This window comes from Bos indicus x Bos taurus, chromosome X (genome assembly GCF_003369695.1).
Source record: "Bos indicus x Bos taurus breed Angus x Brahman F1 hybrid chromosome X, Bos_hybrid_MaternalHap_v2.0, whole genome shotgun sequence".
NCBI lineage: Eukaryota > Metazoa > Chordata > Mammalia > Artiodactyla > Bovidae > Bos > Bos indicus x Bos taurus.
This window is the reverse complement of record NC_040105.1, coordinates 57,184,325-57,326,858: the sequence shown is the minus strand read 5'-3', so window position 1 is coordinate 57,326,858 and position 142,534 is coordinate 57,184,325. Positions and strand designations below refer to the sequence as shown.

General features: G+C 45.5%; 5 protein-coding genes, 1 long non-coding RNA gene and 2 pseudogenes across 22 annotated transcripts; 6 read left to right on the top strand and 2 right to left on the bottom strand.

Moving 5' to 3' along the window:
- Positions 1 to 5,771: 5,771 nt before the first annotated feature.
- On the top strand, positions 5,772 to 6,631 carry LOC113886833 (annotated as a pseudogene).
- A 34,762-nt stretch (positions 6,632 to 41,393) lies between these two features.
- LOC113886758 lies at positions 41,394 to 44,492 on the top strand (annotated as a pseudogene).
- A 5,084-nt stretch (positions 44,493 to 49,576) lies between these two features.
- GLOD5 (glyoxalase domain containing 5) lies at positions 49,577 to 57,118 on the top strand. Its single transcript, XM_027535392.1, has 4 exons — positions 49,577 to 49,624; positions 52,488 to 52,625; positions 55,359 to 55,514; positions 56,497 to 57,118. Exons 1-4 carry the CDS (start codon positions 49,577 to 49,579, stop codon positions 56,779 to 56,781), a joined length of 627 nt encoding a protein of 208 aa, XP_027391193.1. The 3' UTR covers positions 56,782 to 57,118.
- Positions 57,119 to 61,865: 4,747 nt separating this feature from the next.
- Positions 61,866 to 67,384, bottom strand: LOC113886759. 3 transcript variants are annotated; one of them, XR_003509546.1, is made up of 3 exons: positions 67,299 to 67,384; positions 62,834 to 62,978; positions 61,866 to 62,338 (listed from the first exon to the last, which is right to left on the bottom strand). It is a non-coding gene; the product is annotated as an uncharacterized LOC113886759 (long non-coding RNA). The 3 variants fall into 3 exon arrangements; XR_003509547.1 differs by lacking the exon at positions 67,299 to 67,384 and adding an exon at positions 63,074 to 63,350; XR_003509545.1 differs by lacking the exon at positions 67,299 to 67,384 and having other exon boundaries at positions 62,834 to 63,347.
- On the top strand, positions 65,938 to 72,645 carry GATA1 (GATA binding protein 1). Its single transcript, XM_027533196.1, has 6 exons — positions 65,938 to 66,041; positions 69,690 to 69,928; positions 70,417 to 70,794; positions 70,898 to 71,043; positions 71,570 to 71,695; positions 72,125 to 72,645. Exons 2-6 carry the CDS (start codon positions 69,709 to 69,711, stop codon positions 72,494 to 72,496), a joined length of 1,242 nt encoding a protein of 413 aa, XP_027388997.1. The 5' UTR covers positions 65,938 to 66,041; positions 69,690 to 69,708; the 3' UTR covers positions 72,497 to 72,645.
- An 8,647-nt stretch (positions 72,646 to 81,292) lies between these two features.
- HDAC6 (histone deacetylase 6) lies at positions 81,293 to 100,252 on the top strand. Of its 11 annotated transcripts, none has more exons than XM_027533184.1 (29): positions 81,296 to 81,354; positions 82,501 to 82,623; positions 82,706 to 82,834; positions 82,950 to 83,038; positions 85,464 to 85,548; positions 85,655 to 85,695; positions 86,376 to 86,472; positions 86,629 to 86,726; positions 87,935 to 88,039; positions 88,165 to 88,233; positions 91,686 to 91,812; positions 91,910 to 91,975; positions 92,068 to 92,127; positions 92,208 to 92,297; positions 92,608 to 92,714; positions 92,801 to 92,868; positions 93,126 to 93,297; positions 93,387 to 93,515; positions 93,674 to 93,842; positions 94,180 to 94,313; positions 94,834 to 94,902; positions 95,017 to 95,209; positions 96,663 to 96,812; positions 98,253 to 98,427; positions 98,538 to 98,962; positions 99,046 to 99,150; positions 99,283 to 99,429; positions 99,525 to 99,653; positions 99,866 to 100,252. In XM_027533184.1, the coding sequence occupies exons 2-29, from the start codon at positions 82,531 to 82,533 to the stop codon at positions 99,932 to 99,934; spliced, it is 3,390 nt and encodes a 1,129-aa protein (XP_027388985.1). In that variant the 5' UTR covers positions 81,296 to 81,354; positions 82,501 to 82,530; the 3' UTR covers positions 99,935 to 100,252. The 11 variants fall into 11 exon arrangements, with proteins under 11 accessions (XP_027388995.1, XP_027388985.1, XP_027388989.1 ...); XM_027533188.1 differs by having other exon boundaries at positions 81,334 to 81,416; XM_027533186.1 differs by lacking the exon at positions 81,296 to 81,354 and adding an exon at positions 81,585 to 81,803.
- Positions 100,253 to 100,446: 194 nt separating this feature from the next.
- ERAS (ES cell expressed Ras) lies at positions 100,447 to 104,845 on the top strand. Of its 5 annotated transcripts, XM_027533198.1 has the most exons (4): positions 100,482 to 101,533; positions 101,668 to 101,700; positions 102,108 to 102,184; positions 103,864 to 104,845. In XM_027533198.1, exons 1-4 carry the CDS (start codon positions 101,421 to 101,423, stop codon positions 104,610 to 104,612), a joined length of 972 nt encoding a protein of 323 aa, XP_027388999.1. In that variant the 5' UTR covers positions 100,482 to 101,420; the 3' UTR covers positions 104,613 to 104,845. The 5 variants fall into 5 exon arrangements, with proteins under 5 accessions (XP_027389003.1, XP_027388999.1, XP_027389000.1 ...); XM_027533199.1 differs by lacking the exon at positions 102,108 to 102,184; XM_027533202.1 differs by lacking the exons at positions 101,668 to 101,700; positions 102,108 to 102,184 and having other exon boundaries at positions 100,447 to 100,528.
- Positions 104,846 to 105,777: 932 nt separating this feature from the next.
- Positions 105,778 to 110,384, bottom strand: PCSK1N (proprotein convertase subtilisin/kexin type 1 inhibitor). The gene is made up of 3 exons (XM_027534532.1): positions 110,111 to 110,384; positions 106,407 to 106,879; positions 105,778 to 106,094 (listed from the first exon to the last, which is right to left on the bottom strand). The coding sequence occupies exons 1-3, from the start codon at positions 110,354 to 110,356 to the stop codon at positions 105,902 to 105,904; spliced, it is 912 nt and encodes a 303-aa protein (XP_027390333.1). The 5' UTR covers positions 110,357 to 110,384; the 3' UTR covers positions 105,778 to 105,901.
- Positions 110,385 to 142,534: the final 32,150 nt, after the last annotated feature.

Here is a 142,534-nt window from a genome sequence, read left to right as displayed (position 1 = left end):
GAATTACCTTGAATTTTTTCTTTTCTCTCTTTTTTAACAATCTGATATTATGTTATGCTCCTTATTGTGGTTTTAATTTGCATTTCCCCTGTGATTTATGAGGTTGAATGCCTTTCACATTTATTGGACATTTGTAATGTCTTCTGTAATTTGCCTGTTCAGATGGTTTGCCCATTTTTTGAAGCTTGGGCCTGTCGTTGATGTGCCAAGTCTCATAAATTTAGTCCCTGGGGTGAGGCTATTCCTGACTGGCTGATTTTCCAAGCACCTGCACACAGCTGAAGTTATATCTAAATGGTGATTACCTGGTCACAACTTGAGACTTTGCCCACAAAACAGCCTTTTCCTTTCTTCAGTGTGTATTTTTCATTCTCAGTCACCCTTTTTGGTCTTTCCTCCCTCAAACCTGCAGGAGCAACTGTAAGAGGTTTTCCAGATCTTTATTTGGGGAGGTATGATTTTCAGTAGTGTTGCCATTTTATCAATTTAAGAAGCAAATACTGGAATTTTCCTGGTGGTCCAGTGGTTAAGACTCCATGCTTCCAGTGTAGGGAACACAAGTTTGATCCCTGGTAGGGAAACAGATCCCACAGGCTGAGGGACACAAGGAAAAAGACAAAGAACCAATTTCTGTGGCAGAAAAATGGCTCCAACTGTGCAGTTTTTGCGGGCTTTCCAGGTGGCGCTAGTGGTAAAGAATCTGCCTGCTAATGCAGGAGACACAAGAGATGCGAGTCTGATCCATGGGCGGGAAGATCCCTTGGAGTTGGAAATGGCAATCCACTCCAGTATTCTTGCTGAGAGACATGTACGTCCAGTGTTGGTAAGTCAATAAGGGGAAAAAAAGCTAAATACAAGATTTGGGGAATCCTGACAAAGCCAATGCAGGGACATAGCACAAAATAAATACAGGACAGGCCCTGTATATATAAGATGCCTGGCAACCCTGCTCCCTACGGTTGGACCAGACCCCCCACCACACACACACACACACACCTACACACACACAATGGGGTTCATCAGATTTACACTGCACGGTGGTATAAAGACCAACAAAATTGTTAGGGAAAGCACATGGACTGAAACTGCCCACCCTGGCCAGGCACCATAGTAACCATTTGCATGAGTTGTTTTATGATTGGAGGTCCTGGTAAGGAACACAGAACTAATAAGCCACCACCAACTGGAAGAGTTCGGGAAAGGTCAAAAAGGAGACACCACATGTTCGACCACTTCCCAGAATCTTTCTAACTGGCATCTATCTTGGCCAAACAAGGCGTGCACCATCAGGAAGGACTCTGAGTCAGAACGATTGGCTAAAGACAACCCAAATACAAATCCCATCACCATAAAAATCGAGACTGCCTGCCACGTCGCCGAGCAGTTCTCCTGGGTTCCCCTACTCTACTGCTCTCTGCTCGTTAGAAGGTCCCCCGTTCTTCTTGCCCAACATGGAGCAATAGCTCTCAGGCAGGTCCTGGAGGCTTTCTCTGCCTGGCTTGCTAGGTAACGCCTCAGGGACCTGCATGCCCACTGACCTCACCATTGCATAGTCAGCTATAAAGTTCAAGAATGATTGATGAATATTTTCTCAGCTTAAAGTCCTAATAGTAATATTGGCAGCTGGATCCTCATTTTAAATTTGAGCTGCTGCTGCTAAGTCGCTTCAGTCGTATCCGACTCTGTGCGACCCCTTAGACGGCAACCCACCAGGCTCCCCCATCCCTGGGATTCTCCAGGCAAGAATACTGGAGTGGGTTGCCATTTCCTTCTCCAATGCATGAAAGTGAAAAGTCAAAGTGAAGTCGCTCTATATTCTAATTAATAAGAATGTGCTTTAAAAATCCATGAAAATTTCATACCTTGAATTAATGAGGGAGAGCCAGGAAGGGTTCAGTTTGATTTTGTGTCCATCAAATTACCATTAGAAAATTATTAAAAAAGATTTTCAATGTTTTTTTAACTTATAAAAGGCTGTCTCCTCTGCTCTATATTCTTTAACAGCCTAAATGGTAAAAGAATTTGAAAAAGAATCAATATATGTAACTATATAACTGAATTTCTTTCCTGTACACCTGAAACTAACACAGCATTGTAAATCAACTATAGCCCAATATAATATAACATTTTTTGGATATCTCTGGTGGTCCAGTGGTTGAGAGTCCACCTGCCATTGCAGGAGACACAGATTCCAACCCTGGTCTGGGAAGATTCCATATGCTCTTGGGCAACTAAGCCCATGTGCTACAACCACTGAAGCCCACAGGCTCTAAACCTGTGCTCTGCAACAAGAGAAGCCACTGGAATGAGGAGCCTGCACACCGCAACTAGAGAGTAGTCCTCACTCACCACAACTAGAGAAAGTCTCCTCACAGCAGCAAAGACCCAGTGCAGTCAAAAATAAATAAATAATTTAAAAAAATAAAATTTAAAAAGGCTCTCTGAACAACAGGATGAGGACATCTTAGAGATCAGGGCCAAAATCAAATGTGATACTTCCAGAAGAAAACTGTTGATGTGATGGACTCTGTTCTAGACAGGATGATGTATTTTTTGGCCCCTTATCTCAGCATTTCTATGCCACGTGCAGGGCTGGTGCCTGGAGATCCACATGATAACATGGGACTTCAGTCAACTCCTATGTGCCCCATGGGCCTGTGTTTTCTGTCAAATGAGGAGTCATAAGCACCATTCTGATCTGTCACAGGTTGACAGGTTTTCTGAAGGTTATAACACTGTGAAAATAAAGTATCTTTGAGAAATTACATCAGCCCTCTCAGAACATACTTTGAAATTACTATCACACAGAAGTTGTTTCTTTGGAGCAAAGGTAATGTCAGTGTATTAGTCTTCTCAGATTGCCATAAAAGAATATCACAGATGAGTGGCTGACACATTAGAAATGTATTTTCTCACAGTTCCAGAAGCTAAAAGCCCCAAATCTAAGTGCTGGCTTGGTTAGTTTCTCCTGAGGCCTCTCTCCTTGGCTTGCAAATGGCCACCTACTCATTGTGTCTTCACCTGGTCTTTCTGTGTTATTGCTGTCCTAATCTTGCCCTTCTTAAAAGGATATCAATCAGAGTGGATTAGAGCCCACTTGACCTCATTTTAACTTAATCACCCCTTTAAAGGCCATATCTCCAGTTATGGTCACCTTCTGAGCTACTGGGAACTAGGCCTTCAACATCTGAATTTGGGAAGAAAACAGTTCAGCCCAGAACAGCCAGGCACAAATTTTATCTATTCGTCTACAATGTGGGGAGAGGAGGAATGAGTAGGCTAGATCTGGGCTGTGCTGCTTGGCTGAGGAGCCCTCATCTGGGATGCACAGATTGCTCAATGGTGGTTACGACTTCGGCAATGAACATAAATAATCATGACCTTATCATTTTGGTTAAAAATAATAATAATAATGCCTGCTCATTAAAAAAAAAAGCCCCTCAAAAGTGCCAAGAAGCACAAAGATGAAACATTTTTTTAAAAATCACTCTAGGGGGCTCAAGATGGAGGGGACACATGTATAGCTAATGCTGATTCATGTTGATGTATGGCAAAAACCATCATAATATTGTAATTATCCTCTAATTAAAACAAACAAAAACCTTCTAGAAATAAAAAAAAATTATTCTAAGTCTCACCACCAAGAAATAACCATTTTCTCTCACCATGTTTTTCTACACATGTAGAGTTAGAAGGCAAGATTAGTGGGTGCAGAGACAGAGAGAAAGAAAAGCAATTACACAAATGGGCATATACTACATATCTTAGTTGAAGTCAAAGGTGTTGAGTTTATCTTCAATGACATTAAGAGGAAAAAAATAAAAGGATGCTGTATGAGTCTCCTATCGCTGCTGTAACAAATCAGCACAAACCTAGTGGCTCAAGGCAACGCTAATTAACACCTTACAGCTCTGGAGGTCAGAAATCTGACACGGGTCTCACCAGCCTCCAGTCAAGGTGTTAGCAGGCCTGCTAACATGCTCTAAGGGATGTTGTGTATTCTTGCCTTTTCCAGTTTTCAGAGGCCCCTGCCTTCCTCAGTTCCTGACCTACTTCCTCCATCTTGAAAGCTAATAACTTCAGCTGAGTTCTCCCATCTTATCGATTCTGACTCCCTCTTCACTTTGAAGGACCCCTGTGATTACACTGGGTCCACCAGACAATCCATGATACTCTCCCTATTTTAACGTCACTTGATTTACAACCTTAATTCCATCTGAAATCTTGATTTTTCTTTTGCCACGTAATGTAACATATGCACGTGCATGCATGCTCAGTCCCTTCAGTTGTGTCTGACTCTGTGCGACCCTATGGAATGTTGCCGGTCCAGCTCCTCTATCTACGGGATTCTCCAGGCAAGAATACTGGAGTGGGTTGCCATGCCTCCTCCAGGAGATCTTCCCAACCAGGGATCGAACCCACATCTCTTACATCTCCTGCACTGGCAGGTGGGATCTGTGGCACTAGTGCCACCTGAGAATTCCTAATATATCCACAGGTTCTGGGAATTAGGACCAGGACATCTTTGGGGGGTAAGGGCATCCTTCTGCTTGCTGCAAATGCAAAATGTAAAGAAACAAAAACAAAAACTGCTGAACTTCAGCTAAATTTTTCATCACAACACCTCCACTTTAAATTTTTTCTTAATTCTCTAAGTAAAAAATGAAAAAAGAAAAACCGTTATCAGATAAAATGCTTTTGTTTACAAGTAACAGAAACCAACTTGAACCAGCTTGACCAATAAGAGACTAAATCAGCTTACAAAAGAGGAAGTGAGCTCTGGCGCCCTGAATACAGACCTAGTGGCCCCACAGTCTTCTTACCTCTCTCCCCTGAAATATCCCAAGGCTCATAATACCTCTTGGTATTCATAATTACTAACATTTGCAAATACTTATTACCTGGAGTACAAGAAAGAGGAGAGGGCTTCAGAGAGGATAAGTAAACCACACAAGGCCATCCTGCCAGGGGTCCCAGGTCACCCAACTCTAGAAGCCAGTATCTTAACCACTGTCAGTCCTCACTGACCTGTGCTGGTGGGGACACTGTGGTGCAGAGACCTGCCTTCCTGAGTGCGTGAGTAGAGGCTGGCGGCCCAAGTTTCCAGGTCTGGTGAGAGGCACAGGCCAGCCCTCAGCCTGTCAATTACACATGACTATGGAGCTGCACCAAGATATTGCCAGGTTGCCTATTTCCTTCTCTTCCCTCTGCCTGGCTGGGCTAATCTGGGCCTTGGCAATGTGCCTATTGCTCGACAGGCTGGTCTGCTACCTTAAACAGCTTGGTTTCCCCAGGTTAAAATTGTTTGTTCTTAGGATTTCCCTGGTGGTCCAGTGGCTAAGACTCTCTGCTCCTAAAGCAGAGGTCCTGGGTTCAATCACTACTCAGGGAACTAGATTTCACAGGATGCAACTAAACAGATCCCACATACCACAATGAAGATCAGAGATCGCCTGTCATGCAATTTGGACCCGGGGCAGCCAAATAAATAAACATTCTTAAAAAAAATATCATTTGTTCTTGCCACCTTTGGGCCACCGGTGCACAGTGCACAGGTAGAGCCTCCTCAAGGGGGCCTCTCTTTAGTGTGCGGTATTTAGCAGGAGCGCTGGGAGGGGTTTGATGATGTGCAAAACTGCGGCCCAACAAAGGCTTCCGACAGTGTCACTTCAGTGGTGGCCTGAGGAAGAGGTAGTGGCAGCGATTGGCGTTGGCAAAGAAACGCGTTTGAGCCAGGACCAGAGTCTGCAGCGTACTCTCCGCCCACAGAAATGAGCCGTGAGGCTGCACCAGCGTTACCTACTGGAACCTCAACACGTATGCCATTCTCCCAGAGCGTGCCTGCCCTGACTGGCACCGCTGTGGCCAACAATGACCTGGCAAGTCTTTTTGAGTGTCCGGTCTGCTTTGACTATGTGTTACCACCCATTCTTCCCTGTCAGAATGGCCATCTCATTTGTCTCAACTGTCGCTCAAAGCTCACACGTTGTCCGACTTGCCAGGGCCCATTGGGGTCCACTCGCAACTTGGCTATGGAGAAAGTGGCCAATTCAGTACTTTTCCCGTGTACATATTCCTCTTCTGGATATGAACTAACTCTGTGAACTAACTCTACACAGAAAAGGCAGACCAGGAAGAGCTCTGTGAGTTTAGGCCTTGTTCCTGTCCATTCCCTGGTGTTGCCTGTAAATGGCAAGGCTCTTTGGATGCTGTTGTGCCACATCTGATGCATCACCATGAGTCCATGACAACCCTACAGGGAAAGAAAATAGTTTTCCTTGCTATAGACATTAATCTTCCTGGTGCTGTTGACTGGGTGATAGTGCAGTCCTGTTTTGACTTTGACTTCATGCTAGTCTTGGAGAAACAGGAAAACCAAGATGGTCATCAGCAATTCTTTGCAATTGTACAGCTGATAGGAACACGCGAGCAAGCTAAAAATTTTGCTTATCGACTTGAGCTAAATGCTCATAGGTGGCGATTGGCTTGGGAAGCCACTCCTCGATCTATTCATGAGGGAACTGCAACAGCCATTATGAACAGTGACTGCCTAGTCTTTGACACCAGCATTGCGCAGCGTTTTGCAGAAAATGGCAATTTATGCATCATTGTAACTATTTCCATGTGTTGAAATGGCAAACAAACATTTTTTGGCCAGTATTTAAAACCACTGCATTCAGTTTCCCAGAGAATAAGGCACTTGTCTGCCTACCAACCAGAAACCTTTGTTAGGTGGAAGCTAGACACATGATGGTAAATCAAAGGAAAGGCTGTTAAATACAGGGAAAATTTGCATGTAATAACATTAATATATTTAAAAATAAGTCAACAGTAAACCACTGAAAAATATAGATATATTTACATGCAACATGGGCATCTTTTGTATTAAAAAAGGAAGCATTGTAAAGCAGTGCTGAATCTGTGTTTGCTGTAGATTGAGTGTACTGTTGAAAAATGCTGGGTTCTTCTTTTTGTTTTTCGTTTGCCTCTGTGTGTGTGTGTTTAGACTTTTTCCCTTTAACTGACAAGATGTGTTGAGCGCCCTTGGACCTCTGATATTCCCCTACGTGAGGCAATACATAGTGCTGCTGCTGTCTGTGTAGATTTTTTTGTGTCTGTATTTGCTAATTTTATTAATTCTAGTTTTCATTAAATAAATTTGACTTTCTTTTCTATAAATAAAAAAACATTAACTGTTCTCATCTCCAAGTGCTTTTACACATGTCACTGGCACATTCTGTCTCCCCTTCTTCTGCTTGGTTAACTTAATATCCTTTAGATTTCAACCAAGATGTCACTTACTCAAGGGCCCCTTCCTGTCATCCTCAACTGTGGAAGGCTAATTAACACATGTGTGCCTGCTAAGTCGCTTCAGTTGTGTTTGACTCTTTGCGACTCTATGGACTGTGCCCACCAGGCTCCTCTGTCCACGGGATCTTCCAGGTAAAAAAGTACTGGAGTGGGTTACCATGTCCTTCTTCAGGGGATCTTCCTGACCCAGGGATCCAACCTACATCTCTTAGGTCTCCTGCATTGGCAAACAAGTTCTTTACCACTACTGCCATCTGGAAAGTCCAGGCTAACTAACAGCCCTACAAAATTATCCACCTCCTAATCCTTGAAACCTGTGACTGTTCATTTATATGTCAAAAAAGACTTTGTAGCTGTGATTAAGTGAAGGGTCTGTAGACAGGGAGATTATCTTGATTATCTGACGGGCTCTAAATGTAACTACATTTAGATCTGCTGGATCATCAAAAAAGCAAGAGAGTTCCAGAAAAACATCTATTTCTGCTTTATTGACTATGCCAAAGCCTTTGACTGTGTGGATCACAAGAAACTGTGGAAAATTCTGAAAGAGACGGGAATACCAGACCACCTGACCTGCCTCTTGAGAAACCTGTATGCAGGTCAGGAAGCAACAGTTAGAACTGGACATAGAACAACAGACTGGTTCCAAATAGGAAAAGGAGTACATCAAGGTTGTATATTGTCACCTTGCTTATTTAACTTATATGCAGAGTACATCATGAGAAATGCTGGGCTGGAAGAAGCACAAGCTGGAATCAAGATTGCTGGGAGAAATATCAATAACCTCAGATATGCAGATGACACCACCCTTATGGCAGAAAGTGAAGAGGAACCAAAAAGCCTCCTGATGAAAGTGAAAGAGGAGAGTGAAAAAGTTGGCTTAAAGCTCAACAGTCAGAAAACGAAGATCATGGCATCTGGTCCCATCACTTCATGGGAAGTAGATGGGGAAACAGTGAAAACAGTGTCAGACTTTATTTTTGGGGGCTCCAAAATCACTGCAGATGGTGATTGCAGCCATGAAATTAAAAGACGCTTACTCCTTGGAAGGAAAGTTATGACCAACCTGGATAGCATATTCAAAAGCAGAGACATTACTTTGCCAACAAAGGTCCATCTAGTCAAGGCTATGGTTTTTCCAGTGGCCATGTATGGATGTGAGAGTTGGACTGTGAAGAAAGCTGAGTGCTGAAGAATTGATGCTTTTGAACTGTGGTGTTGGAGAAGCCTCTTGAGAGTCCCTTGGACTGCAAGGAGATCCAACCAGTCCATCCTAAAGGAGATCAGTCCTGGGTGTTCATTGGAAGGACTGATTCTGAAGCTGAAACTCTAATACTTTGACCACCTCATGCAAAGAGTTGACTCATTGGAAAAGACCCTGATGTTGGGAGGGATTGGGGGCAGGAGGAGAAGGGGACGACAGAGGATGAGATGGCTGGATGGCATCACCGACTCGATGGACATGAGTTTGGGTGAACTCCGGGAGTTAGTGATGGACAGGGAGGCCTGGCATGCTGTGATTCATGGGGTCGCAAAGAGTCGGACACAACTGAGCAACTGAACTGAACTGAAATGTAACCACAAGTGTCCTTATAAGAGGGAGCCTGAGGGAGATTTGTGATAGATAGTAGAGGAGATGCACACACAGAGGAGGTGGCATTATGACCATGGAGGAAGAGACTGGAGTGATGTGGCCAAAGCCAAAAACTGCTAGCAGCCACCAGAAGCTGGAAGACTCAGCTTCTGAGTCTTCATTAGAAAGCCTTTTTCCAGGATTGGATATAGATGTGAAGGCTGGAGGTACAGTAGCCATCTTGGGACCACAAGACATAAACATGAAAACATAAAAGTCAGTGTGCTTAAAGATGATCAAGATGAACGATGGAGAGAATATTCGAAGCTGTTTACAGTATCATTGAGCCTGTGACTGCCAACCTCAAATGTTCTGGTAATGGGAGAAAATAAAGCCTTCCCACTTGAAGGCTGTCTAATAGAACTTTCTGTTACTTGCAGGGAGAAGAATGCTTTACTGAAAAAAAGAAAACCCTTTCAGATAATCTCTTAACTATCCCTTTGAAATGGCCAGGCTAGGTTCTAGCACGTCCATTTTATAAACAAGGAAACAGAACTGCAGAGCCTATGTGGTTTAAATGTCTGGACCTGGTGGAAAGAGCATTTTTCTTTTCTTTTTTTGGTGTTGCTGCAAGGCTTCAGGGATCTTCGTTCCCTGATCAGGGATTGAACCACAGCCCTTGCCAGTGAAAAAGCAGAGTCCCAACCACGGAACTGCCTAGGAATTCTGGCAGGCATTTCCTTTGGTGTAGAAATAATACTGTCTAAACAAGAACTATCGCAGCATATTGTGTGGGCCTGTATCATAAGAACATCAAATGGCCCTGAAGGTGGCCCAGTTGGGGAACCCCTGCCCACTGACCCACTAGCCCCAGGGGCTTTGTCCTAGGAGAAGCACTGGATCCAGTGGTGGGGGTGGGAAGGAGCATGATGGGTCTCATTTACAACAGAAAGTGCCTTCATTCTAAGGAGAAGAAGAAATCCACTGCTGGAGGCACTTAGTGAAATCAAAGCTATCTTTAATGTATGTACAGAAAGTTGTGGCTGAATTCTCCCAACTCTAGATGGACCCTGAAACCCATTTTTAAAGCCAAACAGGCTATAGAACACCAGCACGTCATTCATCTCTAGTCTCTGAAGAACAGCATTCTGTGTCCAGGGTCACTCTGCCCCTGGCAGTGTTGCCCAGAGCAGTGTCCAGCTTGGAGATGCAAATGCTCTCCCATCCCCACCCCCTGGCCAGAGCTGTGTCTGCTATTAAGGAAGGAAAAGCAAATCCTAGAAGCTAGGAGGCCCTCCCAGAAGAAGGCTGCCCTGTCCTTGAGCTCCTCAGCTTGCAGAGCCCATTTCCACAGAGGATTCAATCCACACAGCACTGTGTGTGTGTTCAGGAATGCCTTCTCCTGCAGTAACAAACCAACACCCCAATGTCAGTGGTGCAACACAATAATAAACATCACAGACCAATACCTGTGTTCCTGGTTGACAGGTGGATTTCCAAGTAGTGGCAGAGGACCCCAGGCTCCTTGTACACTGTGGCTTCACTCTGCTGAGGCTCTGTAAAAGCACATGAAAGTTATAGTTGCTCAGTTGTGTCTGATTCTTTGTGACCCCATGGATTGTACAGTCCATGGAATTCTCCAGCTCAGAATACTGGAGTTGGTAGCCGCTCCCTTCTCCAGGGGATCATCCCAACCCACGGATCGAACCCAGATCTCCCGTATTGCGAGTGGATTCTTTACCAGCTGAGCCAGCAGGGAAGCCCATAAGCTCATGATAAACAACTATAATCCAATAACTTTTTTTTACAAAAAAATCTCTTTCCTATAGCTGAGACCCACACAAACATCAAAGACCTCACACATGAAAACGTCTGCCAAATAGTTCAAAGATTTCATGTGATAAGATTTAGAGCATTAAAAGTTATGAGTTCCCACATCTTTGACAGAGACTTCTGCTAAGTTCAGAAGACCTCACACACTTGGACACAACACAATTCTGAGGCCATGGACAATGATTCCCAAGAATCTCAGAGATTTCATAGACTGAGACAATGACTGGGAAACACTGCAGAGACTTCACATCCTGAGACACAGTCCCAAAGAGCTCAGCAATCTTACACTGTGGGCACAGCAGAAAACAATTCTGAGGCCTTAAGCTTTGGACTGGGTCCATTCTCTCCACCCCTTACTCCTCACCAACCTCACAGACCTCACGAGTTCAGAGAAAATCTAAAGCAGAGACCTCACATCCTATCACATAGAATCTTAATACGTTGGAGACCTTCAGACCTGAACACATACCTCAGACAGCTCTGGCAATTCACACCCTAGGAATGCACAACCCCCTAAGGGCTCAAACTATTCACTCAGGGGCATTGGTGGTAAGTACCTCAGCGATCTCATTTCCTTGAGATTCAGCTCTCCAAAACAGTTCAGAGGACATGACACAAAACCCCAAATAGCTCAGATGACTCACACTCTGGAACCCCAATCCATGGACAGTGATACCACACAGTTACACAGATGACTAAACAGACGCCACCCCTTAGAAATGGAACAGAGGTCAGAGACATCATACCCTTATCAGTGATTGTCCATCGGAAGAGACTCTTCACACCTGGGAACATATCCCAAATGGCTCAGAAGTCCCGTCATGTGACACAGGACCTCCCACCCAAAAAAACACAGACTTCATACACTGAACATAAATCCCCAAATTGCAGAAAGTTCACATCCTGGGACCCAGACCCCACAGAGCTCAGAGAACTCGCACTCTTGGACACAGGCCAGAAAACAATTTGGAGACATTAGGCCATGAACACAGATGCCCATGAGTTCACAGACCTCCTGTGTTGGGACCAGGATCCAAAATATCCCAGAGATTTCACACTATGGGGTACAGGTCCCCTAGAGAGTTCTTGCAGCCTAGACATAGTCACCAGAGAGTCTAAATTCACCTAGAGTGTTCAGATATATCACACCTTGGACACAGACCACCACCAAAAAAAAAAAAAAAAACAACTGTTCAGAAAACTCCTAAATTGGGAACAGATTTCAAACAGACTCACAGACTTCATGGAAACCAACTGGCCAAGACAACTCCAACTTGAAACATAAACCTGATCAAATTCTAACACACCAATTATTAGTCAGAGGCATCACACCCTTACACAGAAACCACCAAATCTGTGAGTATACCCCAAGTGACACAGTGGTTTTATGTCATGGAACACACACCTAAAAGAACTCAGATGCCTCATACCCTTCAAGCAGCTCATATCCTCAAACAGCTGTTGTTGCTGCTACTGCTAAGTTGCTTCAGTCGTGTCCGACTCTGGGCAACCCCATAGACGGCAGCCCACCAGGTCCTGCCGTCCCTGGGATTCTCCAGGCAAGAACACTGGAGTGGGTTGCCATTTCCTCCTCCAATGCATGAAAGTGAAAAGTGAAAGTGAAGTCACTCAGTCGTGTCTGATCTGATCTGATCTGAAAGTTACTGGAAACTAAGAGCTTCCAGTCTCTGGAGGGTTCAGATATAGAGAAAAGATAAATGTTTCAATTTGTTTATAAAATACAATTTTACCAAATTACTGTCATAATTAGTTTGAGGGGAAGGGTTTTTTTCCTTACACCTGGAAAGCACAGATTCAAATCAGTAATTTTTCAGATAGAAACCATAAAAGTTATAAGCATATTCACCACTTACTTCAGTCCATTTGTTAACCTTTGTGAAGTCATTAGGTTTTCTATTAGAATCTTTTACCCAATTCAGAAACTGGTATTTATCCAAAAGTCCTTTTTATAAATCTTCTTGAAGAGGCGAAACTTGTTTAATGCTATGAGAATATTTTGAGATAGTAACTAGAATTATGCCTGATAAAATTTTACCCAAACATACCAGATTTTAGGAACTTCATACAGTTTCTAGGATATCTAGATTAATAAAATTTACTATACAACATAACCTGAGACTTATTACTCACTTGACAATACATCTCATGTAATTCTGTATACAATATGAACCTAATTAGTGTAATCTCTCTCTTTGGGATATTTCAGGGGCCCTCTCAGATCAGATCAGATCAGATCAGTCGCTCAGTCGTGTCCGACTCTTTGCGACCCCATGAATCGCAGCACGCCAGGCCTCCCTGTCCATCACCAACTCCTAGACTTCACTCAGACTCACGTCCGTCGAGTCCGTGATGCCATCCAGCCATCTCATCCTCTGTCGTCCCCTTCTCCTCTTGGCCCCAATCCCTCCCAGCATCAGTCTTTTCCAATGAGTCAACTCTTTGCATGAGGTGGCCAAAATACTGGAGTTTCAGCTTCAGCATCATTCCTTCCAAAGAAATCCCAGGGCAGATCTCCTTCAGAATGGACTGGTTGGATCTCCTTGCAGTCCAAGAGACTCTCAAGAGTCTTCTCCAACACCACAGTTCAAAAGCATCAATTCTTCAGCACTCAGCTTTCTTCGCAGTCCAACTCTCACATCCATACATGACCACTGGAAAAACCATAGCCTTGACTAGACGGACCTTTGTTGGCAAAGTAATGTCTCTGCTTTTGAATATGCTGTCTAGGTTGGTCATAACTTTCCTTCCAAGGAGTAAGCATCTTTTAATTTCATGGCTGCAGTCACCATTTACAGTGATTTTGGAGCCCAGAAAAATAAAGTCTGGCACTGTTTCCACTGTTTCTCCATCTATTTCCCATGAAGTGGTGGGACCAGATGCCATGATCTTCGTTTTCTGAATGTTGAGCTTTAAGCCAACTTTTTCACTCTCTGCTTTCACTGTCATCAACAGGCTTTTTAGTTCCTCTTCACTTTATGCCATAAGCGTGGTATCATCTGCATATCTGAGGTTATTGATATTTCTCCCAGCAATCTTGATTCCAGTTTGTGTTTCTTCCAGTCCAGCGTTTCTCATGATGTGCTCTGCATATAAGTTAAATAAACAGGGTGACAATATACAGCCTTGACAAACTCTTTTTCCTATTTGGAACCAGTTTGTTGTTCCATGTCCAGTTCTCACTGTTGCTTCCTGACCTGCATATAGGTTTCTCAAGAGGCAGATCAGGTGGTCTGGTATTCCCATCTCTTTCAGAATTGTCCACACTTTATTGTGATCCACACAGTCAAAGGCTTTGGGCATAGTCAATAAAGCAGAAATAGATGTTTTTCTGGAACTCTCTTGCTTTTTCCGTGATCCAGCGGATGTTTGCAATTTGATCTCTGGTTCCTCTGCCTTTTCTAAAACCAGCTTGAACATCAGGAAGTTCACGGTTCACATATTGCTGAAGCCTGGCTTGGAGAATTTTGAGTATTACTTTACTAGCATGTGAGATGAGTGCAATTGTGCGGTAGTTTGAGCATTCTTTGGCATTGCCTTTCTTTGGGATTGGAATGAAAACTGACATTTTCCAGTTCTGTGGCCACTGCTGAGTTTTCCAAATTTGCTGGCATATTGAGTGTGGCACTTTCACAGCATCATCTTTCAGGATTTGGAATAGTTCAACTGGAATTCCATCACATCCACTAGCTTTGTTCGTAGTGATGCTTTCTAAGGCCCACTTGACTTCACGTTCCAGGGTGTCTGGCTCTAGGTCAGTGATCACACCATCGTGATTATCTGGGTCGTGAAGATCTTTTTTGTACAGTTCTTCTGTGTATTCTTGCCATCTCTTCTTAATATCTTCTGCTTCTGTTAGGTCCATACCATTTCTGTCCTTTATCGAGCTCATCTTTGCATGAAATGTTCCTTTGGTATCTCTGATTTTCTTGAAGAGATCTCTAGTCTTTCCCATTCTGTTGTTTTCCTCTATTTCTTTGCATTGTTCACTGACGAAGGCTTTCTTATCTCTCCTTGCTATTCTTTGGAACTCTGCATTCAGATGTTTATATCTTTCCTTTTCTCCTTTGCTTTTTGCTTCTCTTCTTTTCACAGCTATTTGTAAGGCCTCCCCAGACAGCCATTTTGCTTTTTTGCGTTTCTTTTCCATGGGGATGGTCTTGATCCCTGTCTCCTGTACAATGTCATGAACCTCATTCCATAGTTCATCAGGCACTCTATCTATCAGATCTAATCCCTTGAATCTATTTCTCACTTCCACTGTATAATCATAAGGGATTTGATTTAGGTCATACCTGAATGGTCTAGTGGTTTTCCCTACTTTCTTCAATTTCAGTCTGAATTTGGCAATAAGGAGTTCATGGTCTGAGCCACAGTCAGCTCCTGGTCTTGTTTTTGCTGACTGTGTAGAGCTTCTCCATCTTTGGCTGCAAAGAATATAATCAATCTGATTTTGGTGTTGACCATCTGGTGATGTCCATGTATAGAGTCTTCTCTTGTGTTGTTGGAAGAGGGTGTTTGTTATGACCAGTGCATTTTCTTGGCAAAACTCTATTAGTCTTTGCCCTGCTTCATTCCATATTCCAATGCCAAATTTGCCTGTTACTCCAGGTGTTTCTTGACTTCCTACTTTTGCATTCCAGTCCCCTATAATGAAAAGGACATCTCTTTTGGGTGTTAGTTCTAAAAGGTCTTGTAGGTCTTCATAGAACCGTTCAACTTCAGCTTGTTCAGCATTACTGGTTGGGGCATAGACTTGGATTACTGTGATATTGAATGGTTTGCCTTGGAAACAAACAGAGATCATTCTGTCATTTTTGAGATTGCATCCAAGTACTGCATTTCGGACTCTTTTGTTGACCATGATGGCTACTCCATTTCTTCTGAAGGATTCCTGACCGCAGTAGTAGATATAATGGTCATCTGAGTTGAATTCACCCAATCCAGTCCATTTCAGTTCGCTGATTCCTAGAATGTTGACATTCACTCTTGCCATCTCTTGTTTGACCACTTCCAATTTGCCTTGATTCGTGGACCTGACATTCCAAGTTCCTATGCAATATTGCTCTTTATAGCATCAGACCTTGCTTCTATCACCAGTCACATCCACATCTGGGTATTGTTTTTGCTTTGGCTCCATCCCTTCATTCTTTCTGGAGTTATTTCTCCACTGATCTCCAGTAGCATATTGGGCACCTACTGACCTGGGGAGTTCCTCTTTCAGTATCCTCTCCTTTTGCCTTTTCATACTGTTCATGGGGTTCTCAAGGCAAGAATACTGAAGTGGTTTGCCATTCCCTTCTTCAGTGGACCACAAAGTTAGCTAGAAATCTACATTAGAATGATTTAGGAAGTTTTTTCAACAAGTATCAAAAGGTTTAGAACACTCAGTCAGATAGGATTATAGGTCATTGTGAAACAACAGCTATTCACTTAGCCAAAATAACAATAAGGGATTTCAGAACATGTCATTTAAAAGATAAAGAAACTTAAATCTACGATCATAGGCAGTTCAATATCTGAAGAAAAGGTGTCTTCTTAACAGAAAGAAAAGCTAAATTCAAGTTTTTGCACCATCTTACTTTACTTAAAAGGTAAACTTAATTAACTTTATTTTAAACTTAGTCCTAAGTTCAGTTCAGCTCAGTTGCTCAGTCGTGTCCAACTCTTTGCAACCCCATGAATCGCAGCACACCAGGCCTCCCTGTCCATCACCAACTCCCAGAGTTCACTCAAACTCATGTCCATCGAGTCAGTGATGCCATCCAGCCATCTCATCCTCTGTCGTCTCCTTCTCCTCCTATCCCCAATCCCTCCCAGCGTCAGAGTCTTTTCCAATGAGTCACCTCTTTGCGTGAGGTGGCCAAAGTATTGGAGTTTCAGCTTTAGCATCATTCCTTCCAAAGAACACCCAGGACTGATCTCCTTTAGGATGGACTGGTTGGATCTCCTTGCAGTCCAAGGGACTCTCAAGAGTCTTCTCCAACACCACAGTTCAAAAGCATCAATTCTTCGGTGCTCAGCCTTGTTCACAGTCCAACCCTCACATCCATACATGACCACTGGAAAAACCATAGCCTTGACTAGATGGACCTTTGTTGGCAATGTAATGTCTCTGCTTTTGAATATGCTGTCTAGGTTGGTCATAAGTTTCCTTCCAAGGAGTAAGCGTCTTTTAATTTCATGGCTGCAGCCACCATCTGCAGTGATTTTTGACCCCCAAAAAGTAAAGTCTGACACTGTTTCCACTGTTTCCCCATCTATTTCCCATGAAGTGATGGGACCAGATGCCATGATCTTCCTTTTCTGAATGTTGAGCTTTAAGCCAACTTTTTCACTCTCCACTTTCACTTTCATCAAGAGGCTTTTTAGTTCCTCTTCACTTCTGCCATAAGGGTGGTGTCATCTGCATATCTGAGGTTACTGATATTTCTCCCAGCAATCTTGATTCCAGCTTGTGCTTCTTCCATCCCAGCATTTCTCATGATGTACTCTGCATATAAGTTAAATAAACAGGGTGACAATATACAGCCTTGACGTACTCCTTTTCCTATTTGGAACCAGTCTGTTGTTCCATGTCCAGTTCTCACTGTTGCTTCCTGACCTGCATACAGGTTTCTCAAGAGGCAGATCAGGTGGTCTGGTATTCCCATCTCTTTCAGAATTTTCCACAGTTTATTATGATCCACACAGTCAAAGGCTTTGGCATAGTCAATAAAGCAGAAATAGATGTTTTTCTTAGTCCTAACCATATACAAAACTCTTTCCTCATGGTTCACTTTTCACAAACCTTATCACTTTCTGTACCCATTATTATGTTCTTCCATCCTAAAAAGGCACCTGTAAGTCAGGCTTACCTCCTTTTCCATTCACAAAATGCAATTCCATTCCTCATACCTTCTTTACCCAAAACACACTTCCTACTTCCCTTAAGCAACCAAGAACTGACTTTTATGTTAGCATTTTATAGATTGGTGAGCATAAATATCAGTGATTATTTCTAAAATCTTTGTTTTCTTAGAACATTTTAGGATGGCACCAAACATCATTTTTAATCCCAAATCTCTTTAGTTTCTCTGTAAGAGGTAATAAGTGTTTAGTAGTAAATGTTTCAAAATCTTATTTTATTTGGAAATGACTTAGCTATTCAATAGACTTCCAACACTTAGTTTAGCACAACCCTTAGAAGTTAAAGTTACCTCAGTCTGGAGAGACTATTTTAGACAGACATTCCTAAAGCATAATTATTCTTAATAAAGTTTATCTAAAGGCTCATATTACATTTATATTTTTTAGAAGTTTCTTCACTCAAGGTAATTTCCTTGCTGACAAACTTGTAACAGATATAATAATATTTAACTTATATTAACCTAGGTACAATGAAAATATTCTGCTTAATGAAAATTACTCTTAGACATGTCTACATTATTTAGATCAACAAATAAACATTAATATCAGGTATTTAATACTGAATATTTCTCAGTTCACATGAACCTGAAATTCATTTAAGTTAATTTCTCTTGCATTTAGAATTATTTGATTTGTAAGTGCTTACTTTTTAAAGGCCAATTAGATTAGAACTCATTTACAAACTGATCTCAGCAATCAGCAATATTATCAAAAAAAAAAACAAAGACACACACTGAGACATACATATATCCAAATAGACACAAGAGATCCTATAGCTTTGTTTTCCAAACTTAGTTATGAATAAAAAATGGTTGGAACAAGATTTTAAAAGGCTTTGTTCCCCCCTTTTAAAAGGCTTTTTTCCTTTTGGCTTCAGGAATTAGATATGGTCTAGATAAGTGATCCAGAGAGCTCTGGTCTAAAGGTATAGGAGGAGTTACTTCCTCAGGGTAAGAATTCTTAAAGAGAGAATTTTTTCTTCAGGCTTCATCTGGAGTCTAAATAATATAGTGACCACATTGTCAAAAATTGTATTTTTTGTGTGTGTGACCATAGTTTTATAGCCAAAATTTAGACCAGATAGTGCTTACCTTGGCCCTGATAACAAGGGCAGATTGGTCCCAGCAGGGATTGTCCCTCTGGGGAAGTAGGGGTCTTAGTTTGATCAGCCCCAGCCTGTTGATTACAGGAGGAAGTCTTGGACATAAGGGAACTTCAGCCCATTTTCCTATCCTATGTCAATAAAGATCTAATATTTTAGGCTATTTTTCTTATCATTGGACCATAGCTATAGATTGGCCAGTCAAAAAAAATTTTTTTTCCCCAAGGGGTTCCCAGGGGGAGTGTGGAACCTTATAGTGAGCAATTCCCACATTAGCTCAAGCAGTTTGTACCAGATGTCTGTGCACTCAAACCAAACCAACAAAACCAAACCAAACCAGAACTTCACCAGGCAGGAGTCACACTCCAAATGAAACAAAAGGCAAAGAGATGCCCAGAAATCAAAAGCCAAGTGGCAAGAGTGCCCCAAAAACATGGTTAAGTGATGCCCAGAAATAAAAAACCAAATGGCATAAATGTCAAACATGACTTCCCAGTTCGACTAGACCTGCAACCTGGCAAAGTCAGTGCTAACAGCCTTTTTTCAGTTTTGATATAGTTTCAAGCAATTTCTTGTTGATTTTCTGCGAAGAAGTTACTCTATCATTTCCTGTTTTAGAAGTTTTAGATACCAAAGCATGGCCGGCCTTTTCTAATTGTGCATGCAAAAAATATCACTTTTAGAATATCAAAAGAACCCCAATTTGGCCATTTCAGGTTGAGATCTCTTTTAGTATAATTTCTCCAATTAACTAGGTACTTGGAGGTATGAGTTCCATGCATATTGTACATGAATCTGGCTAGAGTGTAACTCAAGATGCTGGCTTTCTAACACCCCTTTGTTTCTGTTTTTGAGAAATTCTGTTTCCCGTTTTAAGCTGAATTTGTCAGGGAGAAAAGTCACTAGTGAACTTGTGTAGTGGACCCATGTGCTTCTTGTGAGCTTAACTCCGCCAGGAGTCGCCCCAGAGTTGTTTCAGCTTGTCTTACAGGTCTCGGATCCTGCCTCCAGCAATCTAAGACCACCATGGCTGCTCAGGTCGATGAATGGCCAGTTCTTAGGTGTGACCCCCAGATGAGCAAGTATTTTAATTAATGAGTGGGTTTCCCTATGGGACCACTGCACAGTATGAGGACTAGGCCTCCACCACTCCTGTAAATTTCTCAGTCACCTGAGAAAACTGAAACTGGCCGGGAGGAGTCTTGTCCCTTTTTTTCAGAGCAAAACTCTCATGTATTTTCCTCACTTTTATCCTGACAAATTCTATAAAGGCAGTCAAGTTGAAGAAAAGTGTCAGATCAGCCTCTTACTTAACCACTCAGTCAAGACCATTCAGTCCCCTACAATGGCGCGACCTCAGTATCTTTCAGCAGAGCCCTGGGTATTCCTCAATTTTTTCACAATCGAGCCCCCTCTACCCAGTACCTTTTCACTGTGTGGGCAATTCTCCTGGCATCTTTCAACCAGCCCCTCACCCGGAATCTTTTGACTGGGTGGGAATTCCTTGGTATCTTTCAACAGGGCACCACTCAATGTCTAGACCACGAGTGGGTATGTCCCGGATGTTTCACCTGGGCTCCCGCCCCAGTATCTTTCCTACTGGGAGGGGGCAGGTAACCTGCTCCACTGCCAAATAAAACTGAGAATCTCAACTGATATGGTAGATTCAAGAACCAGGAGAGACTTACCCAAATTCGTCTGCACCCCCTGAGGAGGCAGACGGGTGCAAGGGGCCGCTGCTGGTACCAAAGCTCCAGTTCCTCGTGGAGTCCAGTCAAAGGAAGGAAGTCCACTCTGGGTCCCTTCATGGTTGCCATAACTGTTGACTAAAAAAGATATACAACTTGACAGTTGTGAGTTAAGTTTTATTTGGGGCAAAATGAGAACTGCAGCCTGGGAGGCAGCATCTCAGATAGCTCTGAGAGACTGCTCCAAAGCGGCAGATGTTGGGAAAGTCAATATATAAGGTTTTGGTGAAGGGGGAGTTCAATACCATGGAGCACTCATTTTACAAAAGGGTTTTTGTTAGTCATGAGGATCTGATGTCACCATGAAGGGATTTAGTGCTTCTCTAGATATGAGGAGATGCAAGGATTGAGATAATAAAATCTGTTCCTAAAAACATCCATCAAAAGACCTGTCCCACCAGATTCCCTGGAGCAGAGAGTGCCTCACTCCACCCTGAACTCCCTCTGGGATTGTTGAAGGTCAACAGCTATAGCAGCATGGGGTTCAATCTCCATAGAGGCAGATGGCAAATGCCTTTGCTGTTCAGTCATTGGCAATGCTCTTGGTAAATGCCAATTTGTAGTTGACATCTCTAAACAAGAACTGTCACAGCAAACTGTGTGGCCCTGTGTCATAACATCAAATGGCCCTGATAGTTGGGGAAACAATGCCTGCTGCCCCACTAGCCCCAGGGGCTTTGTCCTAGGAGAAGCACTGTGCCCAATGGTGGGGTTGGAAAGGAGCATGATGGGTCTCATTTACAACAGAAAGTGCCTTCATTCTAAGGAGAAGAAATCCACTGTTGGAGCCATTTAGTGAAATCAAAGCTATCTTTAATGTATGTACAGAAAGTTGTGGCTGAATTCTCCCAACTCTAGATGGACCCTGAAACCCATTATTAAAGCCGAACATGGTTATGGAACACCAGTACCTCATTCACCTCTGCGTCTCTGAAGAACAGCATTCTGTGTCCAGGGTCACTCTGCCCCTGGCAGTGTTTCCCAGAGCCGGTGTCCAACTTGGAGATGCAAATGTTCTCCCATCACCACCCCCTGGCCAGAGCTGTGTCTGCTATTAAGGAAGGAAAAGCAAATCCTAGAAGCTAGGAGGCCCTCCCAGAAGAAGGCTGCCCTGTCCTTGAGCTCCTCAGCTTGCAGAGCCCATTTCCACAGAGGATTCAATCCACACAGCACTGTGTGTGTGTTCAGGAATGCCTTCTCCTGCAGTAACAAACCAACACCCCAATGTCAGTGGTGCAACACAATAATAAACATCACAGACCAATACCTGTGTTCCTGGTTGACAGGTGGATTTCCAAGTAGTGGCAGAGGACCCCAGGCTCCTTGTACACTGTGGCTTCACTCTGCTGAGGCTCTGTAAAAGCACATGAAAGTTATAGTTGCTCAGTTGTGTCTGATTCTTTGTGACCCCATGGATTGTACAGTCCATGGAATTCTCCAGGTCAGAATACTGGAGTTGGTAGCCGCTCCCTTCTCCAGGGGATCATCCCAACCCATGGATCGAACCCAGATCTCCCGTATTGCGAGTGGATTCTTTACCAGCTGAGCCAGCAGGGAAGCCCATAAGCTCATGATAAACAACTATAATCCAATAACTTTTTTTTACAAAAAAAAGATAGCCGTGTCTTAGCTGTGACTTAGCTGCTGCTGCTGCTGCTAAGTCACTTCAGTCATGTCCGACTCTGTGCGACCCCATAGATGGCAGCCCACCAGGCTCCCCAGTCCCTGGGATTCTCCAGCCAAAACACTGGAGTGGGTTGCCATTTCCTTCTCCAATGCGTGAAAAGTGAAAGTGAAGTCGCTCAGTCTTGTCCAACCCTCAGAGAGCCCATGGACCACAGCCTTCCAGGCTCCTCCATCCATGGGATTTTCCAGGCAAGAATATTGGAGTGGGGTGCCATTGCCTTCTCTGTCCTATAGCTGAGACCCACACAAACATCAAAGACCTCACACATGAAAACATCTGCCAAATAGCTCAAAGATTTCATGTGGTAAGATTTAGACCCATAAGAGTTATGAGTTCCCATATCTTTGACAGAGACTTCCGCAAAGTTAAGAAACCTTAAACTCTGGACCCACATCCCCCCGCAAAGCACAAATCCTCACTCGCATGCAGAAAATACACTCCAACAACTCAGAAAACTTACACTGCAATAAAAAGAACTATGAACACCTCAACAATCTCATTCTGTGGTACCGCACTATTCAAGCATGAAGACCTCACACACTTGGACACAGAACATGATTCTGAGGCCTTGGACAGTGATTCCCAAGAAACTCAGAGATTTCATAGGCTGGGACAATGATTCAGAAACACTGCAGAGACCTCACACCCTGAGACACAGATTCCCAAGGAGCTCATTTGTCTTACACTGTGGGCAAAGCAGAAAACAATTCTGAGGCCTTAAGCTTTGGACCGGGTCCACTCACTCCACCCCCTACTCCTGCCAACCTCACAGACCTCACAAATTCAGAGAAAATCCAAAGCAGAGATCTTACATCCTGTCACACAGAATCCTAATACATTAGAGACTGTCACCTGAACACATACCTCAGATAGCTCTGACTATTCCCATCCTAGGAACACATCACCCCCTAAGGGCTCAAACAATTCACTCAGGGGCATGGGTGGCAACTACTTCAGTGATCTCATCTCCTTGAGATTCATCTCACCAAAACAGTTCAGAAGACATGACACAAATCCCCAAACATTGCAGAGTTCTCACACTGTGGAACCCCAATTCATGGACAGATGATTCCATACAGTTACACAGATGGCTAAACAGATCCCACTACTTAGAAACAGAACAGAGGTCAGAGACATCATACCCTTAATAGTGATCATCCATAGAAACAGATTCTTCACACCTGGGAACATATCCCAAATGGCTCAGAAGTCCCATCATGTGACACAGAACCTCCCACCCAAAAAAACACACAGACTTCATACTCTGAACATAGATCCCCAAATTGCATAAAGTTCACATCCAGGGACCCAGATCCCAAAGAGCTCAGAGAACTCACACCCTTGGACAGAGACCAGAAAAAAATTTGGAGACCTCTGGCCATGAACACAAATACCCATGAGTTCACAGACCTCCTATGTTGGGACCAGGATCCAAAATAGCCCAGAGATTTCACACTATGGGGTACATGTCTCCAGAGAGTCCTTGCAGCCTAGACATAGTCACCAGAGAGTCTGAATTCACCTAGAGAGTTCAGACATCTCACACCTTGGACACAGAACACCAAAAAGAAATGTTCAGAAACCTAAATTGCTAACAGATATCGAACAGACTCACAAACTTCACAAACTTCATGGAAACCAATTGGCAAACACAATTCCAACTTGAGACATAAAACTGATCAATTTCTAACAGACCACTTATTAGTCACAGGCATCACACCCTTACACAGAAACCACCAAATGTGTGACATTACCCTAAGTGACAGGGGTTTCATGGCATGGAACACACACCCAAAAGAACTCAGATGCCTCATACCCTTCAGACAGCTCATATTCTCAAACAACTAAAAGAACTCATTTCTTGGACCCTGACTAAAAAACAATTCATAATCCTTGTACCAATATCAAACATCTCAAAGAAACTCAGAGACCTCAAGCGTTGTGGCACAGATATAGAACCACCTCCAAGACATCACACTGTGAAACACACCCAATGTGAAAGTGAAAGTTTTAGTCACTCAGTCGTGTCTGACTCTTTGTGACCTCATGGACTATCACCGACCAGGCTCCTCTGTCCATGTGGGTTCTCCAGGCAAGAACACTGGAGTGGGTGGCCATTTCCTTCTCCAGGTGATCTTCTTGACCCAGGGATCAAACCTGTATTGCTGGCAGATTCTTTACCGTCTGAGCCACTAGGAACACGCCCAGGGATGCAATAATTCAAACAGCTCAAAAAAAAAAAAAAAAAACAGCTCAGAGACATCATATCTTGGGACAGAGCCCACATCCCCACCTCTGGCCCCACCCCAATGGTTCAGAGACCTAACACCATGGAAAAAAATTCTTCACATATTTCAAAGACTTCAAATTCTTGAGAAAAATACATATATTTTCAGATCTCTCACAGCCTGGACACACATTCCAAAAGAGCTCAGATACAACATACCATAAGGCACAGAGGATTAACCTTGGAATTGAGATTTTCCAGAAAGAACAGAAATATGGTACTTTAAAGCATGTATCAAATGATTCAGGAATCTTGTACCATTCAAGACAGATGCCAAAGGAGTTCTAAGAATTTACATTTTGAGATCTGGACACCAAAACAACTGAGAGACCTCACACTCAAGTACAGGAACTACAAACACCTTAGAGCTCTCATTCCTTGGGATTCAGGTCTATAAATGGCTTAGAGACTTCAGTCAGTGGAAACAGTACTTTAATAAATCGATAACATCACACACTGGAACTGATAAGACCACCACCACCCCAAAGAACAGAGACTTCACAAATATACCCCCAAACAACTTAGGGAACTCAGGTCATTGGACACAGAAATCAAAGGTTCCAAGACACCTCACCCACTGAACAGACACACAAACACACATAATTCAGAGTTTTCAAATTCTTTGCTATAGGTGCTCAAATAGTTAAAGTAACTCCTAATTCAAATAAAGTCCCCAGAGATCTGAGAGATGACATATTCTTTAGAATGAACTTCCAACAGTATAAGGATCTTGCACCCAGAACCACAGTACCCAACTATAATCCGAAGAGTGTGGGGGAGTAGTCGGGGGGATCTCTGAGGATCTTTTTTCTTTCTCTTGGTTTGCCCCAAATGGTGGCCCCAGTCCAGAACCATATGACAGCAGTGTAGGCAGCTAAATACCCAAGAGAAATGACACCATTCTGGCCAGAGGACCAAGGAAACAAGCTCCTGAAGGCTGCAGAATGGGGAGGGAAATCCCACAGAAGAGAGAGCTAGAGAAAGGAATCCCCTAATTCCATGTATAAACTGACACAAGTCTCAGGCTTGCTCCTGAGCTATACGTGCATAAGGACAGCAAAGCTTTGAATATTATGGTCCACAAAAGGGGAGATAAAACTTGTGGTTTGAACCCAAACAAGTGGATTGTTTGGTAAAACAAATCATTATTTTCAGGAACTTAAGAAGACCTAGAGTCTAAATAACACAATCTTTAAAATATCCCAGATATAACCTAAACTTCCTATACATACAAAGAACCAAGAAAATGCAGCCAATTCTCAGAGACTAGATAGCAGATACGAACATGCAGAGACTCAGATGTTAGAATTCTCAAAATCTTTTTAAAAGACTTTACAGTCTTTTAAAAGCTATGCCAACTATGTCTCATGAAGCAAAGGTAAATACATCTGAAATGAACAGTATGCTAGAAGTTTTTAGTACAGAAATGTTTTAAAGGGGCTTCCCAAGTGGTGCTAGTGGTAAAGAACTCCCCTGCCAATGCAGGAGACATAAGAGACACGGGTTCAATTCCTGGGTTGGAAGATCCCTTGGAGTAGGAAATGGCAACCCAGTCCAGTGTTCTTGCTTGGAGAGTCCCATGGACAGAAGAGCCTGGCAGGTTACAATCCATAGGGTCACAAAGAGTCAGATACAACTGAAGCGACTTAGCACGCATGCACGCACATGTTTTAAAGACTATAAAGTTTCTTTAGTACTTTACAGAGTATGTAAAACTGTAGAGAAACTATAACAAAGAACCATGTGGAAATTTTAGAACCAAAATACAACATTAGAAATTTTAAAAGTATCTGGATAGTCTCAATAGAAGAATGGGTATGACAGAGGAGTCAGTGAACTTGAACAATGGTGACACCCTTATGGCAGAAAGTGAAGAGGAACCAAAAAGCCTCCTGATGAAAGTGAAAGTGGAGAGTGAAAAAGTTGGCTTAAAGCTCAACATTCAGAAAACGAAGATCATGGCGTCTGGTCTCATCACTTCATGGGAAATAGATGGGGAAACAGTGGAAACAGTGTCAGACTTTATTTTGGGGGGCTCCAAAATCACTGCAGATGGTGATTGCAGCCATGAAATTAAAAGATGCTTACTCCTTGGAAGGAAAGTTATGACCAACCTAGATAGCATATTCAAAAGCAGAGACATTACTTTGCCAACAAAGGTCCACCTAGTCAAGGCTATGGTTTTTCCAGTGGTCATGTATGGATGTGAGAGTTGGACTGCGAAGAAAGCTGAGTGCCGAAGAACTGATGCTTTTGAACTGTGGTGTTGGAGAAGACTCTTGAGAGTCCCTTGGACTGCAAGGAGATCCAATCAGTCCATCCTAAAGGAGATCAGTCCTGGGTGTTCTTTGGAAGGAATGATGCTAAAGGTGAAACTCCAGTGCTTTGGCCACCTCATGCGAAGAGTTGACTCACTGGAAAAGACTCTGATGCTGGGAGGGATTGGGGGCAGTAGGAGAAGGGGACGACAGAGATTGACATGGTTGGATAGCATCACTGACTCGATGGACATGAGTTTGAGTGAACTCTGGGAGTTGGTGATGGACAGGGAGGCCTGGCGTGCTGCAATTCATGGGGTCACAAAGAGTTGGACATGACTGAGTGACTGAACTGAACTGAACTGAATAGAAATTATCCAATTTGAAGAACAAAAAGAAAAATATTGAAAAATGTGGCCAGAACTTCAGGAACCTACAGGATCATATCAAAAGGTCTAATATTCATGTCATTGGAGTCTAAGAAACACAGGATGCTACTGGTAAGTACAAAATACTGAAGAAATAATAGGACAATTGTCCCCAACTTGGGTGAAAGAAATAAACGAACAGACGTGAGAAATGCAGTGATCTCCACGATGCATACACACAAAGAAAATCATGTCAAAAATATCATAATCAAATTGCCAAAAACAAAAGATGAAGTATCTTGAAAGCAATTAGAGAAAAACAACACATTACTCAGAGGAGGAAAGGGACACAAATTTAACATATTTCTCATCAGAAGTACAGTGGCCAAAAGACACTGGAACAATGTCTTGAAAGTAACAGTCAACTCAGACTTCCAATCAGCAAAAATGACATTCAGAACTGAGAACAAAATACATTCTCAGATGACAGAAAATTAAGAGAACTTGTAAACAGCAGACCTGCTCTACAAGAAATGATCAAGAAAAATGACACCAGAGGGAAACTTGGAAGTTCAGGAATGAAGGAAGAGCAAAAGAAATGGTAAATATCTGGGTAAACATAGAACACAGTTTTTTCCCTCATAAATGCTTTAAAATATGAATGATTTTTCTAAGCAAAATGTTATCATCTGTTGATGTTTCAGAATATACAGATGTAACACATATGACAATGTAACAGAACAGCATAGGGTAAAGGCAGATCATGGTTGCAAAACTCCTACATTTTACCTGAAGTGCTAAAATATCAACTCCAAAAAGACTGAAAAGTTAGGTATATTCATTGTAATCCCTAGAAAGTGAAGTCGCTCAGTCATGTCTGACTCTTACCGAGCCCATGGACTGCAGCCCACCAGGCTCCTCCGTCCATGGGATTTTCCAGGCAAGAGTACTGGACTGAGGTGCCATTGCCTTCTCCAGAGCAACCACTAAAAATTATTACAAACAGATAGAGCCAAAATCCACTTTGTTCTTCAGTCACTCAGGGTGTCCGACTCTTTTGAGACCCCATGGACTGCAACATACCAGGCTTCCCTGTCCTTCACTGTCTCCCGGACTTTGCTCAACTTCATGTCCATTGAGTCAAGGATGCCAACCAACCATCTCAACCTCTGTCATCCCCTTCTCTTCCTGCCCTCAATCTTTCCTAGCATCAGAGTCTTTTCCAATGAGTTAGTTGGCTTTTCCCATCAGGTGCCCAAAGTATTGGAGCTTCAGCTTCAGCATCAGTCCTTATGATGGATATCCAGGATTGATTTCCTTTCAGATTGACTGGTTTGATCTCCTTGCAGTCCAAGGGACTCTCAAGAGTCTTCTCCAGCACCACAGTTTGAAAGCATCAATTCTTCGGTGCTCAGCCTTCTTTATGGTTGAATGCTCACGTCTGTACATGACTACTGGGAAAACCATCTCTTTGAATATACGGACCTTTGTCAGCCAAGTGATGTCTCAGCTTACTAATATGCTGTCTAGCTTTGTCACAGCTTTCCCTCGAGGACCAAGCATCTTTTAATTTCATGGCTGCAGTGACTGTCCATAGTGATTTGGGAGCCCAAGAAAATAAATTCTGTCACTGTTTCCATTTTTTGCCCATCTATTTGCAATGAAGTGATGGGACCAGATGCCATGATCTTAGTCTTTTTGAATGTGGAGTTTTAAGCCAGCTCTTTCACTGTCCTCTTTCAATTTCATCAGAGGCTCTTTAATTTCTCTTTGATTTCTGCCATTAAGGGGTGTCATCTGCATATCCAAGGTTATTGATATTTCTCCCAGCAATCTTGATTCCAACTTGTGAGTCATTCAGCCCAGCATTTCATATGATTCATTCTGCATAAAGTTAAATAAGCAGGGTGACAATATGCAGACTTGACATAATCCTTTCCTGATTTTGAACCATCCATTCTTGCACATCTGGTTCTAACTGTTGCTTCGTGTTCTGCATACAGGTTTCTCAGGAGACAGGAAAGGTGGTCTGGTATTCCCATCTCTTTCAGAATTTTCCAGTTTGTTGTGATCCACACAGTCAAAGGCTTTAAGGTAGTCAATGAAGTAGAAATAGATGATTTTGGGGGAATTCCCATGCTTTTTCTAGGGTCCAGTACATGTTGGCAATTTGATCTCTGCTTCTTCTCCCTTTTCTAAATCCAGCTTATACATCTGGTACTTTTTGGGTCATGTACTACTGAAGCCTAGCTTGAAGGACTTTGAGCATAATCTTGTTAGCATATGAAATGAGTGCAATTGTACAGTAATTTGAACATCCTTTGGCATTGTCATTTTGGATCAGAATGAAAACTGACCTTTTCCAGTCCTGTGGCCACTGCTGAGTTTTCCAAATTTGCAGGCATATTGAGTGCAGCATTTTAACAGCATCATCTTTTAGGATTTGAAATAGCTCAGCTGGAATTCCATCACCTACACTAGCTTTGTTCAAATAAGGTGAACTTCACATTTACCTGTGAGGGCAAGCTGTGCTTTATAAGGCACAGATTTCCAGAATGAAGCCAGAGTTTTGAGAAGGTTCAGAGGAGCTGGGCGTCTAGGGATGGCAGACATGAGAAGCAGGAATGTGAAGGCATCAGTGGACTTGTAGCCTGTTCCTGCAATGGCTGGAGTAAGGTTGCTCTCAACTGTCCACTTTAGAACAGGCTCTGGGAGTGAGCACTTGCTGATTGGCTGCTGGGTAGAAGCGTGGGGTTGTCTCTGATTGGCTAGTATTCAGAAGGATTTTTGACTGCCTGACTCAGGACTGGGCATTTGTCACCCAGGGATAATTTATTTGGTGTATTATTCCACAGTTTATTTATCCTTTCTCCAATGTGCCTGTAGAAGCGGAATTTCTGGATCACAGAAAACACATATATTTAAACTTTCTTAAACAATTCTGAGAGGGTAACAGGCAGGAAGGGTAGAGGCCCCCAAATGGAGGAAACAAACTATAAGTGTCAGTTTTTTTTCCCTTCTCTATACAAAATTAAAAAGTTTCTTTTAAAATTCTGTGTTGCCATAACAACAGCTTGTTCCAACAGCTGAACTTAACTTTTCTCAAATGTTGAGTTTACCAATGCATTTTTCCTATGGGAATGTTTTTCTTAAGCTATGTTAATGAACTATGTATTTACCCTAGACTCTGTCTTTCTTCAAGTTGGTTCAGAACCCATAATGGCTCAACAAACCAGTATGTTTTACTCATACAATTGTTCTACTAATCTGTGTTAATGAGACTATGTATTTGCTTGGAAACCTGCCTTTATTCAAGATTCATGTCAATCATTTTATGGCCTGGGATGACTCACCTTGTGCCAATGTTATCTCAAAATGCATGTTGTGGGTGAGGGGCCTGGTGCCACTGTCTGTGTTTTGAGGCATTTCCTTTCTCTAATTAGCAGTCTGCTAGTAGGTATATAACTTCCTTCTAAAGTCTAGCAGGGGGCACTCTTCCTGCCCCCTGCTGATGTGTATGTCAGAAGCTTTGTCTATCTCTTTTATACTTTAATAAAATTGATACTGAAGCTGAAACTCCAATACTTTGGCCACCCGATGTGAAGAACTGACTCATTAGAAAAGACTCTGAAGCTGGGCAAGATTGAAGGCAGGAGGACAAGGGGATGACAGAGTATGAGATGGTTGGATGGCATCATTGACTCGATGGACATGAGTTTGAGCAAGCTCCGGGAGTTGGTGATGGACAGGGAAGCCTGGCATGCTGCAGTCCATGGGGTCACAAAGTGTCAGACACAACTATGCAACTGAACTGAACTGAAAATTTTATTACACAAAAGTTCTGTGCAATAAAGCCTCATCACTGGCCCCAGATTGAATTCTCTCCTCCAGAGGCCAAGAATCCCAGCATCTTTCACAGCTCAGCAGAAACCTTTCAATTCCAAATGGTTTTCCAAGGTGCTTCAATCATTTTACATTCCTACCAGCAGTGCACAAAGAATTACCTTGAATTCTTTTTCTTTTTTTTTTTTTTTACTATCTGATATTATGTGACCTTCCTTATTGTGGTTTTAATTTGCATTTTTCTGCAATTTATGAGGTTGAACTTTTTTCACATTTATTGGACATTTGTAATGTCTTCTGTAATTTGCCTGTTCAGTTGGTTTGCCCACTCTTTGAAGCTTGGGCCTGTAGTTGATGTGCCAAGTCTCACAAATACAGTCCGTGGGGTGAGGCTATTCCTGACTGGCTGATTTTTCAAGCACCTGCACACAGCTGAGGAGAAGGCAATAGCAACCCACTCCAGTACTCTTGCCTGGAAAATCCCATGGGTGGAGGAAACTCGTAGGCTCCATGAGGTCCACGAGGTCGCAAAGAGTCACACACAACTGAGCGACTTCACTTTTACTTTTCACCTTTATGTATTGGAGAAGGAAGTGGCAACCCACTCCAGTGTTCTTGCCTGGAGAATCCCAGGGACAGGGGAGCCTGGTAGGCTGCCGTCTATGGGGTCGTGCAGAGTCAGACACGACTGAAGTGACTTAGCAGCAGCACACAGCTGAAGTTATATCTAAATGGTGATTACCTGGTCACAACTTGAGACTTTGCCCACAAAACAGCCTTTTCCTTTCTTCAGTGTGTATTTTTCATTCTCAGTCACCCTTTTTGGTCTTTCCTCCCTCAAACCTGCAGGAGCAACTGTAAGAGGTTTTCCAGATCTTTATTTGGGGAGGTATGATTTTCAGTAGTGTTGCCATTTTATCAATTTAAGAAGCAAATACTGGAATTTCCCTGGTGGTCCAGTGGTTAAGACTCCATGCTTCCAATGCAGGGAGCACAAGTTTGATCCCTGGTAGGGAAACTGAGATCCCACATGCTGAGGGACACAAGGAAAAAGACAAAGAACCAATTACTGTGGCAGAAAAGTGGCTCCAAATGTGCAGTTTTTGCCAGCTTCCCAGGTGGCACTAGTGGTAAAGAATCTGCCTGCCAGTACAGGAGATGCAAGAGATTGGAGTTTGATCCACGGATGGGAAGATCCCCTGGAGTTGGAAATGGCAACCCACTCTAGTACTCTTGCCAAGAGACACGCAGGTCCAGTTTTTGTAATTCAATATTGAAATAAAAACTATATACAGGATTTGAGGTATCCTGACAAAGGCAATGTAGGGACATAGGACAAAATAAATACAGGACAGGCCCTGTATATACAGGATGCCTGATAAGCCTGCCCCATACCTGGGCACCAGACACCACACATACTTATACACACATACACACAATGGGTTTCATCAGATTTATACTGTGCAGTATAAACACACGTGAAACTGCCTGTTAAGTGAAGAAATAGAGCTAGAAGATGTCAGTAAATTCTTCTGTAAAGGACCATATAATAAATATTTGAGGCTTTGCAAGACACCATATGGTCTCTGTCACACCAATCAACTGTGTCATTATCATTAAAGTAGCCATAGACAATAGGTCAATGAAGGATGGTGGCTATGTTGCAATAAAACTTTATTCACACAAACTGAAATTTGAAATTCCTGTATTTTTCATGTATCACAAAATTTGTTAAATTCATTTTTTATAATTTTAAAAGGTAAAAACTTTAGCTCATGGCTGTACACATACAGGCAGCAGAAAAGACTCTGCCCACAGGTTATAGTCACTGACCGCTGAAATAGAGCATGGCCAGGACCACAGAGACCCTTGGTGGGACACTTCCCAAGTGTATGGTCCTCTCTACAGATAGAACCACTCCCCTGACTTCTGTGGTCATGATTGCCTTGCATTTCTTTTTCCTTACCATTCACATGTGTGAACATAAAGACAGAGTTTAGCTCTGCATGTTTTGAATAGGATATAAATGAACTAATACATTAGGTATTTTTAGTGTCTTGCTTCTTTTTCTCAACTGTATGTCTATGAGATGCATATGTGTTGTTGCGTGTAGCTGTAATATTTCTCCTCATCACACTTTAGCATTCCATTGGGTACACACTCCACTCAGTATGCAGCAAAGAGTGTCATCTCTGGGTCATAGAGGATGTATCCCTTTAATCTTTCCTAAAGAATTCCAAATGGCTTCCAAAGTGATTGCCTCATTTGGCCCTCCCACCAACAGTGTAGAAAGAATTACATTAAACTATTTTTTCTTTTTTGCCAGTCTGATGTGAAGTGAAGTTCTTCTTTTGGTTTTAATTTTCTTTTCCCTAATGAATAATGAGGTTGAACACCTTTCACATTGTCGAAGAAACCAGTACTCAAGAAACCAAGCACCACACTCAAAGAGTTGGAGAACTCAGGTTTATTATGCCGGCAGGCCCAGAGGAGTTAACTCTCCAAGCTCTGAGCACTGAACAAAGGGATTACATAGTTTTTATAGACAGACTATAGTGGGCAACACTAGGTGTTAATAGGCTGGTTTGAACTAAGGGGTTCCACGTGTGCAGGGACAGCAGTCAAGATGGGGAGGGGGATGCCTGACTTTTACACGGACGGGCATGATTAAGCAAGTTTGCAGGGGCTGGGCAATTGCAAAGAGCAGGACAAGGGTGACTGAGATAAGATCCAGTTCCTAGTATTCTAAGTCCCTACTTTCTGAGACTATGTGACCTACATGATCCAGACGTTGCAAGGAGCAAGCTGAGTTACAGAGACAAGAAGGAGCAGGAGGTTATGTAAAATTTTAACTTTTCCTCTTCAACATGGTTATTGAACATTTGGGCAGCTCTTCTATAGTGGGCCAGTTCAAATCTTTTGCCCACTAGTCTACTGGATGCAAAGGATTTTGAAAATTTTAACTAGTGACCAACTAGTAAAAGATGCTCTACTAGACTGCAGTATCTGGTTTTTGTTGAGATATCAGAAGATCTGGCCACCTGTACAGCAGCCATATATGGGAGCTGGGTAGTGGCTGCCCCTGAAGATGGGACATGGGGTCCCCAGTGCCCCCGGAGACCACTGCCTATCTGGCTTCATTCATGAAAATGCTGAACCCTGCAGGCACTGGAGTTTGGGACATGCTGGGGCAACCACTTCTACTCCATCTTCCAACCAGGTTCTCTGCAAACATGAGGGGTCATGGAGAAATGTAGGCAAGTGTCTGCCAAATGCCAGCTCGAAGGCTGAAACTAGCTCCCCCATTCTTCTCGCCCAATATGGAGCAATGGCTCTCAGGCAGGTCCTGGAGCCTTTCTCCACCTGGCTTGCAAGGTGATGCCTGAGGGCCCTGCATGCCCACTGACCTCACCATTGCACAGTCAGCTGTAAGCCCAAGTATGATTGGTGAATATTTTCTCAACTTAAAAAAAGACCTAATAGCAATATTGGCAGCTGGATCCTCATCTTAAAATTGAGCTATATTCGAATTAATATGAATGTGTTTTAAAAATCCATGAAAATTTCATAACCTTGAGTTAATGAGGGAGAGCCAGGAAGGGTTCAGTTTGATTTTGTGTCCATCAAATTACCATTAGCAAATTTTTAAAAAAGGTTTTCAATGCTTTTTTTACTTATAAAAGGTTGTCTCATTCTGCTCAATAACCTTTAATAAGCTAAATGGGAAAAGAATTGGAAGAAGAATCAATATATATAAATATATAACTGAATTTCTTTGCTGTACACCTGAAACTAACACAGCACTGTAAATCAACTATAGCTCAATATAAAATTACATTTTTTTGGATTTCCCTATAGAAAAGAAATGCAAAAAAGCAAAATGGCTGTCTTGGGAGGCCTTACAAATAGCTGTGAAAAGAAGAGAAGCGAAAAGCAAAGGAGAAAAGGAAAGATAAACATCTGAATGCAGAGTTCCAAAGAATAGCAAGGAGAGATAAGAAAGCCTTCCTCAGCGATCAGTGCAAAGAAATAGAGGAAAACAACAGAATAGGAAAGACTAGGGATCTCTTCAAGAAAATCAGAGATACCAAAGGAACATTTCATGCAAAGATGAGCTCGATAAAGGACAGAAATGGTATGGACCTAACAGAAGCAGAAGATATTAAGAAGAGATGGCAAGAATACACAGAAGAACTGTACCAAAAAGATCTTTACAACCCAGATAATCACGATGGTGTGATCACTGACCTAGAGCCAGACATCCTGGAATGTGAAGTCAAGTGGGCTTTAGAAAGCATCACTACAAACAAAGCTAGTGGATGTGATGGAATTCCAGTTGAACTATTCCAAATCCTGAAAGATGATGCTGTGAAAATGCTGCACTCAATATGCCAGCAAATTTGGAAAACTCAGCAGTGGTCACAGGACTGGAAAAGGTCGGTTTTCATTCCAATCCCAAAGAAAGGCAATGCCAAAGAATGCTCAAACTACCGCACAATTGCACACATCTCACACGCTAGTAAAGTAATGCTCAAAATTCTCCAAGCCAGGCTTCAGCAATATGTGAACTGTGAACTTCCTGATGTTCAAGCTGGTTTTAGAAAAGGCAGAGGAACCAGAGATCAAATTGCAAACATCCGCTGGATCATAGAAAAAGCAAGAGAGTTCCAGAAAAACATCTATTTCTGCTTTATTGACTATGCCAAAGCCTTTGACTGCGTGGATCACAATAAACTGTGGACAATTCTGAAAGAGATGGGAATACCAGACCACCTGATCTGCCTCTTGAGAAATTTGTATGCAGGTCAGGAAGCAACAGTGAGAACTGGACATGGAACAACAGACTGGTTCCAAATAGGAAAAGGAGTTCGTCAAGACTGTATATTGTCACCCTGTTTATTTAACTTATATGCAGAGTACATCATGAGAAATGCTGGACTGGAAGAAACACAAGCTGGAATCAAGATTGCCGGGAGAAATATCAATAACCTCAGATATGCAGATGACACCACCCTTATGGCAGAAAGTGAAGAGGAACTCAAAAGCCTCTTGATGAAAGTGAAAGAGGAGAGTGAAAAAGTTGGCTTAAAGCTCAACATTCAGAAAACGAAGATCATGGCATCCGGTCCCACCACTTCATGGGAAATAGATGGGGAAACAGTGGAAACAGTGTCAGACTTTATTTTTCTGGGCTCCAAAATCACTACAGATGGTGACTGCAACCATGAAATTAAAAGACGCTTACTCCTTGGAAGGAAAGTTATGACCAACCTAGATAGCATATTCAAATGTAGAGACATTACTTTGCCAACAAAGGTTCGTCTAGTCAAGGCTATGGTTTTTCCAGTGGTCATGTATGGATGTGAGAGTTGGAATGTGAAGAAGGCTGAGCGCCAAAGAATTGATGCTTTTGAACTGTGGTGTTGGAGAAGACTCTTGAGAGTCCCTTGGACTGCAAGGAGATCCAACCAGTCCATTCTGAAGGAGATCAGCCCTGGGATTTCTTTGGAAGGAATGATGCTAAAGCTGAAGCTCCAGTACTTTGGCCACCTCATGAGAAGAGTTGACTCACTGGAAAAGACTCTGATGCTGGGAGGGATTGGGGGCAGGAGGAGAAGGGGATGACAGAGGATGAGATGGCTGGATGGCATCGCTGACTCGATGGACGTGAGTCTCAGTGAACTCTGGGAGTTGGTGATGGACAGGGAGGCCTGGTGTGCTGCGATTCATGGGGTCGCAAAGAGTCAGACACGACTGAGTGACTGATCTGTTCTGATCTGATCTGAGTGGTTGAGAGTCCACCTGGCATTGCAGAAGACACGGATTCCATCCTTGGTCTGGGAAGATTCCCCATGCTCTTGGGCAACTAAGCCCATGTGCCACAACCACTGAAGCCTACAGGCTCTAGAACCTGTGCTCTTCAACAAGAGAAGCCACTGGAATCAGGAGCCCACCCGCTGCAACTAGAGAGTAGTCTTCTATCACCACAACTAGAGAAAGCCTACTCACAGCAACAAACACCCAGCAGAAACAAAAATAAATAAGTAATTTTTAAAATAAAATAAATTTTAAAAAGGCTCTCTGAACAATAGGATGAGGACATCTTAGAGTTCAGGGCCAAAATCAAATGTGATACTTCCCGAAGAAAACTGTTGATGTGATGGACTCTGTTCTAGATAGGATGATGTATTTCTTGGCCCCTGATCTTGGCATTCCTATGCCATGTTCAGGGCTGGTGTCTGGAGATCCGTATGCAAACATGTGACTTTGGTCAAGTCTCATGTCCCCAAATGGGGCCTCTGTTTTCTGTCAAATGAGGAGTCATAAGCACCATTCTGATCTGCCACAGGTTGACAGGTTTGCTGAGAGATTATAAATAGCAAAAATGAAGTATCTTTGAGGAATTAAATCAGCCCTCTCAGAACATTTTATTTTGTGAGGCTCCAAAATCACTGCAGATGGTGACTTCAGACATGAAATTAAAAGATGTTGCTCCTGGGAAGAAAAGTTATGACCAACCAAGGCAGCATATTAAAAAGCAGAGCCATTACTTTGCCAAAAAAGATCCATCTAGTCAAAGCTATGGTTTTTCCAGTAGTCATGGATGGATGTGAGAGGACTATAATGAAAGCTGAGAGCCGAAGAATTGATGCTTTCAAACTGTGGTGTTGGAGAAGGCTCTTGAGAGTCCCTTGGACAGCAAGGAGATCCAACCTGTCCATCCTAAAGGGATCAGTCCTGAATATTCATTGGAAGGGCTGATCTGAAGCTGAAGCTCCAATACTTTGGCCACCTGATGCAAAGAACTGACTCATTAGAAAAGACCCTGATGCTGGGAAAGATTGAAGGCGGGGGGAGAAGGGGACGACAGAGGATGAGATGGTTGGATGGCATCACCAACTCAATGGACATGAGTTTGAGTAAACCCCAGGAGTTGGTGATGGACAGTGAGGCGGAGCGTGCTGCAGTCCATGGGGTCGCAAAGAGTCAGACACGACTGAGAGACTGAACTGAACTGATTCAGAACATATTTTGAAATTATTATCACACAGAAGTTGTTTCTTTGGAGCAAAGTAGTAGGTAATGTCAGTGTATTAGTCTTCTTCAGTTCAGTTCAGTTCAGTCGCTCAGTCGTGTCCAACTCTTTGCAACTCCATGAATCGCAGCATGCCAGGCTTCCCTGTCCATCACCAACTCCTAGAGTTTACCCAAACTCATGTCCATCGAGTCAGTGATGCCATCCAGCCATCTCATCCTCTGTCATCCCCTTCTCCTCCTGCCTCCAATCCCTCCGAGCATCAGGGTCTTTTCCAATGAGTTAACTCTTTGCATGAGGTGACCAAAGTATTGGAGTTTCAGCTTCAGCATCAGTCCTTCCAATGAACACCCAGGACTGATCTCCTTTAAGATGGACTGGTTGGATCTCCTTGCAGTCCAAGAGACTCTCAAGAGTCTTCTCCAACACCACAGTTCAAAAGCATCAATTCTTTGGCTCTCAGCTTTCTTCACAGTCCAACTCTCACATCCATATATGACCACTGTAAAAACCATAGCCTTGACTAGATGGACCTTTGTTGGCAAAGTAACGTCTCTGCTTTTTAATATGTTATCTAGGTTGGTTATAACTTTTCTTCCAAGGAGTAAGTGTCTTTTAATTTCATGGCTGCAATCACCATCTGCAGTGATTTTGGAGCCCCCCAAAATAAAGTCTAACACTGTTTCCACTGTTTCCCCATCTATTTCCCATGAAGTGATGGCTTCTTAGACTGCCATAACAGAATATCACTGATGAGTGGCTGACACATCAGAAATGTATTTTCTCACAGTTCCAGAAGCTAAAAGCCCCAAATCTAAGTGCTGGCTTGGTTAGTTTCTCCTGAGGCCTCTCTCCTTGGCTTGCAAATGGCCACCTACTCATTGTGTCTTCACCTGGTCTTTCTGTGTTATTGCTGTCCTAATCTTGCCCTTCTTAAAAGGATATCAATCAGAGTGGATTAGAGCCCACTTGACCTCATTTTAACTTAATCACCCCTTTAAAGGCCATATCTCCAGTTATGGTCACCTTCTGAGCTACTGGGAACTAGGCCTTCAACATCTGAATTTGGGAAGAAAACAGTTCAGCCCAGAACAGCCAGGCACAAATTTTATCTATTCGTCTACAATGTGGGGAGAGGAGGAATGAGTAGGCTAGATCTGGGCTGTGCTGCTTGGCTGAGGAGCCCTCATCTGGGATGCACAGATTGCTCAATGGTGGTTACGACTTCGGCAATGAACATAAATAATCATGACCTTATCATTTTGGTTAAAAATAATAATAATAATGCCTGCTCATTAAAAAAAAAAGCCCCTCAAAAGTGCCAAGAAGCACAAAGATGAAACATTTTTTTAAAAATCACTCTAGGGGGCTCAAGATGGAGGGGACACATGTATAGCTAATGCTGATTCATGTTGATGTATGGCAAAAACCATCATAATATTGTAATTATCCTCTAATTAAAACAAACAAAAACCTTCTAGAAATAAAAAAAAATTATTCTAAGTCTCACCACCAAGAAATAACCATTTTCTCTCACCATGTTTTTCTACACATGTAGAGTTAGAAGGCAAGATTAGTGGGTGCAGAGACAGAGAGAAAGAAAAGCAATTACACAAATGGGCATATACTACATATCTTAGTTGAAGTCAAAGGTGTTGAGTTTATCTTCAATGACATTAAGAGGAAAAAAATAAAAGGATGCTGTATGAGTCTCCTATCGCTGCTGTAACAAATCAGCACAAACCTAGTGGCTCAAGGCAACGCTAATTAACACCTTACAGCTCTGGAGGTCAGAAATCTGACACGGGTCTCACCAGCCTCCAGTCAAGGTGTTAGCAGGCCTGCTAACATGCTCTAAGGGATGTTGTGTATTCTTGCCTTTTCCAGTTTTCAGAGGCCCCTGCCTTCCTCAGTTCCTGACCTACTTCCTCCATCTTGAAAGCTAATAACTTCAGCTGAGTTCTCCCATCTTATCGATTCTGACTCCCTCTTCACTTTGAATGACCCCTGTGATTACACTGGGTCCACCAGACAATCCATGATACTCTCCCTATTTTAACGTCACTTGATTTACAACCTTAATTCCATCTGAAACCTTGATTTTTCTTTTGCCACATAATGTAACATATTCACGTGCGTGCATGCTCAGTCCCTTCAGTTGTGTCTGACTCTGTGCGACCCTATGGAATGTAGCCCGCCCAGCTCCTCTGTCTATGGGATTCTCCAGGCAAGAATACTGGAGTGGGTTGCCATGCCTCCTCCAGGAGATCTTCCCAACCAGGGATCGAACCCACATCTCTTACATCTCCTGCACTGGCAGGTGGGATCTGTGGCACTAGTGCCACCTGAGAATTCCTAATATATCCACAGGTTCTGGGAATTAGGACCAGGACATCTTTGGGGGGTAAGGGCATCCTTCTGCTTGCTGCAAATGCAAAATGTAAAAAAACAAAAACAAAAACTGCTGAACTTCAGCTAAATTTTTCATCACAACACCCTCCACTTTAAAATTTTTCTTAATTCTCTAAGTTAAAAAAAAAGAAAAACCTTTATCAGATAAAATGCTTTTGTTTACAAGTAACAGAAACCAACTTGAACCAGCTTGACCAATAAGAGACTAAATCAGCTTACAAAAGAGGAAGTGAGCTCTGGCGCCCTGAATACAGACCTAGTGGCCCCGCATTCTTCTTACCTCTCTCCCCTGAAATATCCCAAGGCTCATAATACCTCTTGGTATTCATAATTACTAACATTTGCAAACACTTATTACCTGGAGTACAAGAAAGAAGAGAGGGCTTCAGAGAGGATAAGGAAACCACACAAGGCCATCCTGCCAGGGGTCCCAGGTCACCCAACTCTAGAAGCCAGTATCTTAACCACTGTCAGTCCTCACTGACCTGTGCTGGTGGGGACACTGTGGTCCAGAGACCTGCCTTCCTGAGTGCATGAGTAGAGGCTGGCGGCCCAAGTTTCCAGGTCTGGTGAGAGGCACAGGCCAGCCCTCAGCCTGTCCATTACACACGACTATGGAGCTGCTATGGTTTTTCCTGTGGTCATGTATGGATGTGAGAGTTGGACTGTGAAGAAGGCTCAGTGCCAAAGAATTGATGCTTTTGAACTGTGGTGTTGGAGAAGACTCTTGAGAGTCCCTTGGACTGCAAGGAGATCCAACCAGTCCATCCTAAAGGAGATCAGTCCTGGGTGTTCTTTGGAAGGAATGATGCTAAAGCTGAAACTCCAGTACTTTGGCCACCTCATGAGAAGAGTTGACTTATTGGAAAAGACTCTGATGCTGGGAGGGATTGGGGGCAGGAGGAGAAGGGGACGACAGAGGATGAGATGGCTGGATGGCATCACTGACTCGATGGACGTGAGTCTGGGTGGACTCTGGGAGTTGGTGATGGACAGGGAGGCCTGGCATGCTGCAATTCATGGGGTCGCAAAGAGTCAGACATGACTGAGCAACTGATCTGATCTGATGGAGCTGCACCAGGATATTGCCAGGTTACCTATTTCCTTCTCTTCCCTCTGCCTGGCTGGGCTAATCTAGGCCTTGGCAATGTGCCTATTGCTCGACAGGCTGGTCTGCTACCTTAAACGGCTTGGTTTCCCCAGGTTAAAATTGTTTGTTCTTAGGATTTCCCTGGTGGGTGGCTAAGACTCTCTGCTCCTAAAGCAGAGGTCCTAGGTTCAATTCCTGGTCAGGGAACTAGATTTCACAGGACACTACTAAACAGATCCCACATGCCACAGTGAAGATCAGAGATCGCCTGTAATGCAACTAGGACCCGGGGCAGCCAAATAAATATGCACACTTTTAAAAATAATGTTTGTTCTTGGCCCCCTTCTGGCCCCCAGAACACGTGGGGTCGTGCCTGCTGACGACTGCTGCCATCGTGTGTATTATTTAGTGGGAGTGCACCGTTGGTGGTGGGAGGTTCAATGATGTGCAAAACTGCGGCGAACAGGGAGAGCTAGGGCAGACATTGAGGGGCACACTGTCAAGTGACAGCAGCGACCCAGTGTGTCCTCTCGGTGTTGGCCTGAGGAAGAGGCTTTGGTGCTGCCAAAAGGTGGTGGCTGTGGGCACTGGCGACGGAGCACCTTTAAGCCAGGACCGAGATCCGAGGTTCGCTCTCCGCCCACAGAAATGAGTCATGAGGCTGCACCAGCGGTACCTACTGGAACCTCAATGTGTGCGCCGTCCTCCCAGAGCATGCCTGCCCTGACTGGCACCGCTGTGGCCAACAATGACCTGGCGAGTCTTTTATGAGTGTCCGGTCTGCTTTGACTATGCGTTACCACCCATTTTTCCCTGTCAAAGTGGCCGTCTCATTTGTTGCAACTGTTGCCCAAAGCTCACACATTGTCTGACTTGCCGGGGCCCCTTGGGGTCCACTCGCAACTTGGCTATGGAGAAAGTGGCCAATTCAGTACTTTTCCCTTGTACATATACCTCTTCTGGATGTGATCTAACTCTGCCATACACAGAAAAAGCAGACCATGAAGAGCTCTGTGAGTTTAGGCCTTGTTCCTGTCCATTCCCTGGTGTTGCCTGTAAATGGCAAGGCTCTTTGGATGCTGTTGTGCCACATCTGATGCATCACCATGAGTCCATGACAACCCTACAGGGAGAGGATATAGGATATAGTTTTCCTTGCTATAGACATTAATCTTCCTGGTGCTGTTGACTGCGTGATGGTGCAGTCCTGTTTTGACTTTGACTTCTTGCTAGTCTTGGAGAAACAGGAAAACTATGATGGTCACCAGCAATTCTTTGCAATTGTACAGCTGATAGGAACACCTGAGCAAGCTGAAAATTTTGCTTATCAACCTGAGCTAAAAGCGCATAGGCAGCAATTGGCTTGGGAAGCCATTCCTTGATCTATTCATGAGGGAATTGCAACAGCCGTTATGAACAGTGACTCCCTAGTCTCTGACATCAGCATTGCACAGCTTTTTGCAGTAAATGGCAATTTACACATCAGTGTAACTATTTCTGTGTGTTGAAATGGCAATCAAACATTTTCTGGCCAGTGTTTAAAACCATTGCATTCAATTTAGACTGGAGTGGGTTGCCATGCCCTTCTCCAGGGAATCTTCGTGACCCAAGGATCCAACCCATGTCTCTTAGGTTTCCTGCATTGGCAAGTGGGTTCTTTTCCACTAGTGCCACCTGGAAAACCCAGTCTAACTAATAGCCCTAGAAAATTATCTACCTCCTAATTCTTGAAACTTGTGACAGTTACTTACATGGCAAAAAAAAAAAAAAAAGACTTTGTAGATGTGATTAAGTGAAGGATCTAGAGACAGGGAGATTATCTTGATTATCTGATGGGCTCTAAATGTAACCACAAGTGTCCTTATAAGAGGGAGCCTGAGAGAGACTTGAGATAGACAGAAGAGGAGATGCACATACAAAGGAGGTGGCATTATGACCATGGAGGAAGATATTGGAGTGATGGGGCCACAAGCCAAAAAATGCTAGCAGCCACCAGAAATGTCCAGAGTCACTCCACCCCCAGCAGTGGAGCTGGTGTCCAACTTAGAGGTGCAAATGCCCTCCTATCCACTTCTGCTGGCCCGAGCTGTGTTGGCTATAAAAGAAGGACAAGCAGCACCTAGAAGCCAGGAGGTCTCCGGGAAGAAGGCTGCCCTGTCCATGGTCTCCTCAGCTTGCAGAGCCCATTTCCACAGAGGATTCAATCCACACACCACTGTGTGTGTTCAGGAATGAATTCTCCTTAGTAACCAACCAATACACCAATGCCAGTGATGTCACACAGTAATAAACATCACAAAATAAAACCTGTCTTCCTGGTTCATAGGTGGACTTCCAAGTAGTGGCAGAGGACCCCAGGCTCCTTGTAAACTGACTTCCCTCTCTTGGGCCTCTCAACCTCCAAAACACGAACAAAAGGCACATGAAGAAAACACTACTGTTTGTTAAGTATACACATCATTTTAGCGCAAGCTCCATTCAGCAGGACTGGCCATATGACCCCATCCCTGTGCAAAAGGTGTGGGAAATGTAGTTTATGGCTGGGCAGCTGCTTTGCAGTAGCTCAACACTAGGGAAGATGAAGCATGACTTTTGAGGACAGCCATATGTCCGTGACTCCCCATCAGATGGGTATGGTCCCCAGGAATCTCAGGCTGGGCCAAGCAAGTGAATTGTTCAAGGTCACACAGTTAGATCCATGATTACAAACTTAGTGTCCACTTTCCCAGCTCCTCGTGCCACGCCATTGGACCAACCAGTTCTGTGCTTTGAATTTTAGGAAAAATCTTCAGCCTGGTACTTCATGTTACAAAGCAGTTTTAACTAGAGAATGTCACTTCATCCTCAAAGTGTTTTGGCAAAGGAAGTGGGAAATAAGTTATCCCCACAGATCTGGAGAAGGAAATGGCAACCCACTCCAGTATTCTTGCCTGGAGAATCCCATCCACACGATGAGTTAATATGCATTTGGGCTTCCCCAGTGGCTCATTGGGGAAAGAATCCACCTGCAATGCAAGAGACACAGGAGACACGGGTTCAGTCCCTAGGTTGAGAAGATCCCTTGGAGAAGGAAATGGCAATTCATTTCAATATTTTTGCCTGAAAAATCTCATTGACAGTGGAGCCTGGCAGGCTGTAGTCCAATGGGTTGCGAAGGCTGAGCAACAAAGCACACAGCACAGAGTATGTGTGACCCCAGGAGTGCCCACCCCCAAAGCTGTGTCACACCAGCAGTGTTCACATCCCAGTCCCTGAGATTCTGAGTGTTCAAATGCTGTATGAGTGACCCCAGAAGTGTTGACTCCCCACTGTGTGTGACTCCACAAATGTCCATTCCCCAATATGTGTGACCCTATAAGGGTCTAAATACCCATATGTGTGACCCCAGAGCCACACACACCACAGCCTGTGACCTCAGCAGAGTCCACTCCCCAGTCTATACTGAGGAGTATCCATTAACCACTCTGTGTGACCACAGGAGTATACACCCTCAGTCCCTAGCCCGAGGGGTGCCAACTCATCACTTCTTTGACCACAAGAATCTCTGTACCCTTTCACTGAGACTGCAGTGATGTCTACAACACAGCCTATGTGACCATAGGACTGTCCTAGCCTCAGTCACTATGACCCCAGGAGTGTCTTTGTCTCTGTGGGACACCATGGATGCTCACACTCCAGTCTGTGCAACCTGAGAAGAGTCCAGTCCACAACATGTGTGATTTCAGGTGTCCACTCCCCAGTGTGTTTAACTTCCAGAGTGTCCCAAGCCCTCTGTGACCCTTGGAGTGTTCATGCCTCTGAGCGCCCTCAGCCTGTGTGACTCCAGGAGTGTCCAAACCCCATCACTGTGGCCCCTCATCTCTCCACACCTACTCTGTGTGACCTCACAGTTGCCCACACCTTAGGTTTTCTGATCCTGGAAGCACACATCCCAGTCTGAGTGACCCTAGAGGCTCCACACTACAATCTGTGCAAATCCAAGGGTGTCCATGCCTCAGGCTATCTGACCTCAGAGGTGTCCACACCCCAGTATGTGTAAGCTTACGAATGTCTACTAACCAGTCCAGGTGACTCAAGAGTATCCGCTCCCTAGTGTGTTTGAGCTCAGCAGTGTCCACATACCAATCTGTCTGACCCCAGGACCATCCACAGTCTAGTTTGTTTGACTGCAACCATATCCACACACTAGCCAATCTGACCCCAGAAGTGTCTATACTCCACTCTGTGATTCCAAGAGTGTGCAGTGTCCAGTGTGTGTGACTTCTGGAAAGCCCAGACCACCATCTGAGTAACTAAGGCTGTTCACAGTGTATGCTGCTTCATGTGGGCATCACGCTCCTGTCTATGTGGCCCCAGGAGTGTTCACACCCCACTCTGTGTGACTCCAGGATGATCACACCCCTGTCTCTGTGATCCCAAGGATGTCCAGACACCAATTACCCAATGGTATGTTCTGAGACGGTACTAGATTCCTTATCACTGCTATTCCAGCACACCCTCTGTGGGTGTGAGCTGGGGGGTGGTCTGCTCCACAGCTCCCTCCAACACTATAAAGGGTCTCTTGTATCCCTATTTCCTCTCACTCTCTCCAGTGGACGATGCAGTTTCCATATCCCCCATCCCTGGCCACATGCACATGCACACACCCACACCCCCAAATACAGAGTCCCAGCCCCAGCCCCTGCAGGTCTTGTAGAGAGCAAAGGTCAAGGCAGCTTGCCTCCTGCTGCAGACCCCACCCCACAGACAGCAGTGGAGTAAAGGCACCACTGATGAGAGTGAAACCTTCCAAGACCTTGTGAAACATCTAAATAAAAATTGGACACCCTCCTCACCAGCTAGACTGTCAGCTCCATGTGGGCAGGGACATTTGTCTTATTCTCTGATGTCTCTCCAGCGCTAAGAACAGTGCTTGGTACACGGATCCCATTCATTAGGTGTCCACTGAGTGAACAAACCCTTGACCCAGCAATCATACTTCTAACTCAACATGCACACACATGCACAGAGCTGTGTGCCCAAGACTGGCAGGAGCAAACAGCTGGGAAAACCTTGTAAATGTCCATTTCTAGCCAATGATAGTTGCAGAGTAAAACAAATGGTGGGGGTTTATACTGTATCTCAGAGCACCCACCTAACATGATACAGAATGAATGGAACCTGTGTGTACCTGTCGGGTGGGGATGCCTTCCACGGGACATGAAAAGTAGGTGGGAGATGGTTATGGTGACTCTGTGTGTGTTGTGTGTGTGTGTGTGTATAAGGAAACACTAGAAACTGACTTCAGTGGTCATTTTTGGAGAATGGAGCTGGGGATCACCAGTGTAGTTCATATACTGGATGTACTCTTGGAACCTTTTATACAAACCTATGTGTGCTGTGTACTAAGTCTCTTCCGTCGTGTCCGACTCTTTGCAACCCCATGAACTATAGCCCATCAGGCTCCTCTGTCCATGGGATTCTCCAGGCAAGAATACTAGAATGGGTTGCCATTTCCTCCTCCAGGAGATCTTCCCAACCCAAAAATCGAAACTGCATCTCTTATGTCTCCTACATTGGCAGGTGGGATCTGTAGCACTAGTGCTACCTGAGAAGCCCATACAAACCTATATTCATGTGTAATTCTTCATAAAGGAAAATCTTAAGCAAAACCAATATGCACAGCACAAAGCATTTGTGTGTCTGTCTGAGTGGGTATCTAGGGTGTGTCTAGGTACGAGAATCTGAAACTCACATGCCCCAGGGGCTGGACAGCTCATTAACAAGAGAAAGGGCACTCAGCTCAGGGTAAGGTGAACAGCAATGGGGCTGATGAATGTTCCCTCTCAGCAGTGGAGGGTGAGGATGGGGTTGAGAAAGGGGTAGGAAGGGGAGGACTTCAGAGCTCACACCCCAAAAGCATTCATAAACTCACACCCTGGGACAGAGAACATTTAATAGCTTCGAGATCTTGCCTTGGAAACAGATCCATTATAAATTAGTGTAGTTATACTCTAACTCAGACTGTTCCTAACTTCATACGCCAGGCACAGACTCCCAAAGAGATCAAAGATCTCACACTTGGGAGACACACTCTAAATAGATCAGAGATCTCACACCCTAGAATAAAGGTCCTCCCCCCAAATTTCAGGATGGGTAGTTTTTCTATGTTATTACAAAGGAATCCTTAATTGTGGACTGAATGTTTGTATCTCCCTCCCCAAATCCATGTGTTGAGGCCCCCAATGTGATATATTAGGGGCATTTAGGAAGGTATTATGGTTAGATGAAGTCATGAGGGTAAAACCCTCAAGATGACATTAGTACCCATATAAAAAGAAACCAGAGGGACTTCCCTGGCAGTCCAGCAGTTAAGACTCTGCACTTCCATTGCGAGGGCTATGGGTTCAGTACCTGGTCAGGGAGCTTTTTAAAAAAGAAGACACCAGAAAGTTTGTTCTTTCTCTCTGCCATGTGAGGACCTGGCAAGAAGGTGGCCATCTGCAAGCCAGGAAGAGAGATGTTATCAGAACCCAACCATACTAGCACTCTGATCTTGGACTTCTGGCCTCCAGAATGGTAAGAAAATAAATTACTGTTTCAGCTACCCTGTCTATAGTACTATATTATGGTGGCCTGAGCTGGCTAAGACATCTTAGGCTTTCACTTTCCAGGCCCTGTGTTTTATGTCAGAGTCCTTGTACTTGCACAGTCTACTTCTGTCAACACCAGCAGTCCCTAGTCAGTGGCCCTCCCATTCCTGCCCCTTGATCTGCAGGCATTGAGCCAGAGGGCTATCTGAAGGCTGGGGGCAAAGACACTTAGCCTACCACACTGTGCCATCTGCACTCCAGGCTGCCAGCCAGGATGTGGAGTTGGACTTTGGAGAAGCAGGTGAACGGGGTGGCCCCCAGGGGTCTTGAGGCACGGGTACTGGCAGCAAGGCTGAGAGTTCCCAGCTGGGCCTGGCAACCTGCTTCCCTTCTATGTGGCCGTCCCGGTGTGCTTTCATCCATTTCCCCACCCTCTTCCTTCTTCTTTCCTCTTTCAAAGACAAGCAGAGGGCAGCAGAGGGACATAGAAAGCCCCTGCTCTAACACACAGCAGACTGTCAGCAGGTCTGCAGGAGTGGGCAGCCGCTCAGCTCCGCTCCCTAGGGGCGGCTCCAGGAGCCGGTTCAGCCAGGGCCATTGGGGTGGGGCGGGACAGGGAGCGGCCAGGAAAGAACGCTGCTCTTGAGGTTTGCTAAAAGAATTCCAAGGGCCACTGGCACCCCGAAGGAGACCTTGCAAAGGACTTTGTAGGAAGATAGAAGCCGTCCCTGTGGAGGAGGCCGGAGGGAGGCTATAGTATTTTGGACATTCTAGTTTATATATATTTACATATATAATACACATATAGACATATATTTGGTTATGAGAAATAAAGTGGATTATGCTTTATGCAGTGCTTAGAACAGAGCTTGACACATAGTAAGCTTAAGTGTCTTGCTTGTAGAAAGGGAATGGTGCCTGCTGTTCCAAGTAAACAATGAATGTTGCCCAGCCTCAAGCCAGCAGCCACTGCAGCTGCTGCCCAACAATGTGCCCTGGGGGCATTTAGGAGTACTACCCTAGGCAGTTAAGCATACTGGCCCTAGGTAGTTAAGATGCATACCTGAGAAAAGATTTCAATGAGCCCAGACTCTCGCATCCTCCCATACATAGAAAAGTGCTAAAATCATTAACTTGAGAAGGCTGCTTTTTGTGATTAGCAGTAGTATTTTGATGTTTGACTACATGGGTTTTTTTTTTTTTTTCCAGCAAAAATTCCTGCATATCCAGAGTCCTCCCTTACCTATTTGGAGCAGCTCCTCAGAGCTATCTGAGCAGCTGTCTCCTGGGCTGTTGTCCTCAGTCCTCAGTCAAGTCCTGAAATATAACAACTCAACAACTTTTAGGTTGTACACTTTTCTTCAGTCATCTTTTTTAAAACCAGCCTCCCTAACCTCATCTCAAAACCCTGCATGATCTCGCCTGGGCTTCCCCTCTTTCTGTCTCACTCACTCTCGGATTCCAAGCCACATGGGCCTTCTTCCAGTTCCTCAAGAGAGCCAGCTTTGCTTATTCTTGAATTTGCAAGGATGGAGCTCCATATCTGCAAAGCAGAATTGGGGAGTGAATGTGAGCTAGTAGGGCATTGGATAATGGAAGGAATTAGTTGAATTGATTTCCAAATACTTATCAGGTTTGGGGGATGTGGCTAAAGCAGTTTAAAGCAATGCTCAGGGAATAATCTATAGCTCTAAATGTGTAGAAATGTAAAAACTTGAAAATCAAGTACCTCAGCTTCCATATCAGGAGTCTGGCAAAGGAACAGCAAATTGAACCCTGAGAAAGTGGAAGGAAGGAAATTATAAAGACAGCAGAAACTGGGGAAACAGGAAACATACAACAGAGAAAATTAATGTCAAAAATTGGTTCTTTGAACAGATTAAGAAACTATTAGTAAATTCTGTTTTCTCAATAAGAGAAAAAACATAAAATACAAATATCAGGACTGAAAGGGGAGTGCTATTATCAACCCTACAGACATTAAAAGGTTAATAAGATTTTTAATACATAGAACATTAGTTTCAATGAAGCTCAAATGGTCAATCATTTCCCCAGTTCTATGGCTTCTGTGTTCATATGGATACTCTGTATCCATGAGGACAGCAGAACTCAAGAACTTTTCTAATGCCTCCTTCACTCATGAAAATAGAAAAGCACAGTATTTTTTTTTAAGCTGGGGCTCAAGTGAAAGCAATTGTTTAAAATGTAATGTTTTTTTTTTAAAAAAAAATGTAATGGTTTCAAATGGAATTGAACACAGCAGAATAGAACAGAGTGGAATAGAACAGAGGCCAGCCTTTGTGCCAGGCACGGGGTCTAATTATTGTAGTGAAGTGAAGTGAAGTTCCTCAGTTGTGTCTGACTCTGTGACCCCATGGACTGTAGCCTACCAGGTTCCTCTGTCCATGGGATTTTCCAGGCAATAGTACTGGAGTGGATTGCCATTTCCTTCTCCAGAGGATCTTCCCGACCCAGGGATCAAACCTGGGTCTCCCGCATTGTAGACAGACACTTTACCATCTGAGCCACCAGGGAAGTCCAATTACTGTAGTAGATATTCATTAATTGAACAAATATTATAGAACATCTGCTAGCTGTTTGGGACACAGTGGGGAACAAAACAGAAATTTCTACACTTATGAAGCTTATATTCTAATCAGGGAGACAGATACCAGCATGTGCAAAAGGCCCCGAGGTATAAGGTTCAAGGATGGCCCTTATGAGGAACAGGCAAAAGGACAATGTGGCTTGGAATCCAAGAGCAATGAATGAGGGGACTTCCCTGATGGCCCAGTGCTTGAGGATCTGCCTTGCAATGCGGGGACACAGGTTCAGTTCTTGATGGGGGAACTAAGATCCCACATGCCAGCAAGGCAACTATGCCCAGGTGCCTCAACTATAGAGCCCATGTACTCTGGAGCCCATGAGCCACAACTAAGAACTGATGCAGTGAAAATAAATAAATAAATAGGTTGCAAAGATTGAGGGTCACAGTACAGAGAGTCTGGATTTTAACAAGATGAGCACAACATCATCGTCATCAACTCTTATAGCACTTGCTGTCAGGCATTGTTGTAAGATTTTTTTTTTTTTGGCCACACTGCCCAGCTTGTGGGATATTAGTTCCCCAACCAGGAACCAAACCCGGGCCCCTGGGAGTAAGAGCACCAAGTCCTAACCACTGGACCACCAGGGAACTCCTCCCAACTTTTTTTTAAGCTGTTCACAACAGTTCTATAAAACACATAAAAAAGTCATACCCATTTTCCAGAAATGGAAACCAAACTCTCTCAGCCCAGAGAGCAAGTAAATATCAGTCTGGCTCCACAATATTTTTTTTAACCACTATACTCTGCAATTTATGGTGCATAGGCATCTTATAATCCTGTAGCAGATGTAATGTAAATATACAAATTACTAAGGAACTCGAATCAAGAGAAAGATCTGGTGGGAGGTGTGCTGAAGGCAGGAAATGAGTGGTGGGGTGGTGTGCCCTCCCCCTAGGTGTCAGTACTGATCTGTAGGCACACATGCCCAGAAACATCACTGCATCTGAGTTGCTCCCTTCTTGTCCTGTCCTCTGTGATTAACTGTGGAGTAATAAAGGAAGGGACTGAGTTTTAAACTGGCCAATAAAGGGCTTGTACTCATGGAAGTGGGCTTCCTCTGTTCTTATTATTTCTTATAAGAGATGAATTCCAGCTCTGGGAAAACAAGGGAGAGTTTGGTTTTTGGTCTCAACTCTCCTGTCTTCCAAAAACCAAACTCTACCTTGTTCTATAAAGCAGCTTGCTTTGAAGAGCGGCCTGGGGGGTAGGGGGTGGCAAGCTGAATTCCATCATTAGCCCACTAGTAACATTATGTGGAATTGTCTTAAAAAAAAAAACCAACAAATGAGTCCATTTTTAAACACCTGCCTCCTTTAAAAAAATAAATTACAGGGCATTGTAGTATGGTAGTTCAGAGAAAGAACTGTGGTGATCAGCATCAACAAAATGCCATCGGTAAACTCCTAAGGGATATAAACCTGACTTAAGCTGATCACCTTTGGAGAAGGAAATGGCAACCCACTCCAGTATTCTTGCCTGGAGAATCCCATAGACAGAGGAACCTTGCAGGCTACAGTCCAATGGGTCGCAAGAGTTGGACACAACTGAGTGACTTTCACTTCACTCCTATCTTCACCTCTATCCCCCTGGAAGGAGGAAAATAATAAGAAAACAGTGAAGGGTGGTCACGGCAGACACATGGACTCTTGTGAACCCACACATGAGCAATAAGTACTGAAGATTCCTCCCAGGACTTTCCCCTTGGAATGGTGGTAGAAGGAAGTATAGTCACTGGGGAGGTGAGGGGAAGTGGGGAGAAGGAAACACAGGAAACATGGGTGTGACCAGTGGCAGTGTGGTCTCTTTTGACTCTTTTTTTTTCTTTTTTTAGTCATGGAGGGACAACAGTCGGACCCCTTCCCTGTGTCTTATCCATAGACTTGACCACATTGTGATGACAGTAAAGAGACTAAAAGACACCACTATGTTTTATTCCAAGATCCTGGGCATGGAGGTCATGACTTCTGAGGTAACAACTTCCCCAAATGCCAAACTGCAGCTGGGGTAAAATGTGATTATACTATTTTAAAAAGTAGCCTAGTACTCCAAAACACACACACACACAATTTAAAAATGACCAGTGGAGGAGATTCCAAACTCTGAATAGTGGGACTTCACTATTCAGTGAATAAAGGGAGGGAAGAAAGGGAGGAAATAACCACAGAATAATGTGAGAGAACTTTCCAGTCCTTATATGGAGAGTTAACTGAGTATCCAGCATGTTTACACCTAGATATGTTCCTAAGAAATTATAGAACATCAAAATAAATACAAAGCTCCTAGAAGTTTTCAGAGAGGTTAAAAAGTAGTTCAACTACAAAGGAAAAGGCAATATAGACTTCAGATTTCCCAAGAGTCAGAGACCAGAAGACAACAGAAGAACAACTTCAAGATTCTGAAGGAAAACATTTCAACCTAGAATTCTATGACCAGACAAATTATTAATCAAGGTGGGTGTAGAATAAAACATTCTTAGACATATTAATAAAAAGACTCAGAAACTTGGCCTACTTGCTTTCAAAATTACTTGAGAATATCTTATCAAAATGAGTGATTAATCCAGGAATAAGACATCAAAGTCAGGAAACAGTGGATCCTAAGAGGAAGATCCAGAAAGATACCTAGAACACAATCAGTCCAGTTTGGGTCAGGAAAACAAACGTCCCCAAGAAAAACGGATTCAAGGTAAAAAGGTTTCCAGAGATTGAATACAATCCTTGAGAATTTGGAACAACTCCCAAGTGGGAGATGCAAAAACACTGATTGCCTTCAATGGAAAGAGCCCACGAATGGCAAACAGAGTTAAAAAAAAAATGTAAAATTAACATGGAATGTGTGCTCTGTGCTGTGTGCTCGGTCTCTCAGTTGTGTCCAACTCTACAACCCTATGGACTGTAGCCTGCCAGGCCCCTCTGCCCATAGAATTCTCCAGGCAAGAATATTGGAGTAGGGTGCCATTTCCTACTCCAGGAGATCTTCCCAACTCAGGGATTGGACCCGAGTCTCTTGGATCTCCTGAATTTCCAGATGGATTCTTTACTAATAGCACCACCTGGGAAGCTCCAACATCAAATGTCATTCATAAAAATAGAATTATGCAGTATCAGACTGGATGTATACACAGCAAGGGTCTTAAAAAGATCATGCTGAACGAAAAACGGTGAAGTCAAATTATGTCCATAGCACAGTACCACTTATAACATACCACATAAAACAATAATACACCTTTTACAATAACTTATGAAAACCAAAGAATGAACATCAAACACATTATAACCATTGCCTATGTTGGGGACAGGAATGAAGACTGGAGATAAAGAGATTAAGTATACAAATAAAACTAGAGAAGGGCCTTGCATGCATCAACAATAATAGGCATATGAAGCCTCAGCCCTTGGTATCTGGACACAATGGAGTGAAATTCAGTACATCTAGGACCAAGAAAAGTCTTAAAAGCTGCAAGAGTGGAGGGTGGATGCATCATATAGAAAAGAAATGAAAAACAGATTAACATCAGACGTCTTATCAGCAATACCAGATTCAGGAAGACAATGAAGCCACATATAAAAGGCTATGGGAAAATAACCTACAACTTCAAGTTCTATACTCAGCTGAACTATCATTCAAGTGAAATAAAGTCATTTTCTGATAGAATGGTGATATAAAGGGACTATAAAAGTGATTTTTTTTTAACGGCAGAAGTCTCATCCTCCTGCTCAACCAGAACATGTGCATACAGATTCTTTTCTGTGTGGTGTCTATGGAGTGGGGGAAATAGCTTTATGAAAAATTAAAATATTTTGCCATTAAATACATAAATAAATAAAAATGGCAGAAGTTGACAGGCACAGGAGAAAGAGGCAAGATGAAGAGGATAGTTGGGTCAATGAGATACTATGTTCATCCATCAAAACATTAAGGTGCAAGTGGGTTATTTTTAAATTGTAAAGGAATCAAAAGAGGAGCTAAAACTGATGACATAATTCTATTGGGAGGGGTAGTATTGTGGATGAGCTAAATTCTCATTTATCATAGCAGGAAAAAGATAGAAAATGTCTGAAGTTGCCAAATCAAGAAATAGTGGCACGTCAGTTAGGGACTGTGTTTGGAGGCACGTGGGAGAAAACTTAACTGGGTTAAGCTAAGTGGGCTACATAAAATAGAGTTTTCTCTTGCTCTCATTCAACAATCAGTCTAGAGGTAGGCAGGCAGGGTGTGGGCAGTGGCTGAAAGGAGGAAATGAGTAGGCAAAAAGCGTCAGCTCAGTGGGGTGGGAAGGTTTTCAGAAGCATGGTTCACAGCCTCTGCTAACATTTCACTGTCCAGCCTTCCATGGCTGCCCAGCAAGGAATGCTGGGAAATGCAGGTTTTTAAAGCTGGGTGCACAATAGATCCCACTGAAACTTGGGCTGTCTTTAAAAGAAAAAGGGGAGAAACGTATATTAAGCAGGCAGATTATAGTCTCTGCCATGGATAGTATCAACATATTATTTGGAGGTATGGAAATAATTTCCAGAAGAAACACATACACAAATTGAAAGCATTTGCCTCTAGGGAACAAGATAAGAGTGGGGCACCAAGTGGCTATTTTTCATCAAAGCCTTGTTCTATTTCTTTTTTAACCTTGTTGGTGTCAATAGGGGGCTGTGCCTCACACTCACCTTGGAGGTTTAGTTCCAGGTTGTTTTCTCCCCCCAAATAGGGAGACCAGAAAGCACTGTGTTTTGGAGACCAGAAATTTAACCTCCACGAGATGGGAAAGGAATATGAACCCAAAGCCACTCACCTGGTCCCCGGCTCCCTGGATATATGCCTGATCACAAAGATGCATTGGGAGGAAATGGTCCAGTGCCTCAAGGTGAGTCCAACTTCCATCTTCTTTTGAGAAAGCTGCTACAGATGCAATGAAAACAGAAGTATGACTCAAACTTCAGACATAACAGATTTCATCACCTCCAGATAAGGTTTGCACACCATTGTTTACTCATTATCATGGACATATTTTCCCCATAAACAAATGTATTTTAAAAGAAAACTTTACATCACCCTTGTGGAAAACAGTATACCTAAACTCTATTTATATAAATACATTTGTGTAAAAAGAAAATGTTCAACCAAGTAAGTGGAAATTCATCATATCTTGGCATAAAGAGGAGACAATTATAAAAACAAACAGCTGTAAAAGCATCACAGTCATTAGATTCTAGCCACTTCTGCTTCCCCCAATCTCTGGGCTTGACAAAGTTAGGTTGGTTAGAGAGGTATCAAGGACTTCGCATCCACCAGACACTTTCTTCTTGGTATAATCAGAAGGATTGAAAGAGGACTGAACAGGGAATAATTTGACTCACTAATTTTTTTTTTACTCACTGTAATTTAATTTAGTATCCTTGTAATACTTAAGATGATTTCATGTGAAGGGGACATTGGTTCTCCTTTTGGGGAACACAGATTGAGGTATTAAATCTATTTTGTGCAAATTGACCTGGATTCTTTTGGAAAATATCAGTGAAAAAGTCTGGCTTGGAAGTAAAGTGGGTAAAGCATAGGGGTTAAGGGTATGGATTTTGGCTTGCCTGGGTTTGAATTCTGACTCTGCCACGTACTAGGCACATTATCATCCCCATTTGATGGATGAGGAAACTGAGGTGCTGAGCAGTTAGGTACTCTGCTTGAGGTCATACAGCTCTTAAATAGCTGGAACAGAGTGAGGGAGAGGAGAATGGTAGGAGATGAAGTGTGAAAGATACAGGGGTCTTCTAGGCCACCGTAAAGAATGAAATTTTGGTCTCAAACATGGTCTGTGAATGAATGATTTTTGTTCTCTCCTCCCACTTCAGGCTTGTGATATCATTGAGGAGGGTCCAGTCCCCAGAACAGGGGCAAAAGAGCCCATTATGTCCATCTACCTCCGAGACCCTGACGGAAACCTGATTGAGGGGTCCCAACTATATCTCCTCATGATGGATGTTAGTTCTCTGCCATTCTATCCCCTGCCACGTCACCCCCTCTCTTCCTTCCTGCAAACCCTTATCCAGGCCCAGAAACTTCTAAAGACTGAGGACTCGGGCACTTTATGCATCTTGCTGGGCGATCTGAGGTGGGTTTGGGACCAACATGTCTGAGAGTCCCCTATCCAAGCTGCCCCAATAAATCACTTTCAATTAACATGAGCTCTTTACTATTACTGTCTCAGCATTATACATGGCTGTTTTTCTAGAACATAAGGTCTCTGAGCTATTTGGGGGTCAGTGACCAGGGGGTAGGACATCTCTGAGGACAAAATTCAGGGTCATCACCTTGGGATTCAAGGCCCCTGATAGATTTCTCCTTGTCAGCGAGCTTATCCTTTTCATCCTTTTTGATTCAGCTCACTCCTGCCAAGTGCTGCCTGATATTTATTCCACCCAACTGGTTTGACTGAACTCCAAGATCTCTGCGATTCCCATGGGGCCTTCAAGGGCCAGCCCAGATAACACTACCTCCTCCTAGAGCACCTTAGCTGGTTTCAGCCCTGCAGAATGTGGCACTTTCTACATTTGGATCTGGTAGGTTCAGACTCATCTCAACTGAGGCTCTGCTCCTGAAAAGAGGAGACAGATGGGACAAGAACAAATTCTCTCTGTTTCTGTCCTCTTCCCCCACCATTTACTGATTCAGTCAATCAATAAACATACATTGAGCACCTATTGTGTGCTTGGGCCTGTTCCAGGCATTGGAAAGACAGGGTTGAACAGAAGAGATAAGCTTATCTATGTTTGTGGAGCTGCCATTCTGGTGGGAGAGACAGAAAAGAAATAAAATTAAGTAAGAAAAATATCAAGTGTGATAGAGGATGATAGGTGCTTTGGGAAAGTGGCAACAGATTAAAAAAAAACTGAAGCATTTTCCAATATGTAATAGGATGGTCAGGGAAACCTCACTGAGAAAGAGACATTTTAGCCCAGGCAAGAAAAGATGAGGGAGGGAGCTGTGCCAATAGCTACAGGAAGACCATAGCAGGCAGAGAGGATAGCCAGTGCAAAGGCCCTGATACATGCAGGGGCCTGGTGTCTGTGAGGAGCAGCGAGGAGGCTAGTACAGAGGAGCAGAGTGAGTGGGGGGAGCAGCAGGAGGTGAGGTGGGGGAGGTTGGGGGGACAGATGGTGTGGGGCCTCATGGGCCATGGAGAGGACTCTGGCTTTTACTCTGAGTGACAGGGGAGCCACAGGAGGGTCATGAGCAGAGGAGAACTGTGATCTGACTTAGGATTTAACAAGCTCCCTTTGGATGCTTTGAGGAAAATAGACTACAAGGTTGAGGGTGGAAGCCGGGGGACCCTGAGGAGGAGGTTACTGCAGTGGTTCAGATGAGTAACACTGGTGCTGGTGGGAGAAGTGGTAAAAAGTGGTTAGATTCTGGAGATACTCTGAAGACAGAGACTGCGTGAGTTCACCAAGAGAGAAAATGTCAACTAGAGAAGAGGCCCAAGGACATTTAGAGTTCTGAAACAAGAGGAGGAACCAGTGAATGATGCAGGCAAAGAGGAAAGGAGAGAGCACAGATCCCTAGGCAAATAAGAGATGGATGAAGGAGTACATATGAGACTCTCTTTAAGGTGAGGGAGCCCCTAGTCTTGTGGACTCTGGTCTCTTAAACAGTCTCCAGGTGGTAGTTTAGCCATGCCCTATGAGTAAATTCCCAGGGAGCCCCCAAAATGCTGGGGATACAGGATGGTTAAGGATGTGAGTTTTAAGCACATAAAAGGCTTTGCCAAAAGCTGTAGCAGGTTTCCTGCCTATTTTTTAAAAAAATAACTTGCCTTGGACCCAGATGCTATGTGCCAAGAGATAGATGATTTATGGAAGGAAGGACAGAACAAAGGAAGGATGGAAGGAAAGGAATATGGAAGGGAAGAAAGAAAGAAGGAAGGGCATGGATAGATGAATAAAGGGGTAGGTGGACAGGTGGATGGATAGATGGGTGGGGAGGTGGAAGGATGGATAGACTGATATCCCCTGCCCCAGGAAAAAACTCTTTCACATGTGTGTGCACAGAGACATATGAGCTTGTAAGTTGCAGGTTTGCTGTAATAAAGAAAAGACTGTAAACAACCCAGATGTCCATCAGCAGATGAATGGTTAACCAAAATATGGTATATCCATTCCATGGAATACTACTTGGCAATAAAAGGGAATGAACTTATGAGGTCATCATTACTTGATACCAAAACCAGACAAAGACGTAGTAAGAAAAAACAACTATAGACCAATATCACTTATGAATATAGATGCAAAAATCTTCAACAAAATACTAGTAAATAGAATGCAGTAACATATAAAAGGATTATACACCACAACCAAGTAGGATTTATCCCTGGAATGTAAGATTAGTTCAACATGTGAAAATCAATTAATGTAATATACCATATTAATAGAATAAAAGACAAAATCCACAGGATCTTAAAAGACACAGAAAAAAGCATTTGACAAAATTCAACACCCTTTCATGATAAAACACTCAACAATGGCTGATTCACAATGATGTACAGCAGAAACCAACACAACATTTAAAGCGATTATCCTCCAATTACAAATAAATTAAAACAAAAACACAAAACACTCAAAAAACTAGGAATAGAAGAGAACTTCCTCAACCTGATAAAGGGCATCTACAAAAAATCTACAGCTAACATCATATTTAATGGTAAAAGACTGAATACTTTTACCTGAAGATGAAGAACAAAACAAGGATATCCCCTCTCAGCACTTCAATATTGTACTGAAGGTTCTAGTCGGGGTAATTAGGCAAGAAAAAGAAATAAAAGACATCCATATTGGAAAGAAAGAATTATACAATCTCTATTTGCAGATAACATAATCTTGTACACAGAAAATCTTAAGCAATCCACAACAAAGCCACTACAACAAAGCTCTGCAAGGTTGTAAGACACAAGATCATAGAAAACTTGATTGTATTTCTACACACTAGCAAGGAAAAACCCACAAGTGAAATTAAGAAAACAATTTCATTTACAGCAGCATCAGAAAAATAAAATACTTAGTAATAAACTTAACAAAAGATGGGCAAGATTTATACATTGAAAACTATAAAACATTGTTGAAAGATATTAAGAATACCTAAATAAAAATACATCACATGTTTATGAATTATCAACTTCATAGCATTAAGATAGCAATACTCCCCAAATTGATCTACAAATTTAGTGCAATTACTATCAGACTCCCAGCTTACTTCTTTGCAGAAATTGACAGGCTGACCCTAAAATTCAAGTGGAAATGTTGGGGATCCAGAATAGCTACGAAACTATTGAAAAAGAAACACAGAGTTGGAATACTTGCACGTCCCAATTTAAAAACTTACTACATAATATGGCAATCAAGACTGTGTGGTATTGCCATAAAGATAAATATACAGATCAATGGAATAGAATTGAGAGTCCAGAAATAAATTTATGCACCATGGGCAATTGATTTTATCAAGTGTGCCAAGACATTTCAATGGGGGAAGGAATAGTCTTTTCAACAAATGGTGCTGGGACAGCTGGATATACACATGGCAAGAATTAAACTGGACCCCTACTTTGCATTAAAGTAATTCAAAATGGATCAAAGACTTAAATATTAAGCACTAAAACTATAAAACTTTTAGAAGAAAACCTAGGCATAAATCTTCACAACCTTGGATTAGGCAACGATTTCCTAGATATGATACCTAAAGCATAGCAACCAAAGAAAAAAATAAATAAACTGGACTTGCTCAAAGCTAAAAACTTTTGGGAATTCCCTGGTTACCCAGTGGTTAGGACTCCGTGTGCTCACTGCCAAGGTCCTGGGTTCAACCTCTGGTCAGAGAACTAAGATTCCACAAGCTGCATGATGCATCCAAGAAAAAAAAGGCTAAAAGCTTTTGTGCTTCAAAGGACACTCTCAAGAAAGTGAAAAGATAACTGACAAATAAGAGAAAAATATGTGCAATCACATATCTGATAAGGGTCTAGCATACAGAACAAAGAATTCTTAATACTCAAAAATAAAAAGACAACCCAATTAAAATGGGCAAAGGATTTGAACAGACATTTCTATAAAGAATATATACAAATGGCCAACCGGAAATTCCCTGGTGGTCCAGTGGTTAGAATTCAGTGCTTTCACTGCTGAGGCCTGGGTTCAATCCCTGGTCAGTGAACTAAGATACTGCAGGCTTCATGGTATGGTTAAAAAAAAAAAAGGCCAACAAATACATGAAAAGATGCTCAATATCATTAGCCATCAGGGAAATACAAGTCAAAAGCACAATGAGATAACATATCTCATTTACTAGGATCAGAAATGAGCACAGTAACTGGAGAGGATGTATAACCTTCATATAGTTACTCTGTAGAATACCTTTGAGGTTCCTCAAAAAGCTGAAAAAAGAATTACCACAGGACCTTGCAATTCCATTCCTAGATATACACCCAAGAGAACTGAAAATATATATACACATAAAAATTTTCACATGAATGTTCATAGTAGCATTATTCATGACAGCCAAAACTGTTTACTGATTGGATGAATGGATAGCAGAATGAAGTTTTCATGTGATAGAAAATTATTCAGCCTTAAAAAGGAATGAAGTACCGATCCATGCTACAACATGTTGCTGCTGCCGCTAAGTCACTTCAGTCGTGTCTGACTCTGTACGACCCCATAGATGGCAGCCCACCAGGCTCCTCTGCCCACGGGATTCTCCAAGCAAGAGTACTGGAGTGGGTTGCCATTGCTTTCTCCGCTACCTTGAAAACTTTATGTGAAGTAAAAGAAGCCAGTCACAAAAGCTCATATGTTGTATGATTCCACTTATATGAAATGCCCATAACAGGCAAATCCATAGAGATATAAAGTAGATTAGTGGTTGCCAGGGGCTGTGGGGAGGGGTAAATGGAAAGGGAAATGGCTACTAATGGGCACAGGGTTTCTTTATGGAATGATGAAAATGTTCTGGAATCAGAAGGTGGTAACAGTTGTACAACCTTGTGAATTAACTTACCACTGAAATGTATACTTTAAAGGGTTAATTTTGTGGTATGCAAATTACATCTCAATAAAAAAAAGAATGAGCTACACAATAACTTGGATGAATCTCACAGATATTATGCTGAGCAAAATAAGTACATACTATACGATTTCATTTATATGAAGGTCAAAAACAGGCCAAAACCCCCAAGTATCATTTGTTGTTTATGGATACATACATATGCAGTAATGTAATGTAAAACATCAAAACATTCATGAAAAAGATAAACACCAAATTCAAGGTAGTGGAAGGAGAGGGGGAGATGAAATTAAATTGGTGCAAGGGTGTCAACTGTATCTGTAATATATTTCTTTTAAAAAGGATCTGAAGTAAATAGGACAAAATATTAACATTTGACAAATGTGAGTGCTTATTATAGTATCTTTTATACTTTTCTCTTAAAAAACAAAATAGTGTGGTTTTAAGGCAAACATCTGATTCCTTAGTTGACTTTGGTTGATGCTTCTCCAGGTGCTACTGACACGGAGGGGAGCCAAGCTCGTCCCAGCCCTAGTAGACTCCACAGTCTGGAAGAGACAAGAATAGTCCAAATGCCATGGGCTTGGACCAAGCTCTGGAGCCCCAGAAGATGCCAGGAGGGAGGGAACCAGTCAGGGAAGGCTTCTGGGAAGAGAGAAGAAGAGAGGCCGTTGGGGCTGAGTCTCAAATGGAGGCCCGAGGGAAAGGATGCTTGGCCCAGACACCCACCCCTGCCCCCACCCCCGCCCTCATTGGGCTCCCCCAAAGCCTGGCCTGGCCCTGGCGATTCCCTTATCTGCCCACTCCCAGCTGCCTCCCTGCTGGCTGAACTGTCACCACAGACTTCTGGGCCTGTGCCCCCTCCACAGGGATGGGGGAGGGAATGGGGTGAGGCCTGGCCTCAGAGCCTCAGGGTTTTGGTTCTTGATGGAGGCAGAGCCCTGAGGCCCCCACTCCCCATGCTTTACTTCCGTTCTCAACCCTTTCTCCACTCCAGTTATGAAGAAATGGGCTGTGAGTCCAGCAGCCAAACCCTTGTCTGAGACATGCCTCTGAAGAGGGCAGACTTCCTCACCTTACCCCAACACTGCACCTGCTATTTCTAGTAACAGTGAGGAGAGTTACTACCACAGAGCTTACCATTTATAATGTGCAGGCAGGCCCTGTGTTGAGTGGACTCTCAACAACATTTGAGGTGGTTTCTATGATTACACCCATTTTCCAAGCAAAGAAACTGAGGCTCAGAGGTTGGCCTGTCCAGGAATCGGCAGCAAATTAGTCAGAGCTGAGACAAGAAAGAACCCAAAGCCTTGGATGAACATTTTCATTTCTCTGCACCTATTCCCAGTCCAGAAGATGGGGGCAATTATATGCACTTACACCACAAGGATTGGTGAGAGCAGGATAAATATGATGCATGGAGAGCATTGAGCACAGTGCCTGGGGTGGCTTGGCAAATAATGCTACTGTGGTTATTATATTAGTGCTAGGAAAAATATTAGTATCAGAATTAGTATTATTATTAGCCACCGGAGTCACTGATAGAATTAAAATAAATAATAATTATTAGTTCTAGAATTCATATGAATATTAATAAAGTACTCATATAGATTAGAATTAACATTATTATTTATGTTATGTTATGTTAGTCGCTCAGTCGTGTCCAATTCTTTGCGACCCCATGGACTGTAGCCTAGTAGGCTCCCCTGTCCATGGACTTCTTCAGGCAAGAATACTGAAGTGGGTTGCCACTTCCTTGTCCAGGGGATCTGCCCAACCCAGGGATCGAACTTGGGTCTCCTGCATTGCAGGCAGATTCTTTACCATTTGAGCCACCAGGAAGCCCATTACTATTAATGCTTACTGCTAATAATAAGCATTATTAGTATTACTGTTAAAATTAGCATTAGTGCTAGTATCAATATTAGAATGTTAGTAATTAGAATTAGTACTGGTATTGATATCAGCATATTACTAGCATTAGTACTAGAATTAGAAGTAGTGCTGATAAAATAGGGCCAAATACCATCCTTCACACACAGTAGGCACTCAATGAATAAATAAGAATCTTCCCTGGTGGCTCAGATGGTAAAGCGTCTGCCTGCAATGCAGGAGATGCAGGTTCGATTCCTGGGTCGGGAAGATACCCTGGAGAAGGAAATGGCAATCCACTCCAGCACTCTTGCCTGGAAAATCCCATGGACTGAGGAGCCTGATAGGCTATAGTCCATGGGGTTGCAAAGAGTCGGACACGACTGAGCGACTTCACTTTAACATTTATTGAGATTTCAGAATCAAATGAGTTGAAATCACTTAATGGATAAAGTCTCATTGAGTCACTCTAATCACCCTGTGGAGTGGCCGCTAGTACCCCATCTTTTCAGATGAGGAACTGAAGTCTAGAGGCGACAGTAACTGCCCAAGGCCACACACCAGTCAGTGGCCCATAAATAAGGGTGGGCCAGCTCCAGAGTGGATGTCCTGAAATCATCACTTGAGTGATAGTAGTCTTTGTCCTCTCTGATACTGACAAGGGCTTGGCACAGACGGGCACAGAGCAGGAGCTCAATAAATAGCCTCCTTTCCTCCTCAAATCTTCCATTTTGCATATGAGGACAGTGAGGCCCAGACAGGTAAGATGAGGATGATAAAATCCCTCTGGGGTAGGCCAGTGACTGAGCAGAGGCTACTCATCCTTGCCCTCTGCCCTTGGTGTGTCTCGGTTACCTCATCCATAGAATGGGTGGACCAGGGAACTCCCTGGCCCGTGGAGTCCCAGGGCCATGGCTGGTTAGTCTTAACCCCTCCCCTATAGGGACCCAAGTTGGACAACTTTGTTTACAAGTTTATTCAGTGATTTTACATGGGGCACTCAGAATAGGACACTGGTCTGTGTCAGCAACAAGACAGTAGTTGTTGTCACCGTTGTTACTATCTGGGGAAAGGAGAACAGGACAAGAAGGTGGCACAGGGGCCCAGTGGCTCTCTGGAGGTCCCTCTCAGGCCACAGGCCACATGGGTTCACATCAGTCCACACCCCCTCCCCTCCCACCCACCCTGGCACCACCTACCCAGGGCATATGCCAGGCTGCTACCTGGGGTCTCATGACTTCCTCTCAAACTCTCTGTCACTGAATCTGTGTCTCTGCCCTCCCCTTCTCTGTATCATCTTTGTCTCCCTTCTCAGCTTCTCCACCTGTGTCCTCAGCCTCTGTCGCTTTCAGGTTTTATCTTGCACCTTCTGTCCGTCTCTGCCTGTCTCCCTTTCTCTTAGCCTCTGTCTGCCCTTCACTGTCTCTGGCCCTCTCTGTGCATCCCTCACCCTCTGTCTCTCCTTCCTTTCTGTGCCCTCCCTGTCTCCTTCCAGCTCTACGTCTCTTTCTGTCTCTTTCTCTATTTATCTGCATCTCGTCATTCCCATCTCTCTACCTCTCTCCCTTCTCTATCCCTCCCTCCTTCCTTTCCCCCACCTTATCCTACTCAAGGACCTGCAGAGGAACCAACCCCTAGTCCCACCTGTTTCCCGCCTCCAAAGCCGCATGGCGGGCAAGAAGTTGAGGCCACCGTCCCTGGGTGCCCCCCCCAGCTCCGCACCCCCCCAGCCCAAGACAGCCTGTTACCACCGCGGAGCCAACAGCCACGCTGGCCTCCATCTGATAAGACTTATCTGCTGCCCCAGGGCAGGCCAGAGCTGGCGTAAGCCCCAGCGGGGCGCTGAGTGAATGTGCCTCTGCTTCCCGCCAGTCTTGGCCTGGTCCCCGGGGTGGGCCTGGGTCCTGAAGATGTCCCACCAACATCTTGATTCAAATTCCCACCAAACCTCTTTGAGCCTCATTCTTGTCACCTGCAAAATGGGTACAGTCACAGCCCTTCTCTCCCTTTGGCCAGGAAGACACATACATAAGGGGCCAGCCCTCACCTGGCTAAGCACACAGTAGGGGCTTTATGTTTGTAAAACTCACTGAAAAGCCCAGCTGGGTCATAACACCATATCTGCTATTTTCATTTTATATTGCTTTCAGCCCATTTTTGTTTGACTGGACACTGAAGCCCACAGAAGCCCAAGTCAAACAGGGTCCAAGAATCTACAGGGTGGGCAGGTGGGGTGGAAGAAGGCCCCACTGCCCAAGAGGTGCCCCACCAGTAGGGGGCCGGCCCCCTCCCCTGGCCTGCCCCACCCACTGGGGCATCAGCCACTCCCTGGAGAGGAGGGAGGAGGGAGAGGGGAGGGAGGGAGGGAAGGAGGAAGGGAGCCTCAAAGGCCAAGGCCAGCCAGGACACCCCCCGGGATCACATTGAGCTCGTCACATCCCCAAAGCAGCTGAACCCTCCGCACCAACCAGCCCAGGTCAGTCTCAGCCCCCTAAGAGCCCCCCAGCAAGGCAGACCCTGGGCCTGCTGCCCCTTACTTCAAGGCTACTCCCCAAGCCTGCTCTAGGCTCCCCAACCCACCACTGGTCCCCAAAGTGTCTACCAGCCCTGAATCCCCTGACAGCTCTTCCAGACCACCTCTATCTTTCTAACCCCCACCTGTACCCCAAATCTGCCCCCTAAACCCAATTCTCTCTGCCCTGACTCCCATCCACTGCTTCCAAGATATTTATGCTCTCCTGCTCCCTTAACTCTGCCCACCATACTCCATCTCTGACCCGAAATATGCTTTCATCCCACCAAATCCTAACCTCTGCCCCAAATATGACTTTCACTAACCCAAACTTGTCCCTGAATTCACCACAAAGGCTCACTTTTGTGCCCCCCACCACACACACCTATTTCTGCTCTGAAGCCCCTGCCTACTCCACAACACCCCTGTCTCTGCCCCCAATTCTCTCTCTAACCTCCCAAACCTGTCTCTGGATTGCCAAACCCTAGCTCCATGCTCTTGACCCATTGCTGCCTCTCAAATCCCATACTTGTTCCCTGTGACTTCTCTCTGATGCCCTAAAACCATTTCTCTCAACTCCTTGCCTATGCTCAAAAATGTCTTCATCATTCCAAACACCAAGTCCACCCCTTCAATCTGTTCTGTCACATGAATCCTCCTGTCTGCCTTCTCTAAACCCCATCTTAGCTTCCCAATATTTCTCTGTCCCCCTAGGTGCCCTCTCTGGCCCCCAATCTTTATTCACTCCAATTGTATCTCTATTCTCAAACTCTTCCTGTGCTCCCATAAGCCATCTCTAGTCATCAGACACACCTCTGCCTGCCTATCATAACTCCATCTCTGCTCCAGCAAAACCGTTGGACCCTCACACTTTTCCATGACTCTCAGAATCCACCCCGAGCCCTAAACTATAGCTCCAACTTCTCAACTTTCTCTCTCTCTCTCTAACTTTGCCTCTGATCCCCAACCCTGTTTCTGCCTTCCCAACTTATTTCTGATCCCAAAATGTGACTTTTCAAGCAAACCTTTCACTGCTTCTTAAACTCGCATTTGTTTACCCCAAACTCCATAGTTGTTCCCCAAACCCCTGACTCCTTAACCCCATATCTAATCCTCAAACTCCATCTCAGACTCTCCCAAGATTCATCTGCCCCCAGATCCCATCTGTACTCCCTTCAGTCCCAAGGGACCCTCCCTTGAGGGCTGGGGTGGGGATGTTACCTGGGGTGAGGGGCTGGACTGAGGGAAAGCTGAGGGCCAGCCAGCTGCCTGCCACCCGTTGGGGCAGCACTTACTCTAGTGGGGCAGCTGATAAGCAGTTTTCATATCCCCCAGCCTCGAGATAAACTTTATCTCTGTCCAGAGAGTGATAACTGGGGGAGGGGGGGGGGGAGTTGGGCCCCTGCCACAGAGGGGTGGACAGTCTTGGACCTGCCAAGGTACAAGGTGTAGGGACGGGGCAGTGGGGTTGGAAGGAGACTGGGGGGGTGCTTGTGAGGACAGAATGAGGGGATAAAAGAACAGTGGTTAACAGAGACAAAAAGAGTAAGAAACAAATCGAGACAGAGAAAAAGGAGGAAAAAAAAAACAAAGAGAGATGGAGAGGGAGAAAAGGAGCAAAATACAGAGACATGAAGAGAAAGAAGAAAAAGAGAGACTCAAAGGAAGAGTAAGAGAGATGGAGAGACAGGAAAGAGGGAGAGACTCAGGAGCAGAAAAGGAGAGTGAGACAGAAATGCAGAGAGAGACTCACAGATAGAATCATGGCGAGACAGACAGGAAAGAGATGGAGTTGGAGATGAGGAGGCAAGACACTGTCCCCAGAGAAGACAGAATGTGCCCCAGGGCCTAGAGAAGGTTGATGGTGGGTACACTGACAGGCCCATCTCTTTCCCAGCACAACCCCAACCCAGGGCCTAGCTGTGAGCCTGTCTACGTAGGCAATACAATGGGTCGCTTAGGCAGGGGAAGGTGGTCTTCTTTATCTCTGTCACTTCACCCTACAGACAGGGAGACCAAGGCCTTCAGATTCACAGGGCAAGTCAAGTAAGGGGGTAGGTTTCCTGACTCCTCAACTGGGGTTGTGTGCAGAAGGGTATGATCAGGGGTGTGGGAACATTGAGAAAGACATTAAAATAAGGCCAGAGGACCCAGAGAGAAACACGAAGGAAGAGACAAACAAGCAGAAAGTGACAGAGCGGGAGAGATATACAGACATTCAAAGAGATGAGTGGAGAGGGAAAAAGAGAAACAGAAAAATATAGAGAGAGCAAAGAAAGAGATAAAAGAGAGATAAAGATGGAAAGAGAATCAGAGACATGGGAAGACAGACAAGGGAAGGAGGAAAAACAGACATTTATAAAAGCACAGAGAGAGCATAGAAAATGGGAGGGAAATACAGAGAGCCAGACTTGACAAGAAGCAGGGTAGGGGAAAAGAGACACAAGAAGACAAGAGATACGCACAGAGAAGAATAGAAGCAAAGGGGCAAGGACCCCTGTCACCACCTTCTATCCAGCAGACGGGGAAACTAAGGCCTGGGGATGGTGGGGACTGAAGGAGCTGGAAAGCAGAACTATGGCAGACCTCTCCAGAGGGCACGGTACAGGCTGAGGGAACACCTCCCACCTGTCCCCCTCCTCAGAGGAAGCCACAGGCCTTGGGGTGATTTCAAAAGTTGGGCGGGGATGGCAGAGATAAGCAGTAGGGGTACTGACCCCCCCATGAAACAGGGAGGAACTGAGGGGGCCCTCTGTCTGCACACCCAACGGAGGTGGAGGAGGGGAGAGTCAAGCCGGAAACCATGGGGTTTCTGAGAAAGTCAGAAGGCAAGATGCAACAGATAGGGATGAAGTTGGGGAGACAGGAGGCTGAACCCCAAGGTCTGGGGAATGACCAAGGAGTTCAAGGGACTCTGGTTCTGCAGCTCAGCCCACCCCACCTACAAACTCCTAGGAGGGTGAGGGGGTGGAGGTAGAGGGAGAAGAGAAAGTGGAGGAGGAGGAGAGGAGAAAATGAGAAGGAGAAAGAGATGAGCAGAAAGGGAGGCAAAGGAGAATGATGAAGACAAAAGAAGGGAGGGGAGGACAAAGGAGAAGGAAAGAGGAGTGAAGCAGTTGTTGAATGGGGAAGGGGGGAAAGCTAAGAAAAGGGGAGGGAGAGGAGGAAGAGACAGAAGGAGAGAAGAGATAGGGGACCAGGGAGAAAAGACGGACAGGGAGAGGAAGAGGAAGAAGGGAAAAAGAGAGCAGGGAGGAAGGAAGGCGGAGGAAGAGTAGAAAGTGAAGGAAGAGGGGGAGAGGAGGAGAAAGAAGAGATGGGGAGAGAAAATGAAGAGGAGACAAAACAGAAGAGGAGTAAAAAGGGGGTGTGGAGGAGAGAAAAGGAGGAGAGGAAAGATAAGAGGAAGAAGGGGAAAGGGGCAGGATAGGGAGTAAGAGAACTGAATGGAAGATAAGGGAAGATGAGGGTGGACAGAGGAGGCAAGAGGAGGGTACTAGGGAGGTGGAAAAGCGGGGTAAGAGGATTGAGGGAATGGAGTGGGAGGAGGGAGAAGGGAGGAAGAGAGGGGAGGGGGGGTTCTGTGTCTGAGGACCCCTCCTGTCCTCACAGGTCAAACCCCAGAGGCCCCATGGAGTTCCCTGGCCTCGGGGCCTTGGGGACCTCCGAGCCCCTACCCCAGTTTATGGACCCTGCCTTGGTATCTTCACCACCAGAATCGGGGGTCTTCTTTCCCCCCGGGTCTGAGGGCTTGGATACAGCAGCCTCCTCCACTGCAGCCAGCACCGCCACGGCTGCAGCTGCCGCACTGGCCTACTACAGGGATGCGGAGGCCTACAGACACTCCCCAGGTAACTTCTTTGGGTGGCTATCTTGGCACTGGCTCTGTGCTGTCAAGGTTGCCATGGAGACCCAGAATCCTTCAAAGAGTCAATTCTGGAAAATGGGATAAGGCTTCACATCTCTGTGCTGACTCCTAGTCAAGTCCAGAACTGGGAATGCCATTGCTCCCCAACCTGTCCTCTTGGGGTAGCCATACTGGGAAGCAATGATGGAAGTAGACAGTGGCTGGAGTTGCCAGGTAATATATGGGGCTCCAAATCCCAACAAGTCATCCTCAAAGCTCATTTGGAAATGTTGGAGGTCAGGGGACAGAGCAACCACTAGGGCTCAGAACACTGGAGTCACTCAAATGCCAGCAGTTCTTCTGGTCACCAGTTCAAAGCACGGAAACTTGGTCACCATACTGGGGCTCTTGGGCATCATTAGACCCTGAAAGTAAGACGAATTTAGACTGATTGTTTCTCTTCTTTCCTCTTTCTTTACCATACCCCCATAGTCTTTCAGGTGTACCCACTGATCAACTGTATGGAGGGGATCCCCGGGGGCTCACCATATGCTAGCTGGGCCTATGGCAAGACCGGGCTCTACCCTGCCTCAACTGTGTGCCCCACCCGTGAGGACTCCTCTCCCCAGGCCTCAGAAGATCTGGATGGGAAAGGGGGAAGCAGCTTCCTGGAGACCTTAAAGACGGAGCGGATGAGTCCAGACCTCTTGACACTGGGGACTGCACCACCTTCATCAATTCCAGTCCCTAGCAGTGCCTACGGGGGTCCTGACTTTTCTAGTACCTACTTTTCTCCCACTGGGAGCCCCCTCAATCCAGCACCTTATTCCTCCCCGAAGCTTCGTGGAACTCTGCCCCTAACCCCCTGCGGTGAGGTTCTCAAAAAGGGACTGGGAGGTTGAGGTTGGTGGGGGTGACCAAGGGAGAGCTGGTCTGAGACTAACTCCTTCTTCCCCTCTGTCTACTCCACCAGAGGCCAGAGAATGCGTGAACTGTGGAGCAACGGCGACACCATTGTGGCGGCGGGACAGGACAGGCCACTACCTGTGCAATGCCTGTGGCCTCTATCACAAGATGAATGGGCAGAACAGGCCCCTCATCCGGCCCAAGAAGCGCCTGGTAACACCAAGCCCTGCCATCCCTGCTGTTCTCAACCTTCACAGAAATCCCAGTCCTGATGATCTATAAGAACCCACACGTTCTGCTCCTTCCCCATCCACCCAGGAAACCAGCTGTGTACAGTATCTCTTATCCTTGACCAAACAACATAGGTGCCAGCAGGAATTCTATTCTCTCCCTGCACTTTTCTTCCTTTGTGTCACACTGGGATCACCTTGGGGCACTTTGAACCACTAGGGATTGATTGAGACCCTCCTCAGATGTGTTGGTTGAACTGGCTGGAATGTGGGGGAATCATGATTACTTCTAATTCCCATAATGATTTCAGTGGATGGCCAAAGTTACATGCAAATTGTGTAGTGCCCTATAAAACACCCCAAATGCCTATCCTGGCAGGGAGGCCCTGTCCTCACCCACACAGAAACCCTAGCCCTCGTCCTGAAGCAAACCCTGCCCTCAACCTGACCCTCACCTCTTTGGTCCTCCACCCAGCAGCGTGTCCATACTTACTTGCTCTCCCCCCTAGATTGTCAGCAAAAGGGCAGGGACCCAGTGTACCAACTGCCAGACAACCACCACGACACTGTGGCGGAGAAACGCCAGCGGGGACCCTGTGTGCAACGCCTGCGGCCTCTACTACAAACTACACCAGGTGACCCGGGGCTCGTGGAGCCTCCCTCCTCTCCTTCCTCCCATTTCCCTTCCTTCCCCTCCACCCTTCCCCCTTCCTTTATCCACTAGCTATTTTCTTCCTTCCTTCTCCTTCACCCTTCCTCCACCCCCCCATTCCCTCTCACCCCTCCACCCTCTCTCCTGATTCCCACCTGTCACCTCCTCCCTAGGCCATCAGCTAATTTCCACTCCCCTGCCCTGCCCTAGACCAGGGGCAGCTCCCATCAACCTGAGAGGCTTTCCCAAACGCACAGCCTGAAAACTTCAGGATTCTTGTCATATCAGGGGCACATTCCCTAATCCTTGAATAAGTTCTCTATTCTTAAAAGTGGGGTGAATTGGTCATCCCTGGAGGAGTCATAGAGCAAGATGTGGAGCTGGGAAACAGCCATGGCCTCCCTCTTGGCAGGTGAACCGACCACTGACCATGAGGAAGGATGGTATCCAGACTCGAAACCGCAAGGCATCTGGGAAAGGGAAAAAGAAACGGGGATCCAGCCTAGGAGCTACAGGAGCAGCAGAAGGACCATCTGGCGGCTTCATGGTGGTGGCTGGGGGCAGCAGTAGCGGGAATTGCGGGGAGGTGACCTCAGGCTTGACATTGGGCCCACCTGGTACTGCCCATGTCTACCAAGGCCTGGGGCCCGTAGTGCTGTCAGGGCCTGTTAGCCATATCATGCCATTTCCAGGACCCCTGTTGGGCTCACCCACAGGCTCCTTCCCCACAGGCCCTGTGCCTCCCACCACCACCACCACTGTGGTGGCCCCACTCAGCTCATGAGGGTACCGAGCACGGCCTCAGGGCGGGGTCTGGTGTTCCCTCCCCATTTCTAGCCAGCAGTGTGTCCCACCCAACCTCCTGGGACCCAGAAAAACCTTGGGCTGGACCTTCAAAGCTTCCGTAAAATAAAACCACCAGAGTCCTGAAAATGGAGGTGTGAGTCTATGTGGGACTGGGGTGTGTGTATGTATCTGTGTCCATGATTATTTCATGACACTGTGAGCTGCCATGTGTGACCATGGGAGATAGCACATGGGGTTTCACAATTGTAATGGTACATGTGAAACCAAGTGTGACAGCGTCCAGGTGGAATGAGATAGCATGTGCACCGACACATCATGGTGGGAGCCAGTGTGCAACGGGCAATAGGGATGAGGCTGTGTGACATGACGTGCGTGACTCCAGGTTCCCCTGAAAGGCTGGGCAGGGGTGAATGTGTGAAGTATGTGGAAGTGTGTCAGCGGCAGCATGTGCTGAGTAAATGTGTGGGGTTGTGCACCAGTGGGGTGATCTTTGAGACAGCATGACGGCATGTGCACTGGGCACAGAAGTGGATCCATACACATTTTGGAACATTGAACAAGAACTGTTATATGATGGTGTGTGAGGCACAGCAGTGGGACCATGAGGGTCTGAGTCTTAGAATGTCTTTGAGGGTCTGGTGACAACAGTATTTCTGTGCAAGTCTGTATGTGTGTGAGCATATCATGTGGTGTGGGCCATGTCCCAGTGTCTCCGAGTGGTTGACAATGTTTGTTAGTTGTTCAGCTGTGTCTGACTCTTTGCGGCCCCATGGACTGTAGCCCGCCAGGCTCCTCTGTCCATGGAATTCTCCAGGAAAGAATACTGGAGTGGGTTGCCATTTCTTTCTCCAGGGGATCTTCCCAACCCAGGGGTTGAACCCGGCTGTCCTGCATTGCAGGCAGATTCTTTACCCTCTGAGCCACCAGTTTCAGTTGGTGTAAGCTAGGAACCCTATTCTAAGGGACATCAGACATCTGAGGACAGGAAAGGGAGGAAGGGGGGGAATAGTAGCCATCAAGTAGGTCAGAAGGCCAGTGGAGGACTGTGAGGCTGTCTATGGGCCTTTCTGTCACTTATCTCTTACCTCTCTCAACCCAGATAGGCCTGCAGCCCTGTGGGAAATGGTAGAGAATGAGCGGGGGAGATTAGGAAGACAAAGTGCCCTCTGGGAGTGATATTTAGACCCTGAAGGTCGGGGAGCTCCCCACAGTACTAGCTCCCGCCCCAACACACCTACCTACTCAAGAGGGTGAACTGCTTCCCCGAACGTGGAACCTGTACTTCCACTTAACAAACCCTTACACAGGAGCAGTCAGGTGACATCCTAAACCAGACAGGTTAAGTGGCTCGCCACAGCTGGCCGAGGCTTTCCAGCAGCTCCTAACAGCAAGCAGCACCTTTAACTGAGTGCTCACTGTGGGTCAGCAACAGCTGAGAGACTTCAGCTGCCTTAGTTCATGAACACCTGAAAAAAAAAAAAAAAACCTGAGGAAACTGTATTCATGCTCATTTGACTAATGAAAAGCTAGGGTCAGAACTCGCCCTGACCACACTGAGTTTAAGGAGTGGATTTTAGATGGGTGACCCCTCACCATAGTGAGTCTTCAGTTCAGTTCACTCACTCAGTCATGTCCATCTCTGCCACCCCATGAATCGCAGCACGCCAGGCCTCCCTGTCCATCACCAACTCCCAGAGTTCACTCAAACTCATGTCCATCGAGTCGGTGATGCCATCCAGCCATCTCATCCTCTGTCGTCCCCTTCTCCTCCTGCCCCCAATCCCTCCCAGCATCAGAGTCTTTTCCAGTGAGTCAACTCTTCTCATGAGGTGGCCAAAGTACTGGAGTTTCAGCTTCAGCATCAGTCCTTTCAAAGAACACCCAGGACTGATCTCTTTTAGAATGAACTGGTTGGACCTCCTTGCAGTCCAAGGGACTCTCAAGAGTCTTCTCCAACACCACAGTTCAAAAGCATCAATTCTTCAGCGCTTAGCTTTCTTCACAGTCCAACTCTCACATCCATACATGACTACTGGAAAAACCATAGCCTTGACTACATGGACCTTTGTTGGCAAAGTAATGTCTCTGCTTTTGAATATGCTATCTAGGTTGGTCATAACTTTCTTTCCAAGAAGTAAGCGTCTTTTAATTTCATGGCTGCAATCACCATCTGCAGTGATTTTGGAGCCCAAAAACCTCACACTTAATTGGTCTGGTTCTCTGTACAGCTTCTCCCCTGGAGCCCCAAGGTGAGGACTGTGGGCCCACATATCTTGAACACAGCAGGGGTGAGTAGCTGTTCTGAACAGAGCAGCATCCCTTCAGAGCAGTCACCACACTAGCCCATGTGAGAATCATGGTGGTCCACACACTCCTTACAGGAACTGTCCACAAGGGCCCTGGCCCTGTAAAAGCCTGGTTGTCCCCACAGGACCCCAGCCCTCTCAGCCTAGAGGAGGCCTAGTCTTCATCTTGAACAGAAACCCCTCTCAGAACCTGTGTGGAAATGTGCCTGGCCCCACATTGCTCAGGAATCTGGGTCTACACCTGGTATAAGAATGGCTGCCCAAGCCCAGTACAGAAACCTAGTTCTGGGGCTCTAAGGGAATCCCTTTTTCTAATTATCAACAGGAAAACCAGCCTGACTCTGGACAGGAACACGAGCCCTCACCTTGCACTGGAGGAACCCCTGGCCTCCCATGGCACAAGAACCTCTGCCTTACTCCTGCTGGCAATCTGGAACTCCCACTGAAAGAAAGTCCCTGTACCACCCCTAACAGAAATGCCTGTCCTGACCCTCTTCCCAAGCCTCACTCTCTTTATAGGAATCCTATCTTGCCCTTGGACAGGACACCTCTGTCCTCACAATGTACTGGAGCCCTGCCCTTCAGGTAGCATTTTCAAAATACCTCACTCACTAGAAAATCTAGTGAGTTCAGAAAATCCAGACTGAGTTTAGAAGCCCTTGCCTCCATGATGGACAACAACTCCTGACATCACTCTGCACAACAAGCCTGATTTCACAACCCACCACGCAGAGCATGCAGGAACTCATGCTCTAACTCTCAACAAGAACTTCATTCTTGAGCTTACACAGGAAGCCCTGCGTTAGGGACACCTGTCCTAACCCTCAACTTTAAGCCCATATCTCATCCTATGCAGCCACCTATGGTCTCACTTGGCACAGGATCCCCCTCCCAGACACTGTACAGGGCTTCCCCTCCTCACCCCATGTTTGCACCAGGGCCACGACTCTCTTACAGGAGGCCTTGACTATAACTGTCCTGGAACTTCTAACCAGACTTTAAGCAGAAAACCTTTATCCTGACTCTCCACAGAAATCCTTAACTTGACTCATTTATAGGAAACTCTGACCTGATCCTTTACAGGAACTCCTAACCTTCCCCCATGGAAACACCCCCATGACCCTGCACAGGAAGCCCTGTGACACTCTACAACAGCCCCTTCCCCGGCCTTGTCCCAGAAGCCCCACTTTTGCCCTTTACAGGAGCCACTGTCCTGACCCAACAGAAGAAACCCTCACCTGAATCTGTGAAGGTGACTATGTCCTACCTCTGCACAGGATCTCTGTCCTAATGCTGTGTGGGACCACCTTGAGTCCTTCAGGAACTTGTGTCCTGAGCTGGTACAGAAAACCCTGCTCTCATACTCAAAGGGAACCTCTGACTTGAGAGACATCCAAGAAATGAACCAGTATAAAAACATCTATCCTGCACAGGAACTTCTGCTCTGACCTTGTTAAACAATCCAGAATCTGAATCACCATGATCACCTGTCCTGAGTCTGTACAAGAACCCTGGCCTCCTGGAGTAGAAAATGGCAAGTCACTCCAGCATTCTTGCCTGCAAAATCCAATGGACAGTGGAGCCTGGTGGGCAACAGTCCACTTGGTCGCAAACAGTCGGACAACATTGAAGTGACTTACCATGCACACTGCTACATTTAAAATGGATGACCATCAAGGACGTACTGTAGCACGGAGAATTCTGTTCAGTGTCATATGGCAACTTGGATGGGAGGGGTGTTGGGAGGAGAATGGATACGTGTATATGTATGGGTGAGTCCCTTTGCTGTTCACCTGAAACTATCATAATATTGTCTGTTAATTGGCTATACCCCCAACAAAATGAAAAAAAACAAGCAAACAAACAAACCCTGGCCTAACCCCTAAAAGAGTCTCGATCTGCGTCTCTGATTCTCCAGGCAAGAACACTGGAGTGGGTTGCCATTTCCTTCTCCAATGCATGAAAGTGAAAAGTGAAAGTGAAGTCACTGAGTCGTGTCTGACTCTTAGCGACCCCATGGACTGCAGCCTACCAGGCTCCTCCATCCATGGGATTTTCCAGGCAAGAGTACTGGAGTGGGGTGCCATTGCCTTCTCCGAGAGAAACCTCTACAGGTGGAGAAACCTCCACCTCCACCCTTGTCCTGATACATTAAAGAGAATTCTTAATAGCAGTGCTGTCCAAAAGAAATACAATTCTAGTCACATGTGTAATTTTAAATTTTCATGCAGCTGCATTAAAAAGAGAGAAAAACAGGTGATGTTAATTTAAATGATAGATTTTATACTTTACCCACTATAATTGAGTACAGTTGACACTTTAACAACAAGGGGGGAGAGGCACTGACACCTCCGAGCAGTGAAAATCATGTATAACTTTATTAGTCAGTCCTCTATATTTGGTTTCTCCACATCAGCAGTTTCACATCTGTAGACTCGCAAAGAGTCACACAAGACTGAGTGACTAAGCACAGATTCGACCAACCTCAGATCATGTAGCAGTAATATGTATTGAAAAAAAAGTTGCATACAAGTGAACCCACAAATTGAAATCCATTTTGTTCAAGGACCAACAGTATTTCATTTCAATATGTAATCGATATGGTGGCTTCCCTGGTGGCCCAGTGGTAAAGAACCCACCTGACAATGCAGGAGACATGGGTTCAATCTCTGATCCAGGACGATCCCACATGCTGCGGAGCAACTGAACCCGAGCACCACAACCATTAAGCCTGTGCTCTAGAGCCCAGGAACCATAACTACTGGGCCCATGCACCCTAGAGCCTGTGCTTTGCAACGAGAAGCCACTGCAATGAGAAGCCCAAGCACCACAACTAGAGTTACTCCTGCTCTCCACAATGAGAGGAATGCCCACACAGCAATGAAGACTGAGCACAGTCAGGAATAAATAAAATTATTTTAATCAATTTAAAAGTTACTGCTGGGACTTCCCTGGCGGTCCAGTGGTTAGAACTCCACACTTCCACTATAGGGGGCCTTCCCCCATAGTTTTGTCGGTAAAGTATGTGCCTGCACCACAGGAAACCCAGGTTCGATCCCTGGGTCAGGATGATCCCCTGGCAAAGGAAATGGTAACCCACTCCAGTATCCTTTCCTGAAATATCCCATGGACAGAGGAGCCTGGTGGGCTGCAGTACATTGGATGGCAAAGAATCGGGCACGACTGAGTGACTAACTCTTTCTCCACATTATGGGTCTCAGGTTTGATCCCTGATCAGGGAATTAATCGGAGAAGGCAATGACGCCCCACTCCAGTACTCTCACCTGGAAAATCCCATGGACGGAGGAGCCTGGAAGGCTGCAGTCCAAGGGGGTCACTGAGGGTCGGACACAACTGAGCGACTTCACTTTCACTTTTCACTTTCATGCATTGGAGAAGGAAATGGCAACCCACTCCAGTGTTCTTGCCTGGAGAATCCCAGGGACAGGGGAGCCTGTGGGCTGCCGTCTATGGGATCACACAGAGTCAGACACGACTAAAGTGACTTAGCAGTAGCAGCAGGGAACTAATATCCCCCAGACACAGCTCACTCCCCCAAAAATATTATTGATATATTTATTTATACCAATTCAAAAAAAAAAAAAAAAAACAAAAACTCAGTGTGTATTCTACACTTACAGTACGTCTCAAGTTGGACTAGTCACATTTCATGGGCTCAGTGTGAGGCTAGGAACTACCACATTGGACAGCATAGCTCTGTGGAGTCTATAGAATCCTGTGTGTAGGTTCTGAAATCTGTTCCTTTTCTTCCTAGGCTCACCCACTTTTCCCACCTCCCTTATAATTAGATATGGGCATGTGACAGAGCTCTCACCAATGGAATGTGGGCAGATTGACATACTACACTTTCAGACCTCTTCCATAAAATTCTCTCATAGAATCTTCGACTCTCTCTTTCCCCATCTACTAGCTGAATAGTGAGGACTCCAAGGGCTCAGAGGAGAGCAGAGCTGCAAAATGGAAGTTGCCTGGGTCCATGAATGACCAGTAATAAATATTGGCAATGGATTTTATATGAGTAAGAAATAAACATGCATCTGTGAAGCCTCTGAGATTCTAGGTTTTACAGCAGCTAACATAATTTAGCACAATTAATAATAATCTAGACTGAATCTGGACATGAACACCTAATCCTAAATTTGTATGAACACGGCTCTGAACCTTTACAGAAACACCTGTGCTGACCCTAAATTGGGCTACATAATCTCTTTTTGAGGAGAAGGCAGTGGCACCCCCACTCCAGTACTCTTGCCTGGAAAATCCCATGGATGGAGGAGCCTGGTGGGCTGTAGTCCATGGCGTCGCTAAGGGTCAGACACAACTAGCAACTTCACTTTCACTTTTCACTTTCATGCATTGGAAAAGGAAATGACAACCCACTCCAGTGTTCTTGCCTGGAGAATCCCAGGGATGGGAGACCTGGTGGGTTGCCGTCTATGGGGTCACACAGAGTCGGACATGATTGGGGCGACTTAGCAGCAGCAGCAATCTCTTTCTGGGGTTCCCTGGTGGCTCAGCAGTAAAGAATCCACCTGGAATGCAGGAAACCAGGGTCCAATCCCTGGGTTGGGAAGATCCCCTGGAGGAGGACATGGCAACCCACTTCAGTATTCTTGCCTGGAGAATTCCATGGACAGAGTTGCCTGGTGGGCTACAGTCCATATGGTCACACAGAGTCAGACACGAGTGAAGCAACTAAGCAGCAGCAGCAGCAGCAGGGGAAGATCCCCTGGAGAATGAAATGGCAAGCCACTCCAGTATTCTTTTCTGGGAAATCCCATGGACAGAGGAGCCTGGTGGGCTATAGTCCATGGGGCTGCAAGAGTTGGACACAACTTTGCAACTAAACAACCACAACCACCTCTTTATAGGAACCTGTCATAATGCAGTCTATGGAGCCTCATCCTGAATTTGTATGGGAATGCATAGCCTGGAGTTCCCTAGAAACAACTGGTTATTTCCTGTATAGAAACCCCTGCCTAGTTCCGTAGAAGAACACCACTACAGAAACTATAGGAATCCCTATCCCCATTCTGTCCAGGAACATTTGCTTGACCCAATACAAGAACACCAGAAATAACCTGACCTTTTCTATGAATCCCTATCCTCACACCTCACACAAAAGGAATACCACTCTTCAGGAAACATGGAACCTCTGTACTCATCCTGTAAAAGAATCCCAGCCAGATAAAGGAAACCGAAGACTGACACTGTACAGCAGGGATCCACAAACCGTGACCTTCAGGCCAAAGCCAGACTGCAACCTGTTTTTACACTTTTAAAGAGACAAAAAGAACATAAAGGAGAGAAAAGGAGGGGAAGGGACGAAGAGAAGAAGGAAAAGAAAGAAAGGGAACCAAAAGAAAGGAAAAGGAAGGAAGAGAGGGAAGGAGAACAGGAAGGAAGACAATGCCACAGTGGCCATATGTGACCTGCAAAGCCTAAAATATTTGTTATCAGGCCCTTTATAGAGAAAGTTTGCCAACGTCAGCTCTAGAGAAATCTCTCTTTTTACTATTCAGAAAAATATAGGCCTTGGCCTTTACAAGACTCCCTACTCTTTTACCCTGCATAACAGTCTCAAAATGTTCCTCAGGGTGTATCACTGTCTTCATGCTTTCTTTGGTCTATGCAGAGGTTTAAAGGTCTTAAAGCTGTAACCCTCTTCCACTGGGACAAAAGACATGGTCAGGTAGGAAAAGACTGTAAGGGACAAGAAGGCTTGAACCGGGGTTTGCAAGGTCAGAGGACCCAGCTACTGGGCAATGGGGCTGTCAATCTGTTTGTTAGTAAGTGATGTTGAACCCCAGACCGCTTATCTCTCCCACCCCAGCCTACAGCCCAGTAGGAAATGGTGAAGAATGAGACAGGGAGATTAGGACAAACCGGCTTACTGTGGGGCTGACATTTAGACACGTGATGTGAGGTAGCTGGGGATGGGGTGCACAGGGGCAACTTCCCCTACCTGCTAGGCACACACTTTGTATTACAGCATGGGAGCAGAAGTGACCCTGTGGAGGGCCACCGCCCAAATAAAAACTCCCCTCCTGAGGTCCATTCTGTCTCTGGGCATTATCATTATCACAGTTTTCCAGATGAGGAAACTGAAGCACAGAGATGTTCAGGAACTTGCCCAAGGTCACATGCTTAAGTCACGTAACCTTAGTTTCCTCATCTGCAAAGCAGCCTCAAGGAACTACCTCATAGTATTTTGTCTTACGACAATGCCTGTCACACAATACTTGCTATTATCACCATTATTTGCCCCTACCAAGACTCATTCCGCTCCACCATTTTCGTGGCAGAATATTAATATCTAACATTTGGTGAATGTTTCTTGTGTACTACCTTAGTGAACATGAACTCAGAAAATCCCCACATTTATCATCATCACCACTCCCATTTTGGCCGCCACCAGCCTTGTCCAGGTTCCAACGCTCTCCAGGCACAACCACCAGCCCGCCTGGGCTACGTCATTACGGCGCGTCGCGCGGGAAGCCACGGGGAGGTGAGAAAGGGCCCCTTCCTAACGCCCTTGTTTGCTTGCTTCCACTCTTGAGTCATCGCACGGTAAGGTGGCGCGGGTCTGGAGGGGCCCTAAGGTAAATGGACAGGGAATAAGGGACGGCGGCCATGGCCGATAGGACGACAGCTGTGGTGGTTGGGAGAGGGTCGGGCTTGAGCCCGGGCGCTTGGTCGCGCCTCCGGCACGCGCCTCACGCAGGCGCAGTACGGCCAGCGTCGCGCGCAGAGAAGAGGAGTAGCCGTTAGAGAATCCACGGGAGGTGTGGCCCGCACTACGGGCGCGGCGGCGCGGCACGGTCCCCTGTGTGGGCGGAATCGGGGCGGTCTATAGAGAGACTCGGCCCAATGTAAAAGGGGGGATCACGCACCTGCGGTCGTCAGGAATTTGGAGGCTCCAGACAAGGGCGGAGTTTGAGAAAGGGGCTGCACCCGGTGAGTGGCGCGGAAGGGATTGGTCCGTGCCAATGGCGGGGTGAGAAGGAGGAGGGGCCAGCCGAAGGCGGCTCGAGCTGGCTGAAGGGGCTTGGTGAAGCGCTAGGGGTTGGACTTGGGTAGGGGGTGGGGCCTGTTGGAGGGAAAGAGGCAGTCCCCTGAGGAGCCGGGCTTGTCGAAACGTTAGGGTCAGGATCTAGCCAAGTGGAAGGTGCTGGGCTGGCCCGATAAGGGGTGGAGTTAAGTGGATCGTTAAGGGTGGAGTCGGGGCCGGGGCCGGGGCTGGGTCTGGCTGAGTGAAAGGGTGGCTGATTATCTTGGGAGATTGGCTGGAAGGGGCAGGTTTGCGAAGGGGTGGGGTCTGCGCGAGGCTTTGAGGAATGAAAGGGTTGATAGAGCGGAAGGGGCGGTGAGAACGGATTGAGCTTGGGGGTTAACTGCTCTGTTAAAGGGCAAGACTTTGAAAGGAGAAATAATAGTATTAAAGGGATGGAGCCTAGTGGAATGGGCGGGACCAGGTAGGATGGACACCCGGTTGGAGGGAGAGCGCCTTGAGAGGCGGAGTTTAAAAGGCGGTGGGCAAGAGCCAGCATAAGGGAAGGAGACTACCCTAGGGGGCGGGGTCTGGAATGGGCTGGTATGTGGGGTCTTCAGGGCGTTCGGGCCCCTTCACCGTCACCTCCACCCCACCCCCCAGGACCGCGTCAGGGGTGAAGTCTCCCCAGCCATGACCTCCACCGGTCAGGATTCCACCACACCCAAGGAGCGAAGGAGTAGGCACAATCCCCACTCTCCCACCCACGACTCCAGCATCACCTCGGTGAGGCCCCCCAACCGGCGATGAGGGGGAGGGGGAGCAGCGGGCTGTGCATTGGACTCTGACCCTTCTCTCTGTTTGGCAGAAGCGAGGTGTTAAAAAGAGTGCCATACTCCGCTCCAGCCCCAGTCTAGCGGAGGTAAAGAAGAAAGGCAGAATGAAGAAGCTTAGCCAAACAGCCGAGCAAGACCTAATCATGGGGCTACAAGGGCTGGTGAGAGGCTCCTGGGACAATCAAAACCCTAAGGTTCTCCATCCTGGACAGTGTGGAATGTTCCTTCTGATTCAGGCCCTCAATCCATCAGTGTCTCCCATTTTTTTCCTCGCAGAATCTGAACCTGGAGTCCAGGACACTGTCTGGCACTGGCTTGGTGTTCGATGAACAGCTAAATGAATTCCACTGCCTCTGGGATGACAGGTGAGGCTGGCTTCTCCAGGCCATACCCAAACCATACAAATATATGCACTTAGAGCCCATTAGCAAGAATGAACCCTTTCTTACTCTAGACTAGAGACTGGAAGCAAATGATTTAGGGAGATGGGGATCAGGCTCGAATGGATTCTTTTCATTTAGCCAACGAACATTTAATGAGTGCCTACTGTGTGCCAGAAATGATACAAATGAGTCAGACAAGACAGACAGGGAGCTGACAGGTAAGTAGAAGAACAGGTCGCTAAATAGCCATCAGCAACATGAGGTGTTTAATGAAGGAGGACCTAAGACCAGGGCTTTCAATAGTGTTTACTAGAGGATCTTAGACTAGTAACCAGGGTTCTCAGGAGGCTTCCTTGAAGAAGGGACCTTTGTGCTGAAATGGAAGAATAACACTTCCCATTCAGTCACATGTTGCAATCCATCAGCAAATTCTTCTGGCTCTGTTTGAAATGTATTCAGAATCTGACCTCTCCTTGCTGCCTCCACTGCCACCACCATTATGACTCACCTAGACTTGCAGAGGCCTCCTTGCTTCCACCCTTACTCCTACTGCCTGTTCTCCATACAACAGCCTAAAAGAATACATACAATGATGTTCTCTCTCTTAAAGTCCTTCAAGGACAGACTGTTTCCCTCAAGGTAAAGTTTAAATTCTTCATCCTGGCCTTCAGCGTTCCATGTGACCTGGTTCCATATCGCCTCCATGACCTCGTCAGCCAGTCCTACCCCTCATTTGCTTTGCTTCACTTCATGCACACTGATCCCCTTGCTGTTCTTCCAACATGCCTGGCATTCTCTCATCTCAGCCTCCTCTCCCAGTTAACATTCAGATCTCAAGGAAACCCTTGGAGAGGTCTGGCCTGGCCACTCCCCTTTCCCCACACCTGAGATATGTCATTGTTTTGTCCATTATTATTCTTATGTGGAGAATGAAATGGCAACCCACTCCAGTATTCTTGCCTGGGAAATCCCATGGACAGAGGAGCCTGGTGGGCTACAGTCTATGGAGTCGCAGAGTCGGACATGACTTAGCGACTAAAAACAACACGCTTAAGTGTTTACCAGTTTAATTTCTATTGCCCCTCTTCCAGTGGAAGACAAAGATGGCAAAAGGCTTCATTACCGAATACATATCTATCTCCTGAGGCACTAGGGACAGGCAGTAGACAAAACAAACAAAACTCCTGCCTTTGTGGAGATTACATTGTAGAGGAGAAAGTGAAGTCACTCAGTCGTGACCGACTCTTTGCGACCCCATGGACTGTAGCCTACCAGGCTTCTCTGTTCATGGGATTTTCCAGGCAAGAATACTGGAGTGGGTTGCCATTTCCTTCTCCAGGAGATCTTCCCTACCCAGGGATTGAACTCGGGTCTCTCGCATTGTAGGCAGATGCTTTACCGTCTGAGCCACCAGGGAGGGAGAAACAGTAAACAAACAAAAAACAAGGGATAAAGTGTGTTAGAAGGAGAAGTGCTATGGAGAAATGCTAAAGCAGGAGGAAGAGTAGCAGAAAGTGCAGTGGCGGGGACTCTTCAGTTTTAAATATGATGATCAGGTAAGGCCTCACTATCTGAGCGGAGATCTGAAGGAGGTCAGGGAGTGAACTAGAGAGACATCTGGGAGAAGGTTGTCCTGGGCAGGAAGGAAAGCAAATGGAAACGCACTTGGTTTAAGGAATAGGGAGGAGGCCAGTGTAGAAGCAAGCAGTAGGAGATGGGGGTCAGAGAGGTGATGGAAGCAGGTGGTCACAGGACTTCTGGGGCATGGGGAGGACTTTGGCTTTTACCCTGAATGAAATGGGAGCCAGGAGAAGGTTTTGAGTAGAGGAAGGACGTGACCTGATTTGAGTTTTAACCAATGTCTAGGCTGCTGTGCCAGAGAAGGCAATGGCACCCCACTCCAGTACTCTCACCTGGAAAATCCTATGAACGGGGGAGCCTGGTAGGCTGCAGTCCATGGGGTCGCTGGGAGTTGGATACGACTGAGCGACTTCACTTTCAGTTTTCACTTTCATGCATTGAAGAAGGAAATGGCAACCCACTCCAGTGTTCTTGCCTGGAGAATCCCAGGGACGGAAGAGCCTGGTGGGCTGCCGTCTATGGGGTCGCACAGAGTCGGACATGACTGAAGTGACTTAGCAGCAGCAGGCTGCTGTGCAGAGAAAGGACTGCTGGGGGAGCAAAGGCAGAAGCCAGGAGGCCAGCTGAGTTCAATAACCCAGGCCAGAGGTTGTGGTAGCAGCAGTGGAGGTGATAGGAGAGGGTCAGGCTCTGAATGTGTTGTGAGAACAGAGCCACCAGGTGCCGGAGGTGACTCCCAAGTTTCACGCATCAGCAGCCATGGAAGGGCAGATGGGGCAGATGTGGTGCTCACCAGTGTCATATATCTGTATCTCTGTTAACCCAGCTTCCCGGAACGCCCAGAGCGGCTCCATGCCATCAAGGAGCAACTGATCCAGGAGGGCCTCCTGGACCGCTGCGTGTCCTTTCAGGTGAGTCCCCCAGCCAACATCCTGAGCAGAAGGCAGTGGCTGAGGGAGAGACCCAGGCACAGCCAGAGCAGAACCTTAGCCCTTTGTCTCTCTCTTGTCTCACCAGGCCCGATTCGCTGAAAAGGAGGAGCTGATGTTGGTTCACAGGTGAAGGTTTAGGAGCCTTGTAGGGGATGGGGAGGAGGCTGCCCCTGGGCCAATGCTTTGAGAAGGAATGTCACTTGGGCAAGTCACTGAGCCTCTCTGAATCTCAGTGTCATGCCTGTAACCTGAGAGCTAGTAAACATAAGGAGGATGTGATATGTACTTAGAATGGTGCCTGGCATATCATCAGTCCCTGGTGAGCTCTTTTTCTTACTATAATCTGATGTATAAACAGACAATGGATATATGGATGGAATGATCAGAGGGTTCCCCCAGCGGGGCTGAAGGAACCCAGAATAAGAGGCCTGTTGTGGTATGTCTCAAGGAAAGTTAGCTTGTCAGAGGGAGTATCAGAGCTGAAAAGAGAAAAAGAATGAGTCCAATGAAGAAGGCTGAGGAGAGGAAGGTCCAGACAGCTGGGACAGTCTGGCCAAAGACCTGGAGGTAGGATCTGCTATGGCCAGAGCAGAAGACAAAGGATATTACTAGAAATGAGGCAGACTGGGGAAGGAGCACGGAAGGTGTCCTCTACCCCAGCTATCCCCCACGTTGACAGGTGAGGAGGCCTGATTTGTCCAGGGGTTTGATGCATGGAGGACTCAGTTGGGGAGGGTATGGGGCCCCGGTTCAGGGCCAGGGAGGGAGGCGGACCCCTGCATCCCATCCTCCATCTACGTACCCAGCCTAGAATATATTGATCTGATGGAAACGACCCAGTACATGAACGAGGAGGAGCTCCACGTCCTAGCAGATACCTATGACTCAGTTTATCTGCATCCGGTATGGATGGGAACTGTGAGGGCAGAGGGTGGTGGCCATCCTGGGATTCCCCATTCCCACATCCATACCACTCTGGAGGGAGTAGCTGAGTGGACATGGCCACTCTCATCCCTCTCTCCCTCATTCCCCTCTCTGACTCCCCACTGTCTTCTCCAGAACTCATACACCTGTGCCTGCCTGGCCTCAGGCTCTGTCCTCAGGCTGGTGGATGCAGTCCTGGAGGCTGAGATCCGGAATGGCATGGCCATCATCAGGTAGGGTCCACTGGCATTTGGCTTTTTACATTTTAAAAAAAATTCCTTTCTCAAATGTGAAAGGTAGTGATATGGATAGTATATTTACATGGTTCAAAATCAAATGTTAAAAAAGTTGGCAGTCAGGTACAAGTGAAAGTCCTCCCTACCCCTCACCCCATCTCTAGACCCCTGCTTCCTCTCCTGGAGGTAATCACTGTAACCAATGACTCATGTGTCCTCCTGGAAACAGTCTGTGCCTATTTGTGGGATAAATGCCATATTTTGTTGATTCTAAGATGTATATTATTTCATATTTGTAACATCTTGAAATTCAGATGCATCTTAGAAACGGTAATGCCTCAGAATTCCTTTGGCATCATTTCCTGCTTTGTTGTTGGCATGTGAAAAAAATCACAGTCCATCTTATCATCCTTGGCACCCCAGAAGTGATGAAATGCAGAAGATGTAGCTTTTTTTCTCCCTCCCCTTTGGTTTTAGTTGCTCTGTTGTGCCCAACTCTTACGACCCCATGCCCTGTAGCCCGCCAGACTCCTCTGTCCATGGGATTCTCTAGGCAAGAATACTAGAGTGGGTTGCCATTCCCTTCTCCAGGGGATCTTCCCGATCCAGGAATTAAACCCAGTCTCCTGCATTGCAGGCAGATTCTTTACCTACTGAGCTACGAGGGAAGCCCCCCTCCCCTTTATTAGCCACAAATTATGGTAGCATTCAACACATTCCCTGTACCATGCGTTTTTCACTTTTATATCTTGGAAAGCTTTTCTCTTTAACGGTGTATAGGCTAGACCTATGTAGAACACCATTATACAAACATGCAGTAAGTTAACCAGCCCCTACCACTGGGCATTTTAGTTCTCTCCAATCAATTGCTATTTCCAAAAAATGCTGCAGCAAATATCATCCAATTATAAACATGTTATTTCACCCTTTTTGTTATATAGGTTGTGGACTAAGTCCCCAGGAACAGGACTGGGTATGAGGGTGTATGCATTGATCATTTTAATAAGCATTTTCAAATTTCCTTCAGAGAGAGAAGAGTAGACTAGGGGTGAGGGTCTGAGGGCTCCAAGTACTCAGTTCCTGGCAGCTGTGCAGGCATCAGCACTGAGGGAGTTGGTGGTCCAGGAGTAGAGAGCAGGAAGAGTCCATCTCTGCCGAGGAGAACCCCACCACCAGCAATTTGTGGCCTTCCCTGCCCTGCCCAGGCCTCCTGGACACCACGCCCAGCACAGTCTCATGGATGGATATTGCATGTTCAACCACGTGGCCGTGGCTGCCCGTTACGCTCAACAGAAGCATGATATTCAGAGGTCAGCAGCAAGCAGCAGGGCGGGTGTAATGAGGGTGATATGAGGTGGGGTGTCCTGGTCTGGGCACTTCTTCCCAGTGTTCCTTGATCTTCTTACATAGTGGCCCCCTTCTCTCCCACTCACAGGGTCCTTATTGTGGATTGGGATGTGCACCATGGTCAGGGAATACAGTTCGCCTTTGACCAAGATCCTAGGTATGCCGCGATACTAGAGTACTACCCCAAATGCTAGACTCCCAAACACCCACTACCTTTACAGGCAGCCAGAAGGGGCCCCAGAGGGAAGGGAAGGCATTCATATTTGTTGGTTGGACCTGTCCTGGGAACAGGCTCAGTGCTGCCCTCCGCGTGTCTGCTGTCTCTCTCAGAATTTCACTCTGAGGCAGGGGCTATTGGGGTCCCCATTTTACAGATCAGGGAACTGAGGCTTACAGGTTAAGAGGTCATACAGAGAAGTTGAAGAGACAAGATTTGAGCCCACAAATCTCGGAGAGCTCATTCACCAAGTTACCCAGGAGCTGAAGTGAACCTCAAAATATTACTTTATTTTCCAGTTATTTGTTAAAAAATTGAAGGGAGTTAGTTCCCTGGTCACCTAGTGGTTAGGATTCTGGGCTTTCACTGCCACAGCTGGGGTTCAGTCCCTGGTCAGGGAACTGAGATCCCATAAGCTGTATGGCACAGCCAAAAAGAAAGTAAATAATATCAAAATGTCTAAAGCAGTGACTCTACTATAATTCCCATCACCTCAAAAGTAACTGAATCTTTCCTGTAGATGTACAAATATTCATCATTATCACTACTATTATTAACATACTACCACTAACTACTACATTTTCTTCAGCAACTTGCTTTTAACAGTATGGTGTGGGCACCTTTCCGTTAGAACCTCTGAAAAGCATCTCAATTCTTTGTAAGGCTCTACCATGTTCCATGGTATGGCTGTAACTTTGGTCATTTAATCTTAGGACATTTATAATGTTTCCCAGTCTTTGCTATTACGAACAATTCTACAGTGAAGTCTGGTAAATAATTTTATACTTCTCTGAGCATATCTGTAGGATGTTTTATCTGGGCTTTTATTGAATTGACTGCATAAATTGTACTTTCTCCCTTGTAAAAGGGCTCTTGCGCTCCTATAGCACTTTATCTAATCTAGTGGTGGTTCTCGAGACATTGCTTTGTTTATTTTCCACCATTCAGTGCTGCTGGCACATGTTCAGATATCAGTCTGATTTCATTCCTTTCCAATATATTTTCCTTTCTGGATGGTTTTAGGTTCTTCCTGGTGCCCTAAATTTTCACTTCGCCAGTGATTCTGCTTACCAGTGGTAGACATTTTACATCAGAATATTCACACCTTTCTTAAATCCTCAGAAGTTTTCTGTTAGATTGTTGATGATTTCTTCTACTGTGTCCTCTCTGGTCTCTCTTGTTAGTCAGATGTTAGACTTCCTGGGTTGATCCTCTGTATCTCTTATTTTTTATCTCATATCTTCTGTCTCTTTTTCCTTTTGCTCTGTGTCCTGGGAGATTTACTCAACTTTACTTTCTAATTCAACAGTCCTTCTGTTGAATTGTGTTTATGAATTCTTTTAATCTCCAAGGACACTTTCTTGCTCTCTGTGTCTATGCTCTACTAAGCTTTAGTTTACTTATTTTCTTTGTCTTCATAAAAATGTTTTAAGAACTATCCTCCTGATGGAGTTGAGAGATAAGGAAGCTGGATGATTGAAGGTCACGGATAGATTTATTTTTCGCTTATACATTCTTATTCATAAGGAAGAATGTACTGAATATATTCATAGTTCTTCATACCTATACATATAGTCAGTCATATATCCACAGAAGAATACAGCTGTTGCCTCCAAGGCATTTATTACAGAGAATGACGAATCATATTAAGGAAATCTTATTATAATGCCTGAGAAAATTAACAAGAATTCCTTTAATAAACTAAAACTTAGTAGTTAAAAGGAAAAAATAAATTTAGTGAGTTTGTCATTCAGTGACAGAAATGATTTTGAGTGCATTGACCTACATCTGTGCTTGACTTCTCCAGAAGGGAAACTTCAAACTGTCTTGGGTATCCTCCCAACATGTTCAGTATGGGAGAGGGCTCACTGGGGCCCTGGACCCTCAGACAACTTTCCAGGGATTTGTTGAAGTCTCTAATTGTCTGACATCCTTTCTCCCACTGTTTTCTTGCGTTGATTCTTGTTTAAAATATCTTTACTATCTTTTGAAAGGATTGTAGGGGAGTGAGGAGGTAAACCTGTGCTATTAATCTACCATTCTTTTACTGGAAGTTGATTGAACTTATTTATTTACTTATTTTTAGCCATGCATCAGCTTGTGGGATCTTAGTTCCCTGACCAGGGATGGAACCCAGACCCTTGGCAATGAAAGCACAGAGTCCTAACCACTGGACCATTAGGGAATTCCCAGCTGAACTTATTTTATCTCCTTCTGTTTGTTTTATAAACTTGGACTTTCTTCATATCTTTTCTTTATTCCTTTCTTTCCCTGATCATAATCTTTACGTTCTACTATATATTTATTTATCAGAGTCAAAAGTGAAACAATCACCCCCTCATCTGCTCAAGACCAGAGTTTTCACATGGACTTCATCCCCCAATTCCAAGATAGTTTTCTTCGATTTCAGAAATTCTTTTATACCAGTTTGCATTTAATTTCACAACTACAATATCAACATTTATTAAAATGTGACTGTTAAGTTTGCCTAGATTCATTGCTTACCACTATTTCTTGCCTTTTCCTAAAATAGAAAAAAAAAATGCTGCCTTAAATCATTTTTGGAACAAGGCAGGAAGTGAATGAACAAATGGATAGAAGGATGGATGAGAGATATTCATTTTGATCGCCTCAGTCAGAATCAAGCCCTCCTACTGGGCTTACTATCAGAACATATACCATTGTGACTTCAGTATCTGTTCTGTGTCAGTCTTCCTCACTGCTCTGAGTGCTCAGTTTCTCTAGAAAACAGAAGTGATAGATGTGGCCTGTAAGGTATTGGAGAGAAGGAATTGCCCCCTCACTGGCCTCATGGAACCCCAGCCAGCCCCACTACAGCCCCACATAGCTCCTGAGTCTCCCCAATTCCTTCAGTGAAAATACTAAGCTCCCTAGCCTTGCCTGGCATTCTTTTCAGCCTTACCTGGCGCCCACTAACTAAGAGCCACATGCCCCTATGGGCCTCCATTGTCACAGTGTTCTGTGGTCACTACCATGGTAACAGAGGCAGGTGGGTAAGCAGGCATGATCTGGAGTCCCCCATGGGGTCAGGAGCCCTTGGGGGTGGAATAGACCTAATAGCTCTTGGGGTCTCAGAGGTAGAACTGTATGGGCACTGAAAGGGGCAGCAGTGTTTGCTGTGGGAGGAATTACAGTAAGAGACCAAATGAATGAGTGAGTGAGGTAATGGGTAAATAAATGGAAGAATTAATGGATGGGAGGATGAATAATTTGGCAACTGAATGGAAGAATGAATATATGAATTTAAAAATTCATGGGGAAATTAATGAGAGAATGAATGAGTGGTTAAGTCAACTGTGGTAGCTGTGGGTTGGAGGTTTCTGGGGAATACTGACTGAACCCCCCACCTCTTTTTTTTTCTCTGCCTCCAGTGTCCTCTATTTCTCCATCCACCGCTATGAGCAGGGTCGGTTCTGGCCCCATCTTAAGGCCTCTAATTGGTCCACCACAGGTTTAGGCCAAGGCCAGGGATACACCATCAATGTGCCTTGGAACCAGGTCAGTGTCTGCCCACCCTTCACCCCCCAAAGTGAGACCCACTCCTGCCCTTCAGAGCAGATGGCAGCATGTCCCCATCATACCTCCCTGTCTGCAGGTGGGGATGCAAGATGCTGACTACATCGCCGCTTTCCTTCACGTCCTCCTGCCAGTCGCATTTGAGGTCCTGGGGCTCTGGGGTGTGCTGGGGCAGAGGTGATGTTGAGGGATGGACCATGATAGCAGGTGGCCTCATGTGATTCCTCCCTCCTTCAGTTCCAGCCCCAGCTGGTCCTGGTAGCTGCTGGATTTGATGCCCTCCAAGGGGACCCCAAGGTAAGGCAGGTACTCAGGGATGGCGGGAGGGCAGAAGGAGGCCCTGTGGAGCCAGGCTGACCCTCCGTGTCCTCACCCAGGGTGAGATGGCCGCCACTCCAGCAGGGTTCGCCCAGCTCACCCATCTGCTCATGGGTCTGGCAGAAGGCAAGCTGATCCTCTCACTGGAGGTGAGTACCTCACTTCCACTTCAGCCCATGGATCCTGGAAGACAGAAGAACAACATTAAAATCTGGCAGAAGTTCCTGTCCCAGCATTTCCACTTACTAGCTGGACAACCTCACCTAAGTCCCTCAACCTCCCTATGCCTCTGCTTCCCTTATGTCAGAGGTGCATCATAATAGTGGTAACCACCTCAGACTATTTGCTCAGCAAATGAAATCACCCTTCAAATGCCTTGACATGCAGCCAGTACCACCCCAGTGTCATTCATACTCTTCTCTGGTAAAATCTGGCTCTTTCCTGCTCTCCCTCTCCCAGGGTGGCTATAATCTCCACTCTCTGGCTGAAGGTGTCAGCGCCACCCTCCACACCCTTCTGGGTGACCCTTGTCCTGTGTTAGAGTCTCCTGGTGCCCCCTGCCCAAGGTAAGCACAGGTGGAAGAGGGGAGAAGCAGGCCCCTCACTGCTCATTCAGGAGCCTGCTGGTCACATTTCACCCTCACTTGACCAGTGCCCAGGCATCACTCTCCTGTACTCTGGAAGCCCTGGAACCCTTCTGGGAGAGCCTTGTGAGATCAGGTAGGTGGCAGGGAGTGTGTTGGGTCAGGGGTTGGGTAAGGAATGAGCTGTGGGAGAAGTTTCTCTTCAGACCCCACTCTGACCTTCCGGAAGCCACCTTGCTGGGAGGAGGGGGGAGTCAGGCCCTCTCTCACTGGGCCCTGATTTCAGGCCTCCCACCCCTTTTTAGGTTTGGGTAAACCTCGTTCCAGAGTATTACAGGGATCTAGGTTGGGGGTGGCGTAAGGGAGTAGGGTGAATGTGGCCTCCCCTTACAGTTGAGAGCCTGGAAGAAAAGGACACTGTGGAGAAGGATGATGTGGAAGAGAAGGAGGAAGAGAGACTGCCACAGTCCCCTGAGCTCTCCGTTCCGATATGGCCAGTGCTGCAGGCTCGCACGGGGTTGGTCTATGACCAGCAGATGATGGACCACCACAACTTGTGGGATAAGTAAGCAGTCAGAGAGCTAGGCTAAGTGGGAGGTGGGGAAGGACCCCCACTTTCAGTAGTAAGCCCTGCCTCTGTTGCCCCACTCCTAGCTACCACCCTGAGATGCCCCAGCGGATCCACTTTATCATGCATCACCTGGATGAACTGGGCCTTGCCAAGCGCTGCCACTCCCTACCCGCAAGGCCCGCTACAGATGCTGAGCTGCTCACCTGCCACAGGTCAGACCCACATGGCCAGGGTAGGATGGGCCTCAGAAGGTGGAGCCTGGGCTTGCCTCTCTGATACATGGAGCTGTTACAAGACATGGGGTGGGGAGGGATGTGGAGGGAACAGAAGTACCTGGCTGTCTTCTCAAGTGCCCGCTCTGTACCTCCAGTGCTGAGCACTTGGAACGTCTACGGGCCACGGAGAAGATGAAGACCCGGGAGCTGCGCCGCGAGGGTGCCAACTATGACTCCATCTACATCTGCTCCAGCACTTTTGCCTGCGCACAGCTGGCTGCAGGCGCCGCCTGTCGCCTGGTGGAGGCAGTACTGGCAGGAGAGGTGCCTGCGCTTTGGGGAGGGGACCTTGGGCTCTTGGCAAGGAAGTCCTGGGGGCAAGGGTGGGGCAGGAAAGAGGCGGCTCTGAGAGTTGGGCCAGGCCTGAGGAAAGGGGACTTGGGGAGCAGTCCGCAGTGGAAGGGGACTACAGCCCCAGCTCGCCAGAGGCCTTACTCACAGGGAAGTGCACCCAGGGGGATGGGGCCTACAGGGCGGTGGGGAGGAGGCCTTAGCAGCTGGTGGAGTAGTAGGGGGACTAGAGACAGGGAAGAAGAGAGAAAAGGGGAGGGAAAGCAGTGAGGGTGGGTGGTCTAATCTTTGCTTCCTGCCCCTCCCCCAGGTTTTAAATGGTGTTGCTGTAGTGCGACCTCCTGGCCACCATGCAGAGCCGGATGCAGCTTGTGGTTTCTGTTTTTTTAATTCTGTGGCTGTGGCTGCTCGCCATGCCCAGGCCATCAGTGGGCATGCTCTGCGGTAAGTCTCCCTGCCCCCATTGCCCAGTGCTTACTCAGCAGGCCCTGTAATGCAGCCCCCAAAGTTACCCAGAACCACTCCAGGGTCCAGTTGCCCAGCACTTCGAGAAAAGGACCAAGGAGGATTTAGCTTTTGGGGCCTGACCCAAATGGAATCCCCAGATTGTGGCATGCAGGTGCTTATCAAACAGAATCCAGGGTCCCCTGCCCCAGAATTTCTGGCCCTTGATAACTATCCTAACAGAACCCAAGAGGCCAGTCTCTGGTGCTTACTTCAAAAGGCCCATGGCACTTATCCACATGGGGCCCAGGATCTGGCCCTGAGCACTTGCTCTGGCCCACAGTGAAGCCCTTAGGACTCTGATAGGACCCACCAGCCTGCCAGCCAGTGCTTTCCCCAGGGACTCAGGGTCCTGCCACCCGCAGTAAATGTCCCGGCACACAGACTCCAGGGGTATAGCCCCTGCCCTCCCCCAGGGAACCAGTGTTGCCAGGTAACTAAGGTGCTGTCCCCTCCTCAGGATCCTGATCGTGGACTGGGACATCCATCATGGTAATGGAACTCAGCACATATTTGAGGAGGACCCCAGGTGAGGGGCTGGGGCAGGGGCTGGAGTGTGGTCAGGGAGATGGGCAGGCCATGCCTCAGGGGCACCTTGCTAACCAGCTGTGTCCCCCCGCCCCTTCCTACCCTGTCCCCACAGTGTGCTGTACATTTCCCTGCACCGCTATGATCATGGTACCTTCTTTCCCATGGGGAACGAGGGTGCCTGTACCCGGATAGGTAAAGCTACAGGCACAGGATTCACTGTCAATGTGGCCTGGAATGGACCCCGCATGGGTGATGCTGACTACCTGGCTGCCTGGCACCGTCTGGTGCTTCCTGTTGCTTACGAGGTATGATTCGGGGTGCACGTGATGAGACTCTGTATGTGGTAGTGAGTGTGCGTGTGTCCAACTTACAGGTGACTGATCCTGTGAGAGGGCCTGTGGGTGACAGTAGTGATGGCTTTGGGTGAAGGGATGTGACTGTGTGATGGCTTTTGGGTATGTCTGTGCAGTATCTGTCTGTGACTGCCCTCTGTGTGTAACTGTGAGGACTTCTGGGTGTGTGAGAGTAATCTTGCCTGGAAGTGTGCCTGGTTGTGAACATGTCCCATGTGTACACCATCACTAGTGCTGGTCTGTGTGTGATGGTGGCCCCATGTGACTGCCATCTCTATGGAACTGCATGGTGTTGAGGGGTTTGAGTATGTGTGAGACTCTACGGGTAGCTATTTGTCACTACCATTGCTCTGTGTGATGGCTATGATATTGTGCATCACTGCACATTGCTCTCTCTCTGACAGTCATCTCTCCAAGTGTCTGCTATGGTCTATATATTAATATATATTTGCCTGACACTGAGTGGCTGTAGGTAACTCTCTTCTCCATGTGTAAACCATGAATGTCTGTGGCAAATCATGTATGCATGACTTACTCTGAGGGTTGATGAATGTGAGTGCCATTTTTGTGACCTCTGTGCAGACATGCATGTTCAGATGTGTATGTATGTCTGTGCACAGTGGCTGTGACTACCATCTATGTTTGTGTAACTCTGAAATAGTATGTGTGTGACTGTGTGCAAGTGTCCATCTCCTGTGGGTGCAACAGCATGTATGACTATTTTGCCTTTGGTGGTGACGTGTATAATTGTGTTGGTGCAGGAGTAGCTGAGGATTACTGTTCCCTCTGAGAAATTATGTATGTGTGTGTATGTGTGACTAATACCATGAATAGTCCAGTCTGTATGAGACTGTTTGATTGTGTGTGGCTGTATGTGACCATCTTCTGTGTGTGGTACTTTTGTTGTCATCTTCTATGATGGAAGCATGTGTGTACCTCTTTTTAGCACTGTGTATAAACCCTGTGTTGTGCACATGTGTCCCATGTTTGATCCAGGGAGGGGAGCGTTTGCCTCTTGGTCTCAGCCTTGGGGTGTATGTGAGAACATAATCTCTCTGTTTCATGTCACTGTCTCTTGACATGAGTCTCCACAGCTTACAATTCTGCTTCATGTTCCCATCCATCCATTTCTCACATCTGCATCTCTCTGTATCTTGTGTCTCAAAATCTGTGTCTGATGTATCCATGTCTCCAAGTCTCTCTTATGTCTCCATGTCCTGCCCTCCCTATTTTCAGGGCTCTGGGCTTGTGTCTCCTGGGCTCCGGGTCCCATGTCTCCATCCCTCTGACTTGCATCACCCTGTTTTCATTTGTCCTTGTCTCCATGTCTCTGGGTCTCCCTGAGCTACTAAGTCCCCATGCCCCCTCCTTCACGCTCAGTTTGTTTCTTCTCTCTCTGCCTCAGTTTAACCCAGAACTCGTGCTGGTCTCAGCTGGCTTCGACGCTGCTCGGGGGGATCCTCTGGGCGGCTGCCAGGTGTCGCCTGAGGGCTATGCCCACCTCACCCACCAGCTGATGGGCTTGGCCAATGGCCATATCATCCTAATCCTAGAGGTAACTCTCTCAGTCCCTCTTCCCATGGTCGGAGGATGGTCGGGAAGACTTGGGTGTCCCCACCTGGGGTTGTGAGCATACACTGGGCATTAATAACACCAGCATGAGCAGCTTTAATTGAGTACTCACTATGTGCAGGACACTTCTCTCAGCACTTAACATGCGTAACTAATGTGTTTACTTAAAGCAGTCTTGTGAGGTAAGGTCTGCTGACCTTATCATTTTCCTCTCTCAAGATCAGGGAAGCCGAAACACAGAGAGCTGTAGTGACTAGCCAGAGATCACACATTTAATAATGGCAGAGCCAGGCTTGGACCCAAGCAGCCTGGCACCAAAGCCTGGTGCTTTTTACCTCTGCTTGAGCTGCATCCAACAAAATCCCAGGACAAAGGAAGTTCACTGACCTTTTGTAAATTACTCAGTGCCCCTGCCCCTTGTACCTCAGTATCCTCGTCTGTAAGGTGTGGCTGGCTAATCGTGGAGGGGTGCCTGGAACATCATAAGCCTTGTACAAGAGCTGTAGCTTATTGTTATACATTGTTCATATGTTAGTTTTACCCTCTCAGCAACCTTCTGTGCTGTTATTATTGCTCCTTTACAGATGAGGACAAAAAGTCACAGAAAGATTAATTGACTAGCAAGATGTCCCACCATGTGCCCAGGCCTGCTTGTGGCAGGGCAGAGTGGTGGACTCTTTCCTCAGGTAGCCCGGGTTTCAACCTCAATGCTACTTCTTACCATCTGTTAGGATCTCAGACAAGTCATCTAATCACTCGGAGCCAAAGTTTCTTTATCTGGAAAAAGAGCAGAGACTGGGGTTCCTATAGAGTGTGAGAAACAGGGTATCCCTTACCAGATCAGGACAGAGGTTCATGTAGAGAGAAAGATCAGTTGTTCCTATACCAGGGCAGGGCAGGGGCTTCTGGGTGGGTGGGGCCAGGGGTTCCCATTACTGTGGAGGCAGGTTCCTGTACCAGTTCGGTCTATGTGGCTGTGAGGATTCAGTGCTTAGAATAGGGTCTAGGACTTCCCTGGTGGTCCAGCGGTTAAGACTCTGTGCTTCCACTGCAGGGAAGGGGTTCAATCCCTAGTTAGGGAACTAAGATCCCACATGCTGCAAGGCTTGGCCAAAAAAACGTAGGGTCTAGCACATAGCAAGCACTTGATGAACATTAGTTCTTACTATTGTTGCCATCAGTGCTGTTGTTGTTGTGGTTAATATTATCTTGCACATTACATCACAAGTTTATCACCCTCACAACCGTCTCACACAGTAGGTACTGCTCATCTGACACATGTGGGTCCTACTTACTTGTTCCCAGTACCCACCCTCCAGACTTTCAGGGCCCCAAGGGGAGATTGGGAGGCAAGACATTGTGTCTCCTGAATTCCCTGAGGACTACCCCATCATACCTTTCCCTCCTCTTTTCCTTAACAAAGGGTGGTTATAACCTGACGTCCATCTCAGAGTCCATGGCTGCCTGCACTCGCTCCCTTCTTGGGGATCCACTGCCCCTGCTCACCCGGCTGCGGCCCCCACTATCTGGAGCCCAGGCTTCTATCACTAAAACCATCCAAGTCCATCGAAGATACTGGCGCAGTTTGCGGGTCATGAGTGAGTGGGCACAGGGCACTGGGGGCAATGGGGGCTCAGGGGAGGGCAGGGATCAGAGGCGAGAGAAAGGATAGCACCCACATTCAAGGATCTCCCTCCCATGGTTCCAGAGCGCAAAAACAAAGAGGAACTCTCCAGTTCTAAGTTGATCACCAAGAAGCCATCCCAACCAGCCAGTCCTGGGTTAGCCAATGTGACGACCACAGTGGAAGGGAACATCCTGGAGACAGGCATGGGACAGGCCGCCTCAGAAGCATCTGTGAAAGAGTCCACTCCAGATCAGACTGAGTCAGCGACAGCTCCAGTAGAACTTACTCAGGGCCAGTCCTCAGACACAGCCACACAAGGAGCTGCACTGGACCAGACCATCTCAGAGGGGGCCACAGGGGGAGCTGAACTGATCCAAAACCCTCCAGCCTCATGCATCAACAACAGGATTCCTCCTGCCTTACCCGTGCAAGGAGCCACAGCCCAGACATCCCCTAGTAAGCTGATGGCAAACCTCAGAATACTGGACCTAGATAGCACGACTCAGGTAAGGCCCACCACACCCAGGTAAGGGGAAAAAGGGATGAGGATCAGGCCTCCTAGATAAATCTTTCCTCTCCATGTGTACAGGAGCCCTCAGAAGAGGAAGGACTACTAGGAGAGGCAGCTGGAGGTCAGGACACAAATGAGTCAGTGCCAGTGCAGGTCTTTGGAGATCATGCTGACACTGACGAGGTGAGCTCAGGGAGAGGCTAGAACGGTGGCTTCCTTCTCACACCCATTTGTGCCTCAACCGAGGAGTATGTGCTATAAGAACATATAATGGGGAGATAGAGTCCCTAGCTTACTCAGTTTTACCCACCCCAGGTCATGTTTTATGCCGTGAGACCACTGCTTTGGTGTCCTCATTTGGCGGCAGTATGCCCCATACCTGAGACAGGGCTGAATGTGACCCAACCTTGTCAGGACTGTGGAACACTCCAGGAGAACTGGGTGTGTCTGTCTTGCTATCAGGTATGCTGCTGAAGAAGAGTGTGGGGTGGAGGTTGACCCAGGAGCAAACCCTATATGGGTCTAATCTCCACCCAACACTCGTTCCCCAACCTCAGGTCTACTGCGGTCGTTACATCAACGCTCATATGCTCCAGCACCATGAAGGTTCAGGACACCCACTAGTACTCAGCTATGCCGACCTGTCTGCCTGGTGTTACCACTGTCAGGCCTATGTCCACCACAAGGTGGGCCCTGGGCAGACCCTCTAATGTGTGCATACTCACTCACTCCCTCCCCTACACACACACCTTTTGTGATTGGGTAAGGGACAAATGGAAACCCTTCTGCATGTGTGATAGGCCAAGAGACAGTGTGGTTGAGGGCTGGAGTTGGGGCAGCCTCCTAGCTGAGGTAGAGGGGTGCTCACTTTACCTCCCCTCTCTTGCCTCCTCCTCAGGATCTCCTAGCAGTGAAGAACATCGCCCACCAGAACAAGTTTGGGGAAGACATACCCCATTCAGACTAAATCCCAGGATGTGCTCCTTTACCTTCAGAGTCCCAAGATAGACCAGCTTTAGTTCATCCCATCCTGAAGACCCTTTCCAACTCCCCCAGGGTGCTGATTTAAGTGTACGTACTTATATGAAGACTGTGGTCATCGATTGTATATCTCTCCCTGCCCACTGCCTGCTCAAGGGACTCTATCTACTCTGCCCCAAAAGGAAAGGGGAGCACAGCTCAGTGACCCCAAAGGGGCCTGATATAAACCTACTTTGGAGGGCAGAAGAATCAACTGAAGTATGGCAGGGTTGCATATGCAATAAAGTACAAACTGTTACCACCACCTGGAGAAAGCTTTTAACCTTGAGTGGGTAAAGAAGCCCACCCTTCTGGCCAACAGAACTGATGAGTGATGAAGGAGTGAAGGTGTGGGTCTTTATGGGTCTCTATCAGGTCAACCCCCTGTTCAACCAGTGCCCCCCCAAAATTAACTGACAATAGAGCAAGCAGCTTAACTGGCTCCATAAGAGATTAAATGGTGAACTCTGTGAGACAAGGAGCACCTGCCTTAGAAATAGAAGGCTCACAGCCAGTCCCAGCTACACCCTGGCCTGGGAAGGTGAGAAAAATGATCATGAAGTGTCCTCATTAGGCCTCAGCCTTCCCATATGTCTTTTTGTCTTGGTTGTGGGGGTGGGGAGGGGGGAACAATGTCCAGGTTTACCATGCTTAGATGTGGTGGTCATGGGTAGCTTTCTTGGGGGAAGGAGTATCTACTACTGACCAAGGGTGGGGAATTGGAGGATAATTGGGGGCGGGGGGGTTATTTCCCCTACATAATGAGAATTGCTTTGGCTACTCAAAGGAGTCCAGGCTGATGTTTCCTGGACTTGTTTTCATGGCCACCCTCGTGCTCCCAGAATGAGTATCAGAGCCTCACCCAATCAAGAAAAGATAATAGGGAAAGGGGCTGCTGGTCAGCTCAGTCATCCCCTTTAAAGGAGCATTCTGGTTGCCCCACCTCCACAACTCCTGCTTACACTTCATTGGTCAGAATTGTGTCACATGACAGCCATAGCTGCAAGGGAGTCTGGGAAATGTAGCTTGGCACATATCTATCTCAAATCAGGTTCTTTAGACCTTTACAGAATAACACCTGCTTTGCAACTTTCTCCTCCCTTCAGGACCGGATGCAACTCTCTCCCATGCTACCAAAATGCCTGCTTGAGGCAGCGCAAGCTCCCAGGCCTCAGAGAGGCCCTCACAAAACATTTCGCAAAGACGGGACACTCAGGTCAAAAATGTGACAACCGCCCCATACACTAAACACACAAAATCACGTCCCAGGTGGGGCAAGGTAAAGAGGTACAGCAGGATGCACGAGGTACACAGGGTAGTCAGCGGTACACAGGGTAGTCAGCGCTTACAGCACACCTCAAGAATACCTCAGGGCGCACTCACCTAGGAGCGCTGACAGGGGTGCGCCAGCAGAGGGGCCTGAGGGCAGCCTGATGCGCATGTGCACTCCCATCTTCCCCTTCCCCATCCCGTCACTGGGACCTGAGGGAGCATCTCCTCTGTCAGAGCGGCGGTTGGGGTCGCCACCGGCCTTCCTGGAACTGAGGTGAGCTGGGGCGCCAGGCCTCCCCCTGCGCCCCGCCCCCACACCGATCTGGGCGGTCCTTCTACTTAAGGCTGTGGGGGTGTGGCCGAGGTCAGGTGTGAGGGCAGTTTCCCCTGTTTGCCTCCTCTCCTCAGAGACCAGCAACCTGCAGCCGCCTTTGTGAGGCCGTGAGTATGGACTTGGGTGCGGGCGTAGGCCCCAAGCGGGGAGCGGGGAGTCGGGAGTTGGGCGGGAAGGTGCAGGCCGAGCGCGGCTTTGGGGTGAAACCGGGTGTGCCCCCCCTCCCAGCCCCACACCGGGCCAGCCTCCTGGGCTTTAGTCAGGGGATGCCTGACTGAGGTGGTGCGGAGCCTGGGCCACCTTGGAAGGAGATGGAGGGGACTGTCGTTGGGTGGACATGCCCCTCCCTCCTTGGGTCAGGGAGACGACAGCGGTTCATGCCTGGGGGAGGGGTCCCCTACCACCTTACACTGGCAGTTGGCACCGTTGCTTCCCCATTCCCCCGCCACCCTGCAGTGGTCTGTGTGACCTCGGGTCAGTCATCGCCACTCACTCCCAAGCCTCGCTGTTCCAGTTCCTCATTGCATGGCAGCCTCAGCCCCGGTGACCCCCGCCCAGAGCGAAGGCGCCTCGCACCCGGCCCTGTCTCAGGTGACAGCGGCCACCTCTCCGGCCGCCTGCACCCCGTCCCCTGCCTCCAAACCCTCAGCAAAAACCCTGTCAGGCAGGCCTTCGGAACATCCCAAATCCCGCTCTGCTCTCATACAGGTCCCCTACGGCCTGCATTGCTGCCCTGGCTCCTGGCTGGCCCCCTCTCCTCAGCCCATCCTCATGATCTGATCTCTCTGTTTCTGCCCCCAATCGGGGTGGGGGGACCACCAGAGCTCCATCTTCTATCAGGTCCCCCTTCCTGGTGGGAGAGCACATTCCACAGCTCTTTTCAGGGATCCTCTCAGGGCTGAGGCCCCACAGCTGGATCTCCTCCTGGGACCTTCCCCCCTACCCCAACTCTGACGCTGGGATCCCAAATGCCACAGAATTCCTCCATCCCGCCTAGCTGCCACTGCCCTGGGGCTTCTGGGGAGACTTGGGGCCTCAACCATTATGATGCATATCCTGAGGCCACACACCAAACCATGATCGGGGATGTGTATTGAAAGGGTTAATGGTGACATTCTATTAATAGTGGACGCTAATTGAGCACCTGCTGTGTCTTCTAACTGCATGGTAATTTACTTGCTTATCTTGTTTATTGTCTCTTTTTCACTTCCAGAATCCTCCCAAGGGCTGGGACTTTATTTTGTTCTCAGCCACTTCACCACCCCCACACCTCCTGCCCCCAACCCTACCTCCCATCTCCACACCCATCACAATGCCTGGCATGCAGGAAGGTCCCCGAATTAGTGAATGAAAATTAAATTATAATAGAAATGCCTAACATTAACTAAGCACCTTCTCCCTGCTTATCACCTATTATTGAAGCATTCTTACTGATTTATCTTTGTTGTCTGTTTTCCTGACTAGAAAGTCACATTCAGGAGGGCCAGGGTTTATTAATCTCTTTTTTCCCCCACCTCTTTGTCCTTGCCACACAGTAGGTTCTCAATAGCTATATGTTGAATAAGTAATAAAGACTAAATTCCAATGATTATAATTAACAGACTTCATAATTAGCTTAATTCTTTGGTTTATTGTTATCATCTTTTTAAAATTTATTTTTAATTGAAGGATAATTACTATATTGTGTTGGTTTCTTCAATACATCAACATGGATGAGCCATAGGTATTCATATATTCCCTCCCTCTTGGTGTTTCCTTCTTTTAGAACATAAACTCCTGGGGGCAGGAATGTTGCTCACCACAAACTGTGTCTGGCAGTGTGCTGGGCTGGGGTCCAACAGGGACATGATCTGAAATCGAAACTGATGAAATTCCTGCCGTCCCTCCAGAATGGAGAGGAACTGCTACTGGGCAGGGGCTATCTTTTCCAGGTGACTGGAAATGTTCTAAAATTAGATTACGGTGATGGTCACACAACTCCGTGAATGAATTTAAAAAACAATTATACACTTTAGGTTAACTTTACGGTATATAAGTTAATCAAGGTGTTTTAAAAAACCCTGCCTTCACAGAGTTTATGTTGTAAAGGGGAATAAGAGAGAATAGACAACATGAATAATGTATATACTATATTAGGTGATTGGTACACACTAGGCACTTAATAAATGTTGATTCAATGACACCTGGCTGTCCCCCTGTCCCTAAATGGTCTCACCTAATCCCCCAACCCCCTACCCCCCCTATTGTCTTTCTTCTCTTCCCATCTGCAGGGCCTGCTGTCCACATCTCTTCCCTGAGCTGCCCGCTTGGAGCCATGGCACAGCCAACAAAGCCTGACATGTTTGATTTGGGCCTGGGCACCTGGAGCCCTAGATCCCGGGAGCAGAGCCACAGGGCTTGGGGGTCACCCTCCAAGGGTGTAGGCAAGAAGCTGCCTGAGTACAAGGCAGTGGTGGTGGGCGCAAGTGGTGTGGGAAAGAGTGCACTGACCATCCAGCTGAACAACCAGTGCTTTGTGGAAGACCACGACCCCACCATCCAGGATTCCTACTGGAAGGAGATGGCCCTAGACCACGGAGGCTGCATTCTGAACGTGCTGGACACAGCGGGGCAGGCCACTCATCAGGCCCTGCGTGACCAGTGTGTGGCGATTGGCGATGGTGTGCTGGGTGTCTTCGCCCTCGATGACCCCTCATCTCTAGCCCAGCTGCAGCAGATGCGGGCCACCTGGGGCCCACACCACACCCAGCCCCTTGTCCTTGTGGGCAACAAATGTGACCTTGTGACCACTACTGGAGATGCTCGTGCCGCTGCTGCAGCCCTCGCAAAAAGCTGGGGGGCCCCTTTCGTAGAGACCTCAGCCAAGACACGCCAGGGTGTGGTAGAGGCCTTTTCCCTACTCATCCAGGAGATCCAAAGGGTCCGGGAAGCCATGGCAAAGGAGGCCACGACAGGGCCAGGTGGGGATAAAGGCCGGCACCAGAAAGCCATGTGCCACTGTGGCTGCTCTGTGGCCTGAAGGTCTTAAGTCTAGAAAAGTGGACCCTCCCCCAGACCAGGGTGATGGTTCCTTCACATGAGCCCCCGCCTACCAGCAAGTAGCTGTGTGGAACATTGTTGGTGTCTCTCTCCTGGGGAGGTTTTCTTTTGGTGATGGGCTTTTTGGCAGTGTGGGACATAGTGTTGGTTGTGTTATGTCAAGTTGAGAGATTCTGTGCAAAATTAAATAAATTGTGTTCTTAGGTTTTAAAACTGCCTCCATGCCAAGTGTTATGTGGGTGGGAATGAGACTGGGTGGGGAGAATGTTACTGAGTTGTGAGAATTCTTGCATTCAAGACATGTGGGGAAAACCCCTATATGCCAGGCCCTGCTTTGGGTACAGAAGATGTAGAGGCAAAACACTGAAAACCCCTGCCCTTGTAGATAGGACATGAGGCTATGTAGTAAAGGCAGGTGGAGGAATAGAGTGACGTGGAGGTCAAGGAAAGCCTTAGTAGGTGGTATTTGAGCAAAATCTTGTGGAAAACTAGGGGCAGAGGGAATAGCCAGTGCGCACCAGTTACCACCACACTGACTCCCAATATCTTTAGGGCTGGGGTAACAGTACAGTAAGAGTGGCCTCTATACTATTAATATCTAATTAGATATTTAAACATTACATATCAAGCTAACAATTCATCCTATCCTCCTAATTTGATGAATACATTTTCTCAATGATCTGAAAGCCCAGAAAGTTCCATGCCAGAAGGTGACAGCATTGGGAGGGCTGACCCCTGGCCAGCAGCCCATTCCCTTTCTCTTCCCTCAGGTAGCCCCTCCCCATGTCAGGGAGTTCATGTGTGCAAGTGGACATCCCAGCACCATCCAAGCTCTAGTCACCTGCCTCACAAACAGCTTGGTCCTTGGGATGGACTCTGAGAAGGTGCTGCTGAAAGTGGCCCTCAAAAATTTCTGGGCTCCCCATTCCCAACCGAGGCCTAGAAATGGGGCACAAAATCTGGTAGGCACTGCCATTGCCCACATGGAGATCTCCCCAGGGAGGAGAGGCAGAGACTGCAGGGAGGGGGTTGTCTTAAAAGTGCTGGGCCGAGGGCTGGGGCTCCTCTTCCTTTGTCTAAGAAGGGCCATCACCACTTAGTCCACAGGCCCCTTAGACACTGTCACTCACACAAACAAGTACACAGCTGCTTCAGATTATATTTATTGTGGGGTTGGGTGGGGATCCTGGGGTTCCAGGGCAGCAACTGTGGCTGGCGGGAGCTGGCAGGGTGTCCTGGACAGGAGGGTGCACGGGATCCAGGCGGTGCTCAGGGCAGGAGGCGGCGCGCCGGCGCTTGGGGTGCGGGGGTCTCCAGACGCTTCACACGCAGCAGGGCCCCCAGCACACCCTCAGGGGGTAGCTCAGGGCCAGTATCCTGGTCGGCGGCGCGGCGGAGGCGACGCGGGGCAGCGACGGCTTCGGTGTCGGCGATTCCCGTTAGGATCCGCCCCAACAAATACCTGCAGTGAGGAGGTGTCCGTGAGTCAACTCCTCGGCCCTAGGACCTGGAGGCCGCCGGTACCTCTAACCTCTCTGGGACCCGGCAGCCTCCTCCCACTCAGGCGTCCAACCGCTTTCTGGAGACAGGTGTCCCTGCCTTCCACTCCAGCCATTCGGACGAAGGGAGCCAGCCAGGCACCTCTGCCCCGACCTAGGGTCCCAGGACCTAGGTGTTCGCACCTCCACCCTGTAAAGAAGGCCCTCCGCCGCTCCTCGCCCCCTTCCTCCCAGGATGATGGCGCCCGCCCCCCGACCACCCTTCGTGGAGGTACCTCAGCAGCTCGGGGTCCAGGTCTGGCGTCTCGTCGCCGGCGTCCTCGCCATCGGGGCCCGTGGGGCCATCGTCGTAGACTGGGGGCCGGAGTCTGAGCGCCGCGGCGGGGGCAGGGGCGGGGACAAGCTGGGCTGCCAGGGCCGCCGGGTCCAGGCGGGCGCGGAGCAGGGCGCGGGCGAGCTGCGCGGCGGGCGCGTCGGGGTCGTTCTCCAGGCCCAGGGCTGGGTCACTGGTGCGGGGTGCGCCCCAGATGCGCCGGAGCTGCGCCAGGACGCGTGCCTGCTGATCCTCGGCCTCCTGCGCCTCAGCCCGCGCCCGCTCCTGCCGCTCGGCCTCCAGCAGGTGCGCCAGCGCCCGCGCCAGCTCCTGCACAGCCCCCGCAGCCTCTCCCCTCGGCGCCGCCCGCCGGAAGCGGCGGTGACCGCTGGCCTCAGCCAAGGGCGGCGAGGCTGCGCCCAGGCTGCGGGGCTCCTGCGGGAAGACAGGTTGGAGCGGGGAGGTCTTAAGCATTCGCCCGGCCAGGGACTCCCAACCCGCAGGACTCCGCGGACCCCAAATATCCCTAGATGCCACCAAAGGTGCCATGGGCCCTCGAATATGAGTAGACACCCCTAAGGCCAATGGAGACCCACAAATATCTCTGGTCACACTTAAGGCCACCAAAGACCCCTAGATTCAACTCCCCGCCCCGCCCCCCCCCCCCCCATCGCGAACGATTTCCTAGTGACTCAGACCTTGCCCCGCCCGGGGCTGCTGAAGACCAGGTTTCTTTATAGGAATAGAGATGGTAGATATGACAGCAATGTATTTCTCTATATTAATGTTGTGGACAATAGGAACTTATATTTGCATTTTACAGATTCCTACTGTCCATTTGTTTTACCCAAAAGGTAGCAGACTGTTCTTTGCCTTGTTTTTTGGAATCTATGTCTAGATCCTACCCTAAAAGCATCCTTTCTCTCTTCGATCCTTCCTTTCTTCTGCTTTGAATCCCTCTCCTATGGATGTACAATAGTTTATTTAACCAATCCAACTGATGAACATTGGGGATGTTTCCAATCTTTTTCTATTCTTATAAATAATGTCGGAATGAAAAACTGTGTTCATATATCATTTATATATCTTTTGTATACATATATTACAAGTCTATCTGTAAAATAAATTACCCAATGACTAATGTTCAGTTCAGGCAGTTTTTAAGCAATTTCAGTAAGTTTAAAGAAATAAAAGATATCAAAAGTATGAGAAGGGAACAAAAGACCATTAAATGGCCATAAAGGTTTGAAAAAGAGACATACAGAACATTTAGAAAAATAAATGACATTAAAAATTGAATGGGCAAGTTAAACCACAGATTCAGTGCAGTGGAAGAAATAGGATTGAACAGAACTTGGAAACAGATGCACACACACTGACACTTGCTATGACAGAGGGGACACTGCAGAGCTATGAGGGACAGGAACAACTTCAGTAAATTGTGCAGGAAAAATAAGTGATCCAAATTTGGGAACAATGGAAAGGGAAAAAATTAATTTGACTACATTCAAGCTAAGAATTTCTTTTTATCCCAAGACACCATAAAAAGAATGAAAAGTAAAATCAGAGTAGGAGAATATGCTTGTAACACAAATAATCAATAAAGGAACAATGTCCAATATACCAAAAATTCCTAAAAAGCAGTAAGAGAAAAGCAAATTAATATAAAAATGGGCAAAACTGATGATCAAGTATTTCACAAAAAAGGAACCAAAAACAGTTACTAAGCAAATGAAAACTAGTGAACCTCATTAGTAATCAGGAAAATGCAAATTAAAACACCAGTGAGATACACTATGCAGGGGGAGTGCAAAAGACTGCCAAAATTAAAGTCTGACTATGTCAAATGTTGATGTCGACGTAGAAAAAATGGAGGCTTTTATACATTGCTGCTGGGAACTCAACTGTCAAAATAGCGCTGAGGAACAATTTGGCAACGTCTTGAAAGATGCACATATCATATGCCCCACTCCCGGGGTGTTACACTCCAGAGTAGCTTTTGTGCATATACTACTGGACAAGGGTTCATGAAAAATTACAGCAGCACTATTCATAACAGCATAAAAGTGAAGGAAGGAAAAAAGAAACACCTAGAAACAACCCAAATGTTGTTGCTAACATATTGAAAATGCATCTATAAATCATGATATACACATACACTCATGATATACTCATAGTGTAAAATATTATGCAGTAATAAAAATAAATTAATTATAGCCACATACTTCAATGTGGATGAATCTCACAATGTGTAAAAAAAATCAAGTTCCAGAATTCCACTGCAGACTGCCTGTTACAACCAGACACCCTGATGACTTCCTAGTGACCCCTAGTGACTACCAGGAGCCAGACACCCAGTATGATTCCATCTCTGTGAGGAAAAACTAAACAAGATATTGTTTAGAGATACAGACATAGATGATAAGCTACAAACAAAAGTAAGGGTTAACAGAAAATACAGGATAATGATTATGGAAGAGAGAGACTGCTGTGGTGAGAGGCACCCAAGGGCTTCTAACTATTGGTCATGTTTGATTTAAGCTGAGTAATGGGCACACAAAGGGATTATTTTATCATTATTTCTTACACTGTATATATACATATCTTTAGATATATTCTCATATATAAAGAATACTTTTAAAAAACCATCCTTGATGCAGACAGCCTTTAACTCTACATTATAGAAGGATGTGCTCCAAATGCCCTTGATGGCCACCACCCCTGAGACCCCCCCAGGGAATCACACACGTCAATCGTGCCCTTACACACACTACTTGGACTGACAAGCCTTGAGATGTCAAATATGCAACCCAACACTGCCACATCCACACTCGGGGGGCTGCACACATTCACACTAACCAATGCTATGCAGTTACAATCGCCAAGCCATCTAGATGCAAGAACACGCACCACCCTTAAAGACATAATGCCGCACAGAGAGCAACATCATGGCTCCTCTCTCCACAATGACACAGCTCCACAAAGAAACAGTCTCATCAACACATATACAAAATCCTAGTCTCTCAGTTCAACAGAACCGAAATGGGGTGTGCACCTAGGGGATGCAAAGACCACTCCCTCCCAAACAAAAAGACAATCACACAGACACACACCCAAACACAGACACACCCATAAGTCACACCATCACCACAGGAATCACAAACACACCGATGTCACACTGAGAAAACTCACACACAGAAGCTTCACACACAATGCACACCCGGACCCACAAAGGCACCTTTGTATGGATGCTCATAAGCACTTACATCAAAAGAAACACACAGAGACAGCACACACTCATATCCCTGTCATCACATCTTGTGGACACAGACCGAGGCCCGCATCCCCCGTCTTACAGTGTGCTACGCCCGTGGACAGCGCCACAGGAGGCGGGCGGGGCGAGGCCAGGCCCAGCGCCTAGTGCGGAGGGATGCGCAGGGCGCGGCGGCCAGACGACCCCCAGACACTGCCACCCACACACCCAAGAGACGGAGGCTGGCATGGCCTGGGCGCAGACTGGAGGCTGGACCCCAGGCCCCCAAGGCCGATCTCTCCACAGGTCCCGAGAACTGGGGCCAGCGAGGATAAGGGGCCAGTGGCCAGGCACCGACCCTCGCCTGTAGCATCCTCCCCCCACCCCCACCCAGCGCCCGACCCGGGTCGCACCTTTACCGGCCTTGCGCAGAGAGTGCGGGGTGGCCCAAGTAAGCCCAAGAGCAGCAGCACCAAAAGGCCGACGCCCCCGGCCCGCGGCCCGTGGAGCAGTGGCGACCCCGCCATGCTGCCCCAGCGAGCCGGGCTCCGGACGGGCGGACTGACTGGCAAGTGCGCAGCGCCTGAGCTACCCTGCACCGCTGCGGTGCTTTGCGGCTGCGCACGCTGAGGAATCTTGCCCTTCCCTGCCCATCCCATCCTGTCTACGCAGGCGCAGCCTTTAGCTCCCGCAGCCTCTGCATCCTGCCCGTTTCCAAGGAGATGCCCGAGGGGCAAGATGATGAGCTGGAGCCTTTGATGGCGGTTGCCATGGCAGTCGGAGGCCAGTAGCCAGAGCAACAGACTTGGCTGTCGCCTCAGCAGACAGGCAGGAAAAATGACTCAGTGGAGTGGAATGGGGGTCTGGTCCCCTCTGCCGCCCCACTTCTTGGGGAGGAGATATACGATTTTGTTCATTGGATAAACAGTTACGGATGGCCTATGGACCATGGCCTTTATAGAGTGATGAGTTCAATTAGTTCACCATTCTAAGGTGCTGTCCCTTACCTGCATAAAGCGGTTACTAGTAACTGTCTCCCAGAGTGGCTTTGAAGGTTTAATAAGAATGGTATTTAGAGGACTTCCCTGGTGGTCCTGTGGTTGAGACTTCACCTTCCAATGCAGGGAGCAATGGATTCAATCCCTCATCAGGAAGCTAAGATCCTACATGCCTCCTAGCGGAAAACCAAAACATAAAACAAAGTAATGTCATAACATATTCAATTAAAAAAAAAAAACTTTTAAAAAATGGCATTTAGTAGGAGCTCAATAAAAGTTCCTTTCTATCCTTTCCTTGTCTCTTTCCCAGTATCTTCATCTCTCCATTGCTCTGTTTCTCTTTCTGACCTTATATGCCCATAGGTCTCTCTGTCTTCCCCTCCCATCTATCTCTTCCTGCCTCTGATTCTTTCTCTCCCTTCATCTCTGCAACCTTCCTCCTGTCTCTGTCTTTATTTTGTTGTCTCTATCTACTTGTCTTCCATAGATACGTAGATCGATTTCACTCATAAATTGTTCCAAAAGGATTTTAAGCCATGTAAAATGATACAGCAAACAAAACAAAACTTTGATAAAAATTTCTGTATCTATAGGGGGAAAAATAACAGGAAGGGCATATCAGTGGTTATTGTGGGTGCAGCGGGAGATGACAGATGCTTTTGTCACATTCTCCTTTACATTTTTCTCTGTTATCTGAAAAAAAGTTTCAATGAATATGTATTATTATTATAACCAGATTTTTAAAAGGTATTTTCATTTTGGTTGGAATTTAAAAAGTGTGGTAACATGACACAAATCAAAAGTGAATAAAAGAAAGATCCATTTGTGTTGCTGTGAGTGTATCTAATCCATTCTAACTGCTTCTACTGTGCGTGCTCAGTCGTGTCCAACTCTTGCTCGGTGAGAATACTGGAGTGGGGACCAAGGAGCACCTCACACCCGTGGCAAAGAAGGAGGCGACATGCGGCGGGATGGAGGCTACCTTAGAGCAGCACTTGGAGGACACAATGAAGAATCCATCCATTTTCGGAATCCTGTGCACAGATTCACAGGGACTCAATCTAGGTTGCTGCGGAACCCTGTCAGATGAGCATGCTGGGGTGATATCTGTTCTAGCCCAGCAAGCAGCTAAGCTAACCTCGGACCCCACTGATATTCTTGTGGTGTATCTAGAATCAAATAATGGGAACATTATGATCCAGAAACACGATGGCATCACAGTGGCAGTTCACAAAATGGCCTCCTGACAACTCGTATCAGTTCTCCAGCAGCCTGTCACAGGGACTCATTCATACCTTATGTTAATTATCTTATAGAACTATTAGACCATTCATGTAATATGTATTGAGCACTTTTCTATTAATTTTAGAGTAGGCTGCATTTTGACACTCTGTGGATCGACTTATCAAAATACTAGTTAAGGAAAGTATCATGTTTTGAAGCAACATATTTAGGTCACCTTGTATATAGAATTTTGTTAAGTTTAATACACCTGGTTGGAGGAAAAAGGAGAATACTGGAGTGGGTTGCCAGGGGATCTTCCCGACCCAGGGATCTCCTGTGGCTCCTGCATTGGCAGGTGGATTCTTTACCACTTGAGCCACCTGGGAAGCCCCAAAATCCTTATACACATCCACTTATGAACCTGAAGATTATATGCTCAGGGATGATGTAATGGACACACAATTAAGATGGCCCCCATGATCCTTGTCTCCTTGTATTCTCATCCTTGGGTAATCCCCTCCCTTTGAATATGTGTGTGTCCAAAGGTGATCAGATGTATGTGATTACATGTAGATAATCATGTTAAAAATGAGGTGGAAATGATCAACTTGTGAGGCAACTCCCACTCCCTTTCATGAAACAATTGACCACTTTGGAGAACCTCACATGGCAAGAAATAGAGGGTGGCCTTTAGGAGCTAAGAGTGACCCCAGCTGACAGCCAGCAAGAAATTGAAGCCTTCTGTCCTATGACTGCAAGGAACTGAATTCTGCCAACAACCTGAGTGAGCTTGAAAACAGATCCTTCCCCAGACGAGCATCAGATGAGACTATAGCCCTGGTCAACACCTTCATTTCAACTTTGTGAGACCCTAAGCAAAGAACCCAATTAAACCATACCCTGACTCCTGACCCACAGATACTGTTAGTTAATGTTTTAAGCTGAGAAGTTTATGGTAATATTGTTACACAAAAGATAATCTGAATAAAAGAAGACATGTTTCATTCTCTTGGATGAGACTATTTCATATTATAACTATTTCAGTTACATCCAAATTACTATATAATTTCTATATAACCTTAATTTAAATCCCAGCTGAACATTTTAAGGAAAATCAATAAATCTTATTCAATAAAGTATATAAAGAGTCCACACAAAACTTTTACATGCATGTTCAAAGCAGCATTTTTCATAATAGCCCCCAAATAGAAACAACTCAAATATCTGTCAACTGATGACTGGATAGACAAAATGAGGTATATCCATAAAATGGAATATTACTCATCCATAAAAAGAAACAAAGTACTGATACATGTTGCAATATGGATGAAACCTGAAAATATGCAGAGTGAAAAGGAGCCAGACACAAAAAGTCACATAATTTGTGATTCCATTTATGTGAAATGCTCAGAATAAGCAAATTCATAGAGACAGTTGATTAGTAGTTGCCAGGGGCTGAGGGGAGAAGAGAAGGGAACAGGGGTGGCTGCAAATAAGTACAGGGTTTCTTTTTGAGGTGATGAAAATGTTCTGGTGTTAGATAACGGTGATGGGTGACCAACTTAGTGAATATACTAAAAACCATTGAATTGTACACTTTAAAATGATGAATCTCGTGTATGTGGATTATATCTCAATAAATAAATATCTATAAAAAAGAATAAAGATTTGTGAAGTGCTAAATCATTTCTGAAAAAGATAAAAAAGTAGACTTGACTTATCAGGTATTAGGATGTGTTCTAAGGCCAGAAAGGTAAGATGGTGTATGGAAAACTGAAAGAAAATAAGCTGGAGTCCTACCTCACACCATATACAAACAATAGCTCCGGACAGGTTAAAGATTTTCATGTAAAAGAAAACACTATACGTTAATAGAAAAATATGCCATGTGACCTAGGGATGGGGACGGACTTCCTGAACAAAACTTCAAAAGCACAAACCACAAGGAAGAATGTTAATGATGATGTACATATCAAAATTTACAGTTTCTGTTTAATAAAAGACCCTATACACAAAGTTAACAGATGAAACAGCAAATATCTATTTGCTATAGCTGAAATCACCAGAGATTAAACATCCAGAATATAAAAGTGACTTTGAGAAACAGCAAGAAAAAAACAAGAGCCTCAAAGAAAAATGGGCAAAGGATAGGAATAGAAAGCTCACACAAGAGGAAACCCATGAGGTTATCAAGCATGTGAAGACATACTCAATTTTACTAATCATTAGAGAAGTGCAATTTTTTTAATTGAACAAATTTTTCCATTTTTAATAGAAAAAATGTTAGGCAATATGACTTCTACACTGTAGACTTGTTCCTGCTTGAGCTGCTCACTGCTCAAAAGCCAATAAAATGAAACATTATTTTATATCCATCACACTGGAAAAAATTAGAAAACTGAATCACATGAAATTTGGCAGTCTTATGGAGATACAGGGACCTTCATGTACTGTTGGTGAGAGTCTGGGCTTAAGCAGTCATTTTGGGCAATTGTCTGGCAGTACTCAACCAAATTTAGCCTGTATACCAGAGTTGTCAAGTACCCAGTGTAAGAGGGTCTACCACCCATAGTGGGGGAGGGGGCTGGGAAAATTCCCCCTGAGAAAGGGTATCTATGCTGAGATCTAAAGATCCAGGAGGAGTTACCCAGGGAGATGGGTATAGGGGGAAAGCATTTCAGGCGAAGGAATTGCACAAGAAAAGGATCTAAGCTGAGAAGCAGCATGGCATGTTCAAGGAAGTGAAGTAAGGCTGGTGAGCCTGAAGCACAGCGGGACATGTTTTAATTCGCTGTATTTTGAAGCCTTCTGAGAGAGTGTGGCAAAATGGTCTAATGAGCAGACACATCTACCTCCCTTCCTTCCCCCAAATTCCCCCAAAGCAATCCCCCAAAATACCTTGAGTGGTGCTTTTCAAGGGAGTCATCAGGGGACCAATTATTCTGAGGCATTCTTTAGGAGACAGATTGCAGATGGAGTCAAGCCATCCAGGGTGATGGGGTGGGCGGGGGGGGGAGAGCTAAGAATCAACCCCCAATTACAACGGATGGGGATAGACTTTTGCAGAAGTAAAAACATAAAAACAAGTCCATTGGCTCTCTGTGGTTGTCATTCCTGCTGTTTGCTAGGATTTTCATTTTTTCTCCCTTTCAGGACCATGGAAGGTGGGATGATTGTACTTCCTAATGACTGAGTGGAAACAGCCAGTGTGGCCTCAGGCTGGAGCACTTGATTGCCAGTATGAGCTCCTCCAGAGCTCTGTCACTCTAATTCTTTTTATTTTATTTTATTTTAAAAAATTTATTTGGCTGCATCTGGTCTCAGCTGTTGGCACACGGGCTCTCTAGTTGTGGTGTAGGGGCTTAGTTGCCTCAAAGCATGTGGAATCCTAGTTCCCTGACCAGGGGATGGAACCCATGTCCCCAGCACTGCAAGGTGGACTCTCAACCACTGGACCACCAGGGAAGTCCCAGTCTGATTCTTCAAAAATAGCCTGTATTTACTGTTACTCCCAAATTCGTATCTCTAGCCCGGGCTTCTTGGGATTCAAACTCCAAAAGCCTCCTCAACATTTCTACTTGGGTAGAAAGAAGCATTTCAATGTTAACTTCCCCAAACTCCAACTGTTGATTTACTGTCTTCCAAGGCCTGCTCTTCCACTATAAAGACAAAAACAAAACAAAAACTCTATTCTTCTCTCAGTCTCCCCCATCTCCATAAGTGGTCCATCATTCACCCAGCTTCTCAGATCAAAAACCATAAAGCATCCTTTAAACAAAAATTATTGTAGTATAATTGATTTACAATGTTTTATTAGTTTCAGGTGTACAACAAAGTGAATGTATATGTCTATTTTCTTTCAGAAATATTGAATAGAGTTCCCTGTGCTATGCAGAAGGTCCTTGTTAGTTGTCTATTTTATATATAGTAACACGTGCATGTAGAGCTTCCCCAGTGGTTCAGCAAAAAATAACCCATCTGCCAATGCAGGAGACTCAGGAGACACAGGTTCGATCCTTGGATCAGGAAGATCCTCTGGAGGAGCAAGCCACTCCAATATTCTTGCCTGGAGAATGCCATGGACAGAGGAGCCTGGTGGATTACAGTCCATACGGTCCCAAAGAGCTGGATACAATGAGCGACTGAAAACACACACACACAATTTGTGTATGTTAATCCCAATCTCCTAATTTACCACCTTCCCCCATATATCCCCTTTGGTAATTATAAGTTTGATTTTGAGATCTGAGCTTGTTTCTGTTTTGTAAAAAATTCATTTGTATCATTTTCTATAAGATTCCACATATAAACGATGTTATATGATATTTGTCTTTCTCTGACTTACTTTACTTAGTATGATAATCTCTAGGTAAATCCATGTTGTGGCAAATGGCATTATTTCATTCTTTTAAAAACCATAAAACACCCTTGATACCTCTCTTTTTCTCACCTCCACATCCAGTCTATGAGCAAATCCTTTAAAATAGATCCATAATCCAACCCCTTCTCTTCGCCTCCACTGCCAGCACTACCATGTGTCATTTGGACCCTTGCAGTAGCCACCTCACCAGTCTCCCTGCTTCTTTCCTTGCCCCCTGATAGTTTCTTTTCCTCATAGCAGCCAGAGGGACCCTATTCTAATTAATGTTCCTATGTACTCAGCATTCCTTCCCAGCTCCCATCAGAATAAAAGCTGAAGTCCATGTACCCACATAAAGCCTATGGTCCATGAGGTCCTGTGAGATCTTGCCCATGTTACCTCTCTGACCTCCCATCCTACCACTGTCCCCCTCATTTTCTCTGTACCTGCACTGGTCTCCTTTCTGTTCTTCATACATGCCGAGCATGTTCCCAACCTCAGTGTCTTTGCATTTGCTATTCATTTTGCATGTGGCTTGTTCCTTTGTTTCATCCTGGTCTCTTTGGGTATCACCCCTTCACAGAGGCCTTCCTTGATCTTTCTACCTCATTCTCTGTGTCTAGGTCTGCTTTATTTTCCACTGTAGCACTTATCAATTTCTTTCATCATATTTCCTCTATAATGCTTTATATACTATCTCCCCAATTACAGTGTAAGTTTCACGGGGACAGTCTTCAATCTCTTCACCACTGCATCCCCAAACCTATAGTATAATAGGAGTTCGATAAGTATGTATAAAGCATTGAGTTAATTAATTTAAGAATAACCAATGGGACAAAACAGAAAGAGTAAGAACAAATGGAATAGGGGGAAAAATGAGAGGAAACAAAAGTAATCAAAGGAATATGGAAACTTCTTATATATTGCTAATACTACACTCAAAAATAAGAACAGGTCTAGGACTTCCCTAGCTGTCCAGTGGTTAAGATTCACACTTCCAATGCAGTGGGGTTTGGGTTTGATCCCTTGTAGGGGAACTAAGATCCTGCATGTGAAAGTGAAAGTGACAGTTGCTGAGTCATGTCTGAGTGCGAGAGGCCAGAATTCTCCAGGCCAGAATACTGGAGTGGATAGCCTTTTCCCTTTTCCAGGGGATCTTCCCAACCCAGCGATCGAACCCAGGTTTCCCACATTGCAGGCAGATTCTTTACCAGCTGAGCCACAAGGGAAGCCCAAGATCCTGCATAACACATGGCAAAAAAAGGACACCAAATTAATAACTCAAATTCACATGAAGAAACAAAGAAACTTGCTAAAGGTAACTTCAGAGGTAAATATTAGGTTGGTACAAAAGTAATTGTGGTTTCAGATCGTGAATTTTAAGTCATTATGCTGCTGCTGCTGCTGCTGCTGCTGCGTCACTTCAGTCGTGTCCGACTCTGTGCGACCCCATAGATGGCAGCCAACTTTTCAACAGGCATTAACAGAACTCTGGGAGACGACTCCTGATCCAGCCTCTGAGTCAAGCAAGCCTCTATTTGAGTCAGGAACAGAGGTCCTCATAAAAACATTGGGATCTGGGGGCCCATCCCTCGAGCCCCTCTGGGAAGGCCCTTACCAGGTTATTCTTTCTTCTCCCACATCTGTCAAAGTGCCAGGAATTGATCCGTGGGTACATCATACTCGAGTTAAGAGGTGGCACCCTGACCAGAACCAAGTGACTTCATTTTAAGTCTTTACTTTCTATGCTCTGACTTTGTACTTTTCAGATGGGCCTGATAATCTATCTGAGCTTACTTCTGCTGACTCTAAAAATCCTGAGTCTGCCGTTTGATCCTCAAGACAGTGCCTTCCTGTCCTGGGCTCCCTCCTGTGCTGCATTCCACAATGGGTCTAACTGCTGGGTCTGCAGAGTGCTCCCCTCTTCATCAGTAGAAGGCTTCCCGTGGTGGACATCTCCACTTCAAGGAAAAGACTTTCTCCAAGTCTGTGAATACCTTCTACAACAATCATATGTGATGCCTCTTCTTCACCTGATGACATCTAACAACCGTAAAATGGACTGGTGCAACACGTTGCACTTTATGGACATAACGTGACTTTTAATTTTGATTTTAAGTTGTTTTAATGACTATTTTGCCTTGCACCTGGAACTGTGTAACTGGATTTGTTTCTAGTCGCATGAAAGCTTTTAAGTTACAAATGGTTGCTCAAACTCCTGCTACTGCTGCAGCTTCCTCCAACTACTATTTGGGGCCCCTGGATCAGATATCCTCAATATGAGGATTAAGAGAATATGTTGTCTCACCAATTTAGGGACAATGCCCTTTGTCAGCTCTGAAGCAGTTATGGAACAAAAACGATGCCCCTTTTCCCTAGACAACATAATTCTCCTAAAAGAAAAGGGGGGAATGAGAGGGTAACAGGCAGGAAGGCCAGGAGTCTCCAAACGGAGACAATAGCCTGCAAGTGTCAGACATATTTATCTCTCTTAAGCAGCAGGAGGAAACAAACTAGTGATATTTTTTTCTTCTCTTTACAAATTTAAAAGGAGGTATCTCTTAAAATACTGTGTTGCCATAATGACACCTGGTTTCACCTGAAGTTAACTATTCTCAAACCTTGAGATAACCAATGCATTTTTCTTATGGAAATGTTTGTCTTAAGCTATGTTAATGTACTATGCATTCACCCCAAACTCTGTCTTCAAGTCGGTTCTGCCTAATGGCTCAGAACCTACTTGTTATCTGAACCTACTGGCTCAGAACCAGTATGTTATACTCAGACATTGTTCCCCAAATCTATGTAAATGAAACTATTTGTATGGTAATCTGCCCTTCTACAAGATTCAAGTCAATCGTTTTATGGCCCGGGATGAACATTTTGGTGCCAAGATTATCCCAAAATGCATCTTATGGGTGAGGGGCCTGGTGGCATTCTGAGTTTTAAGACATTCCTTTCTTTCATTAACAGACTGTTAGTGACTATATAACATCCAGCTGAAGACTAACAGAGGGGTACTCTTTCTGCCCCCTTCTGATGCCTATGTCAGAAGCTTTCTCTATCTCCTTCATATTTTAATAAAACTTTACTACACAAAAGGTCTGAGTGATCAAGCCTCGTCTCTGGCCCTGGATTGAATTCTTCTCCTCCAGAGGCCAAAAATCCTGGTGTCTTTTCATTCAACAACAAACTTTCACCACCAGGCTCCCCTGTACCTGGGATTCTCCAGGCAAGAACACTGGAGTGGGTTGCCATTTCCTTCTCCAATGCATGAAAGTGAAAAGTGAAAGTGAAGTCACTCAGTCGTGTCCGACTCTTAGCGATCCCATGGACTGCAGCCCACCATATAACTAGGCTCAATCACATCTGTATTAATCAAAATAGGAACCATTACAATCAACACATCTTTGCCAGTGAGAAATAAGTTTGCTTATTCTTGTAGCAGACTTCCCTGTAGCTCAAATGGTAAAGAATATCCTAGGATGCAGGAGACCAGGGTTTGATCCCTGGGTCAGGAAGATCCTCTGGAGAAGGGAATGGCAATCCACTCCAGTATTCTTGCCTGGAGAATCCCATGGACATAAAAGCCTGGCACGCTACAGTCCGTGGGGTCGAAAAGAGTCGGCAATGACTGAGTTACTAACACACACATTCTTGTAGCATAAAAATCCTTGTTTCAAGATTTGACATACTCTTAGAAAGCATTTTTCCTGCAAAAAGTTGTCCTGATGCTTGAGGAAGTGGTAGCCAGTTGGCAAAAGGTGAGGTGAATGAAGTGGATGAAGCAAAACTCCATAGCCCAATTCGTTCAACTTTTGAAGTGTTGGTTATGCAACGTGCCATCAGGCGTTGTCATGGAGAAGAATTGGGCCTTCTCTGTTGACCAAAGCCGGTTGCAGGTGTCACAGTTTTCAGTGCATCTCATTAATTTGCTGAGCATTATTTCTCAGATGTAATGGTTTTTCTGGGGTTCAGAAAGCTGTAATGAATCAGACCAGCAGCAGATCACCAGTGACCATGACCTTTTTTTGGTGCAAGTTTGGCTTTGGGAATTGCTTTGGAGCTTCTTCTCTGTGCAACCACTGAGCTGGTCATCACCAGTGGTCATATAAAATACACTATTTGTCGCACATCACAAGCTGATCAAGAAATGGTTCATTGTCATTGCACAGAATAAGAGAAGATGACACTTCAAAACAATGTTTTTTTATTTGCAGTCAGCTATGAGGCAGGCTTCCCAGGTGGCTCAGGGAATAAAGAATCGCTTTCAATGCAGGAGACTCAGGTGACTCGGGTCCAAAATAGGAAGATTCCCTGGAGGAAGGCATGGCAACCCATTTCAGTATTCTTGCCTGGAGAAACCTATGGACAGAGGAGCCTGGCGGGCTACTGTCCATAGGGTCACAAAGAGTCAGACACAACTAAAGTGGCAGAGCACACATGCACAGTGGGGAGGCACCCACATATCAAGCTTTTTCACTTTTCTAATTTGCTTCAAAGGCTGAACAACCATAGAATGGTCGACAAGTTCTTCAGCAACTTCTCATGTAGTTGTAAGAGGATCAGTGCTCTCAGTTGGGCATTGTCAACTACCAATGGCCGGCCACTACACTCCTCATCTTCAAGACTCTCATTTGCAAAACTTCTTGAACCACTGCACTGTATGTTCATTAGCAGTTCCTGAGTCAAATGCATTATTGATGTTGTCAGTTGTCTCCACTGCTTCATGACCCATTTTGAACTCAAATTAAAAAATTGCTCAAATTTGCTTTTTGTCTAACATCACTTCTATAGTCTAAAATAAATATAAAATAAGCAGCAAGTAATAAGTCATTAGCAAAAAACATAAAGTGAGAAATGTACATTAAAATGATGTATGATGTAACCACATTTATTTAAGAATGTATTCCAATATCAAACATGAAATTTCAACATTACAAAACAGCAATTACTTTTGCACCGACCTAATCACGACTGAGCGACTGATCTGATCTGATCTGAATATAAGACAGTAAAAGTATATATTTTGTAACTCTTTTCTTCTGTTAATTTGATTTAGAAGACAACTACATAGAGCAATAATTATAAAACTCTTGATGGACTTATAATATATAAAGATGTAATTTGCTTAATGATAATAGGGCAAATGAGGAGAGAAGGAACAGAGCTATACTAGAGCAAAGTGAAGTGAAGTGAAAGTTGCTCAGTCATGTCTGACTCTTTGAGACCCCCATGGACTGTACAATCCATGGAATTCTCCAGGCCAGAATACTGGAGTGGGTAGCCTTTCCCTTCTCCAGGTGATCTTCCCAACCCAGGGATCGAACCCAGGTCTCCCACATTGCAGGCAGATTCTTTACCAGCTGAGCCATAAGGGAAGCCCAGAGCAAAGTCTCTGTATGTTATTGAAATTAATGAACAATAATTTAAGTTAATTATTAATCAATAATTTGAAAACTTCCCACAGAGATGCCCAGATCAAGATGACTTCACTGGCGAATTCTACCAAGCATTTAAAGGAAAATTACTAACAATTCTTCACAAACTCTTCCCCGAAATTGAAAAGAACATTCTTCAACTCATTCTAATGAGGCCAAAAGCAAAACCAGATAAAGTCGACACTATGCAAATACAGATGAATATCTCTTATTAATGTAGACTCAAAAATCCTCTTCAAAATTCTAGCAGACTAAAGCCAATAACATATAAAAAGGAGTATACAACTAGAAAAGACTCTTGAGAATCCCTTGGACACCAAGGAGATCAAACCAGTCAATCCTAAAGGAAATCAGTCCTGAATATTCATTGGAAGGATTGATGCTGAAGCTGAAGCTCCAATACTTTGGCCACCTGATGCAAAGAGCTGACTCACTGGAAAAGACCCAGGTGCTAGAAAAGATTGAGTGCAGGAGGAGAAAGGAACGATAGAGGATGAGATGGTTGGATAGCATCACCGACTCAATGGACATGAGTTTGAGCAAATTCCGAGAGATAGTGAAGGACAGGGAAGCCTGGTGTGCTGCAGTCCATGGGGTCGCAAAGAGTCAGACATGAATTAGTGAGTGAACAACAACAAACACACTATGACAAAGTGGGATTTATCCCAGGAATATAAGGTTGCTTGACATGTGAAATCAATTAATGTAATAGACCATAACAATAAAATAAAGTACAAGAACCACATGATCATCTCAACAGAAGCAGGAAAAGCATTTGACAAAGTTCAACACCCCTTCACATCGTAAGTCAACATATCACTAACAACCTAGGAGTAGAAGAAACTTCCTCAACTTGATAAAGGAATAAAAAATTTATCCACAGCTAACATCACATTTTTTGGTCACAAGAAACTGATCTTTATTCAGCAAAGTTCTACACAAGTGGCGTCTCATGCCACCTTGGTGCCAATCCCCAGCAAAATACAGTAACAAATGGACAGACCCTGGAGGAAAAGGGAGGAGGGATGTGAGAATGAGATGAGGACTGCAGATCCAGGCCATTCAGGGTCTGCAGCCCTGGACAGGGGAAAAGGTAGAGAAGCTTAAACTTTGTTGTGCAAAAATCAACTAAAAATAAACTTTAAAATTAAATAGATTTTTTTAAAAAAAAGAAAGAAGGAAAGACAACTAGAACCAGGTTCCCCTTCCCTGAAGGTGGTTGATGCCACCCATCCAGGATGGAAAAGGGGCTTCCAACCCCATTAGACAGCCAATCCATCCACATACCCCTCGACCTGGCAGCTGCTGCTGCTGAGTCGCTTCAGTCGTGTCCAACTCTGTGCGACCCCATAGACGGCAGCCCATCAGGCTCCTCCGTCCATGGGATTTTCCAGGCAAGAGTACTGGAGTGAGCTGCCATTGCCTTCTCCATCCACCTGGCAGAGAATGCTCCAAAGAACCTAACATCATAATTAATGGTGAAGGACTGAAAGCTTTTCCCCCAAGGATCAGGAACAAGACAAGGATTTTCCCTCTACCACTTCTTTTTAACATTGTGCTGAAGGTGCTAGCCAGGGCAATTAGGCAAGAAAGAGAAATAAAAGACATTCGTATTGGAAAGGCAGAAGTGAAATTATTTCTGTTTTCAAATGACATGATCTTGTACATGGATAATCTTAATTCACAAGAAAACCATTAGACTTAAAAAAAACCCATTAGACCTAATAAATGAGACCAGCAAGATTTCAGAATACAAGGTCAATATCACAAAATTCAATTGTATTTCCATACATTGAACAATGTACAATACTATGAACAATACAAAAATGAAATTAAATAAATAATTCCAGGACTTCCCTGGCAGGCCAGTGGTTAAGATTCTATGCTTTCACTGCAGGGGACACAGGTTCCATCTTGGGTCAGGGAACTAAAATCTCACACGCTGTACAGTGTGGCCAAGAAAAAAAAAATCCATCTGCAATAACATCAAAAAGAATAAAAACTCTTGAGAATAAGTGCAAGATTTATAGACAGAAAACTATAAAACCACATATGATCTCAGATCCAATAACTTTCTTTTTCTTTTTTTTTGGCCAGACACAGGGCATGTGGCATATTAGTTCCCCAACCAAGGATCGAACCCATGCCCCCTGCAGTGGGGGCATGGAGTCTTAACCACTGGACCACCAGGGAAATTCCACAGTAAGTTATTTCTAATACCCCTTTTTCAGGTAGTCTATGGTTATGCATGATGTGTAGCCAATTTGCAACTAGCCAATAAAACCAACTTGGTATAACTATTGCTGTGTTCCTTGATGGTCTTTAACTGATAGGTATTTACACAAATGGAAGCTTCCTTGCAATTCAGCTGAGATCCTCAGCGTCTAGGCCTGTAACCTTCAACTCAATAGCAGTGCGTATATCTGTAACCATTTGTGCCTTTCTTCTAATTGAGTCATACCTCCTTACCAGTACCTGGGAGTAAGTTCACAGTGAATTGAAAGACATTTCAACTAGGCCTTTCTGCATTGGATTTCTTTGTTTTCCTAGGGAGGGAGAAGTTTCCCCAGGACTTTGGTTCTCTGATCAGATAAGTACTTGATAATAATGTTGTTTTTCAGCTTTCTACCACCTGTTCCTATAGTCCATCCACTTGTTTAGTATGAGTGTTATATTTAGTGACACAGTTGAGTGTTATTTTGCAATAGAAGGAAAAGTCTATAGGGAGAAAATGAGCTTATTTGTGATACTCTATTCTCGAGCTGATGCTAGGGGCTGAAGAAGTCAAAAGGTCTTCTCAGACCAGTGTCTTTTGGACAAAGCTGCTTTCCCTGCAGGTAAAGAGCAAGTTAGCCAAGATGGCATGGTCAGGATCTCTCGCCCCAAGTTTGTAAACAATGATTATGTAACCGCTGAGATCATGTACAGCACTGCACATATGCACCATGAGGTACTCACTTGGTCATGGGCTACTTTGTGTGGTATGCCTGTATAAGACTCACCTGGAAAAGCCCTGAAGGACTGTGTGCACTTATGTTGTGTTGTGTTGTGTCTGCTGCTATACGGCTGCTGCACCAGCCAGGAGAGAATAAATGTGTCTGCAGTTCCTAGGCTCCTCACATTTGCTTTCAGCCTCTTAGCTCACACCTTGCCTACAATGGGTTCAGCAAACAGTGTGCACACTGAGATACACCAAGACAATTGGTGCTGTGAACAGGATCAGCAATACAATCACCATGAGAAAACCTCATGTCAAAGCATTGTCTTGAAGAACTGTTTATACACTTCTGTTCATGGCAGTGTTATTCACAATAACTAAGTATCCAACAGTGGATGAATGAATAAGAAAATGTGGTACATACATAAGATAGAATATTACTCAGCTTTAAAAATTCTGATTCATGCTAAGACATAGATGATCCTTGAGGTTGTTATACAAACTGCTATAAGCCAGTTACAAACAAATACTATATGATTCCACTTACATGAGGTAGTAAAATTCATAGAGACAAAGTAGAATGGTGGGTGCCAGGAACTGGTGGGGAGAGGGGAATGGGGAGTTACTGTTTAAGGAGTACAGAATATCAGTATCATAAGAGGAAAAGAGTTAGGAAGATAGATGGTGGTGATAGTTGAACAACATTGTGAATGTATTTTATTTATTTATTTTATTTTGGGTTGTGCTGGGTCTTTGTTACTTCTCGTGGACTTCCTCTAGTTGTAGTGAGCTGGGTCTACTCTCTAGTTGCAGTTCATGGGCTTCTCATTGTGGTGGCTTCTCTTGTTGTGGAGCATAGTCCCAAGGGTATTCAGGTTTAGCTACCGTTCAGCATGTGGAATCAGGGATCGAAACTGTGTGCTTTGCTTGGCAGGTGGATTCTTTTTTATTTTTGGAGTGAGAAAGTATTCATTCAATGAAACTGGACGTAACATTAACCAAGGCTCAAGTCTCATGAAACATCAGGGAAATCAATTTTTTTAATAAATTATTTAATTGGAGGCTAATTAATTTACAATATTGTAGTGGTTTTTGCCATACATTGACATGAATCAGCCATGGGTGTACATGTGTTTCCCATCCTGAACCCCTCTCCCATGTCCCTCCCCATCCCACCCTTCAGGGTCATCCCAGTGCACCAGCCCTGAGCACCCTGTCTCATGCATCAAACCTGGACTGGCGATCTATTCCACATATGTTAATATGCATGTTTCAATGCTATTCTCTCAAATCATCCCACCCTTGCCTTTTCCCACAGAGTCAAAAGTCTGTTCTTTACATCTGTGTCTCTTTTGCTGTCTCGCATATAGGGTCATCATTAACATCTTTCTAAATTCCATATATATGTGTTAATATACTGTATTGGTGTTTTTCTTTCTGACTTACTTCACTCTGTATCATAGGCTCCAGTTCCATCCACTTCATTAGAACTGATTCAAATGTATCCTTTTTAATAGCTGAGTAATATTCTATTGTGTATATGTACCAAAACTTCCTTATCCATTCATCTGCCGATGGACATCTAGGTTGCTTCCATGTCCTAGCTATTGTAAACAGTGTTGCGATGAACATTGGGGTACACGTGTCTCTTTCAATTCTGGTTTCCTTGGTGTGTATGCCCAGCAGTGGGATTGCTGGGGCATATGGCAGTTCTATTTCCAGTTTTTTAAGGAATCTCCACACTGTTCTCCATAGTGGCTGTACTAGTTTGCATTCCCACCAACAGGGTAAGAGGGTTCCCTTTTCTCTACAACCCTGTCCAGCATTTATTGCTTGTAGATTTTTGGGTAGCAGCCATTCTGACTGGTGTGAAATGGTACCTCATTGTGGTTTTGATTTGCATTTCTCTGATAATGGGTGATGTTGAGCATCTTTTCATGTGTTTGTTAGCCATCTGTATGTCTTCTTTGGAGAATTGTCTGTTTAGTTATTTGGCCCATTTTTTGATTGGGTCATTTATTTTTCTGGAATTGAGCTGCAGGAGTTGTTTGTATATTTTTGAGATTAATTATTTGTCAGTTGCTTCGTTTGCTATTATTTCCTCCCATTCTGAAAGCTGTCTTTTCACCTTGCTTATGGTTTCCTCGTTGTGCAAAAGCTTTTAAGTTTAATTAGGTCTCATTTGTTTATTTTTGCTTTTATTTCCATTACTGTGGGAGGTGGGTCATAGAGGATCCTCCTGTGATTTATGTTGGGGAGTGTTTTGCCTATGTTGTCCTCTAGGAGTTTTATAGTTTCTGGTCTTATGTTTAGATCTTTAATCCATTTTGAGTTTATTTTTGTGTATGGTGTTAGAAAGTGTTCTAATTTCATTCTTTTACAAGTGGTTGACCAGTTTTCCCAGCACCACTTGTTAAAGAGATTGTCTTTTCTCCATTGTATATTCTTGCCTCCTTTGTCAAAGATAAGGTGTCCATAGGTGTGTGGATTTATCTCTGGGCTTTCTATTTTGTTCCATTGATCTATAGTTCTGTCTTTGCACCAGTACCATACTGTTTTGATGACTGCAGCTTTGTAGTATAGTCAGGCAGGTTGATTCCTCCAGTTCCATTCTTCTTTCTTAAGATTGTTTTGGCTATTTGAGTTTTTTTGTATTTCCATACAAATTGTGAAATTATTTATTCTAGTTCTGTGAAAAATACCGTTGGTAGCTTGATAGGGATTGTATTGACTCTATAGATTGCCTTGGGTAGTATATTCATTTTCACTATATTGATTCTTCCAATCCATGAACATGGTATCTTTCTCCATCTATTTGTGTCCTCTTTGATTTCTTTCACCAGTGTTTTATAGTTTTCTATATATAGGTCTTTTGTTTCTTTAGATAGATTTATTCCTAAGTATTTTATTCTTTTTGTTGTAATGGTGAATGGAATTGTTTCCTTAATTTCTCTTTCTGTTTTCTCATTGTAAGTGTATAGGAATGCAAGGGATTTCTCTGTGTTAATTTTATATCCTGCAACTTTACTATATTCATTGATTAGCTTTAGTAATTTTCTGGTGGAGTCTTTAGGCTTTACTCTGTAGAGGATCAGGTCATCTGCAAATAGTGAGAATTTTACTTGTTTTCCAATCTGGATTCCTTTTATTTTTCTTCTCTGATTGCTGTGGCTAAAACTTCCAAAACTATATTGAAGAGTAGTGGTGAGAGTGGGCACCCATGTCTTGTTCCTGGCAGGTGGATTCTTAACCACTGGGCCACCTGGCAAGTCCTGAATGTATTTTTTAAAATTATTTATTTATGTTTGGCTGTATTGGGTCTTAGTTGTGGCTTGCAGGCTCTCTAGTTTAGGCACTCAGGCTCAGTAGTTGTAGTGTGTAGGCTTAGTTGCCCTGTGGCCTATGGGATCTTAGTCCCATGATCAGGGATTGAACCCACATCCCTGGCATTAGAAGGCAGATTCTTAACCACTGGCCCACCAGGGACATTCCTATGAATGCATTTAATACCACCAAACTGTACGTTTAAAAATGGTTGAGGTAAATTTCATGTAATGTGTATTTACCACTAAAAATAAATTGGGGAAAAAAACTACCTTATGTGAACTTTCCTCAGTCTTGTCTTTGTGTCCCTGGGAATTGCTTTGTTTAGTTTCATCCGCCCAGTATCAGGAGGGTATTTATTCCTGGTCCATGATCAGTGATGATTGGCCTTTGGCCAAAATCTGGAGACATCAAGTCACACAACCACCACCTTTATGGAACACTGCATTTCTCAGGAAATGTTCTCAGTCTGAAACTGTGCCTCTTTCAGGCCAAGCACTTGCTTCCTTCATGTTTTCTCACTGTAATGTCAACACATATGTTTATCTCTCTAAGTAGCATAGTTTCACCAGGAAAATTTTGAGATTGAAGTAGCCACCTTGAGAAATTTTGTTATGCACAAGATCATCAATTTGAGAGATTCCTTAGGAAAAAAGGCCAGAAATCACATAAAGAGCTTGCTTGTTTTATCTACCTAAAGGAGAGAGATCATTTTATTTAACAAAGGAAACACCCTCCTCTTCATTTCTGTATTTGAGGATTAAGAAGTGCTGACTTTTTAAAAAAGTGTTTTATTTTATTTATTGGACACACAGCATGTGGGATCTTAGTTTCCCAACCAGGGATCAAACCCATGCTCCCTCCATTGGGAGCTCAGAGTATTAACCACTGGACCACCAGGGAATCCCCCAAGAAATGCTGACTTTTTAATAGCATGCTATGATAAAATTTTCAAGGGCCTGAGTTATTGTTTAAATCAGCTGTGGAGCATATTATGTCAAACTGCATTTTCCTGCAGACAAAATTCTTCCCCCCTCCTTTCATAGGGAAATGTAACTAGCCTTTCACAGTGATAATTTCATATTCACTACACAACCCTTACACTACACAACCCTTCTCAAAATGGACAACAAATGAAGGAATTTCTATATAGCTTTCCATTACTTGTGTAAATAAAGAATGTAGCCCACAATTCAAATTTTACAAGGCTCAAATAATTAGCCACTGCAGTCACTGATGGAGAAGGCAATGGCACTCCACTCCAGTACTCTTGCCTGGAAAATCCCATGGCTGGAGGAGCCTGGTAGGCTGCAGCCCATGGGGTCGCTAAGAGTTGGGCACGACTGAGTGACTTCACTTTCACTTTTCACTTTCATGCATTGGAGAAGGAAATAGCAACCCACTCCAGTGTTCTTGCCTGGAGAATCCCAGGGACAGAGGAGCCTAGTGGGCTGCCGTCTATGGGGTCACAGAGTCGGACGTGACTGAAGCCACTTAGCAGCAGCAGCAGCAGCAGTCACTGACTTACAAGCACACCCTGAAAGGGATTCAGGGGGAAAACATTCTTTGTTTTGTATATATATGGGCCCCTAGATAACTAAGATGCATATCTAGGGAAGAATTTCAATGACACCAGATTCTTGCATCTTCCCATAGATAAGCACTAAAACACTTAACTGAGATATGGTGGGGTTGTGTGTGTGTGTGATTAGCAGCAATCTTTTACCAAGGTGCGTGTGTGACTACATGTATTTTCCAGCCAAAAAATTTATACATTTACTGGCTCCCCACCACCTGCCTCTTTGAAACAGTTCCCAGTTCTCTAAGTCACTGAATAAAACTCAACTCACTGCAGGAGACCTGGGTTCAATACCTGGGTTGGGAATATCCCCTGGAAAAGGAAAAGGTTACCCACTCCAGTATTCTGGCCTAGAGAATTCCACGGACTGCATAGTCCATGGGGTTGCAAAGAGCCGGACATGACTGAGTGACTTTCACTTTCACTACTTTTATGTTGTGTGTTTTTTTCTCCGGTTGACACCTGAGATCACCATAAGAGTGGAGGTTAGCAAAAATGCTTCATAATAGCCTTGACACTGGACCAACATTGATGGGGTAAACTTGAGGGTCTTGCTGAGATGTTTCCCTTGAACGTCACAGCTCTTAACAAGCATTAAGCTCTTAAAGACCGAAAATGTAAGGTGTGGATAGGAACCAACAGCCCGAGGCCCTTTTGGTGGCACTAGTGGTAAAGGACCCACCTGCCAATGCAGGAGATGTAAGAGACACTGGATCAGGAAGATCCCCTGCAGGAGGGCATGGCAACCCACTCCAGTTTTCTTGCCTTGAGAATCCCATCGACAGAGGAGCCTGGTGGGCTACAGTCCATAGGGTCGCAAAGAGACAGACATGACTTAACTGACTTAGCACACATACAAAGGGCTATGAGCAAGATCTGGTTGTAGTTTATTTTCCAGGTAAACTGCACTTTCCCTACTGGCCAGAGACTTTTTGCTGTAAGGATAGGGAAATAGATTGCCTTTGTAATTCCAGCTCAACTTATCTCTTCAGTAGCAGGGACAGGCATTACACCTAAATAACGTATTTTAAAACTCCATAAAGTTTTTTAAAATATAACTTAATTGCAGTTTAGTTGCTTTACAATGTTGTGTTAGAAAAACCCTGAAGTTTACCCCATCAATGTTGGTCCAGTGTCAAGGCTATTATGAAGCATTTTTGCTAACCTCCACTCTTATGGTGATCTCAGGTGTCAACCGGAGAAAAAAACACACAACATAAAAGTAGTGAAAGTGAAAGTCACTCAGTCATGTCCGACTCTTTGCAACCCCATGGACTATGCAGTCCGTGGAATTCTCTAGGCCAGAATACTGGAGTGGGTAACCTTTTCCTTTTCCAGGGGATATTCCCAACCCAGGTATTGAACCCAGGTCTCCTGCAGGAAGTTTTAACTTCCCTGGAAACTCTATAGCCATTATCACATATAATCTTCAGAAAAAGTGGAGAGACCTAATGGAATTTGGAAAGTAAAATCAACAAACTTCTAACCCTAACCCTCAAACTTCCAAGGACTAAAGTATTACCATTAGTCTTAATGGCAATGAGCTCTAACCCCTCTGGGGACCACCTCTAGTTAGCTACTTCTGTGTTAATAACAGACTGCCCCACTCTGTTTTGTCATTTCGCCTCAAATCCTACCCTCTTACAGGCCAGTGTGACTCCATACTACTAAAGACTCATGTGATACCTCTAGATGTCTCCATGAAAGGTTCAAGCTGCATTTTCAAAATATCCACCTCAACAAAGTCTGCATGATCAAAGGGAAACTTCCCTTGAGTCGCAGTGGAAAAGACCTTATTAATAGGCTTCAAACGGAGGATTTTTAGGAATTCTTTGGAAACTGACGATTGCAGAGGTGGACAGCTTCTACTGCACTTTATATAAATACTATAGGTCAATAGAACAATTTCTGATGAGGGTAAAAGAAAAAAGGCACTGGGCTGTCTACAAGAGACCAGCTGGGCCATAAGACATTTTTCCATGGCCCAGGTTGGGTCATCTAGGATACTATGTCCAGGGTCTATTACAAGGACGAATGATCATCATCTTGTTTTTGGTAACTGCCTGTGGCACTTTTGGCCGACGGAGCCTGTCCAGTCTTAAATGCACTAAGCAGCCCTTGTCACATCACAAAAGTCAACACAAACATATCTAACACACACTCAAATCTTGTAATGACTTTTCTAACTCCCTTAACTGAAATGCCCCATGGTTCTCTGTGATGTGTAGTCTCCCTCAGTGTGATGAGCTAATAAACCCAACTTTAACTATTGGTAAGTTCTGATGGTCTTTGGTTGAAGCCCACTGATGTTATTAGAAAATTCAAGAGAATCATCTAAAAAGCTTTACACCTAATAGGAGAAGTGAGCTAGTTGACCAGAAGCAAGACCTACTATGAAATTAAATAGCCTTCCTTGACAGACACTTAAAATAATTTTTAAAATTATTTTATTCATTTTTGGCTGTGCTCAGGCTTTCTCTAGTTGCAGCAAGTGGGGCTATTCTTTACTGCAGTGCACCAGCTTCTCAGTGTGGTGGCTTCTCTCCTTGTGGAGCACAGGCTATAGGTGCACAGGCTTCAGTAGTTGGAGCTTGCAGGCTCAGTAGTTCAGGCTCACGAGCTCTAGAGCACGGGCTCGGTAGTTGCAGTGCATGGGTTTAGTTGTTCTGAGGCATGTGGAATCCTCCTGGACCAGGGATCCAAATTGTGTCTCCTCCATTGGCAGGTGGATTCTTATCCATTGTCAGTTCAGTTCAGTTCAGTCGCTCAGTCGTGTCCGATTCTTTGCGACCCCATGAATCGCAGCACGCCAGGCCTCCCTGTCCATCACCAACTCCTGGAGTTCACTCAGATTCACGTCCATCGAGTCAGTGATGCCATCCAGCCATCTCATCCTCTGTCGTCCCCTTCTCCTCCTGCCCCCAATCCCTCCCAGCATCAGAGTCTTTTCCAATGAGTCAACTCTTCGCATGAGGTAGCCAAAGTACTGGAGTTTCAGCTTTAACATCATTCCTTCCAAAGAAATCCCAGGGCTGATAGCCTTCAGAATGGACTGGTTGGATCTCCTTGCAGTCCAAGGGAATCTCAAGAGTCTTCTCCAACACCACAGTTCAAAAGCATCAATTCTTCGGTGCTCAGCCTTCTTCACAGTCCAACTCTCACATCCATACATGACCACAGGAAAAACCATTGCCTTGACTAGACAGACCATTGTTGGCAAAGTAATGTCTCTGCTTTTGAATATGCTATCTAGGTTGGTCATAACTTTCCTTCCAAGGAGTAAGCAAGCGTCTTTTAATTTCATGGCTGCAGTCACCATTGTACCACCAGACAAATCCAAAGCTGCTATATTCTTGTACATGTCTTTGGCTAACATTTGTGCACATTTCTTTTAGGTGTACACCTAGAAATGGCAGCACAAGTAGATACAGCACAAGTAGATATATGCAGCTCTAGTAGATACTGTCAAATAGCTTTCCAAAATGATTGGTGTACCCATTACATTCCTATGAACTATGAATGAGACCCATTGTTTCCAGAAATCTTTAGGAACACATAGTACTCTTGGATTTTAAGGGTGGTTTTTTTTTTTGCCTGTTTGAGTGATGAAATAATATTTTGCTATTTTAAGACACAGCTCTCTGATTTACCATGAGCATATGTTCATATGTTATTGGCTACTTGGGTTTCCTCTTTTGTAAAATGTTTTTCTACATCCTTTGCTTGCTTGCTTTTCTATTTCTATTGGATTGTTTGTTAATCTTTTGTCAATTACTGTGTTTTGAAGCTACCTTTTGGGGTAGACATGTCTGTATGTTATTCTAGCAGGTGGGGCTCACAAAGTCATCAAGCTCCCATTAAGGCTGGAAAGAGCAATTAATATTTCCTATTGCCTGGGAGGGGGACACAGATTTATTCAGGAGATTTAGATCTGGAGGAGCCTGAGAGCCAATTTGAGGGATAAGGCAAGAGCATCAGGCATGGATCAACAGCTGAGGACCTCAGGATCTGGCACATCTCAGAAGATGCCTGTGTGAAGACTTTCCCTCCAAGGACAGCCCACTCTCCCCATGTACTCTCTAAGCGCCCAGAGATTCAGACTACAACCTGTGGGAAATGAGGGGTGTGGGCTGAAATTACTAATAGGGTTTGGTGTGGCACATCAGAATGGAAATTCCCTTTTGTATTAGGAAACACAAAGTTTCCTTTTGTTTATTATTTCACTGAAAAATTTAAAAACTCCTCTTTGGCCCTATCCTTTGTATTTTGCAATAAAAATTCAGCTTCATGGTCTTGTTTATCCTTTCTTCGTTTTGTTTTGTTTTGTTTTGTTTTTGCCACACCTCACTGCATGAGGGATCTTAGTTCCCCAACCAGGAATATCGAACCCGCGCTCTCTGCCAGGGAAGCACGGTCTTAAGCACTGGCCTGCCAGGGAAGTCTTGTTTTTTCTTTCTAATGCTCACTGAGCAAACTCCCAGAGACCAGCCTGAGAATTACCTTTATAATTAACTAAAGGAATCTAAGAAGGAATGGAGATGCTCTCCTGTCCTTTGGCTGTGAAGGAAGAGCTTCCATTCTGCATCATAGAAACAGTTCGCAACATGTGATATGGTGAGGTGCTCAGTTGGGAAACTTTGTCTTGAATCCCCGTACCAAAGCACAGCCCTTTGAGAATGCCCAGGATTGTTGACAACTTAATCTCCATTGAGATAAGGCTGTCCTTGAAATTATTATTATAACAGAGGGTGTTCAGAAATTGTTGCTATGGCCTGTGAAAACCTTCAAATGACACCAGTAATTATGCCAGATAAGGAGTTGTACTGGAAATTGTGTTGCAAATGACCTCTCTGAAACTCTACACATTCTAAAGAAGACTATAAATCCCAGCGGTGGGAAGATCCCCTGGAGAAGGGAAAGGCTACCCACTCTAGTATTCTGCCTGGAAAACTCCATGGACTGTATAGTCCATAGGGTCACAAAGAGTTGGACACGACTGAGTGACTTTCACTTTCACTTTCTTTTTGCCACTTTCAGGCTGTATAAGCTCGGCAAGTTGCTTTACTTTTTCTGTACTTTCAGTTTCCTCATATGCATAATGGGGGTAAGGAAAGGAAGGCTCCATTGTCACCACTGAAGTGATCACTGGCACATCCTTCCTCCTCTACAGACTTGTAGGTAATCCGATGACACTGCAGTTCGCCTGGAAATGGAGCCCATTAGTCAGCTCCCTAAATTGGCCCTAAATGGGCTTCTTGAGATGGTCCCCAGGTTCCAACATCGGAGCACAGATCTCGGAAGGTGTATCCCTGGGGAAAGCAGCTCTCCCACCCACCTCTGGGCCCTGGGACCAGTGTGGGTAGAGCTTGTAGGGCTGTCCTGCCCATCCAGGCCACATTTTCCAATGGCCACTAAAAGAACAGAGGAAATGAGAATACTCAGACCAAGCAACTCCCAGACTCTGGGTAAGGGTGCACCCAATTCTCCCGTCTTCCTTTTCTCTCACTCTCTAGGCTCTTATTCCACTTCTCTGTCTTGTTCTGACTTTCTCTGCCCCTCAGTTTCTCTCTTTTTTTTTTTCCTGCTGTCTCTGTCTCTCCCCAGAGAAGGCAATGGCACCCCACTCCAGTACTCTTGCCTGGAAAATCCCATGGACAGAGGAGCCTGGTAGGCTGCAGTCCATGGGGTCGCTGAGGGTCGGACACGACTGAGTGACTTCACTTTCACTTTTCACTTTCATGCATTGGAGAAGGAAATGGCAACCCACTCCAGTGTCCTTGCCTGGAGAATCCCAGGGATGGGGGAGTCTGGTGGGCTGCCATCTATGGGGTTGCACAGAGTCAGACACGACTGAAGCGACTTAGCAGCAGCAGCAACTGTCTCTACCAATCTCTATCTCCTCACTTTCACTTCCTCTTTTCCTTCTTTTTTTAACATGTACTACTTTTGTTTCTTCTCTTTCTTGGACTCTCCTTCTCTGCATCTCCATCTCTCCTTCAATGGCTCTGTAAACTGGGCTTCTCTTTCGCTTGGTATCTATGCGCCTCTCCCTATCTTTTCTTTGCTGTCTGTCTTTGATTTGCCCATCTCTCTTTCCCTAGCCTCTCAGGGTCTCTGCCTGAGGAAGTGGACAGAGGGATTCCCCTACTCCACTGTCAGGGCTGAACCCCATGGTTCTTCCCTGATTATGTCCACATCTCTAACTCCATCCATCAAAGCTTTCCCTTTCCCACCACAAGCAGACAGAGGGATGGCAAACCCCAGGACTCAGGGAGGGTGAGAGCCACCAACCAGAGAAATCAAAGCAGAGAAATGAGGGCTGAGAGACGGATCAAGACAGATAGAGGCAGAAATGGGTCTCAGGCAGGGAGGAAGATAGGAAGGAAGAACCTGTGGGAGAGCCACTGTGATCCCCATTGGAAACAGATGGGATTAAATTAGAAATGAGAGAGAGGAAGAAAGAGGATGCAGTTAGGGCACCTCTCTGCCTCTCCAAGGCTGCTTAGCTACAGTGTAAGTGGGCAGGTGGCCTGGGGAGGCCTGGCCTGACAGCCCTCTGTTGGTTCAGCCCCTCAACCCAGCTCAGAACTCTACACTCCCACCTCGGTTTCTCTGCCACCTTGGACTCCATTTGATCCTAAGGGTCTTCCCACTGCATTTCTGACCCTCACACACCTTCTTGTATATCTCTTTCTGCCTCCATCTCTATGTCTTCATTAATGTCTCTGTGTCGCTAGGTGTATGTCCCTCAATTCCTGTTTCTCTCACTCCATCTGTTTCACCCTTGCCTTCTCTGGATTTCTGCAGTCCCTCTTGGTAGAAACCACCCACGGTCCGATTCCACATTCCCTTATTTTGTGAAGAGAAGCAGATGGTCAGGTCAGGGGGCGGGATCTGAGGACTTGCCCAGGCCCCAACCCCCTCCAGCTCCAGAGACCTGAACGACACTGGAAGCTCCAGCCCCAACTAGGAGCCAGGTGACAGAGCAGATGCTCGGTTTCCACGAGGCCCGCACCACCACGCAGTACCTTTCTACAACTCAGCTGAAGCCCCGAGCCTCAGTTCTAAGCTCAGTCCTCTGCTACCAAATCCAGTACTGGTCCCGCCTGGCCCAGCCAGCAGCCCTAGGAGCCAGAGCTCAAGGCCCTGGACTTCACCATGAACCATCCCATGGCCACATGGCTCCAACAGCCTTCCAGACACGGAGACCATGAGATAGGTCCTTAGGTTGGGAGAGGAGGGTGGGATGTCCGGGCAATTGAGGCATTCAAAGGGGTGAGAACTTAAATAGCAGGGGAGGGCAGGGTCTGAAGATGGGGGGTCTAGAGGCTACTGAGGGCCGGGAACCTGCAGGGCTAAAAGGCCTGAAAGGGCAGAGTCCATTTGGAAGGGACATCCCTGGTAGCTCAGAAGGTAAAGAATAAGCCTGTGACCCAGGTAGACCCAGGTTTGATCCCTGGATCATAAGATCCTCTGGAGAAGTGAATGGTAACCCACTCCAGTATTCTTGTCTGTAGGATTCCATGGACAGATGAGCCTAGTGGATTATCCCTTTCACTTCTGGGGCTTCCCAGGTGGTGCTAGTGGTAAAGAACCCGCCTGCCATTGCAGGAGACTTAAGAGACAGGGTTTCGATCCCTGGATCAGGAAGATCCCCTGGAGAAGTAAATGGCACTCCAGTATTGTTGCCTGGAGAATCCCCATGGACAAAGGAGCCAGGCAGGCTACAGTCCATAGGGTCGCAAAGAGTCTGACACGACTGAAGACACTTAGCCCACATGCAGGAGTCACAGCTATGTCTGGTTCCTCTGCCTTTGTAAATCCAGCTTGAACATCTGGAAGTCCTTGGTTCATGCACTTTTGAAGCCTAGCTTGAAAAATTTTGAGCATTACTTTGCTAGCGTGTGAGATGAGTGCAATTGTTCAGTAGTTTGAACTTTCTTTGGCATTGCCTTTCTTCGGGATTGAAATGAAAACTGACGTTTTCCAGTCCTGTGGCCACTGCTGAGTTTTTCAAATTTGCTGGCATATTGAGTGCAGCACTTTCACAGCATCATCTTTCAGGATTTGAAATAGCTCAACTGGAATTTCATCACTTCCACTAGCTTTGTTCATAGTGATGTGTCCTAATTCCCACTTGACTTCACATTCCATGATGTCTGGCTCTCGGTGAGTGATCACAGAGATCACAGGGATCTGGCTCAGAGGTGAGTTATCTGGGTGATTGAGATCTTTTTTGTATAGTTCTTCTGTGTATTCTTTCCACCTCTTCTTAACATCCTCTGCTTCTGTTAGGTCCATACCGTTTCTGTCCTTTATTGAGCCCATCTTTCCATGAAATGTTCCCTTCGTATCTCTAATTTTCTTGAAGAGATCTCTAGTCTTTCCCATGCAATTGTTTTCCTCTATTTCTTTGCATTGATCAGTGAGGAAGGCTTTCTTATCTCTCTTGCTATTCTTTAGAACTCTACATTCAGATGGGTATTTCTTTCCTTTTCTCTTTTGCCTTTCACTTCTCTTCTTTCCTAAGCTATTTGTAAGCCCTCCTCAGACAATCATTTTGCCTTTTTGCACTTCTTTTTCTTGGGGATTGTCTTGATCATTGCCTCTTATACAATGTCACGAACCTCCATCCATAGTTCTTCAGGCACTCTGTCTATCAGATCTAATCCCTTGAATCTATTTCTCACTTCCACTGTATAATCATAAGGGATTTGATTTAGGTCATACCTGAATGGTCTAGTGGTTTTCCCTACTTTCTTCAATTTATGTCTAAATTTGGAAGCGTGGAGTTCATGACCTGAGCCATAGTCAGCTCCCAGTCTTGTTTCTGCTGCCTGTATAGAGCTTCTCCATCTTCGGATGCAAAGAATATAATAATCTGATTTCTCTATTGATCATCTGGTGATGTCCATGTGTAGAGTCATCTCTTGTGTTGTTGGAAGAGGGTGTTTGCTATGACCAGTGCGTTCTCTTGGCAAAACTCTGTTAGCCTTTGCCCTGCTTCATTTTGTACTCCAAGGCCAAACTTGCCTGTTACTCAAGGTATTTCTTGACTTCCTAATTTTGTACTCCAGTTCCCTATGATGAAAAGGACATCTTTTTTGGTGTTAGTTCTAGAAGGTCTTGTGGGTCATCACAGAACTGTTCAACTTCAGATTCTTTGGCCTTATTGTTGGGGCATAGATGTGGATTACTGTCATATTGAATGGTTTGCCTAGAAAACAACAGAGATCATTCTGCCATTTGTTTGATTGCACCCATCGTAGAAAAGCATTCTAACCTCTCTGTGCTTCCACATCTGCTTGTGTGATCTTAAGCAAAGTGCCTGACCTCTCTGGGCTTCCACTTATGAGCTGTTTGATCTTAGGCAAGTTGCCTGACCTTTCTGCGCTTCCACTGAAGAGATGAGTGATCTTAGGCAAGTTGTTAACTCTGTGCTTCCACTTCTGAGGTCTGTGATCTTAGGCAAGTTACCTGATGCCTCGGTGTTTCCACATCTATGCTGTGTGATCTTATGAAAGTTGCCTGACCTCTCTGTGCTTTCACTTCTGAGCTGTGTGATCTTAGGCAACTTGCTAAGTACTCTGTGCTTCCACTTATGAGCTGTTGTCTCATGTCTCTATGCTTCCACTACTGAGCTATATGATTTTAGACAAGTTGCCTGACCATTCTGAGCTTCCACTAATGATCTGTGTGATCATAGGCAAGTTGCAGGACCTCTCTGTTTTTCCACATAAGAGCTGAGTGATCTAAGGCAAGTTGCCTAACCTCTCTGTGCTTCCATTTCTGAGCTCTGTCATCTTAGGCAAGTTGCTTAACCTCTCTGTGCTTCCATTCTTGAGGTCTGTGATCTTAAGCAAGTTGCCTGTTGTCTCTGTGCTTCCAATTAAGAGCTGTATGATCAGACCCAAGTTCCCTGATGTTTCTGTGCTTCCACTTTTAAGCTCTGTGATATTACAGAAGTTGCCTATTCTCTCTGTGCTTCCACCTCTGAGTTGTGTCATCTTAGGCAAGTGACCTGATCTCTCTGTGCTTCATGTCTGAGCTATCTGATTTTAGGCATTTTGCTTGACCTCCCTGTGCTTCCACGTCTGAGCTGTGTGATCGTAGGCCAGTTGGCTAACCTCTCTGTGTCTCTGCTTCTGAGCTCTCTGATCTTACTCAAGTTGAGTAACACCTCTGTGCTTTCATATTAGAGCTGTATGATCTTAGGCAACTTGTCTGACCTCTCTGTTCTTCCACTTAGGAGCTGTGTGATGTTATTCAAGTTGCCTGACCTCTCTGTTCTTCTGCTTATGAGTTGGTGATCTTTGGCAAGTGGCCTAACCTCTCTGTGCTTCCACCAAGAGCTGTGTGATCTTAGGCTGATTCCCTAACCTCTCTGTGCTTCCATATCTCAGCTTGGTGATTAGACAAGTTGCCTGAAAACTCTGTGCTTTCCTGTTTAAGCTGTGTGATCTTAGGCAAGTTGTCTAAGCTCTGTGTGTTTCCACAGCTGAGCTCTGTGATCTTAGTTAAGTGGGCTAACATGTGTGTATTTTCATTTCTTAGGTTAGTGTGATATTATGTAAGTTGCCTGACTTCCCTCTGCTTCCACTTCCGATCTATGTGATCATAGGTAAGTTGCAGAAACTCTGATTTTCCACCTAGGAGTTGTGTGATCATAGGCAAACAACCCTGACCTCTCTGTGCTCCACTTCTGAGCTCAGTCATCTTAGGAAGGTTTCCAACTCCTCTAGGGTTCAACATGAGAGCTGTGTGATTGTGGACAAGCTGCCTGACCTCTCTGTGCTGCCATTTAGGAGCTGTGTGGTCTTAGGCACATTGCCTGATATCTCTGTGCTTCCAATTCTGATCTGTTCCATCTTAGGCAAGTTGCCACACCTATAGTTTTACCACCTCTATGATGTGTAATCTTAGACCAGCTGCCTGACCTCGCTGTGCTTCCACTTCTAAACTGTGTGGTCTTAGGCACATTGCCTGACTTTCCTATGCTTCCACTTATGAGCTGTGTGATCTTAAGCAAGTTGCCTAACCTCTCTGTGCTTCCACTTAGGAGCTGTGTAATTTTAGGCTGATTCCCTAACCTCTCTGTGCTTCCATATCTCAGCTTGGTGATTAGGCAAGTGGCCTGACAACTCTGTGCTTTCATGCTTAAGCTGTGTGATCTTAGGCAAGTTTCTAACTTCTCTGCGGTTCAACATGAGAGCTGTGTGATTGTGGACAAGTTTCCACTTAGGAGCTGTGTAATTTTAGGCTGATTCCCTAACCTCTCTGTGCTTCCATATCTCAGCTTGGTGATTAGGCAAGTGGCCTGACAACTCTGTGCTTTCATGTTTAAGCTGTGTGATCTTAGGCAAGTTTCCAACTTCTCTGGGGTTCAACATGAGAGCTGTGTGATTGTGGACAAGTTGCCTGTGCTCTCTGTACTCCCATTTAGGAGCTGTGTTGTCTTAGGCACATTGCCTGACTTCCCTATGCTTCCACATTTGAGCTGTGTGATCTTAGGCAAGTTGTCTGACCTCTCTTTGCTTCCACTTCTGAGCTTTGTTATTTTAGTCAAGTTGCCTGACCTCTCCTTCTTCCACTTATGAGCTGCGTGATTTTAAGCAAGTTGCCTAACCTCTCTGTGCTTCCACTTAGGAGCTGTGTAATTTTAGGCTGATTCCCTAACCTCTCTGTGCTTCCATATCTCAGCTTGGTGATTAGGCAAGTGGCCTGACAACTCTGTGCTTTCATGTTTAAGCTGTGTGATCTTAGGCAAGTTTTCAACTTCTCTGGGGTTCAACATGAGAGCTGTGTGATTGTGGACAAGTTGCCTGTGCTCTCTGTACTCCCATTTAGGAGCTGTGTTGTCTTAGGCACATTGCCTGACTTCCCTATGCTTCCACATTTGAGCTGTGTGATCTTAGGCAAGTTGTCTGACCTCTCTTTGCTTCCACTTCTGAGCTTTGTTATTTTAGTCAAGTTGCCTGACCTCTCCTTCTTCCACTTATGAGCTGCGTGATTTTAAGCAAGTTGCCTAACCTCTCTGTGCTTCCACTTAGGAGCTGTGTAATTTTAGGCTGATTCCCTAACCTCTCTGTGCTTCCATATCTCAGCTTGGTGATTAGGCAAGTGGCCTGACAACTCTGTGCTTTCATGTTTAAGCTGTGTGATCTTAGGCAAGTTTCTAACTTCTCTGCGGTTCAACACGAGAGCTGTGTGATTGTGGACAAGTTTTCCACTTAGGAGCTGTGTAATTTTAGGCTGATTCCCTAACCTCTCTGTGCTTCCATATCTCAGCTTGGTGATTAGGCAAGTGGCCTGACAACTCTGTGCTTTCATGTTTAAGCTGTGTGATCTTAGGCAAGTTTCCAACTTCTCTGGGGTTCAACATGAGAGCTGTGTGATTGTGGACAAGTTGCCTGTGCTCTCTGTACTCCCATTTAGGAGCTGTGTTGTCTTAGGCACATTGCCTGACTTCCCTATGCTTCCACATTTGAGCTGTGTGATCTTAGGCAAGTTGTCTGACCTCTCTTTGCTTCCACTTCTGAGCTTTGTTATTTTAGTCAAGTTGCCTGACCTCTCCTTCTTCCACTTATGAGCTGCGTGATTTTAAGCAAGTTGCCTAACCTCTCTGTGCTTCCACTTAGGAGCTGTGTAATTTTAGGCTGATTCCCTAACCTCTCTGTGCTTCCATATCTCAGCTTGGTGATTAGGCAAGTGGCCTGACAACTCTGTGCTTTCATGTTTAAGCTGTGTGATCTTAGGCAAGTTTCTAACTTCTCTGCGGTTCAACATGAGAGCTGTGTGATTGTGGACAAGTTTCCACTTAGGAGCTGTGTAATTTTAGGCTGATTCCCTAACCTCTCTGTGCTTCCATATCTCAGCTTGGTGATTAGGCAAGTGGCCTGACAACTCTGTGCTTTCATGTTTAAGCTGTGTGATCTTAGTCAAGTAGTCTAAGCTCTGTGTATTTCCACTTCTG

Bases quoted from the DNA above. Each gene is read 5' to 3' on its own strand.
- ERAS (XM_027533197.1), top strand. From the start codon at position 101,905: ATGGAGGGGACTGTCGTTGGGTGGACATGCCCCTCCCTCCTTGGGTCA. The intron at 102,185-103,863 runs GTGACAGCGGCC...TCCCATCTGCAG, and splicing joins CGCACCCGGCCCTGTCTCAG to GGCCTGCTGTCCACATCTCT.
- GATA1 (XM_027533196.1), top strand. From the start codon at position 69,709: ATGGAGTTCCCTGGCCTCGGGGCCTTGGGGACCTCCGAGCCCCTACCC. The intron at 70,795-70,897 runs GTGAGGTTCTCA...CTACTCCACCAG, and splicing joins TCTGCCCCTAACCCCCTGCG to AGGCCAGAGAATGCGTGAAC. The intron at 71,044-71,569 runs GTAACACCAAGC...TCTCCCCCCTAG, and splicing joins TCCGGCCCAAGAAGCGCCTG to ATTGTCAGCAAAAGGGCAGG.
- HDAC6 (XM_027533184.1), top strand. From the start codon at position 82,531: ATGACCTCCACCGGTCAGGATTCCACCACACCCAAGGAGCGAAGGAGT. The intron at 88,234-91,685 runs GTATGCCGCGAT...CTCTGCCTCCAG, and splicing joins GCCTTTGACCAAGATCCTAG to TGTCCTCTATTTCTCCATCC. The intron at 94,903-95,016 runs GTGAGGGGCTGG...CTGTCCCCACAG, and splicing joins ATATTTGAGGAGGACCCCAG to TGTGCTGTACATTTCCCTGC.
- PCSK1N (XM_027534532.1), bottom strand. From the start codon at position 110,356: ATGGGATGGGCAGGGAAGGGCAAGATTCCTCAGCGTGCGCAGCCGCAA. The intron at 106,880-110,110 runs GTGCGACCCGGG...GTCTTCCCGCAG, and splicing joins TCTGCGCAAGGCCGGTAAAG to GAGCCCCGCAGCCTGGGCGC. The intron at 106,095-106,406 runs GTACCTCCACGA...TCCTCACTGCAG, and splicing joins CTGGACCCCGAGCTGCTGAG to GTATTTGTTGGGGCGGATCC.
- GLOD5 (XM_027535392.1), top strand. From the start codon at position 49,577: ATGGAGCTCCATATCTGCAAAGCAGAATTGGGGAGTGAATGTGAGCTA. The intron at 49,625-52,487 runs GTAGGGCATTGG...TTCTTTTTTTAG, and splicing joins TGGGGAGTGAATGTGAGCTA to TCATGGAGGGACAACAGTCG. The intron at 55,515-56,496 runs GTGAGTCCAACT...CTCCCACTTCAG, and splicing joins AAATGGTCCAGTGCCTCAAG to GCTTGTGATATCATTGAGGA.